Below are 144,179 nucleotides of genomic sequence, written 5' to 3' on the forward strand. Positions count from 1 at the left end.
GGATGCCTCAAAAGAGTCCTGATTTACGGTCCTACAGTGAGACGCAGCCTAAGGACAAGAAGAAGACCAATGCGGTGCCCTTTATGTTAATGGATACATTAACATAAACCCAAAGGCCCTTTTCAGGGCCACTCATAGGTCTCGATAAGAGATTGACTTTCAATTGCCTACCCGTTTTTTTTTTATTTTTTAATTTTTTTATTTTTAAATCCAATGTTAAATTTCCCTTGACGCTATACAGTCCCACCCTGTTTATATTCCCTTGACGCTATACAGTCCCACCCTGTTTATATTCCCTTGACGCTATACAGTCCCATATTCCCATGTTCAATTCCCCTTGACGCTCAACAGTCCCAAAATCTATTTCCCATGTTAATTTCCCTTGACGCTAAACAGTCCCAGGGTTTTTCTCCATGTTAATTTTCCATTGACGCTAAACAGTCCCGGGGGGGGGGGTCTGTAATGCTAATTCCCATTGACGCTGAATCGTCCCCTATTACTACTGCCGTGGTAATACAAAATACGCTGTTAGTGCAAGATCTTGGCAGAAACCGCTGTTTTTAATGCACAGGTATTCATAACCACTGTTTATAATGCATAAATTTACAATCTATTCATAACCACTGTTTATAATGCAGAAATTTACAATCTATTCATAACCACTGTTTATAATGTAGAAATTTACAATCTATTTCAGAAAACGCTGTTTTAATACAGAAATTTACAATCTATTCAGAACCACTGTTTTAATACAGAAATTTACAATCTATTCAGAAATACAGAAATTTACAATCTATTCAGAAATGCTGTAGCTATATAATAACCTTTGAAACATATAGTGTTAGATGAATTCGATAGCTCAGTTGGTAATGCATCTGGCCGTGATGCTCGAGGCCGCAGGATCGAATCCCATGACCGACAACCGTCGGTGGTTACGCATATTAGCAATTTTTATAATAAATTGGGGCGCCGCCAGCCCCCCCCCCTACGCTCAGCAGAACCCTCCAAACCACATATCACCGGTGGTTGATACATGTTTTGTATCACCCATGGGCTGATTATTGGGGGTGTTCTCTTGAGCGTAGAAAATGGCCTCATTTCATTTCATTTCATCTCATCTCATTACATTTCATTACATTACATATATTTCATTTCATACTTACTGAACCTGCTAAAAGACTCGAATAGAGGTTCATTCATTACATATATGTTTGTACCGTCCTTAATTAAGATTGTCATTCATTCATTGCATACTTACTGAACGTGCTGAAACACTCGAATAGAAGTTCATTCATAATATATGTTTGTGCCGTCCTCCCTCTTGGGCCTCTAGACCGTTGTTTTACGGGTTAGGGGCTCTCGTAGAGGGTAGTATTTCGTGTGCCCGTTGAACTTGGTAGAATGCGGTGGCAAGCTACGAGTTCTTGGGTTTTACTGTCCTTACCCCTTCCTGAAGTTGCTAAAAGACTCGAATAGATGTTCATAGGGGAATTTTATATATATATATATATATATATATATATATATATATATATATATATATATATATATATATATATATATACTAAATAATGAACTACGAAAATATTAATGATGTAATTGTTGCTATTAAAAAATTGGAAAAAGATGAAATTAATATATCCGATGAACTAAATCCTGAAAAAATAGTTTCTGATTTTGAAATTTTACAAGAACGTAAAAACCAAGGAATACACACACTATCATCTGAATACAAGTTCATGAAACGGATTCAGGCGGCAATGTTTCAGTCGCTAGCTACTGTAGAAGATAATCAGGTGAAGGAATTCGTTCCTTTCTCTGCAGCAGTAGAAAAAATTAGATTGGTGTTATCCCACGAGTACGAGGAAAAGAAAACAATTAGTACTCGCATAAGACTATTAAGAAAAATTATGTTAGCGAGTAACGTATTACAAAATAATTCTGGTCAAAATGAAAATGACTGGCCTGACCACGTGTAGATCTTTGATCAGAAATGTTATTCTGAGATTATATTTATTCTGAAATATTTTATTTATTCTGAGATTATATTTATTCTGAGATATTTTATTTTTTCTGAAATATCATATATTTATTCTGAAATATTTTATTTTTTCTGAGATTATATTTATTCTGAGATTATATTTATTCTGAAATATTTTATTTATTCTGAAATTATATTGTTTCTGAAATTCATGGGCTAGTTGGTACTCAGAATCATGCAAACCAGTCAATTTTGTAATTTTGATGGGCTAGTTGGTACTCAGAACTATGTAAAATGATCAAATTTTCAGAAAAAAATAAAATATTTCAACATTTTTGTCAAATTTGTCAAGGGAAATTTGTCAAATTACAGTTTTTCGTCAGGTCAAACCTCGAGCGGTTTTCTAATTCATTCATCGATAAATCGTTAAAAATCAGTAAAATTTGCTCAAAAAATTTGATTTTTCTTGTGATTTTTGTTAATTTTTCTGGTAATTTTCGAAAAAAATGAGGATTTTAACGATTTATCGATAAATCAATTAGAAAACCGCTCGAGGTTTGACCTGACGAAAAACTGTAATTTGACAAATTTTCCTTGACAAATCGACTAAAATAGCTTAAAAAAAAACAAATTTGACTAAAAATGTTGAAATATTTCTGATAAAATAAAATATTTCTGATAAAATAAAATAAAATAAAATATTCTGATAAATAAAATATTTCTGATAAAATAAAATAAAATATTTCTGATAAAATAAAATATTTCTGATAAAATAAAATAAAATAAAATATTTCTGATAAAATAAAATATTTCTGATAAAATAAAATAAAATATTTCTGATCAAGGATCTATGATCAAAGATCGATCATTACGATAAAAGTCTTTCTACGATCAGAAATCTAAGACTTTACATGTAGATTGACAATCAGTTCCTCCCCACGCAGGTCAATTAAGCGATTAAGGTGGTCTGTGAGTTTGAAATTTATTCGTGACAAATACTGATTATTTGTGCGTAGATAAACAGGATTGGTTGGTACTTCCACGATCAAATCCCCAGGAGGAACTTGTGGTGTGAACGTGTATAGGATGTATCCTTGTTGAGCCTGATTTGATTTTCCAAGATCTATTTGGTAACTGCCTTCGATTACGTCACAAAGTAGATTAACCGCGATTGTCGATGTTATATTAACGATTCCCGGCGATATATGTCTGCCGCCGCCGTGTGGATCATTATTATATCTAAGAACAATTGCTGGTGGGGCTATTTTTCTCCACTCGGCAAGTATGTCAGGAAAGAAATCATCGATGATATCATTGACTGATTTTCTTAACTCGGTTACGTTATACCAAGGAAGTTTAAAATTCGGTAAATTCGCCTCTGGTATTCTAAAGAAATCTAAAAATTGCTGCTTATATTTATTTTTATCGCTGTCAACATGATCGATTATCGCCTGAATTAATCGCTGGTTAAAATATTCCATGTCATATACGAGCTGATTAAATATCTCAATTTGTTTAATAATTTCGCTGCGTAAGGTTATATCAAAACGATGTTCTTGGAAAAGTTGCCGTAGTCGCTGTAGTTGTCTTCTATGCTCTTCATCAGTGAGTTTGAAGTAATCATTGATCTCATCTATGCGTACATTAAAATATTTAGCTGTTCCTCTTTGGAGATTTTTTTCATAAGTAGAAAACCATATGATATTATCCTTACTGTGAAATTCAAATATACTACCCAACGTTGCGTTTTTTAGCTGAATTAAATTTTCCTCGTGTAATGGTGAAACTCCGTGGTAAGATTTATTGTCCGTGACATAATCAGACTTTTTTGGTTCTGGTACCTGTGCAGGTATTGGTGGTGATATTTCAGGCCAACCTAGCACGGATCTTATCGTGGACCGATGAATATCAACGACATAATCAGGCGAGTTTATTTCAACCGCAGAAGATAACGTCGGCTCATGAACAGTAATTGATATTTCTTGCTTCTTTTCCTGTTATTGATTTTATTCTACGCGAAAATTCATCATTAATTTGTTCGATCTCATAACTACCAGTTGGTATTCCAACAACAACCCAGTCAAGTGTTCCATCGGGTTTGTTTTTATTAGCAAATACAAGTGAATTATTTACTGGTGTACCATCAAATGATCTTGAACTGATGTTTGGCCAACTATGGTATACTCGTAATTGCGCTAGTGCAATTTCATTCGCGCAAATTGCAGTTGGAAAATTGATGCTAAATTCAGGATTAATCGAGCTTACCGAGATCATCGTGGTCTTGTGCGGGGTTGTGTTCTTCACGATCTGCTAGAGTAATTCCGTCATTATTAATACTCGTACCTTTAATACCAGCGCAGTTGCATATTTTAATCATCTCTGAAAACTCAAAATCTGATATAATTCCATCACTGAGACTCGCTGATAACAACGAGGATAACTTCGAGTATGCGACAGTTGCTATGTGTAATTTTATCTTCTAATCGGATAATTTTTCATTCGTGCAAGTACATATTTTTTTTGCAATGATATTAAGCACACCTGCAATCGTTGTTGCAGCTGAAATACAAATAGTCACAGCTACTGGTGCCATCATTGTTACCGCGGATAATATTATTCCACCTCCAGCAACAACAGCGGATACCGAATAAACAACAACGTCAATGATAACTAATCGTCGTTGATACTTTTTTATTTTTACTGTATATTGTTCAACTCGATCTTTCAACGCTGTCTGCCATTCACGCGCTTGATTGTACCTAAATTTGTGAACGTCGATTGAGGTAGTCATTATATTTTATGCAGTAACCAATTGAGGTGTTTCAGCTACAAATTCCAAACACCACCAGAAAGATGTTGCGGTTAATTTCTTATCAGCTGCTTCCAGAATAAATATTTCCTCGTTTCCTTTATTTAATACAACAGATACAACCCCGGAAAACTTATCAGTTGAATGACGCCATGGATGCGTTGTAAATATTTCAAATTTTGCAGTACTAAACACAGACAGCCTGTACACGCCAGTGACTGTTGCAGTATATTTGATAGTTTTATTTTGCTGCGACCATGTTGCAAATCCCGATGATACCGTGTATACGATGTTGGTAATATGCCCGGGAGTTATTCCGGCTTGGATTTTAATCAGGCTGGTTTTATTAACGATCTCAGGAATCCCCGCTACGATGTTTTGCTGTGTTTGTTTGATCGTGTCGATGTTCGTCTTGATATCAACGAGTTTTATGTCAATGGCGTGCGGAGTGCCGAAGAATTTATCTATGGATTCATCGGTTTTTTGAAAATTTCTTCGAAATCTTCCAAAAGCGCCCACGTGAACGTCATACTCGGCCCGCAACGTGGATAATTTACCGTCAACGGTGCCATAGTTGACGTCGACGTATTTTTTTGTTGCTGCGTCTTCGTCAGATGTTGGATCTCTTACAAGTACTATTTTATTCCCGTTCATGCTGAGTTCTCACGTCATTGTGTCACCGGTATTTTTCACTCGATTAGCAACACTCGTTGTAATTTGATTTCTGATGGTTGTAAACGATATACTTGAATCCCTCATTCTGCCGCTGTCAGTAAACATAGGGATATTATCCGAGACCGCACCGAGTACTCGTCGAACTATATCATTCCATTTGATATTGCTCGTTTTTAGTTTACCATGTCGATCCTGAAAATAACAACCTCATCTGGGTCAACTCCAGCCAGGTTCATAATATCAGCGAGGTCATCTTTAGTCGCGTACTTCGACAGATCAACGTCGCCAGACTTTTTTTTAACGCGTGAAGAAGATCTTCCGTAAATATCAACCATTATAATCTAAGATCTGTTTAAAACGCTTTACGCGCAACGAAGCGGTTGCTTGTATAATCATGCACGACTTTATGTGGCGGTTTGGATGATTTTGATATAGCGTTAAGTACATTAATTACTTCACGGCCGCATATTGGCGGATCTGTCATTGTTTGTGTGGGTAGCGTTGAATACCAAACTCTGGAACCAGAGGTTCTTGGGTGAAGTGGTGCAACATACTTGATAAATTCAACAGGTGGAGCTAACCCATATGAATCAAAATAAACGATTCCACGTGAATCAACCGCGTATGATACCCAATATGTACCGGGTCCTGAATTCAAGTCAAGATTAATAATACCTGTTTCGAGTTTGTTTGGTTGTTTTGGTAATTTATCTCGCATAAAAACACTCTGAAATTTTTATTTTGAATCGCTTAGCAGCATCAAGTAAATCAAAATTTGATGCTGGAGCATCTAACGAAGTGATCCTGGAAGCCTTAGACCTCTTCCCCAACGAGATCCTGGCAATCTTAAGCCGCGTCCCTTTTTTATATCCATTTCCTGTTGCTTTCTTTAGAGCCTTTCCAGCAGCTGTTCCAACAGCACCTAACGCGGCTGCTTTTGCTACGGCTGGAGCGGCAGCAGCTATTAACGCTGGAATAGCCGTAAGAAGTGGAAAAATACCACCTGTTTTAATTGAGTCTTTAACCGCACCCGCCGAGAGATTGAGTTTGACGCCTGTTTTTGATTGTTTAGCGCCGCAGAAATGTTTAAGCTGGCGTTCTGATAATGATAGTTTATTTTGACCACCCGTGATCTGATCTCGCTTTAGTGATATTTTCATTCCGCAGTTTTTTGCTGAATTTGATTGAAGGTTTTTAATCTGACCAGGAGTCAGACTGACACTAACGTGATGATATGGCATTTTATGATTATACTCGTGTTTTTAAATAACATGATTAAAGATTTTCCACTGGTGCATTAATGACTCTCATTCGACCACTACCACCTTCAAGTAACATGGCTTTATCGCTGAGCATAACCGCGATTGCTCTGTAGGTGCCGCGAATAAGTGGTGGACCAGCTATATTAGGAGGAGGGTCAGTAACACGAGCTCGAAAGTGTATATCAACGACAGATTGCTTGGGTAAATCAAGATGCTCCAGTGAAAAATAACAAATCTGATACAGTTTTGAAAAATCTAACTGTGATATTTGCAAACCGGTATCCACGTTTTGATCACGTCCCATAAATGACATCAAACGATGATATACACGCGCTACGTGATTTTGACCAAAATTTAACAATATATCATCAGCTGGTTCTTGATGTCCATTTATCCGCAAGGAAACTTCATTAACTCCATGTTTGTCAAATATCATATGTGAATGTTCCTGATTATTCGTCCGAGCATTATCTTGCAGCGCAATAAAAATATGTCGTGGCGCAGAAACACCTTGCTGTGATGCTACATTCCATGTGAATAAACCATTAACAGAACTTGAAGCAGCATCTGTGGTTACTGTTAACCATGATAGCAATGATTTACCGCCTTGATCCATAAAAGAGAGTAATTTTTGTTCTTCAGCAATAAATGGAATCATTACTGGCATCCACAATGAAAGCTTCGTTATATTTACTTTACCATCAGCAACACCAGCACCTCGCCAGATTGCATCATTATCATCACCTTTTCTTACGAGCACAGCTGTGTGTTTAGCTCCAAAGATGACCTTTCTAACATTTCTGCAAAATCCAAAGATGTGAGACAATGGAATTGCACATGAAAAATTTCTATCATTTCCTGACAACGCTGCTAGGCGTGTTGCAAATCCTAGGTTGTAATTTGCATTAACACTTTTTATAACATCAAAAGCAGCACCTGGTCTATCCTCATGTTCAAAATCAACTGGTTGTGGATTAACTGCAGTATTTTGTGGTGTTTGTACTTTAATATACTGAACATGATCAGCGTGGTCATTAATATCCTTAACAAACATCATTGTTGGACAGGCTGATCTTGTGTAATCATCAGAATATCTCGCTAGACCAATTATTGTTGTAGCAACATCGACATCCTTCTGAATTGATTCAATATTTTTTCCATCAATCATGTATGTGGCGCTATCAAACAGTGCCATAATCCCGTTGTTGACAAAACCAACTCGCAAATTGGCACCATATGGCGTATTAGCTACAACATTCGTTACAAATCTACCTTCTACTTCAATAAACGCCTCAGCGGGTAAAAAATATTTACTTGTATCATGAACCTGTAATTCGATTCTCCCCCGCTGATTTGGTTGTCTTGCGTCATATGAATAAAACTGATAATCACGTACCGATTCATCTTTGAGGACCGGTGCATCCATGTCAAATGCTGGGTCGGACATACGTTTAAACATTTTGTTGTAATTATCATTTTTCCAAATGGTGATCTAAATTTATCGACGTCGACGAAGACCGCTTCCTGCTATTAAATTTGCTGTTATATTTCTTTCTGCTTCTTCAGATAATTCCGCTAGTTTTTGATTTGCGGCTTGATTTATTATTTTACTGACATTTGCTGGCATAACCTCAGTGCTAGCCAGTTTCATTGGTTGCTGCTGTTTTCTTCGTACTAATCGAGCTAGTCTGTCCTTGACAGTCGAGAACGCTTTACTGGCAAGATTACCAATAGCACCAGGAATTTTATCACGAATAGCCTCAATAGCCTTCATCCCTAATTGTTTTGCAATCGGTATTGCTTTTGGAGCCATCCTTCTAAATAGACCCTGAACAACATCACCAAGTCCATCTCCGTAAATTACTTTGTAATTTGGCAGTCGTGAGTTTACTACCCTGACCATGATGGGTCCACGTTGAGCAGTGTGTATAATCATTTTTATATACTGATTAATTAATTGTTTAGTCGCTGTGATAATCATCAGCAATTTCATAAATAAGGGAACGATAAATGCTGCGATCCATAATACCACCTTGAAATAATCTTCGACAAATATCAGATATTTCATTAACAATTTCTGAAGAATTGTTTCCAGCTCGTTTTCCTCCAATTAGTATTTCTAGTCGTTGCACGTCAGAAAGAACACTGTTAGGACAGGCAATAAGACCACCTCCTAAGCCACTTCCACTAGCGCCAGGAGGATCATCGCCAGGATCTCTTTCTTCACCCAGTGAACGTAATTCCTCCTGCTGTTTCAATTCTTCTTTTGTTTTTTGCTTTATTTCTTTTGTCATCTGTCTCATTTTCTTTCTAAATGGTTTCAATATCATCTCTTTCAGCGGTGAAGAAGATTGTTGTTGTTCTATTTGTTGCAGAGGTGGAGGAAGTTGATATGAAGGTTCCTGCTGGGAGAATTGTTCTTGTTCTAGTTGTTCCAGTCTCTCTCTATAAAGTCTTTTTACTTCTTCATAAATACTTTTGAATTCTGGACCTTTACCCTGTTTTTGTTTCTATATACACGATATATCCATCACTTACTTTTTCATGTTCGGGTTTTAAAATATTAGATTTATTAAATATACCAGATAATATTTCTTCGGGTAATTTTTCTCTTTCAGTATTTCTAATATCTTCAACATTCCCTTCGTTAAATCTTGCAATCGATTCTACGTTTCTTTCTTCTGGTTTGGGTTCAGATGCAAGTTTTTTTCTCACGTCGGCGACTTCAGTACGAAGTTTTCCAATACCTTCAAGTATGTCTTCATCGACAAGTGGAGGTTGAGCTGCAGCTATGTCAGTTGGAAGATCTCGTAAAATCCTTTTTGTTTTCTTAGTTCTCGCCGCCATTTTTTCAGTCTGCGCTGCAGTTTGTTCTAATACTGGAAAAATATCCTTTTTCCTCTTTTCATCATCCTCAATATCTCCCCATATAGTTTTTTCAACAGCCGCTGAAGCTTTTTCAGTAGCTGTAGTGACGGGTTTAAATAGTTTTTCTATGTCTTCTTCGTACTCAACTCGTGCTTTTTGACGTTCTTGCAAGTTTTTTCTAAATGAATCTCTAACAGGAAGAAATTTTTTGATTGCTTCTAATCGTTCTCGAGCTATCCTTGCAGTATGAGATTCCGGATGTACCATTTTATTATAATATAATGATTTAATTAAAGCAGCAGAGGGGGCCATGACCTCAAGTTGGTTCGTTTTTTTTTAATAGTAATTTTAATTTACGAAAATAAATGGTCTAATTAACCGGAGTCCTCAAGCAAATAATCAGCTCGAAATAAGGCTTATTTCGGTTTTTGGACGCTTCCAAAGTCGGTCTGTTCGCCTCCTCTGCTGCTTGGCTCATACAGAACAAGAATGTTTCAGCCACCAAGACATGTATCAGATAATAAAACAGGAGAAAATTCAGGCTGCTTTCCCAAATGTGGAAACAATTTTTAGATTGTTCCTGTGTTTGATGGTTACTAACTGTTCTGGAGAGAGATAATTTTCTAGGCTGAAAAGGATCAAAAGTGACCTTCGTTCAACAATGTCACAAGAGCGGCTCTCTGGTCTGAGTATTCTCTGTATAGAGAATGATAAACTGTGACTTATTGATTTTGATGAAATCATTGATGAGTTTGCAGTCAGGAAAGCTCGAAGGAAGATGTTCTGACATTAAATAGCCTACTGTAAAAATGTAAACAGACCTTAACAGGGTAATACAAAAACAAAGCAATTTGATTATTTGACTGTTTTGTGTAAACAGTAAACTTCTTCATCAATCTTCATTGTAAAAATAATGATTGATCAGGTAACACGTAATATTTTAACTACTCCTAAACATCCTGAGTATGTATGCCTGACTACCTGTGTAGGCCTACCGGGCCTACCTCTTTCAGGGCCCAAGTAAGGGGCCTCATAACTTAACTAGCACATGGCCTCATTTGTCCTAAATCCGGCACTGATTATGCCCATTTGATTTTGTAACAATATTACGTCCATTTGACTTTGTAACAAGATAGCTTTGTGTCATTATCACTTTATTTTGTTTAAGTTGACAGAAATATTTCAGTAAAAGGTCTACGATAGAATGTGTCTGGAGTAAATTTGGCAAGTGTTTCCGAAATCCAAACCCTATGTGTTAAATAAATGTTGATTTTATCACAGGAGTCTGACGTTTGATCAATAAAGTACGGCGAAATCTCTGACAACAGGAAATCACCTTATCAGTGTTCATTTATATTAAAGATAAGGTGATTTCACGTTGTCAGAGATTTCGCCGTACTTTATTGATAAAACGTCAGACTCCTGCGATTTTATACACCCTACCATCGGATTGTTTTAAATATATTTTACAGCTGTTTCAGAAATCCAAACTCCGTGTAATTGAAACAATTTACTACTGTTTCTGAAGCACCATGCCACTATAATGTTTTAATATTTTTTTAAATTTTCGGTTTCCATTGTAGAAGCCTAATTATATGTAGCCAATCGATCTTATGAAAGAATGAAGGATTTTCCGAAACCACAAAATTATCTCGATGGCTTTCATGTATATGGTGACGCAATTCTAAAAATAGAACATTGGAAATTCTGATAGAGCTGAAACGCATTCTCAGTACTTCGGGTGCCTTTGCAAAGACCAGGTAAGCTTTTAAAGTCTTAAAGGATAATGTGGCGGTAATATGACGAATGCTCTAAGTTAGCAGTACCTAGTCACGTGGGTACAGGGTACGGTGATACTTTGGGATCGTCTCCAAACATGTAATTTTAGCTAATTGATGCGAGTGGTTTCAGTTTTACGATACGCCAGCACGAACATGTCCGTATGGACCTCACACGACTGAAACTGTTGGTTTTAGTGATCTCATTTTCAGCCTAGAGTGGAAGTAAAGAAAAACACTGAAAAGTCTTTGTTAAAATTTAAAATACAACACGATATGATAGAACTTTTCATATAGTGATAAATTCTCTTCCTTCCTTTTTTAAAACCGATTTACAAGTTTTCTAAGAAAAATAACATTGACACATCCGCTCATTCAGCACTCGCTGCAACAAAACCGATCGGCCTTATTATAATATTGAGACTGGCACATTCATGTGTTAGTTTATTTAGTTTATATGCTATTATTGCAGCTTTTTATATAAACAACACTATATCTCATTCCAAAAACTACGGTGTTTAAAATAATTATAATGTTTTATCTGTGCTGTCGCGATTCTTTCAATTTTTAACAATTCTTAGAAGTATGTTTCAGATCGAGGCTAAAATATCGCTTTAGTTGGAAGAACATGCTTTCGTTTACAGAAGTAGATGAAACTGGAAGCCTCCTTGCTTGAAACGAGCCGAACTTTTATCATGATCTAGGTCAGTGATTACGGTAAAGGAATGCACCATAATAGTGAAATAACTGGCAAGAAAAGCAACGTCAAACGTGAAACTTATCCGTTACTGTCGAACACTGTATGTACATCGGAACACAGGGGCTCGTTACAAAGAAAAAAAGGAGTTTCCGTCAGTGAATCGAGGGCTGGGGGTCTAACCTATAACAATTATTTTTTAAAAAATAATTACAAAAATAGGAGTTTCTCTTTGTAACGAGCCCCTGTGCATCGGAAAAGACATTTAGGTCTAATTCTGCCAGGTTGAGTAAGACCAATAATGCCTTGTCTGAATGAGATCTACTGACTGGTTATTGCTAAATGCATCCAAATATATTTTTGATACGCGTTAATTACGAAGTTTCTGTTCTTTAGGTACCATTTATTGCACGAAAAATTAGAAAAGTAGATTAGTTACACTTTCTGATTAAGATTTTCTTTGCATAGCCTAATATATTCATGTAATTTGGTGTGCATTTTTTTAAAAACGGGTTCATGTGTACTACTGATACGAATAAATTCTTGTTAAAGTTCTTTTTAAAATAAAAATTGATGTTAATGACATACAAATTTTAAATATTCAGAATTTTAACCTTTTTCACCATGTATGATACCAAAAAACAAGTACCTATTTATACAAAATATCTTGTATGTTAATACAGGTAAATTTGGATGTGCACAAATATACCTCAAATACACACAAATTGGTGTTTTATATGTACTGTACATGGGGGGGGGGGGGGTCATCAGAAAAGAGTTTAAGATAAGAACAGTCACTACCATAAAATGAACAATTGGCATCAGATTGAAAATAGTACTTTTAAAAAATCAATTCATGTTTTCTTAAGAAATCGGTTGAAATTATATATTTCCTGGCTTTTTTCTTCCTTCATCCCTCTCTCATGACAGCAACTTAGACTGTATTAAACAGTTTATCCTGTTAATACACTGCATCTTAATGACTCACAAATTGATTACCAAACACAGAAGAAAATTTGAATAAACAGAAGTGATTAAATATTTGACAGTGGTGAGAATCGTCCACTTGCGGATCAAATTAAGCACTTGGTCACAATTCATAGCTATTTGATTTGACTGGATTATAAAAATAACCTCATTCGTTATGGTTCCTAGTACAGTCAATTTTCATTACTCAAGTTTTCTCTCATCAACCTAAATTGATACATCTCAGATATGCATATATAACCAAGTAATTGAGTAGGAAAGTGTCGGTTTTCATGACAGGTGTGTACTAAACCTTACACAAATGAAATGATTCAAATGATTACCATTTACCCACATTAGCAAAGACTATCCATACAGTCATCAATGCATTAGGGATGAGAACGAAACTTTCCAAATGACGTCACAAAAAAAAAATTTGGATTGTAAACCACTTTTTATGCCATTCAAAACTTAAAGATCATACCTTGAATGTATGTTGATAGTTCCCATTCAAATCATTTTGTCTATTTATGAAACAAGGATTAGCTGAGAAGTTACAGATGATCTACTTTTTTATATTCATAACATCTCTGAATCAGTCATTTTGTAGAAATAATGGTGGTCGTAACAGCATGAGGTTTTTTTTCTTTTGCAAAGAAATTTCAGGCATTAACAAGAAATCATGATATTTTTTTTTTAAATTACTGCACAGACATACATCTGATGTATATTTTAGAGACTGCTTCTGTGGCCTAGTGGTTAGAGCATCCGCCTCAGATGTGGGAGGTCGTGGGTTTGATCCCCAGCTGAGTCATACCAAAGACTTATAAAAATTGTACTAACAGCTGCCTCACTTGGTGCTCAGCATTAAGAGGCTAGTGTTAGGACTGGTTAGCCTGGTGTCATGATTATGTGACTGGGTGGGACATCGTGTTACATGTCTGCGGCATGATTCCCCAGTGCTAGACTTCACTATAAACTGTCAAACTGCAGGCATCGTAGTGATATGACTGAAAAATTGTTAAAGCTATGTTAAAAATCCAAATCACACACACACATGTATATTTTAGTTTTGCAGAAATATACCAGGTAGTTCCATTATGCTGTAATCCCCAAGTTTGAAAGCAACCATTGAATTGGGGGTGGGGGTGGAGGAGAGCTATGGTTGAAACAAATATATTTTGAGATAAGAGGAAAACACTCCAGCTCAAAAGAAAATCACAGGTCAACCCAGAGTAATGGTCAGCCCTTTGAGAAAGGAGGCATATTTAAGAATTATGTTAATTCTTTGGCCATATTGCAATTATCTTTTAAGGTCTTGGCACATTAAAAGATTCATGCTAAAGGACAATTAAGGGAGAGTTTATAAAGTAACTACTATGCTGTAACTGGATCCATTAGAAATATAATCTATGGCAGATTATAAATGCAACAAAAAATTCAAATCATTGTGGGTAATTTAAGGATATAATTAGTATTAGATCTTAAATTTGTACTGGTGCAGAGGATGAAGTACACAGCTGTTCAAATAGCTCCATGTATAGTATATACATGACAGTGTGAATAGCTTATTGCAGGTCATGTACTCAATGACCATACCAATAGACTTTCACTGGCAGTTAAGGTGCACAGCAGACTTGACCAAATTAGAATCCCAGAGTGGATAATAGCTTATAATAGGTGTCCTCATGTAATACGAATTGCCATTGAAATACCTGGACTCCCATTTGAACAGAGATATTGATTACTACTGGCTGTAGAGTATGTAATTTGTGAATTCAATAAAGTTCTCTATCTTCATGATTGATGTTGCTGCTTAAGATCAGATTGGATTGGATGATTTCTGTTATCTGATACTGAACACAATTAATGTTGTGGTCAGGTTGGTTAAAGTGTTTTATATACTGTTGTATCCTTTTTATTATTGATATCCCTGAATAGTTCTTTTATCTCTTGCAGAAGTCAAGTGGTTTGTCTTGTGTTACATGTTTAGGCTCGAATAAACAGTAACAAAAGAAAGAGTGAAAACAATAAGCTTTCAAAAATTAAAAAAATAATTTATTTCCCTGGAAAAACTGTAAAAATGTATAAAAAAATAAGAACTTATGGTTTTAAGAATCAAATTAAAAAATAATCCAAGAATAATCCATGAATTAAATTGTATAAGTCCTAATAAGGAAATGTTCTAATGAATTCAAGTTTGAGTCCCAATGAAGAATCCAAGATGGAAGGCAATGACGTATACTGTAGCTATAACTGTGCTGTTTTGTCTACAGTTCTGTGTTATTCACAAACAATAATCCAGTGTTTGAATTTCCCAATAAAATTTAATGAAATATATTTGTCAAAGAATTGTGTATGAGCACTCAAATTTTTCCAGGAAAAAGAATTATACTTTAGAATCTAAATAATTCGAATAAACATTCAAATGTAATTCCCCAAACTGGTCACAAACAAACAAACACCTTGACATCAAGTGTTTTAAGCCCAGGCTGAGAGATATCTCTGTTAACAATGGTTATTCAGTACCTCTAAACACAAAACTAATTCCCGGATGAGGGTCAACTTTCCAGAACCTTCGAGAAGTATTTACATATAAAAGCATATAGTCCTGGTACGACCTTGACAAAACCAATCATATTACTCTAAGAATAGGACAAAAGTAAAAAAGTTGTTTACTTGCCTCAGTGATTTCTGAAATCAAGGTCAAGAACTAGGTCAGCTTTAGGTGTTTACAACTGAAGAGTCAAGGTCAAACTATTTTCTGAAAAAATATTGAGTTCCTATTAAACAAAACTACATTATTTTGACATGTAATGAAATTAAAAATATTTTTTGTTTTAAACTTACAAACAATTAAATTAAATCAAATATAAATTAAATCAAATATACATAACATTTGATAGTAGCAGATGCTTGGCAAGTTGGCATTCTAAAACTGGGCCATCCAGTTTTCTCATTTTGTTGGTGTTATCTCTTTTAATCACTGTGGTTATGTTAGATAAAAGCATGTAGACTAAATGAGTTCTCAGTGGAGTTGGGATCTATATGATCGGTATCCTGGAGAGGACTGCCCTCTCTTCTGATTAAATTCAGCTGAAAGGTACTGGTTGGTAGGATGTGGAGGCATCCCCTCCCATCTACTGGGATGGTCCTAGTCAACCCCTGGCACCTGACCAGTTTCATTATCTTTGAAACTTATCAGAGGGACTTTCGTTCAGCAACCATGTAATGACTAGACAACCCCAGCAGATGAGAGAGGATGCTTCCGTATCCTGTCAGGCGATACCTTCTTTCTCTAAATCAGCAATTTAGTTTGCATTTACTTTTGAGTTAGGCCTGAAAATGAATAAGCTTGCTTGTTATCAGAATTTCATGAACGGTAGCACAGAAAGCAAATGCATAACTTGGGCTTCAAATGATGACCAGTTTGGTTTATCTTACATGTTCATTTATGTCTAATACAGTGGTGAATATTTAAAAATTGGCATGGTTGAGTGGTATTGAAAAACACACAGGTTGTTTATGACAACAGTGAAATGTAATATGCATAAGGACCACATTGCTTGTTTGAGTCACCTTGTTACAAGAAAATATTTTTACAAATATCCAGTGACTGTCAGAACTAAACATTTTAAAAGATTGTTTTGATATGACTGTCAGAACTAAACATTTTAAAAGATTGTTTTGATATGGCTGTCAGAACTAAACATTTTAAAGATTGTTTTGATATGACTGTTCAGTAAAAAAGTTATCAAATAAATAGGAATGACACATGTTTTTTTGTTGTTTTTTTTCTGGTATGAACGTTTGCCAAATCCCATGGGTGTCATTGATACTCAGACCTAAACGGCAAGTTTTAATTGAAGTGAATTGTCCCAATGACTGGCTAAAATCTGTGTTTGAATTTCTATAAGATACAATTTAAATCTGATTTTACATGTCCAGTTAATGTCTCCGACTGGTCCAATATGGGATTGTGGGAGATTTCCAGAGGAAGGAACCTGGGATTATGGGTTCCCAAAACCTGAATTGTCAGCATTTTCCAGGGGGACCTGTACACTGCCAGTTCAACCTTGGCACTTCTGAACTGAGCTGCATGGCATTGTACATATAAAACCTTCACTCATTATTTATTTATTTTTTAGATGAAAATGAGGACAGCCTCCTTGTGAAGAAATGGAGAATATTGAAGCAAATTTAAAGAGATACCGGCATCTTGTTGTTAGTCACCTGAAAGCAACAGACATTAGTCTGAGGCTTCCTGTTGGAATCATAACAATAGGTAAAGACATCTTCCCAACAATTAATGTCCTATCAAGTTTAATTTATTGTTACTATTTTTGTAATGTTTTAAGGAAAACAAATCCAGATGCCCAAGAAACATTTGTTTAGATTAACCTCCTTGAAGGTGAGCAGTTAGTGGGCTTTTTTGGACTTGCACTACTACCGGGTAATTCAAATTCCATAGTGAATGTATGGAAACAAATTCAGTAACTTTAAATTTCTAAATTCAGTAACTTTAAATTTCTATATTCAGTAACTTTAAATTTTTAAATGTTCATGATCTGACCTATATCTAGCAGTATTGGCTTATCCTTTGTAAACCAGTGTTTGTTATTGTAATTGTTGGTGTGCATTTAGTATTGTGGTGTTGCATATTCGGTACAGTGGTGTCCAATGTTGATATGGATGTTGTTTTGTTGTACATATGGTGAGTGAGTAGTATGTGAGTTGCTTGCATTGCACATGCCTAAAATGCACCCACTGATTTCTATGAAGTTTCCTGTTCCATTGTTCACTCCTCCAACGATTCTCCAGGAGTCAGCTTCAGTATTTCTGGGTACAAGCTGCAGATTTTTTTATCTACACATGTTTGAAGTGTTTTCTATTTCCACACCTAAAGAATCATGTGCTAATTTCAGTAATGAATGTTCCAAAGCCAAGTCTTTAAAAGGACTGAAATTCTATTAATAGATCATCAGACTGTAACATACCTGCTTTAGCACTCCAATGTATATCACATGAAAAAACAATTTTGGTCTCACAAACCCCACAACATGGCCATGTTTCATAAAGCAGGAATCTTAGCCACCTAGGTTTATGTATATCACATGAAAAAACAATTTTGGTCTCACAAACCCCACAACATGGCCATGTTTCATAAAGCAGGAATCTTAGCCACCTAGGTTTATGTATATCACATGAAAAAACAATTTTGGTCTCACAAACCCCACAACATGGCCATGTTTCATAAAGCAGGAATCTTAGCCACCTAGGTTTTCAAAAACAAAAAAGAAAGCCTATCTTTCTTGACCACCATGATAATATGTATGTAGTCTGTTCTATGTATGAACAGTAAACAGTCCTGCTCAAAGTTGAACTAAACCTATCCTTGGAGCATACAGGTGAGGTAATTAAAAGTTAAGGTGGTCAGAGATAAGAACCACCATTGCGAGGTTACTTTAAATTGCCTCTCAATAGCTAGGTTGATGTGTGCTATCAAAATCTGCTGTAGTAGAGTCCATTTAACTAATTTACATAGGTGAAATACACAAAGTAAACAACACAATTCATCTGAAGCTAAGTACATCGATCAATGAGATGTGCTGATGAACAGATGCTATTATACTTCACTGTACTGAATGAGAATGTTGAAGCCAACATTAATAAAGTGTGTGATCTCTGGCAACGTTTCTTTGAAGTGGGATTTTAGTCTAGATATATTCCAGATATAAAATGCAATACATGGCTATTTCATTTGTCAGGAAAGTATTCATAGTGTGATTCATTTTTGAAGAATGTAATTCAGGAAGCTATACATGATAAGCAAAGCCCAGCAAGAATAAATTTCAAAAATTTTGGTTGATAGAGTTTTACTTTGTCAAGTACTGCAGCAAGGGGGAGAATTTAATTCATTGCACATACTGCAAACATCATATTGACATTAGTTAAAAGTACAAGATGCCTGTCAAGATATGAGCACTACCTGTATGTAGCCTCACAGCAGCCTAAAGTTTTATCAATAAATTACAGCATAAGTATATTTATAGTACAGATATGGTTATTTTGTGTTGTCAGATATTTTCATCATATTTTATTGATAAACATCCAATTCCCGTGGTAGCATAGTCGACACACTGCATTGAACAATCATATTAGTTTCCTTTATCATTATTCGTTGTCCCAATTTTGTTAAAATATTATTAATTGATCCCTGCTGTTCAGGATGATTTTACCCATGAAATAAATTGATTGAAAGATAATAATAAGCACATTGTTAAGATGGCTTATTCTCAGTTGGATGACATTGCTTTTTTTGTTACATGCTCTGACCCCCTTGTGACCTCTGAGCACTTTTTGACGCCCAAAATCCCCCAACGCTATGTGGAAATATAGCAGTCCTGATACTCTTCAGTTTGCTAACATTGCATCTTGTATGTAACACGTCTTTCTAGGGATTAGGGATTAGACTATGAAATAGAATAGGTGATAATTTGGTGAGGCTCCACCATTTATTCAGTGGGAAAGACGGAACTGCAAAGCTGCCCATAAATGATGACATTGCAGCTTTATTTATAGTAATATATGTTGAGAATAAATCGCTAAATTGCATATAGATCTCAGTTAACTAATTACCTTTTTATTTAACTGAATGAAATAAAAAACACGTTGATCATTATGTAATTATAATGTCAATATGAATAACAGGGCTAAACAAATTTGAATCATCTGTGAGTGTTGGCTGATGACTAGGGCATGACGCTTATTCAAGATGTTTGTCCATATGCATTCGTGGCATTTTAAACAGATTTATTCAGAGTCACATGACCTACAGGACAAGTGGCCAGTTGAAAACATTTGAAGCCTTGAATGATCAGATTTGTGACTAATATATTTTTGGTGAATCAAAAGGTAAGGCCAAATAAAAATATGTGTGTTTTCTGGTCGGCCAGCCATTCCTGTTTTTCATTGCCAACCCTAAGACTTATTCCCCCTAGGGTTAAGAAAAATTCCCAAAATTGTTTTGTGCATCTAATTGAGCTGGTTTAGCCCAGCACTTTAAGCACTTAGCATATTATTTATACTGATCGTTATATTATTATATTATTATTATTATATATATATATATATATATATATATATATATATATATATATATATATATATATGATCTCAAATGTCCTGAATTGTAAAGATGTGCTAACAGTCTTTTGCTGAATAACTTGTAAAATCCAAGGTTTCCTTGTTTTGAGTTCACTATAATTCCCAGTTAATGTCTCTTTCCAAGAATAGTATAGAGCACTTTATATTTCCAGAGAATAATGTTAACACACTAATCAAAATCTGAAATCAACAATATAAATGATTTCTGCCATGATGTTATTGTAATAAAAAATAATTTTTCTAGTCAACAAGATTATACCAAAAAAAACTGAGATGCAAAAATATAATCCAGATGAGAGACAAAAGATAATTTTTAGAAAAATCTTAGTTATAATTAGGAGGTCTGTTGCTAAAATTAAAATAAAGAACATGGTAAGCACAATGCCCTTGACTTAGAATAAGATAAATATGGTTACTTCTGTTGATAATGATCCTAATATTAAACTCACACTTATAGAGAGAATATTAGCTATGTATTAGTTGTTTCCAGAATTTAAAAAAAATAAAAAATAAATCTTGTCAGGTTGATAATGAACTTTATTTTGGACAACATCATCTGCAAAATACAGTTTTACATAACCCATAGCATATTATAAAATTAAAAGTCTAACAAATGATGCAGACTGTGTGTGTGTGTACATATATATATATATGAAACAGTATTAAGAAACTTTATTTCACTCCCAATAAAATGTAAGAAAGAAAAGAAAGATAATTGTGGACCAGAAGAGATTGAGAACCAGATATATTGTTTAGATGTTAGTATATAGTAAGTATATAAAAGTGGCTATCTTTCAAATGGAACAACTTCTTCAAAGCAGATGAATTTTGTACATTGGGTCTGATGTTTATCTTTGGATTCCTTTAACTGTGAGCAAAACTTGCACAATTCATATGGTTGCCCCTTTCTGAAACCCAAGCTTGTACATCATTCCCACATTATAAGGCCATTCATTATAACATGGTTCCCATTATAAGGTCTGAATGAACATAGAATTCATTTCATTAAATGGTTGATATAGTATACACAGATATCATGTACTTGATTATAAAGCAGTCTCCTTGTAGAGCAGCAGACTCCATGTCTGTCTTGATGGCATTACAATGAGGTAGTGATGTATGTGTAATATGCTTCACTATAATGCAAGACAATATACTCTATGACTGTCATAGACAGAGTTATAATGAGAGAATGCTGTGTGAATAATATATTCATTATAATGCAGTGTCACTGTGGGACAGTGTGCTTTATGGCTGTCATGGACAGAGTTATAATGAGAGAGTGCTGTGTGAATAATATACTTCATTATAATGCAGTCTCACTATAAGACAGTATACTCTTTGGCTGTCATGGACAGAGTTATAATGAGAGAGTGCTGTGTGAATAATATACTTCATTATAATGCAGTCTCACTATAAGACAGTATACTCTTTGGCTGTCATGGACAGAGTTATAATGAGAGTGTGCTGTCTGCATAATATACTTCATTATAATGCAGCGTCACTGTGGGACAGTGTGCTGTATGGCTGTCATAGACAGCTTTATAAAAAGGAAGTTCTGTACCAATGAAAGCATCTGGATAGATGGCAAGATAAACCAGAACTCAAATTTGGTGATTGTGTATTTGCAGAATTTGTGTTAATTGGGGGAAATGTGAGTTGATTTTTCAAGCTCTTGCATCTTTTTGCAAGTGCTACATTTTCTAATAGTAGGCAGCCAGTCATTAGTAAAACTCTTCGAACTACATAAATACTTTAAACAACAAAGAAACTGATGAAAACAAATATGTGTGCATGCACAAATTTCAGACATGATGAAGTTTGTTTTGGTTTTAATTCCTTTGATCATGAGATCAGTAATTTTGTTTCTTTCTTTTTAAGAGAAAAGAATTGAACTGAATCAGCTGGCAGCAACATCCCAAGCACAGGCAACAGAAAATATTTTAGATATTTTAGACAAATCCAAAGAGCCAGGAAAATGGCAGGCATTCTCAGAGGCACTACATTCTGCAGGTAAATTTATATTTATTATTGACACCTACTGTATAAATAGTAAGATTATTTCATATTTGTTTGTTAGTAACAGTGCATAGTAAAATCCAAATTGGCCAATTCCAGTATTAATTTATTTCATACTTATTTCAGATTATCCCTACCTGTTGGAGATTTTGAAGTCAACACCCAAGATGGGGAAACATGAGGATTACTATCTCAAGTTGATACATGTTTTTGCAAATGAGCTGCAACAGTGTGTGGTTCCTATGCATATTCTTCCATATCTTCTCTCGAAGGGAGTGATCAGTCAAGGTGATGTTCAAGAAATCACGGCAAGACAACTCCATTTTGGTCCACAACTGGCTTTTTTGTTATTATTAGATCTTCTTCCACGAAGGCAGAGGCCAGAAGTTTGGTACAGACATTTTCTTCAGGGTCTCTTGGAAGATGGTCATAAGGATCTGGTACAGCAGATCGATCCCGATTACTTTTCAACACAAAATTTAGGTACAGTACTTCCCCAGTATTCCTCCTCTTTTTCTACCTTTGTCCCTCTTACTACACAAATCAGGTCATGGATTTCATAAAACTGGCAATAATTTTTTTTTTCTTGCTTGGTTTTTGGCTAAATAGATACAGTTGTAATTTGGTTTCTCATGAATAAATAGACTGTTGTACATTTATGATTTAACATTGTTGTAACTTCCCTCATTATAAGGTCTAAATGGATTATTATAGAATATCCATATTCAGGCTCCAGAACCATGAATGGACTACAAGCAAAAATCTATATGAAATTGTGGAACCCTGATAGTGATCACATTTTCCAACCGTCTGTCTGTATGCCTTCCTGTCCATCTGTCCAGTATAACTTGCATATTACCAGTGCCATATTTTTCTAAATGCATACAGTAAAGTCCCCAGTTTAAAGACAGGCATTGAGTCAGCTGATGTGTGGTATATTAACTCCTGAGAGTTTAGAAAATTGTGTTTAAATACTGAAACAGTGTTTTGATAGGTTCAGTTGATAACTTTTGTCAGTTTACGTCTTTTGTAACTTTTCAGCCATATAATAATTTATTTGCCAATATTTCATGTTTTTAAACATTATCTGTGCATATACATTTATATATGGACTTCATTATTTTGGGTGATGTACAGTACACTTCAGCAGCCATATAGAAATATATGTATTTCTACATTTATTGTGTAGATAGATATATCCTTCTAATTTTCTTTTCCTTTTTTATTTCTTGCAACCAACAGTCTACATCAGTTAATATTTCAGTGCCATGTTTGCTACAAAATCTTGTTTGAGAAAAGCTGATAATTTTCAATGCTCATAGGTTTCTGATTTTGTTAGAAATACTTATAAATGTGTGTTTTTAATAATTGTTGACAAATATCTATCCATGTACATTTTTTTAAAGGACCAATCACCGAAGGCAAAGTAATGCAAGGTTATACATCCTCTGGGGCATCATGGGATGGTTGTCTTAGTGATACAGAAGAGATGGAGTGTGTGATGGAAGGTATTTCAATTACAGATTCATTTCTGTACAGAATTACACTGATATAATTAATGCATCTTCAGAGTTACTTATTTCAATTTTAGATTGCTCATACAAAATGAAAAGGAGTTAAAGCTATATGCCTCTGACATTATCATTATCTGCATCTTTCTTGTTGTCAATGGTTAGGTTAACCCTTTGTAAACATTTTCTGTTTTCATGCCATTATAAATATACCTTAATATTTTGGTGTGATAGATTTTGATGTTCATGGCTATGTTAGCCCCTTCATAAACTTTTGTTTTTATGCCACTATACTTCAATATTTGGTTGCAATAGCTTTGTCTGAATGTATTTTTCATCATTCTAATAGTACCCAAGGTGAAAGTGGATTACAGTGACCCACACTTCTTACTGTGATAACTCAGTTGTTACAGCGTAACCCAGTTTTAAAGTCTTAGTTTCCTGATATAAATTAAGATCTTAGCAATGTATCTTCATGTAACTTGGTGCTTATACTGTAATATGATACTGGACTAGAAGCATGTGTGTATATGCATTTCTAAATTAATGGAGATTGTTGCCTAATTTTGATAAATGCTTATGAATTGAAAATGTGTCACAATGAGCTGTTTGTAAGATTTTAGTATTTACGCGGCAACACTGAAAAGCATTCTGTTAATAATTTATGACAAAGGGAATGGAATTCAAGCAGGAAGGAAATGGAAAACTGAAAGTAAATACATAAAAAGCCATGATATTATATATCATTTAGAAATGGAGTTTTATCCATTGAACAAATTTGTCATCAGCTTCAAGTCACATATGTGCTTTTTGTGTATATTTGCATTTAACACATGTACTTGCCTAGATTTAACATGATTGCTTTGCCTTCTAGTGAATCACTGGTTGTCAGAATGAGTCACAGTGGCCTGCTTTTCATGCATGAATGAGTAATATACAAGTTAATCAAAGCGGTACAGTCTTTTCTTCACAGATCTCCAGCTGCAGGCATTGTAATCTTCACCTATAACCTGAACACTGTTGCATTGGAAGGTCACTGTGACTTACCTTTCTTATACAGATAACTTCATTCTTAACAAGTCTAAGTTAACGATAAGTTTTCTACCATTAGATCCATACATGTTACATGGAGCTTGATCAGGATTTTCCTGTCTGCTTTTTGTCTCCTCCATAGGACAGTAGGTCACAGCAGTCTACTTTTTATGCCCCCACTGTCCATCAGTATATACCCATAAGTTTGTACATCCATTTGACTTTGAACCATGAATTGTATACACGTTATTATGGTCATGAGTAAATGGCTTGATATATTTTCAGGCCATTACAGCAATATTTCTAAATTTTTTGCACATTTGAAAACAAAACTTTGGGGTCTTAGCCTTTTTGTTTACATAAACTTCAGTAGCACATTTTAGCAAAAACCTCTTGAGGTAGACAAATGAAGGTATATTTGTATGTATATGCAAATGACCTGATTAGATTTTCAGGTCATTAAGTGATATTTTATTGTTTGTTATCTCAGCTAACCATAAGGCTAAGTTAGCTTATCTCTGTGCCAATTTTGTGTAGTGCATTCATTTATTGACAATTGCTTGCCCCCACTCTGGAGTCCATATTTCTGATATGATTTCAAACAAACTTGGAATATGGGTTTACATTATCAAAATGGCAGATATATTTTATAATGATCAGTATCCATGCATAATATTGAGGTGATCTTGCATTGGTTTGGTTAACATTGCTATCATTCTGGAAGGCATATTTCTGATCTAATATTTATCAAGGTTGGAATAAATGCTTATATCATTATGGTCTTGAGCAAGCTTGATTATGAGCAAGATGATGAAGTTACCATGCATCTGATTGTCTTAGCTTGTTACAACCTTGAAGGACACATTTCAGAATAGATTTTGATCAAACTTGAAATGTGGACTGATATCATCAGGATTGTAGATGGGTTCAATAATACGTGGGATCCAAAGTCAAGGCCAAATCAGCAGTTTGCACATTAAAAAAGGGAAGTAACCTATGTTCAGATCTATTGAGTATGACAGCATTATGGGTTGTAAAATAGTCTCAGTGTAAAACATTTTTAAATTTTCAAACAATTATTTTAAATACAGGATTCAAGAATTTCAATAGAATACATTGTTGAAAAACTATTATTATTACCAAAATAATATACCTTAGGAGTTAACTTAAATAAGCTGTAATTCAAAGTTGAAGGAAATATATATAGTAAAAATATAACATAAGAATAAAGAAAGGAAAAACTCATAAGTATATGAAATATTTTATATATAATGCTGGGAAGAAAGTTGCTGTTTTGTGCTTAGGTATTGTTTGTGTTCATTAGATGTACTCTCAGATCAAAATCCTTAGAACTTGAAGATGCACTACTGATGTACTAGGGATTAAGAAAAATTAAAAACTTAAATCAGGCTTTGCCCAATCATACCAGGTGTTTATTTGTGTGTCCGAAAAGATGTACATCAGTAACTTTCTCATGCAAAGCAGTGACCTCATTGGCCAGCTAATAACCACTAAACACCTTTCCTTAAAAATTGGTGTTCATTTATTAAAATGTAGTTTTTTTTCTCAGTGTATATGCATTATGTTATGGCATTTCATATCTTAAATATTGTTTGTCACACATTATTTTAAATTTATGTTTGGTATTTTTGCCCTTTAATCAAAATTTAAAAAGTGACCCAATCTCAAAAAACTTCCAAATTGAGTGACCATCATAAACCTAAATAAACACAACCTCCAATTTTCCAAAAGCCTATCCTAGAAATTTTTTGACCATTAAACAGAATTTTAAAAGAAGACAGGTAACAAATTCAGATGTTTCTGAACATTGATAGTTGACAGTATTAGATATACATCTCATTTAGACGTTTACTGTTTCACCTAGGCATCCCACTGGTCTAAGGCATACACCTTTACAGATCACTGACATCTCAACTATATGTAACTAATTATCCCAAATGTTCTTTTTTCCACTGAAGTTTCACTGCATGTATAAATTTGCTGTCACAGTTTTACAGTTGTGAGTGACCCAGGTGAGCCATATTAAAACCCACATGGGCCTGTTGTTAAACACATTTAAAACTTTTAACAAAAACTTTGTGAGCACAATTGTGGAAAAAGTATGTGAGTTAGACAAATAAAATTTGGTATCCCTGTATTTAAGCATAAATAGATATCCTGACAAGGTTTTCTACCGTTATAGAAATTTTTCCAAAATTTTCGAACTTTTTTGGTCTTTAATATCTGCATCTGTGATTTACACTGTTGACTTTGTTATTTACATACTAATCCTAGTATTAGAGTTTTAGTTTTCTGTCATTGATTCATGTGTTGTGCCATAATTGGTCACAGTTACATCATAAAGAACCTATCTTGGAAAAATAGGTCACATTGACTCACATTTAGTAAATTATTTACTGCCTTATTATACCCAGCCTTATCTATAGGGAAGAGGCATATGGTGTTTCACATCGCTGGCTGTGTCACCCATTCACATTAAGACTGATGCATTTGAAATCAAATTTGGTATTTTATAACACTTTACAATAAATAGACGTAGATCATGTTGATTTTCACTGTTTTCTGTCAGCATATTATGGAGTTGTAACCTCCATTTTTACTTGTAAATTTTTTGAAATATACAATGGGCTGAAACCAAATTTGGTATGAGACATTACATTAAAAAGTCTTAGTCAGGTTGGATATTTATTGTTTTCAGGAAAAATGTACAGATTTATGCCCCTGTTTCACTCTGAGCTTTTTGCAGTTCATTGATCTTGGCAGGGACCATCCATGTTGTTCCAATTATTCATGGCTCTACTTAACATGCTAGTAGATGCACAGATTGATGAGCACTTTATAATAAATATTCGTCTAAAATATATTCCACACAGAAATTAATTATTCCATTATAAAAATTTCCCATCACAACAATATGCTGTTGAAATACACTTCCTTCAGCAGGGCTCGAAATTAGTGGTAGTCCGCTAGCCCGAGGCTAGCAGATTTCCTGTCGGACTAGTAACTTTCATAATGTTAATAGCCCGATGGGCTAGTAAGTTTCGGTTATCAATAGTCAGCGTTTGTTTACGCCATTCCCTAATAAAGACTTGACTTAGCAGATGTTCTGTTGAATCAAAGCAATGGCCATTGTAAACACACTCATAAAATATTAGCATGAGAAGATGAAGTCAATTTCTGCCTCGGAAATTGCATTTCTATAACAAGAATCCATCCAATTTTGTGCATTTCACTTAACAGCGCAAATTATGGTCCCGTCATTAACAATTGAAGTTTAGTAATTGATCCTAATTAATCTGATAACGAATTAAATGAAAAAATGACGTGGTATCACACTTTATTCACTCAACCACAGTAACAAACTACAAAGCGGCATACTACACAAAAGAACACAGCAAAAACTATTCAAAGAAATTAGTTTGCACATTTTTTTGTTTAAGGTTCTATTTTTTTTTTTGCTCGCTACCCAAACGCTCCAACAGTCACAAACAGGAAACTACATATTTTACATTTCCAGCGAAATAATTATAGAATTAGATCAATTTATTACGATTATGTTATTGACACTTCCTTTCCATACAACTACTTTTTCTATGATGATAAGAATAGTTTTTATATTTTTCCCTTACAAGAAAGAACAAATAATTAAATACACGTGGGAATTAAAATCTCTGAGCATGGGCATCTAAGATTTGAAAATTTTCCGCCTTATTGTTAATTTCAACAATACATTGAGGTTTGATTAATTAGGAACAATTACCAAACTTACGACTTATGATACCATAATTGGAGCTGTTAAATACAATGCGCCAAGTGTCAGATGGCTTCGTTTGATGGGAACACACCTTTTCCAAGCTGAAACTAACACTATCTTCTGATGCTAATATTTTATAACAGTGTTTACAATAGCCACTGCTTTGATCATGCAGAACATCTGCTGAAGTTAAGTCTTTGTTAGGGAGAGGCCATTTAATTGTGAGAGGGGGCAAAGACACGTGTTTTGAAACGTGTTTCTTGCTCTGACTTTCTTATATAAAAGACACTGTGCCATTCCTTTTCTTGCTTTAAATGATTTGCATCAGCTATACTGTAACATCTCGTATTTCAAAACAAGGCACAATTCCCTCCTTATAAGACAGGCAAAATGTGGCATTTGATAAAAGGTGTTCAGCCACCGGAAGAAAAGCAAAAGTTGAATGAGAATGATGAGGAATAATTCTTATGATAGGGAAAAGCGTAATGGAAAGTTTCAGAAGAAATTGACAAAAGACAGGGAATGGCTGAATTATGACAAGGAAAGGAACATTATGTGGTGTAACTGGTGTACACAATTCACAAAAACAAACACACAGAAAACATCCAGTTTTGTTGCGGGTTGTTCGAACTTTACAATTGAATTAGTAAACGTACATGAAAGCTGTGTGACATTGTTTTGTGAACAGGACTAGTAAAGATTTGGCAGGACTAGTAAATTTCTCAATATACTAGTCCTTCTGGCTACAAAGAAATTTGTGTTAAATTCGAGTACTGTTTGGTATGGAAGATAACATGTCAAATGATTTATAATGTGGCCTTTGCATTGCTTCTCACACTAGATTGTCAGTTTAATCTACAGTGACCTTTTTTGTAGAAAGGTCATTTTTCATACTGAATAGTATCTGCCTGGGTCAAAGAAATTAATTTTGTTTCAAACATGAAATGCTGATAAGTAATTTTACACAAAACATTTTTTGTTTTTATGAGCTTAAAGTCCTTCAGATTAAAATTTTCAAAGTGCAAGATTGGAAAAACAATAAATTAATATTTTATCAACAAGATGTCAGTTTTACACGTTAAACATAGTAACTCTTAAAAGAAGTTTATTCTGAGATGAATGAAATTTTACAGAATATGAAAAATCTCTTATAACTCATCAGTTTTTATGTTGAAATTTCCTTTCTTAACAGATGCAGTTGAACCAGAGTATGACTCCATGGGCGACCAGGGTGCTCCATTGCCAAGTGACCCAGAATCTTGTGATATATTTGACATGAAGGATGAACCTGAAGAAATGTATGATCTAGAGAACAGCCATGTTGTGTCGAGTTCCTCCCCTCTCACTTCTTCCAAAAGACAAGCATCTTATTGTGAACCAAGTGAAGGTTTCACACCGATGAAGGTTGTACACAGTTGTGATCACAGGATTGCAAAAAATGGTTCAAGAGAGATAGATACCACAAATAAACTGGATGATCGGATTAAAGTTGACATAACCAGTACTAATAAACTGGACACAGAGTCACAGAGGGATAAGCAGATGGCCTACAAACCAAATGTTTCAGGTAGAGATGTATAGTATATACTCATGTGCAAGTAATGAGTCCAACTGCAAACAACATAGACCCTGATATGTCATTGCATAATGGCCTGGCAGATCAGGGTCTGTGTTGTTTGTTCTATTGATTACTTCTAACAAACTTCCGAGACCCAGGTCAGTTTGTGCATTGTGTGATGGGTCTTTGCAGTTTGCAGTTGAACTTGTCCTATAAGCAAGTATATATGTTTGTATTCTCAGAAATTTATGACAATTTTCGTCTTGCAGGGTGTAAGCATTGAATGATTTCTCAAGGTATTATAAATGTCCGTAGAATTTTGAATTTTCTGTCAAAGCAGTGTGATTGCTTTGAGAAACTTCAAAGTTATAAATATTTTTATTCATCATATAGATGGGAGAATGTAGCCAAAAACATATACATACATGATGTCCACCTGCATACAACATACACCCTCATCTGCCATTGCAGAATTCACTGGCAGATCAGAGTTTATAGTGTTTGTTCTTCAGATTATTCCTAACAAGTAGTATAGACCCAGATCTACTGGAGCATTATGTAATGGGAATCTGAGTCTCTGTAATTTTGCAAGTGAACCTGACATAAAAGTGAGCACATAAGTAGGATTTTGTATTATGATACAGTGAATTAACAAGTGATGTCATAACAATTATATAATTATGGATTGCTTACATCAATTAAAGCACTAAATGCAATCAATGATTTTGTGTCAGTGAGCATCCATGAAAGTGCCTCCAAATTTGCATAGAACAAAAGTTAGGATTATCAGTAATTCATGATTCAGTTATTTCTTCTTAAACAGCATGCATTTATCTGCAATTTTGAAAAAGCGATGTTCTTTTCTTGTTTATGAGAAATAATAGTTTTAGTAGTCTATTTTTTTAAATAGAAATTTCAAAACACACAAGAATGTTCATGCATAACTCGCCATGTGATAACATCTAAATTAATATTTTTTTTCTCTCCCACCTGCTTTAGTTGAACACGATTTTGATGAATCTGAGGATGAAAATTTTATGACTTCTGATTATGATGATGAAGAAGGTAATATATTTATTTATCACAGTCTCATTATCAAAAACAAGGAAGAAATAGATTTTACCATTGGTATCATTAGATTCAAAGTTGCCAGGCCTGGAAGTTATAGAAAACAAACATTCCCTGTTTTGAGTTTCTGGATCAATTAAAATTTCAGAATTGTCCGATTAGTAAACCTACAATTTTATTGACCAACTTAAGAAATTAGACATTTGTCTGAGTCAGTGCAAGAGAATGTTTTTATAACACTGAGCTGGGTCAGAACTTTTCGATACAATATCAACATTATGCTACTTATATATGCTTACAACAATAGATATGAAAGATAACATGTTAATTTATTTATGCTTATGGTCTCGGTATTGCTTCTGCTTGGTTTTTAGTTGATCTGCAGTGACCAGAATTGTAGAGAAGTATTTTTTTAATAGCTGATATGCCAGGGTAAGTAGGGAATTTTATATTTGTATTCTCCAGTGTTTTAATAAGGATGAGTATCAATATTTGACTAAATTTGTTTATACAGTACAAGTTTCATGCCAAGGTGGATGGTCTGTCAGATTGCTAATTTGTGTAAATTTCTCCAGTGATAATAATGTCACATTTTAATCAACACAAATCTTACAGTTTAATATAAACAGATCATTCAGTTTAATTAACACAAATCCTATAGTTTAATGAACACAGATCAGAAGTTTAATGAACACAGATCAGACAGTTTAATAGCACAAATCATGCAGTTCAACTGACCTGAATCATACAATTTAATCAACACAGAACTTAGTTTAATTAACACAGATCCTACAGTTTAATATTCACAGATAATACAGCTTAATATACACAAATCATACAGTTTAATATACACAGATAATACAGTTTAATATACACAGATCATACAGTTTAATATACACAGATAATACAGTTTAATATACACAGATCATACAGTTTAATATACACAGATAATACAGTTTAATATACACAGATCATACAGTTTAATCAACACAGATAATACAGTTTAATATACACAAATCCTAAAGTTTAATCAACACAGATAATACAGTTTAATATACACAGATAATACAGTTTAATCAACACAGATCTTAGTTTAATCAACACAAATCCTACAGTTTAATCAACACATCATGCAGTTTAATCTACACATATCTAGATGATGAGCCTCCAAAAGAGAAGATCCTGAGACAGGATCCTCTCCTCCAGCTCAGAAATTACCAGATAGAACTTGCAAAGATCGCTGTGGGTGGAGAAAACACCATAATCTGTGCACCAACAGGGTCCGGAAAAACATGGGTAGCTTTACACATTATCAAGAAACATCTTGAGGCCACAAGACCAAGAGGTATTTAGTCTATATTAGAATCTATTTTGTTTCACATAATAATTATTGTGGCCACACATAGGCAACATCAAAATTTTTCAGCTTTGTATATTTGTTTTGCTGTAGACCACAGGGGATACTATATTAAGGTCACCAACATACCTTACTCACTCAGATTTAAAAGTTTTCTTTCAAACCATGATACATTTTCTTATCGAGAGGCCTGTAATGGTTTTTTATGCTTGTTCCTACTTATTTTAATAAAGTGTTATAGATATCCATTCATCTCTCTGTCTTTTACCCAACTGCAACTCATTAGAGGGAATAATACAGGTTGAACAAACAAATCAGCCTGTATTTTTCTCTCTGATGAGTTGTAATAAAACTGGTCAGGGACAGGGGGTGACTAGGACACCCCAGCAGATGGGATAGTTTGCTTCCACACCCAAATAGTCATCATCATCCTTAAGTTTATATTCAATCAGAAGTGACGGTTACCCTCTGCAGGAATCCAGCCTACAAGATCCCAAAACCATTGACAGCCCAGTGAGTCTATACAAGAGTGCATCACTCTTGTCCAGCTCTTCTACACATGCAAATGTCAGGAGAAATGAGACTTCAGATAAGAAGAGGAAACTGGAAAAACAAGTTACATAATGCCCAGAAACGAAGTGTTTGCAACTACCAACCCAATCAATTCTGCTTTATAAAGAAGCAAGAAAACTTCTTTCCAAATATGTGAAATTATAAAAGGTGTCTGACTTCCTCCAAGAGTGTGATCTCTACACCCAAGATTGGCTAATTTCATCAGTGCTTGGAACACCATCCTTCAAGAAAACTCAGAGAAACTAACCAGCCGTACATTCACCCACACACTTAACAGGACTTCATCTAGTTACTCGCCAGCACGAAATGTGGGAAACAGTATGTAGGTGAGACTAAAAGGGAATTCCAAGTGAGAATAAAAGAGCACTTGAGGGATATCCATAAAGATTTCATGGTGCCTAAGCATTTTAATTTATCCAACCACAACACAGATTGTGTTAAATATCAGATAATAGGAATTATTAAATCTCACTAGTAGCACTATTTTTAGGAAAGCTAGAGAACTTTACTGGATATACTAATTATACAGTCTACAGCCAGTACTACTACTACCTGGGATTAACATCTTTGTTTAATTGGGAGTACAGGCATTTTTAACTTACAGTGAAGATTGCCACCAAATTATACAGGCACATTCATCCCAAAGTCTATTTGGTCCTAAATGACAATATCGTGACCATCTAAAAAATCTTTTTATCACTCATCCTCCTGAATGGATGGTCATATTGACATAGATTTCCACAAAAAAAACAACTTATTATGATATTACAGTCAATATTGCCACCATGACAGCCATCTTGAAAATCTTGTTATCGGTCATTATCAGCACAAGGTTTTCAAAAACAGATGTCTAACAGTGTCTGGTTGATCTTACGTAAAAATCTTGCAGATCCTACATCCAATTTGATCACCAGATTGTTTCAACTCACAACAGTTAAAAATTAGAAATGGTTTTAACTTGGATTCTTTTTGGCCAGTAAAAAATCTGTCTTGTCAAGAGAATCTTGTTTTGTCATTATTATGCATTTTCTATTTTATTTTGAATGCAGAAGAAAAGCATAGATTGTGGACTAAATATATCTGATTTTACTTAAAACTAGTGTTCTCTTCAGCAAGTTTTAAAAAATTAAACTTTTCTTCCATGCATTTAAATTTAGACATGTTTTTTTAAAATTTGTCAAGTACATTGTGAGATGACTAATTCATTCATTTGATGAGCTCTGACTCAAAAGCAGTCTAGTATCCAGTACAATATTTAAGGGAGACTGAATTAAAGCACTAGCAAAATAATTCTAACAAAATCATGATTAAGTTTTTATTTCTGAAGTTGATTTCCGTTATTCCTCATCTATGTATGTATTTTTTCTTTGCTTATAATTTAGACTGAGCACCATTCATTAGCCTTTATTTTCTTTGACAGAGAAAAGAACAGTGGCATTTATGGCTAAAACCAACCCACTCATAAAGCAACAATATAGACGTTGTACCAAATTTCTGCCACAATACAGGGTAAGTTTTTAGTCTATCTTTATGACAGTTGCAAATTCTGTTTTATATTTAGTGCTTTGGATGACATACATTTATATCATGGATGACATAACTTTATACCATGGATGGCATAAATTTATACCATGGATGACATAAATTTATACCATGGATGGCATAAATTTATACCATGGATGACATAACTTTATAACATGGATGGCATAAATTTATACCATGGATGACATAACTTTATACCATGGATGGCATAACTTTATACCATGGATGACATAACTTTATACCATGGATGACATACATTTATATCATGGATGACATAACTTTATACCATGGATGGCATAAATTTATACCATGGATGACATAACTTTGTACCATGTAATGCAAAATGTTATTCTGAAATTTTAAAATCAAGGACTACATAGCTAGGGCAATAGTAAAATGTTTGCTATGTACCGCTTCTTTTCTGTCTTAAATCTTGACTTCAGATTCAAGTTTGTCATTATTGTAATGTCTTTCCAACACTGTGTACTGTAATGTAAATACATTTTTATCCTTTTTTGCTTTAAGTTAAACTTGCATCCAGGTAGTACAGACAGGAAGTGAAAAATAATGCACCACCATAGATGGCACACATAGTTGAGCCAAATGAGTCACAATGACCTAGTTTAACAGACAGAATCGTGCAATATATCCATGTCATCCATTCTAGTTTTCTCAGTCTCATCACATGTGTGGATACTAGGTCTGATTTTGAGATATGAAACTAATTTGTTTATAATTTGTCTCAAGTGTCTTTGTTAATTTATATGGCATTATGTGAATTTGTATTGTTCTGTGCAAGTAATTTATAATTTGTGTTTGTGTCTTAAATTGTGCATTATCTTTTATTGTCACCTTAGAAAGTTATGTCAGAATAAAAGGGAACTTTGATTATTTGCCCTTGCTGTTTTCCAAATTTCTACAGTTAGTGTACACACACACACACACACACACACACACACACTTCAAAGGTCTGTGATTTCCATTAGGTTCTTAGGTTTCTTCCAGCCTTAAAGACAACCCTGTGTGCCAACATCGATACCTCAAAGATAGAAAATATAAGGTGTGTGAAAATTTTGTGTACAGTCCACACACAAAAAGAAAAAGTGAAAATTTAAAAAAAAAAATTGCATATAATCCATATTAGAAATATAATGGTTCACTATATGTATTGGCATCGCAATATTTTCATGCTGTGTCAATCACCATGTTACTGCTAGAATATCTGATACTTATTATATGCTCATTTTTTTCCCTGTTAACTTTACATTGTCAGAATTGTTCAGTATTCCCCGATATTGAACGCGCGACAATACACATATAGCATTCACATGAATAAAGGAACTACTTTCTATTGTAAACAAACAACGACTCAGACACCAGCACTTTTGATTTGTAAACAAATCATATACACTCGCGTAAGAGGCTGTTTACGTTGTGGTTATTTAAATTTGCTTCTGAATGAACAAAAACATTTTTTGTGGACTGCAAAAAAAACAAACAGCTGTTTTGGCACATTCTGCATTGATACAATGTTACGGATTTAGGCTAGCTACATTATATAAAAGACGGATGATTATGTCCTTACAAATAACATACAAGTGATGAGGAATATACTGTATTCTTTATCTGGTGATAAGAATGGCAAAATAAAATATACTTACAGTTTTACATCCTGAATTTCCTCAAAATGTTTTTTCTTAATTCTGCAAATCCGAATTACATGAGCCATGTCATAGGTTTTCAATCTGGATTACACATTTCAAAAGTGTGCTGTAATTTCGATGATAAGAGCAATTGCATCCTCCTTACTGCACTCAAAATGAAATACACATTAAATTCCATAGCGTCTTTTTGAAAATTGCAATTGAAAGACTTCATATTTTCCCACGTTATGATTTCAAACATTCAATGACAGAAACACATTTGCAGACGTAAACACGCTTCTCCCGTGACACTTCAGTCCGATGTATTTCATGTATGATTTGCACAGATGAATCCAGTCCAAAATCACAAACCTTCGTCGAATCGAAACAAAATACCAAAATATATTCACTCCAGATCAAATGGAAAAGTCGTTGCAATGCGCATTCATTCACAATATGACTGCAAATTTTAATTTTAACTAGACACACCATTTTCTTTCGAAAGTTATTTCGACCGCGCAACTAAATTCAAATTTATCTGGGTGGAGCTATGTGCGCGTTAATAATGATGTCATTTTGTAATGTCAAATCTGCGCTTGTGTATTTAGTTTGGAATATGGCATTCATTCATTTACGTTGTTTCTTGTAGTGTATTTTGTTTATATAATTAAACCTTAGGTAGAATTAAAAAATGAGCATATAATAAAAAGGTTACTGCATTTGTATGGGAAAATACGAACTCGTTCGTGCAGTATTCATTCCAAAAACTTGTTCCTATTTTCCCATACAAACGCAGTAACCTATAAATATTGTTAGTGTGACAATGCATTGATGTAGTATGATGTATCATGCAAATATGTCATATCACATTGCTAGTGTGACAATACATTGATATAGTATCATGTATCACATTGTTAGTGTGACAATACATTTATATATTATCATTTATCACATTGTTAGTGTGACAATACATTGATGTAGTATCATGTATCACATTGTTAGTGTGACAATACATTGATATAGTATGATGTATCACATTGTTAGTGTGACAATACATTGATGTAGTATCATTTATCACATTGCTAGTGTGACAATACATTGATGTAGTATCATGTATCACATTGTTAGTGTGACAATACATTGATATAGTATGATGTATCACATTGTTAGTGTGACAATACATTGATATAGTATCATTTATCACATTGCTAGTGTGACAATACATTGATGTAGTATGATGTATCACATTGTTAGTGTGACAATACATTGATGTAGTTAGTGTGACAATACATTGATATAGTATCATGTATCACATTGTTAGTGTGACAATACATTGATGTAGTATGATGTATCACATTGTTTGTGTGACAATACATTGATGTAGTATGATGTATCACATTGTTAGTGTGACAATACATTGATGTAGTATGATGTATCACATACCAAATGAATAAAAGGGGATAAAACAAACAAAAACTAAAATCACTTTATCCTCTGCAAGAAATGTGATAGATTTCATTAGTTTGCTTGTTTTAGCTGTCCTATGTGATAGACATGAGTTCTTAGGCTGGTTTCCCTTCTCACATAGAGAAGTCATTAGTTCCAATGACATAATTCAGAATCAGTTTGGTTGTATATATTTATGTAACATGATAAATGAATCATATTTTGAACATTTCTTTTCATTTGTTTTGAGTTTTTATTTTACTACAAAATCATTTATAAAAGGTAATTTTTATTTGTATTTATTTTGTGAACAAATAGATTAACTTCTTATTTCATGCTTACTAAAATAGTGGACGAAATCTTAATCATGGATCTCCAGCTATATATTTAAGGCCCCCATCTGCAAATAATTTTAGTTTCTAGGATTAAACAAAAGTCATTGCAATGGACTGACACTCTGCTGGCCAAAAAGAATTCCAGGAATCCAAGATTAAACTGTTTCTTCTTTTTTAACTGCTGAGTGTTGAAAGCATTTCAGTCTGATATTCTTTAGACCAGGGCTTTAGGAAGGCCATTGTAATGGTCAGTGGTGTTGACCAAAATGGATGTGTGATCAGCATCATTTAATACCAACTAAACATTATTCGAAGTCTTTTGGTGAAAACCCTATGTTAAAAAGACCATCCTTTCAGTGCCAGTAGCAGTAATAAGATTTTCAAGACTGCAGTTGTAACAGCCAAATTTTGTTTAAATGACTAACACAAAACTTTTAAACAACAGGAATTTATTAATAAATAAATGAAGCAGTCTTCAACAGCTGGTGTTTATAACTAATATTTAACCTATATCATAATAAATATAGTATTGCATGCCAAGCATATAATATATATCATGGTTTTATCATATTGCACCCCAGCATCATGATATGTATAATTTCACAACCAAGCTGGTGATGCACAGCCCTGATCTACATCATACTCAATCAGTTTACCACAGTCCTAAATACTTAACCAGAGTAGCCACAGCACTAATCCACATCCTACTTAATCAGATTTTGTGACAGTCCTAATGCATGTCATACTTAATCAGAGTTTGCCTCAGCCCTAATCCATGTCATGCTTAATCAGAGTTTGCCTCAGCCCTAATCAATGTCATACTTAATCAGAGTTTGCCTCAGCCCTAATCCATATCATACTTAATCAGAGTTTGCCTCAGCCCTAATCCATGTCATACTTAATCAGAATTTGCCTCAGCCCTAATCCATGTCATACTTGATCAGAGTTTGCCTCAGCCCTAATCCATGTCATACTTAATCAGAGTTTGCCTCAGCCCTAATCCATGTCATACTTACTCAGAGTTTGCCTCAGCCCTAATCCATGTCATACTTAATCAGAGTTTGCCTCAGCCCTAATCCATGTCATACCTAATCAGAGTTTGCCTCAGCCCTAATCCATGTCATAACTTAATCAGAGTTTGCCTCAGCCCTAATCCATGTCATATTTAATCAGTTTGCCTCAGCCCTAATCCATGTTATACTTAATCAGAGTTTGCCTTAGCCCTAATCTACATCCTACTTAATCAGATTTTGTGACAGTCCTAATCCATATCATACTTAATCAGAGTTTGCTTCAGCCCTAATTCATGTCATACTTAAAGAGTTTGCCTCAGCCCTAATCCATGTCATACTTAATCAGAGTTTGCAACAGCCCTAATCCATATCATGCTCAGAGTTAGACACAACCCTAATCCCTGTCATACTTAATCAGTTTGCCATTGCCCTAATCCATTTAATATTTAATCAGAGTTTGCCTTAGCCCTAATCCATATAATGCTTAATCAGTTTGCCACAGTCCTAATCTGTATCATACTTAATCAGAGTTAGCCACAAGTCTAATCCATGTCATACTTAATCAGAGTTTGTTATAGTTCTAAGCTATAGTACACTTAATCAGAGTTTGGCTCTAACCTAATTCACATCATACTAAATCAGTTTGCCACACAGCTATAATCCATATCATACATAACCAGAGTTTGTTATAGTCCTAATCTAGTAGCACACTCAATCACAGTTAGGCTCAGCCTTATGGTATTTTAATTTTTCTGTGAGTGTGTATTTGTGTGTGTATATATATATATATATATATATATATATATATATATATATATATATATATATATATATATATATCTAAATAGATTTTTACATAACACAGACATCCTTGGTAACTGGTGACACTGAAGAATCAACCCATTTGGATGCATTTTTACCAGTATCTGATATCCTATGCTTTACACCACAAATTTTGGTTAATAATCTGGAAAGCAAATCTGTCAAATCTCTGAGTGAATTCACACTATTGATTGTCGATGAATGTCACCATACCAAGAAGGAAGATGCATACAACAAACTGATGAGGAAATATCTGATGGATCTGGAGAGAAAAAACATCAAAAATTTGCCTCAGGTAAAATTGTACATCTATCTTTATCTGTCTGCCTGTTTGTATGTAGAAGTGTGTGGTATTTATATGTATATCTATGTAGAAGTGTGTGGTATTTATATGTATATCTATGTAGAAGTGTGTGGTATTTATATGTGCATGTGTATTTGTGTTAGAACATGTGCAGCATGTTCTTAAAACTCAAATGACACCCTGCAAGTTTTGGGGCCACCTGAATATAATCATTGCTTTTTAAATGTGTTTTAGTGTCACCTGAATATAATCATTGCTTTTTAAATGTGTTTTAGTGTCACCTGAAAAAAATCATTGCTACTGAGTCATGTATTAGAGGCCACCTGAATATAATCTTTGCTTTTTAAACATGTGTTTTGGGCAATGTGAATATAATCATTGCTACTTAGACATGTATTTGGGCAATGTAAATATAATCATTTCTATTTAGACATGTATTTGGGCAATGTGAATATAATCATTGCTATTTAGATATGTATTTGGGCAATATAAATATAATCATTTCTATTTAGACATGTATTTGGGCAATGTGAATATAATCATTGCTATTTAGAGATGTATTTGGGCAATGTGAATATAATCATTGCTATTTAGAGATGTATTTGGGCAATGTGAATATAATCATTGCTATTTAGAGATGTATTTGGGCAATGTGAATATAATCATTGCTATTTAGACGTGCATTTGGGCAATGTGAATATAATCATTGCTATTTAGACGTGCATTTGGGCAATGTAAATATAATCATTGATGTTTAGATGTGCATTTGGGCAATGTAAATATAATCATTGCTGTTTAGATGAGCATTTGGGCAATGTAAATATAATCATTGCTATTTAGACCTGCATTTGGGCAATGTGAATATAATGATTGCTATTTAGACGTGCATTTGGGCAATGTAAATATAATCATTGCTATTTAGACGTGCATTTGGGCAATGTGAATATAATCATTGCTATTTAGACGTGCATTTGGGCAATGTGAATATAATCATTGCTATTTAGACGTACATTTGGGCAATGTAAATATAATCATTTCTATTTAGACGTGCATTTGGGCAATGTGAATATAATCATTTCTATTTAGACATGCATTTGGGCAATGTGAATATAATCATTGCTATTTAGACGTGCATTTGGGCAATGTGAATATAATCATTGCTATTTAGACGTGCATTTGGGCAATGTGAATATAATCATTGCTATTTAGACGTGCATTTGGGCAATGTGAATATAATCATTGCTATTTAGACGTGCATTTGGGCAATGTGAATATAATCATTGCTATTTAGACGTGCATTTGGGCAATGTAAATATAATCATTGCTATTTAGACGTGCATTTGGGCAATGTGAATATAATCATTGCCATTTAGACATGCATTTGGGCAATGTGAATATAATCATTTCTATTTAGACCTGCATTTGGGCAATGTAAATATAATCATTTCTGTTTAGACCTGCATTTGGGCAATGTGAATATAATCATTGCTATTTAGACGTACATTTGGGCAATGTGAATATAATCATTGCTATTTAGACGTGCATTTGGGCAATGTGAATATCATCATTGCTATTTAGACATGTATTTGGGCAATGTAAATATGATCATTTCTATTTAGACATGTATTTGGGCAATATGAATATAATCATTGCCATTTAGATATTCATTCAGGCTCAATGTTGTAGATTAATTTGTATGCAGTTTTCAAGGTCTTCACACAGCTTTTTCAGTTCTGAACTTCACATGTATTTGTCTAAACTTGATTACTGTATATACTCATATATAGAACTAGTCCAGCTGGAAACTGTATAGACCCAGATCTGCCATCACATATTGCACTGGCATATCTGGGTCTATACAGTTGTTAGGAGTTGAATATCATTAGAGAGTGATATCCTTTATATGGAACAAATTGCAGAGATGACTTGGTATCAAGCTGATGACATATAAGATATGCATACACGACTCATGAGGAGCCCAGGGTTGCCGAGTGACTTAAGGTGCTCACCTTTACAGATCCTTGATATTTCACCTCAGTCTGCATGGGTTTGAGTCTCAGGCTCAGCCAACATGGGTATGTCCAAAAGCATGCCAGTAGCTTCCTGTTTGTTAGTAGTTCTCCCCAGGGATTTCCTGGGTTCTTTCTCCACCAGATATACTGGCCACCTTGTATAGCCTATCATGTGCTGAGAAAGGGTATTAAACCCATTATAACAGCTGCATGACTTACATACCTCCTGAAGGATGGGACTCAACTCGAGAGCATACTCTAGTCATGCAGTGTTCACTGATAGTGGAACACATTCTTGGTGGTTGTATCAACATCTGTCCTGTGAGGCACATGTGAATTTTAATGTGAACTCAATTTGGAAACCTTACAATGGTGTACCACAAGAGAAAAATCTTGGACTTTTGATGGAATGCAGTTGATATTAACAAAATGCAATTGTACCATGTATTTAAGAATTGGATATCTTTTACATTTATATTTTATTTTATATACTGCATATACTTGCTTACAAGTCAAGTCAAAGTGCAGACAACAGAGATCCAGATCTGCCATAGCATAATGTGCCTGCAGATCAGGATCTGTATTGTTCTTCTGATTACTCCTAACAAACTACAAAGATCCAGATTTGCCGGTGTATCATGCAACAGCAGATCTGGGTCTGTGCATTTTGCTGTTGACTGTGCATTTTGCTGTTGACTGATCTTATAAACAAATATATACAGTATCTTCTGAAAATGTAAACATCATTAGATTTTAGTTTTATATTTATTTGGAAGGGTTTATCTTCCTAAAGTCCTTTTGGTTGCAATTCATTATATTTTCATTTCAGTTACTTTTATATGATAAATCTGTATTGTACTGACACGTTTTTAAATCCTAATACATATGAGCAAAACCAAGAGGAGAGGTAGCTCATTCAAGATCAGTGGTTTCTTCTCATGACACCAACTTTGATGTTGAAATTTCATAATCAAAATTTGTTAGTATAATGTTGGTGAAGGTGATTGCCAGAAACACCAGTGGCAGTTCAAATTCTCTGATGGCAATTTGTGTAAATATAACAATATATATGGTAATTGAAAATTTAGGAGCTTGTGTTGTTGTCAGTAATATTCCACCTTGAAGTCACTGGCATCCATTAGTGTTAATAAATTATTGAGGCTTTTACATAATGTATGGGAATACATTGTTCAACAAAGGAATATACAGAAATGCATAATTTAGCAACAAATCAAAACTGGTATAGCTTGAAAAGAAAATTTCCAAAAAAGGAGGAAATTATAAAAGAAATACAAGTTAATAATGAATAATGACTATAGTTAATGGGGGTCAGATCCAGAATGGAAACTTTCACAGTACAGCCCTTATTTGACAGTCATTAGATAACTGTATGTTTCAGTATTTTTCAATTCAGAATTTGGCAGCTTTTCAGATAGTTATAGTGTAGACCTAAATAGAACATGTAAAATCTGTTTCATAATAGATAATGTTACCAATTAATACATTTCAGGTAGTTGGACTTACAGCCTCTGTAGGAGCAGGCAAATCATCAACAGTTGATGAAGCTGTAAATTACATATTAGGCATCATGGCCAACATGGATGTATACAAGCTATCCACTGTCCAGAAATACAGAGAGGAATTGGAAAAGCATGTCAGTGTTCCAAAGGAAGGTATGCGAATATGGTATTGTCATACTTCTTTTAGGTTATTTGAGCGATTTTTCTTATGTAGTATAGCTAAGATTGCATAATACCAAAATAACGGCTTATTTACTCTCAGATAAGTAGTCTGGTGACATAAGGAGGAAAAAATCAAAATGGCTACATAAAACATATATTTTAATTTTACACAGATGCTATAGTTTAAAGTGACAAAGCAGTGATTTACCAGCTTGTTTCAGTTGTGACATTTTCCATATTTTAAATTGTTCCAAATTTTAGAATATTTGTTTTAATAAAATAAGAAATCCAATAAAACTTGTATTTTGAATTGAAAAAAAATGACATTCAGATAACTACAGTCAAACCCACTTAAATTGACCTTGGTTATCTCGAGAATCTGTGTATGTCAAGCGTTTTGATCCGGTCCCAAAAAAATCCTTCTTTATATTATGGTATTATTTCCCCACTTATCTCGACCCCTGTTAAGTCAATAATCCCGTTATATTGGGTACAAGTTTTGATCCAAAGTAAAATGTGAACCCACTTAATTTATCAAAATGCAACTTGTAATGCCCATCTTGGAGAAATTTTACAACAAATGATCCAGTGTTTTCACTACTACCGGTACCTTGGACCAGCAAGGATGAAAGAAGTCAGTATAAGACCAATTTTAACGGTACAAATACTGATCAACCAACTTCATCAATGCATGGCTTATCAGTTGCATAGAGTGGAGATAATTATGTTGTAAACAATACTTTAGAGTAAGAAAATTGCACCTTTACAGGAGCTGTGCTCATAATGGACAACATCACATGCCAACACCGTGACAATATAGTTTGTTCCACACAGCATTGTGAATTTTATCTTATCTGTAACTCTTTAAATTATAAGGTCAACATCATTAAATGTAGCTACAACTAGCTAATTAATTTTACATTATATGCTTAAAATGAGGTACTTGTAGCTACATTTAATGACAGTAAACCTGAAAATTGACAGAATTACAGATAGGATACAATTCATGATGCTGTGAGGAACAAACTATAGTGTAATCCCATTAAATATTGTCACAGTCAGTCACCAACTTAATCCATAAACAATTAACAACTTTGGTTCAAAGTTCATTTATAAAGTAAACAGTGAAAGTGTTTCCATGCTTGGTGTGAGACGTGCAAGCCTTTATCAGCTTCATCATGACTAGATCACATGACTTACAATCATCTATAAATAGAAACCAGTAAAACTCTAAACCAAGCTGGTACCCCCCTCCAAAAAAAAAAACATGGTTATTAATTTGTTTTGAACAGTAGTAAATAAAAGCTCAGATGGTATTTAAAAAATCTATAGCACCCATTATTTTTTAAAATGAAGTTGTTGATGGCTGTACAATGATTATAAATTCTTCAGTGCAAATGGAACAAAGCAGAAAGTGACCAACTGGATTAATGTTTATGAAATAGAAAGAAGAGTGCTTTAATTTGTATTGTTTTATCTTGAATCAAATATCAAAGCCTTGCAATCCATCAAAGTGATATGCTGACTTTTTCTGGCGCTGTGTTGTTGTAGACAGTCACTGATTAAAGTCACAAGGGAAATGGGACTACAACTGTGTGAATAGAATAAGTCAGCTTCCTTTAGAATTTGATATTGAAACAGTTAATTTTAACCCTTTACCTCAGAACAGAGTTACCCAGTGCAGCGTGCTATAAATAGAACACCAGTTACCTATTCAACTCCATATGCATAGGCCTGCCTGTTAACTGTTAAGCAGTGTAGTGTATGTTACGTTTAACAGCAATTTTAACCATTTTACATTTTTGGTAAACATTTATTATGTTTGAAAAAATTTAAGAGTAATGTCCGATTGTTATAGCTGTGTAACTATTAGAATGGAAGAATTTTTTATGTGCTTTAAAATCTTGAGAGAACTCGTTCACTGTTAAGTCAGTGAGACTGTGTGACCAACTGTAGCTGCCATTTCTCATACTCGAAATTTACAAGTTTTTTGTCTGCATCTACATCACTAAGTCATCTGAATTTGATAATTTATAAAAACTAATTGCTGCCTATATCAATATCAGAGCCTTTACCAAAGTTATTGAATCTTCCATAGTTGTGATTCTAATCATGAAAACTTTGTAAGTAACTGAATGAAATCTGTGACCTCCATTTTGGAGAGTGGAGATTACGAACCAGTTACTTTAAATAGCAGATATCAACTAGAGCATAAACAGTGACCATGTGATCTGACGTAATTGTCATTCGCAGAAATGAATGTAGTATTTAATAGGGGTTTTTCCCTGAAGGTAGTGTTACGAAAACTTGCTTAAAATGGCTGATGTTTACAGCAGACATCAAAAGGCGCTTCCATGCGAATGGAGTAGAGGTGTCCAAAGGCGCTTGCATGAGGTAAAGGGTTAAAAAGACTTTAAACACGTTTTACAGTTTTTCATTACATGAATACTGAGAGCCTCATCTTTTTTCTTGTAATGAGGCAAATTTTATCGGTAAAAACTGGCATACCAGTGTAAAGGAACCTCCGATGATCAGTAAAAGCTATCGATTTTTATGCACAGTTTCGGTTAGTTATTTTGATAATAGTTAAAGTCAGCACTAATAAAAGAAAATACTTTTTAAAGTAGTATAGTCCCACATGTACATGTACTTAAATTGGCCTAGATTTTGATCAGTGTGAGAAAACTATAGTCTTGTGGAGGCTTTCAAAGGGATGAGGCTATTCAAAGGGAAATAAAAACAACTTTAAACCACTAACAGTGTTACAGTAACTTAAGTGTTGTAAAAATGTGTGACTTGTTAATTAATCTCATTTAAAAGTATGCCAATCTTTTTTTCTGCCACCTGGCATGACTGAATTATTATTTTATTGTTTATTAGAAATGCCATTTGTATTTAAAATAAAACTCTGCATTTTTGGTATGTGAGATACATAATCATTGTTCTTCATTAGATTTGTCAACTAAACCCTGATTTCTTATGACTCGGTTATGTCAACAATTCTTTGATACCCCCAATGTAATTGAGATAACTGGGTTTGACTGTTGTGTAATTCATACCAGTATTTTTATTTATGCATACAACACAATTTCATTCATCCATCTGAATTCCCTAGTAATGTCCATTTTGTTCTATGGGAATTAGTCTGTAGTTGTGAGTTCTACATTTTCACTACAACTTTACAAAATATAGGGAAGTATGAAATAAAATAAAGGTGTACTTCTTGATAACAAGGTAATGTCAGTTTTCCAAGTATTTTTCGATCTTATCTGTCCAGATTTGTTAGCCTTTTGCAGCTAAGAATGGATGATAGTATCAATTCACTATGTGTGTTATTGATGAGAACTGGTTGAATGCTATTGCACTGATTCACTACAAGCATTGTTGATTAATGATTGGATGATAGTACTGATTCACTACATCCATTATTGATGAGACCTGGTTAGTACCAATTCACATACATACATTATTGATGAGAACTGCTTGGATGCTAGTACCAATTCACATACATACATTATTGATGAGAACTGCTTGGATGCTAGTACCAATTCACATACATACATTATTGATGAGAACTGCTTGGATGCTAGTACCAATTCACATACATACATTATTGATGAGAACTGCTTGGATGCTAGTACCAATTCACATACATACATTATTGATGAGAACTGCTTGGATGCTAGTACCAATTCACATACATACATTATTGATGAGAACTGGTTGGATGCTAGTACCGATTCACTACATCCATTATTGGTGAGAACTGGTTAGTACCAATTCACTACATGCATTATTGATGAGAACTAGTTGAATGCTATAGTACTGATTCACTTTAAGATTATTGATTAATGATTGGATGCTACTACTGATTCATTACATGTATTATTGATTAATGATTGGATGGATGCTACTACCGATTCACTACATGTATTATTGATTATTGGATGGATGCTACTACTGATTCACTACATGTATTATTGATTAATGATTGGATGGATGCTACTACCGATTCACTACATGTATTATTGATTAATGATTGGATGGATGCTACTACCGATTCACTACATGTATTATTGATTAATGATTGGATGGATGCTACTACTGATTCACTACATGTATTATTGATTAATGATTGGATGGATGCTACTACTGATTCACTACATGTATTATTGATTAATGATTGGATGGATGCTACTACCGATTCACTACATGTATTATTGATTATTGGATGGATGCTACTACTGATTCACTACATGTATTATTGATTAATGATTGGATGGATGCTACTACCGATTCACTACATGTATTATTGATTAATGATTGGATGGATGCTACTACTGATTCACTACATGTATTATTGATTAATGATTGGATGGATGCTACTACTGATTCACTACATGTATTATTGATTAATGATTGGATGGATGCTACTACCGATTCACTACATGTATTATTGATTATTGGATGGATGCTACTACTGATTCATTACATGTATTATTGATTAATGATTGGATGGATGCTACTACCGATTCACTACATGTATTATTGATTAATGATTGGATGCTACTACCGATTCATTACATGTATTATTGATTAATGATTGGATGCTACTACCGATTCATTACATGTATTATTGATTATTGGATGGATGCTACTACTGATTCACTACATGTATTATTGATTAATGATTGGATGGATGCTACTACCGATTTACTACATGTATTATTAATTATTGGATGGATGCTACTACTGATTCACTACATGTATTATTGATTAATGATTGGATGGATGCTACTACCGATTCACTACATGTATTATTGATTATTGGATGGATGCTACTACTGATTCACTACATGTATTATTGATTAATGATTGGATGGATGCTACTACCAATTCACTACATGTATTATTGATTATTGGATGGATGCTACTACTGATTCATTACATGTATTATTGATTAATGATTGGATGGATGCTACTACCGATTCACTATATGTATTATTGATTAATGATTGGATGCTACTACCGATTCACTACATGTATTATTGATTATTGGATGGATGCTACTACTGATTCACTACATGTATTATTGATTAATGATTGGATGGATGCTGCTACCGATTTACTACATGTATTATTGATTAATGATTGGATGCTACTACCGATTCATTACATGCATTATTGATTATTGGATGGATGCTACTACTGATTCACTACATGTATTATTGATTAATGATTGGATGGATGCTACTACCGATTTACTACATGTATTATTGATTATTGGATGGATGCTACTACCGATTTACTACATGCATTATTGATTATTGGATGGATGCTACTACCGATTTACTACATGTATTATTGATTATTGGATGGATGCTACTACCGATTTACTACATGTATTATTGATTATTGGATGGATGCTACTACCGATTCACTACATGTATTATTGATTATTGGATGGATGCTACTACCGATTCACTACATGTATTATTGATTATTGGATGGATGCTACTACTGATTCACTACATGTATTATTGATTATTGGATGGATGCTACTACTGATTCACTACATGCATTATTGATTAATGATTGGATGGATGCTGCTACCGATTCACTACATGTATTATTGATTATTGGATGGATGCTAATACCAATTCACTACATGTATTATTGATTAATGATTGGATGGATGCTGCTACCGATTTACTACATGTATTATTGATTAATGATTGGATGCTACTACCGATTCACTACATGTATTATTGATTATTGGAAGGATGCAATAGTACTGATTCACTAAATGTGTTATTTATAACTTGTTGGATGCTAATACAGATTCACTGATGTGTTACTATAGTAAATATGGGATTTAGTGTCAGTTATATTTTAATGTCAATAGAGACAATTCTGCAAAATTTAAGCAACCAAACTATTCTGTAATTGATGCTTAACACATTAACCCCTGGCAACAAGTTTACGTGGCAGAAGGTAGTAGCCTACTGCTGAGCTCAGTAGTGTCAAGTTCATGTATGATACACTAAAGTGGGTGGTATTATAGAAAGGTAGACAGATGTAGCTCTACAATGATACCAAATAATCTTGAATTTCTAGTTGCACTGCAAAATACAGAGGGAAAAACCTCATTTATTTTACCCGATTCTTTTCTATCCAAAATTCGCCCATGGTCGGAATCCAATTTTGTGTCTGGAGTTTAGACTTTTTGGTCTCAGATCTCAGGCAGACTGGTATGAACTGCAAACAGACAGATGAACCTTTGCAAAAAGTAGGATAAGATGGGCATTTGGAATAAAGAGTGGTCTCAGTACGAAAATAATGGGTAAGTTAAGCAAAAAAAAAAGAAGAAAAAAGAACTCCAACTGCGTGAGCCAAATAGCCAATGAAAAACAATGTTTCTAACACAACTAGGCAGTATGTTATAGGAAGATCACCTGGAAGTTGGTGTTTTAGGATGTATTCAGAAATAGCTTTCGAAATGTGTTTCCTTCTCGAATTTTAGACGAAAATGACAAAAACCTCCAAGGGTTAATGTGTTAATGCTTCTTATAATTATGTCGAAAAAATATCTGTGCAAATAAATTTGTTAAAGTTCTCTTTTGGTAAAATTGGGTGATTTACATTACAACAGGCAATAGAAACTCACTAAAAGCAAGTTTGATTTCATTTATTAATACTATGAATTTAACTTCATTCTTTATTTAAGTCATCATTCCCATGGTAACTGGAGTAAATGGGGAAAGCCAAGGAATGATTGAAGATATTATGATGAAGATTGAAGAAGAACTACAAGGTAAGTATTGAAGAAAACAACAGGTGAACTCTGCTACTTCACTTAAATTTGATTGCTTGAAACAGTCTGAAAATATATAATTTAGTTATAATTATTGTTTTTATGTCTCCATGATGATACTTCCAAATCCATATTAGTGCAGTAGCACTAAACATTAACATTAGTGCCATCAAAGCTTATTGACTTTATCATGGCCATACGCAGAGGACGTGACTGGATTTTAATGCTTTACATTTTGTACATCACAGACTTGGACCTTGCTTGCATTTGGGGTAAGGAAGAAGCCTATTGTTTATTGGGTTCAAAAGATCAAAGGTCATGGTCACTGTAACAGGAAAAGAAACATTTTTTTTGCACAATAACTTTAATTCTACATCATATACTGGGTTAACTTTGTGTATGGCATGCACTTGGAATAAGAAAACTATGGATTTGGGGTCAAATGGTCAGATGTTAAGGTCACTATGACTGAAAGAAGGAAAATGGTTCCTACACATTGACATTATTTCATGTTGCAGACCTGTAATGTACTTTATTGATGGCTTGCTCTTGGAGCAAAGTAGAAGCTATTGATTTGGTGGTCAAAGGTCATTTTAGTTTTCAACCATGTATCAAAAAGGTCAAATGTCAGGATCACTAAGACTGAAGGAAGAACAAATTTGTTTGCATAATAACTTATTCTTGAGTAAGTTCTTGACCAAACTTTGTAGCTGGCTTCAGCTTAGATTCATGATGCATTCTTGGTCCTAAAAACAATGGTGCCAATCTTGATATTGCTAAGGAATATCGGAGATGGTTTCAGCACTCAGCAGCGAAAAGGAAGAAATGATCTTTATCTTGAATTTTTTGGAATTCTTTTCAGCAAGTAGCGCATGAGTCCCTTCAAGGGACTCTTGTTTATTTAAATAAAATATACATTTTTTGGTGGCGAAAAAGTAGAATTTATACAAATATCAGGAATCATTATTTAAAATGTAATTTCCTACCAATTGTATGGACATTGCTATCCCCAGAGTCACAATGAGTGGTATATATAGATCTCCCCCATCAGGGTTGAAAGAAGACAAAATGAAACCTAGCCTTTTTTCTTCATTTCCTTTTCAGACATCATTATAAAAAAAGTTTGATATTACCCACTATTACCATGGTTCCTTATGTTACTCTATTCTCAATATATTGCACTTTCATGTATATTTCAGTGCTTGGTATAACATGGTTTGATACAAAACATGGTTGGCAGTGATGGACCCTGACCACTGCATAATGACAAATGAGAACTGTGCATATGAAACCATCTTAAACTACCTTACCTTAATTAGTCACTGTGACCTTTATTTCATGCCACAGAAACTTGAATAAGTTTGAGTTTATTAATTCAACTTCATTATAGTGTGTGATAGTGCTGTTTTGATTAATCAAGTACAAATTTTCATGATTGAGTTTCCTTATACAGTACCAATAAATTTATTAAATTATTATTACTACTGAGTTGGAATAACCCTCAAAAATATAAATTTAATAATACAGTTATAGAAATGATAGTATAGACTATGCTAAATTAATGACAATGCAAAGAATATTTTGTTTGATTTATGCATTTTATCCATATTTGAAATACAATTTGGCCATGATATAAGCAGCGTGCTTTGACAATGGCAAGCAAAAGTGCCAGCGATCTTTTTGATTCTCCTGAAAAGAAGAAACAATCAAAGTGTGGGCCTACTTTGGATTCCAGGAAAAGGAAGATGGTCTGGTAAATAAAGACAATCTAAACCTGACAAAAGTGTTTTGCAAGTTGTACCAAACAGAATACACATTCATTGTTAGTAAAAAGATGTGTGTGCATGATCTTGAATGAAAACATTTTTCTTTTGATTTTGCAATCTTTTCTTGGCTAGTCTCGTCATATGATTTATATATAAAACATATTAGGCCTAAAGGGTCAATCACACCACACTTACTTACATTTTTATATAAACGTTTTGTAAAAATGTCAAAATAAAACAGAAAAAATTGGAGTAAATGGGAGGTTTTGACATGTTTTATATTCATTTATGGTTTTAGTCTATCATCTAGTGTTTCTTCTAAGAGGACTTTCAGGGTCACAGAAAATATAAAGCAGCCTTAGAATGTGTATCTGATGGTGTTTCTTCATTAGAATATGAAATAATACAGTCTTGTTCTGAACGTTGGTTGAATGACTCAATGATACATACATGTACAGCCTTAGTCAGCATGTTAAAGACTCTTCAGTCCAACATTGAAAATTCTTGAATTTCTAGTTATAAAAGACTACTGTTATTGTTAATTAAGTTCATCTTCTGTTATAATCATGATTAAGTGGTTCTAGTCTTGGATCTACTATCTAGGCATTACGCCATTTACATGACAAGTGACTTTACCTGTTCGCCTGTTCTTAAATTCTTGTTATAAACATATAAAGATAATTTTGATAATTTGTTGGGTTTTTGACCTAATCTTGTTATAAGCAAATGAACACAATTTTAATTTCTTTTTATTTAAAGAAGTATAACAAACAACAATTCTAAATAATTAAGTCCTTTTCCAAAACTTTGATTATATACCATTTAGACCCTAGTTAAAATTGATGCACTACTTGGATCAATTTTCTGTCATGTGGCAGCCATATTTAATTGATTAGTAATCAATCATTGATTGGTTGATGTAACCAATCATCAATCGTGAAATTTCAACTGATTCCCAACACCAGTGTTTGAGCTCAGATCTTTTATTAATTCAAGTCGGTTTCTCATGCATATTTAATTGTCTACAGGGTCATACAAAGGTGGAAGACTCAGAATTCTCTGAATACATTTATTGTTTTGTTAAATGTTCATTGGTATGTAGATAACATTTTGGTGAGTTACAAAATATATGTATATCTATAAAGATATTACTGATATTCACTTCCATACATATTCAAGCTTGATTCTGCAGTAATTAGGTTGATTATGCAAGTTGTTCAATGCCAATATATCACAAGAATTCAGAGATCCATTAATTAAACAAAATACTTTTTGCATGCATGTATTTGCTTTATTCCACACATAAATTCCACACATGTATTTGCCTAATTCCATGCATGTACCAGCTTAATTTCATGCATGTATAAGGTTAATTCCTTGCACTCAGGTATTTGTTTCAGTATTAAAAACTGCTATCAAAACATAAACACTCAACAGTTGTGGTTTAAGCTCGAAAAATGTAAACCAAGCACAATTATCAAACACACAACAATTATGATTCTGCTGAGACAGTGGTAACAAATTATATGAAATTTGAAAAATTTCACTGTCATTTAATGTTTCAAAGTGCACCTCTCCCTTGAAAACTCAGGCACATTGAAGTCCAAAAACATTTACTGCTCTATGAGCAAGGGTGCGAGTTAATGAGAGACCTCTGAAAAATTAAGAAGGGGTGCCATCCAAGCTGGACCATGGATGTAGCAACAGTGTTCAATTACTGAATACTCATTTTATATTTGTGTTGGAAAATAGTTGTCAATAAACAGCTCTTTCCAATGAAACTGTTTGCTTTTTAGTATAAATTGCCTTTATTTTCAAGATCACCAATCTCAGTAAGATTGTGAAAATATAACCCCAAGAGGTTTCAATACATCATGAATACATGTGCCTCATTGTGCACCTGCAAAACACTGTGTATTGCATCATTAATTTTGGACAACAAAACAAATCCCTTTTGTTCAAAAGGTTGCGACATTTGTTTCATGCAAAAACTGTCAGTGTTGAATCTATTTTTTTTTTACAATTGTTTTGTTTGTGAAATAATGATGCCATGATTTCATTGCAAGACTACGAAAAAACAAGAGGTTTCAACACATCATGTAGATGTGTGCCTGATTGTGCACCTGCAAAATATTGTGTTTTACATCACAACTTTTGCTCAACAAAACAAGATCCCTTTTGTTCAAAAGGCTGTGACATTTGTTTCTTGCAAAAACTGTCAATGTTGAAACTGCTAGAACATGTTACATCTGTGCTAGAGCATGTCTTGTCTGTGCTAGAGTATGCCTAGTATGTGCTACAACATGCCTCATGAATGATGATAAAACTTAAGCCAATCTGATCACAACACAAAGACTTTCTCATTCACATCCTTTACCTCAAACAATAAATATCAGCAACACGAACATTAAATTCACACAGTCAATATGAAACCTAGGTGTTACTGTTGACAGTACTCTCACATTGCACCAACATGTCATGAACATATGCAAGGCTGCATATCTTTAGCTGAGATGCATCAGCTCCATTTGCAAATACCTTTCAGTTGATGCCACTAAAACACTTGTGTGTTCATTAGTACTTTCAAGACTGGACTATTGTAACTCAATTCTGTCTGGTTCATTTCAATATCTACTCCACAAATTTCAAAAACTTCAAAACACAGCTGCTCGGATCATACTTAGAGTACCACCTCCCTGCTGCTCTGTACCCTACACCAGCTATCCATTCAATCCAGAATCAAACTCAAAATTTGTTCTCTGTGCTACGTTTCACTGACATACCTATCTGACCTCACCCATGTGTACACGCCAGCAAGATACTTACGCTCCTCTTCTGACAATCATATACTCATTATTCCCACTATGAAAACAAAGTCATATGGACAACTATCTTTTGCATACCAGGGCCCAGCAATGTGGAATGAATTGCCCACTGAACTTAAACACAAAAACACAGTGATCCCATTCAAGAGTGCTCTTAAAACTCACTTATATCGACTGCAAGAACAAACTTAAAGACCTAATAATGTTTCCTACCTTAAATATTTCAGCATGTTTTTTTTTTATGTTTTCTAATTTCATGGTGTTTGTTTTTAGTAATCATATCAGGTGTTGTCTAATGTTGTAAAGCACTTAGAGATTCTGAAGAGTAGGCACTATACAAAGTCCTCATTATTATTATTATTATTATCTATGCTAGAACCTGACACATCTATGCTAGAACATGCCTTATCTATGCTAGAACCTGATACATCTATGCTAGAACATGCCTTATTTGTGCTAGAACATGTCTCCTCTGTGCTTTTTTACTTGGTTGGTGATTTGCAAGTGAGAGTCCTGTCATCAACAAAGTAAATGCATTCAGTTTCTATTGATCTGAATTACCAGATGCTTTGCTGTCTGCCTGATATTAGCAAAGTAAATGCATTCAGTTTCTATTCATCTGAATTACCAGATGCTTTGCTGTCCACCTCTCTTGCTTTTACTTTCATTGTAAGGCCTAATACATATGTAAATTTCCTAGGTATTGACTTGTTTTCATGTACCACATTGTTACTGTTACTGTTTATTCTTAAGTTATTCAGTTTTTGCCATTGCTTATTAGCATACCAAGGTTCATGTTAAATAAATCATAATGTGTTATGATACCAATATTTCATTCACTGTGATCAGCTTTGTTTTTATTGGCATGACTGATATAAAATAAATTCATACCAAAACTCAACTGAACAAAAGAACGGAATTTTGTTTTTATAACATAATATGGCTGTAACAGGATTGAAACTGAATGGATGCTTGGATTGAATGATAACACAACATAATGTGAGGGTATGCAAGTTTATGAAACAAATAAAAGATGAATAAATAAATGTTCACTACAGCACATATGCAAATTGACTCATACACCCACCCACTACATATAATACACTACTACTACTATACTGAACAATTAATTATGTGTAACAAGAATATGAGTATGGTTCTCACAATGAGAAGAATATCATTTACGAAATCATACAAGACAAATGAACAGACACGAGTATCATTCACAGAATCATATGATACAAAATAAAATAAGTAATGGTTCACACAACCATAACCATATGATACCAATGAAAAATAAGTGGTTTACACAACCATATGATAACAATGAAAAATATATGTGGTTCACACAACCACATGCCACAAAATAAATTAAGTATGCTTCAAATAACCACGTGTTACAAAGAAAATTGAGTATGGTTCAAATAACCACGTGTTACAAAGAAAATTGAGTATGGTTCAAATAACCATGTGTTACAAAGGAAATTGAGTATGGGTCAAATAACCACGTGTTACAAAGAAAATTGAGTATGGTTCAAATAACCATGTGTTACAAAGAAAATTGAGTATGGTTCAAATAACCATGTGTTACAAAGAAAATTGAGTATGGTTTAAATAACCACCTGTTGCAAAGCAAATTAAATATGTTTCAGAACCACATGTGTCCCTGTATACATTACACAATGTAATGGTACTTATCCAGGAGTTAAGAATTCACATTATAATTCCTTGTCCTTCTCTGGAATTATACATCCATATCCCACGATTCCCACCATGAAACAGATATCCAGGAGTTGAGAATTAACATTATGATTCCTTGTCCTTGTCTGGAATTATACATCCATATCCCACAATTCCCACCATGAAACAGATATCCAGGAGTTAAGAATTCACATTATAATTCCTTGTCCTTCTCTGGAATTATACATCCATATCCCACAATTCCCACCATGAAACAGATATCCATCAAAAATATACATACATACAGCCTTATGGCTGTAGTTTGAAGCAGGAGTGTTGACACTCTCTGACAAGATCCAAGCAATCACTGTCTCGCATAGAACAATAAGCCTCCTATAAATACACGAGGAAAAAAATGCACACGATCAAGCTTGAAAGTACGTGTGCGCACTGTGCTATATAAATATCTCACCACGCACGACCTATGGCAAGATGCATGTATTGTTCAGTCATACAAAACAAAAAATATGAACCACCCAAGGTAACTTTTTATGAGTCTTCAAGTTTAATTAACCAAATTGTTCGTAAGGCATACCAAATTATTTTATTGCGTTATTGCGTGACGGTGGTCTTATGTATTAATTTCTGCACACTTTAGATCCATGTCTTTTTGAGCCGGCCTTGAATTTGTTGCTGTCTGACAAGCCAAGTGATTACAAGGCACAAAATTACATGCAGTGGGTGAGGACGTTGGAGAAAACAACATCTACTGTGGTGACTGATCCTAACACAGCTAGACACATCCTTGCATGTGCCAGCTATCTTGTGGTAAATAGTTCAGTTTGATTAACTTGTCACATGACCATTGAGCCACCTAGTACATATAAATATATTCAACAATGATTTGACTCTAATTAAACTTTTCAAATTGAAAAGGATTGTTTCAAATTCTTTTTTCTTCTAGCTGCTTTTCATAGAAGATAAAAAATTGTTATGTCTCCCTTTCCATCCTTTGTCCAGCTGAATTTCATTTCCATATTATAATAAGTTACCTAGATAATTTATCCATTTCAATCAAAGTTTGTATGCAGCTCATAGCTCCTGTGTGTTGGGCCCATTCATTTCAATTCTACACAGTAACTCCATTAATTACAGTTTGGGTGACACGCACACAAATTTCAAATGGACAACAAAAAATACTAAATAAAACTTAATGCACTTTCCAGACCTTGCTCTTGTCATTTAACTTTAGCGATCAGTCATTAACTACCAGTGTTTTTTAATAATTATTTTCATTTTGTCTGAATTATTTTCCTTTTCAGGCTAAAAGTTCACTTAAATGCTAATACATGTATTTCTTAACAATTTTCACCCCCAAAATGTACCAAATGTACTTGCATATAAGTTGAGTCCATCTGCAAACTACACAGGCCCAGATGTGACATTGCATTATGTGCCAGCAGATCTGGGTCTGTGCAGTCCATTAGGCATAATCAGTCAAATGAACAACACATACCCAGATCTGCAGGTGCATTATTCTACAGAAGATCAGGGTCTTTGTTGTTTACAATTTGACTCATCTGGTGAGCAAGTACATATGGTGATCCTTTACATCATAATTCAACATGGAAAATAGGTTACACTAGTAGCCATCAGTGACTTTGCACTGCAACTACTGCAAATTGTACATGTTAAAATTACCAGATATGTTGTTTTCAAATGAAAGATCAAATTGCCATCTAAAAAATGCTATCGCCTGTGATAATTTAAGCAATGCGTAAAAGATTATTAATGGGCAGGTTGTTTGATATTTTGCCAGATAATTTTGTTTTACACCCAGTAGGTGCATTAGAGTTTAAGATTTGGGGAATGTAGTACACAATATTGTGCGAAATTCACAATCCAACACTTTAGGTGCAATACAATGGCTTTAATATTATCTTGATAAGATCTAACCTGGATCTGAAAGTCAGTGTTGGAAGTAATCCATCATGTAATTCCTTTACAGATGCATGTCAACTTACTGTATTACTATCATCACCTAGCCCTTTCCTGTACAAATCAGCTACACTGGTCTGCTTCAAATGAAAAGTGGGGGACATCAATGGTTTACTGTATTACTATCATCACCTAGCCCTTTCCTGTACAAATCAGCTACACTGGTCTGCTTCAAATGAAAAGTGGGGGACATCAATGGTTTACTGTATTACTATCATCACCTAGCCCTTTCCTGTACAAATCAGCTACACTGGTCTGCTTCAAACGAAAAGTGGGGGACATCAATGGTTTACTGTATTACCACCATCACCTAGCCCATTTCTGTACAAATCTACACTGGTCTGCTTCAAATGAAAAGTGGGGGACATCAATGGTTTACTGTATTACTATCATCACCTAGCCGTTTCCTGTACAAATCTACACTGGTCTGCTTCAAATGAAAAGTGGGGGACATCAATGGTTTACTGTATTACCATCATCACCTAGCCCATTTCTGTACAAATCTACACTGGTCTGCTTCAAATGAAAAATGGGGGACATCAATGGTTTACTGTATTACCATCATCACCTAGCTCATTTCTGTACAAATCTACACTGGTCTGCTTCAAATGAAAAATGGGGGACATCAATGGTTTACTGTATTACCATCATCACCTAGCCCTTTCCTGTACAAATCTACACTGGTCTGCTTCAAACGAAAAGTGGGGGACATCAATGGTTTACTGTATTACCATCATCACCTAGCCCTTTCCTGTACAAATCTACACTGGTCTGCTTCAAATGAAAAGTGGGGGATATCAATGGTTTACTGTATTACTATCATCACCTAGCCCATTTCTGTACAAATCTACACTGGTCTGCTTCAAATGAAAAATGGGGGACATCAATGGTTTACTGTATTACCATCATCACCTAGCCCATTTCTGTACAAATCTACACTGGTGTGCTTCAAATGAAAAATGGGGGACATCAATGGTTTACTGTATTACCATCATCACCTAGCCCATTTCTGTACAAATCTACACTGGTCTGTTTCAAATGAAAAATGGGGGACATCAATGGTTTACTGTATTACCATCATCACCTAGCCCTTTCTTGTGCAAATCTACACTGGTCTGCTTCAAATGAAAAGTGGGGGACATTGGTTCCAGGAATTTGTTGTTTTTTTTAAGCTCAACTGGCCATTGACCAGAATAGCTCTTTGGGATGGCCATAGTTGATCATCTGTCAATCATCCACCTGTCCATTAGTACAAAATTGTTATCACCACTGTAGCTAGTATCCTGTTGGTAAAATGTGATTTATAGAATAAAATCTTCTCATGGTCTCCTGTTCCTTTTTTCTCAGATCCTGAGTGCAGCATTGGAGATGAATAGTTTATTGACAGTTCAAGATGTGATGATGTTTCTGTCCACAAGTTTTAAACCCATTAGTCAACATCAAGAAAAGCAAACAGAAGAGGAGAAGAAACTGTTTCAGCTACAGAAAGGTAAATTTTGATGTTTTCAACACTAATCTGAAGCAACCTGTCTAGAGAATGTAGGGTCCAGTTCTTGACAGTTTAAATCATTTGGTTATTTATGAAAAAGTGTTCAGCGTACAGAGCTACGAATAGTTTATGTATCAGAATATTTAACACATCTTTGGTCCAAATAGGCAGGTACTGCCAAAACTATATGTTAGAAGTATGAGTACCATATATACTCATCTATAAGTCAGATCAAGCTACAAACGGCATAGACCCAGATCAGCCACCGCATACTGTGCTGGCTATTTTATTACCATCTATACTCACTAATAGGCCATGTCAAACTGCAGATAACAAAGATGCTGATCTGCCATGGTATAATGCACCTGCAGGTCAGGGCCTATCTTGTTTGTTCTATTAATTACTCCAAACAAACTGAATTGACGGGTAGATCTGCTGGAGCATTATGCAAATATAAACAATTTTTTTTATTTTTCATTTCTTAGAGTAAAAATAATTGGTTTTCATCAGGGTCACACTGGGTAAACTTGATCTATAACAAGTAATAATAATAATAATAATAATGAGGACTTTGTATAGCACCTAACCTTTAGAAGCTCTAAGCGCTTTACATCATTAGACAACACCTTTAAGATGAAAAAAACATATATAATGATATGATTACGAAAACAAACACCATGAAATTAGAAAACATAAAAAACATGCTGAGAATATTTAAGGTAGGAAACATTATTAGGTGTTTAAGTTTGTTCTTGCAGTCAAAATAAGTGAGTTTTGAGAGCACTCTTGAATGGTATCACTGTGTCTTTGTGTCTAAGTTAAGTGGGCAATTCATTCCACATTGCTGGGCCCTGGTATGCAAAAGAACACTGTCCATTTGACTTTGTTTTCATAGTGGGAATAATGAGTATACGATTGTCAGAAGAGGAGTGTAAATATTTTGCTGGTGTGTACACATGGGTGAGGTCGGATAGGTATGTTGGACTAGAGTCTGTCAGTGAAACGTAGCACAGAAAGCAAATTTTGTGTTTAATTCTGAAATGAATGGATAGCCAGTGCAGGGTACAAAGCAGCGGGGAGGTGTGCTCTGATCGTGGTACTCTAAGTATGATCTGAGCAGCTGTGTTTTGAACTTTTTGAAGTTTGTGGAGTAGATATTGAGATGAACCAGACAGAATTGAGTTACAATAGTCCAGTCTTGAAAGTACTAATGAATACACAAGTGTTTTAGTGGCATCAACTGAAAGATATTTGCGTATTGAGCTGATGCGTCTCAGCTCAAGATATGCAGCCTTGCATATGTTCATGACATGTTGGTGCAGTGTGAGAGTACTTACTGTCCAGGGTCTAAAGCGCTCACCGTTCCGGATCACTGCCATCTCACCTCTATCTGCGTGGGTTCGAGTCCAAGGCTCGGCTAGCGTGGGTACATGGGAAAGCCTGCCAGTAGCTTCTCGTGGGTTGGTGGTTCTTCCCTGGGTTTTCCAGGGTTCTTCCTCCACTAGTTATACTGGCCGCCATGTATAGCCTATCTTGTGCTGAAAAATGGCATTAAACCCTAGAACAACAACAACAACAACTTACTGTCCAGAGTAACACCTAGGTTTTGTACTGATTGTGTGAATTTAATGTTGGTGTTGCTGATATTTATTGTTTGAGGTTAAGGATGTGAATGAGAAAGTCTTTGTGTTGTGATCAGAATGGCCTCAGTTTTATCATCATTCATCTGCAGCTTGTTACAAGTCATCCATGATTTCACATCAGAAATGCACCTCTCTACACCTTGGATGGCAGCATCAACTTCAGTTGGGTGGCGAGATTTGTATATTTGGGTGTCATCAGCGTACAATTGGTGAGACACCAGATGATGATCTATGCTTGAATAATGCTTGAATGCATGAATAATGCTAAAAAACAAATGGAGTTATTTTGTGTCGAGAATGGATGACATGATTCACTGGTTGAATAATTGCTTGCTGATTGACAATATTTATTTAATGTTTTTTAAAGCAGTGACTGAAAACTTCAAGAACTTTAAGCATTTTGACTGACATTGAAGATTAGCAGTTAGTTTATTAGATAGATAAATAATTTTAATTTATAAATTCTTGTAAGAAATCTTTTTTGACCACTGTTTGGAATTATATGCCAATTGATTTTAGCAAACATCTGTTCACTTGTTTACCCTAAACTAAGACACGATTATACACAGAATGCATACAAGACAATGATTTAATGGCTTAATTGTTGATGGTTCAGTAACAGTTAAATTAACAAGTAGAAGAGGTTAGTGATTGACTATTGACACAACTGAAATGGATACTTTTAGCATCACTATTCATGTAAATGAAGATACAGTGATAAAACTTATTTTTCTTCAAGAATACAACCCATCTGTAATAAAACACTTATTTATTTTGGCACTAAAGCATTTTAGCACTTCAAGAAATAGGTGATATTATCGTACAGTTTTGAGAGTCATGCCACAATAATATTATATCCAGAATTTGTTTTCAAAACAAAGCATGTAACAGTTGGTTTTCACTGTACTCATTATGATAGCATTTCTATGAAATCAATGATTTTCCTTTTAAAACTTTGGCCTTATTATAAGAAAGATCTTCAGTAGATTGTGAAAAGTTCATTCAGATTGGATGAAATGTTACACATTTATTAAAGAAATTAATTTGTTTATGTCATAAAATGGAAATCATCCAAGTGTGTAACCACTGGATGGCAGGTAGCATCTTCAAGTTCAGTATACAGGTTTAGTACCAATTTACATGCTGCCCAGGCCAGGGATTGGCTATGATAAATTGTTTTGATTGTAATGTCGCCCTCTTATAAAGGGGGGTGGTTAATTGGGTTTGGCTGTGTTATCCAGAGGATGACCTCCCTCGATATTATAGCCTGGCGGGAGTGAAAGAAGAATGGAATTTCAACAGAGAACTGAGTGAGAATACTGGGAAGAAATAAACAATACAAGCCCCCTTTGACAAGAAAATCACAAATTTAATCAGAACAAATTAAAATGGTAATTCAGATTCAAGTTAGACCATAAGTAGAATTTAACAGGTGTGTCCAATTTGAATTTATTACATCATCATAATGAGAGGTGAACAGAGCGCAATGTCCACGATTGATTGCATCACCTTCATTCACTTTGACCTTATATCAACATCTCCTGGTTCATCCTTCCTGAACTCTAGGTTCTCCCCTTCATGAACTTCCTGGTCCCTTTATTCTGACCTTGTTTTTCTTTCTTTCTTTCCCATACTCCTGTCTTCGGACTGTCTCGTCCTTCTCTCCGAAAGCTGTTCCTTAAAGGACAGATTTACCCCATAATACTGTATACCTTCTATAAACATGTATACAGTTCACTTAATCGTTATTCAGAGCCTGTGGCTATCCACACACCGCATAAATTCTGACTTAGTACAGTAGGACATTGACCTTGCTTTTCCAGTGGCAAGTCTTAAATTACCATGTGAATGACTACTAAGTATTACCATATTAATTTTCATATGCTATTACATATTCGATTACTATTGCATGAAATTCAAAAGAAATGTAACTCACAGCATTCCTTAACTACAAGATTATCCAAGCATTACAAAATCAGATATAATTAGGTAATTATCGTTAACTCACGATGATCTGTATCATCCTAACAACAAAGGAACTTATTTCATATAACCATATGAAATCTTACACATACGAACATTTGGATCGCATGCAATCAATTCTACCAGTGAACTAACAACTGTATAATTAGAAGATATATTGCATAACAATTCTATCATCGACACTTTCCATGAAATTGAATAAAATAAATTGCATAATAACTCTAGCATCAACACCGTCCATGAAATTGAATAAAATAAATTGCATAACATATCTAGCATCAACACATTCCCATGAGTTGAATAAATGATACATAATGTAGAAACGTAGTAATAGCAAACACATTTGTATAAAACAAGTAATCAAATAATAGAATATTACGTGAAACTAAAATTGCATACCTCATTGCTGTATTTTCAGGACTTGCATGTCCTAGCACTAAACATGCCTTTCCTTTTACATGACGACCATCTGCTCCCTTTTCTTGTTTCACGAAGAAAGCACTAATCTTTAGGCTTCCACGGAGTTGACTAAGTTTCCCCTTCTAGGAAAAATTCAGACTAAAGAATTTACACTAGGGTCGTCACTTTAAAGTCAGATTGCTCTAAAGTGTATGTCCTAATTTATTCTACCCAATCATAGGCGGTGGTCCCTAATCTTTCCCAAAGAAATAATTCCTTTCATCAGATTTAGACAGCTCAGAATCTGTGTACAACAGTGCTTGACAATTTTCCCATTGAAAATATGATAAGTGGACATAGGTTCCTACCAAGCAGTTAGGGTTGGTAGCTCAAGTGTTTACTTCTAAAGACCGTTTTAAGATACCACGGTCAGTTTCAATGAGTCAGAAATATTGTTCCTTTGAAGTTTACACTGACAGGGGGAGATGAATGATGAAAGTTTGAAGTGACCTTTCACAAAGATTTCTCTGGCTTAACTGTGATAAGACTGTAATTGCTAAATGCATTCAACTTTAAAATTTCTGTAATTCAAAATTCGGCACTTCACATATACTATGCCCTGATTCTTACTACACTACATCATGGTTCTAATTATATTATGTCATGGTTCTTAATACACTGTATCATGGTTATAATTATATTATGTCATGGTTCTTATTACACTGTATCATGGTTCTAATTATATTATGTCATGGTTCTTATTACACTGTACCATGGTTCTAATTATATTATGTCATGGTTCTTATTACACTGTATCATGGTTCCAATTATATTATGTCATGGTTCTTATTACACTGTATCATGGTTCTAATTATATTATGTCATGGTTCTTATTACACTGTATCATGGTTCCATTTTTTGGGCAGGTTTACTTCAGGACCTCAGAAGATGCCACAGGAATAATGCACATAATCCCAATCTTGTGAAAATGAGGGACACTTTAGAAGATATGCTGTTGGCAGAGATAAAGGAGAGGAAATCACCACGAGCTCTTGTCTTTGTCAAAACAAGGGCAACCTGTCTTGCTTTAGCTAAATTTATGGACAAAGAAATGGCAAAGAAAGGAATTAAAGTTCATTACCTTACAGGAAAATCAGCCAAGGAGGGTGATGATGGTAGGTTTAAATTTAGAAAATCATGAAATTTTAACTCTATACTGCCAGATGTCAATCATTGCTTATTCAAATTACCCATGCAATGTTCATATGGTCTTTGAAGGTCTTTGACAGTTTGGGAAAAATGAGGTAGCATTTTCAAGGCCTTGAAAGTTTGGAAAAAACGAGCAGATTACCTGAGGTCTTTAAAAGTCTTTGAAAATTGAAATAAACCCAAACATTTTAATTTCTTTCCATAATCACAAATAAAATTGTCCATTGTTGTTAGATTTAGATGTAATTGGGTTTTCCTGGTTTCTTTCTTTTGATGAACTGTTCAGTTTTATTTCATCATTAAATAGTATTGTAGTATTTTGCATTCATTGTTTTCCCATATAACATAAGTTGTATGCAAAATGTTAGCAAAAATAGGTCTTGGAAATCTATATTTGTGGTCCTTGAAAGTTTGGAAAAAGTCTTTGAATTTATCATTCAGAATTCTGTATGAACCCTTCCATGCATCCCTGACATCATTTCAAGTGCAGTGTATAATTACATATTTGTACAATTGATCATTAAATTTGTCTCACTTTAGCCCATGTAGTTAGACATCTAAGTTTTTAAAATCTTACATAATTACATAGCTCAAGTTTCAGTGCCTTTCATCCATGCTTTATGTTTTTGCACATCTCAGTTCTTGTTTGATTGGTCCTATATTTATCAATCAAACTTCTAGCACAACAGAAGCAATTATATCATGATTCAGTTGTTGTCAAGGACAAGATTCGCTTTAGTGGTCCATTGAAATTTTGGTTTAGACAGACTACCAATTGTCCATGTACCACAGCCTGAGAACCTCTGTCTTGGGACATTTTCTGGCCATACTGCCCATCTCACCTTCATATTTTCATTACTCCAATCATGCATTCACTTCTTAAGTTTTCGAATTTCTCTTTATCACTTTCCAATTATTCTGGAGAATGAGCATCATCAGCCTGTTATTTTGAAGATTGAAACAAATCCTTTTTCCTGATTTTGACCCTCATTTTCTCACAGGAAGTATTTAATAATTTCCCCTCTAATTTCTAACACCTGAGTGTCAAAAAACAATTTATTGTCTTCTGAAAAATCTCAGGCCTTGAAATCCAGTGTATTCTTGGAGATCATGCAAAGAATATTGATTGATATTCTCATATTTTCATCATTTTATGATTGTAATAAATCCATTAAAAGTTAATTTTTAAAGCATCATCCGCTTACAGTATGGGATAACATAAAGTCACAACTTATTATTTAATGTCAGCAAACTCCCATGTAAAGACTGCAGTATACAGTTAAAACTGTAAAATGAAAACAAACTAAGCTAATAATAATTGGACTTAGAATTTTAACAAATATTCAAAACAAAAAATAAAACTTTTAATGGGGAGTAGTTTAAATTTAAATCTGTGATAATTGGGCCTATAGCCAGTCTTTCCAAAATCACTACTCTTTTCCTATATTTTCTATTTTTGTATGACTTTCCTAGTTTTCCTACTTTTTGTGTGACATCAGTATTTTTCCGACTTTTTGTATCACATCCCTATTTTTTCTAATTTTTTAATGACATCCCTATTTTTCCTACCTTCTGTATGACATTCCTATTTTTTCCAACTTTTTGTATGTCATCCCTATTTTTCCTACTTTTTGTATGACAGCCCTATTTTTCCTACTTTTTATATGACATCCCAGTTTTTCCTACTTTTTTTATGACATCAATATCTTTCCTACTTTTTGTATGACATTCCTATTTTTCCTACTTTTTTAAAGACATGCCTATTTTTCCTACTTTTTTAATGACATCTCTATTTTTCCTACTTTTTGTATGACACCTGCTTTTTCCGACTTTTTGTATGACATCCCTATTTTTCTGACTTTTTGTATGACATCCCTATTTTTCCGACTTTTTTATGACATCAATATCTTTCCTACTTTTTGTATGACATTCCTTTTTTTCCTACTTTTTTAAAGACATGCCTATTTTTCCTACTTTTTTAATGACATCCCTATTTTTCCTACTTTTTGTATGACACCTGCTTTTTCCGACTTTTTGTATGACATCCCTATTTTTCCGACTTTTTGTATGACATCCCTATTTTTCCGACTTTTTGTGTGACTTCCCTATTTTTCCGACTTTTTGTGTGACATCCCTATTTTTCCTCCTTTTTTAATGACATTCCTATTTTTTCCTAAATTTTTGCAGGGAAAAAAGTGCATCTGTACCTCATTTATTTAAAATCATATTATTTTACTAACTGGCATTAAGACTACATAAGCTTATGGTATGGTCCTGTCTCCATTATCCATCAGGCACCATCCATCAGCAATTGTTATTTTGATCTTGTCTGAAATAGATCTTAATTTGTTCTACTTTCTCCATACTATTTAATGTTAGTTTAGCCATACGTTATCACAGTCTGTTTTTTGTCACAAAACAGTGCAGGAGAAACTGAGGATTACTACATAATTTGACATAAAATAGTTTGTTTATTGAAAATGAAAACTAAATTTGCATTTGTAATAAACACCTGCTTTCACTGCAAGTTCAAAAATGTAATAAGGCTTGCATAAATCATTTACATGGCAGAAAATCTAACAGATCATAAGGCAGAGCTAAGTATGTTTTAATGTCTGCTCATCCTTCTGTCTGTTTCCCGTGTCATTTATAATAAAGTTTCCATCAAGGAAAGAAGCCTGATAATCAATTTCAAGGTCCGAAGGTCAAAGGTCAGAAACTATGACTGAAAGGAGAAAAATGGTTTTAGCACAGTAACATTAGTTCTGTTCACTTTGTAAATGGCTTGTACACTGCATGAGATAGAAGCCTATCAGATTGGGGGGTTAATTGTCAAGGTCACTATGACTGCAAAATGAAAAATTGTTTCAGCACAGTAACTTTTGTCCTGCATCATATACATGGACCAAACTTTGTGAATGTCTTGTACTTGTGGTAAGAAGTTGCCTATTATTTTGGGATCCACAAATTTAAGGTCAAGGTCACTGAGTAAAGAAGAAAAATGGTTTATGTACAAAAATTTAAGCTATCACCCATTTACCTTGACTAAATTTTGTGGGTGACTTGCACATTAGATAGGACAGATTAATTGATTTGGGAGTTATAAGGTCAAAGTTCAAGGTCACTGTGACCAATACAAATTGCTTTTTGCATAAAACTTTGTTCTATACATCATGCCATAATCAAAGTTTGTGGAGAACTTCCACTTTCTGTAAGAATGAGGCTTATTTATTTTTTAATTAAAGAATCACAGGTCATCGTCATTGTGGCTTGAAGAAAAATTGGTTTTGCAAAGTAGTGTTTGTTCTAGAGTAAGTTCCTTAACCTAGCTATGTGGCTGGCTTGCAGAAACTAGTAGAATGTGTCCAGAGGTCACAGTCATGGTAAGTCTGATAACAAACTAATGGTTTCTTTAAAGCATGTTTTTTTCAAGATTGCATACCAAAGTCAGTGATTGGTCATTAATTTCCAGTGTCAACTTTGTCCTACTAGTTACTAAATAGAGGACTGTTAAAGACAGGGTTGCATTGTAAAGTGTCAAGTCCATATGGCATAAAAACTTTAAAAGATTTAAGAAAATATTTAAATGGTGTGAGAATATAATCGTGTCATCTTTATATAGATATGAACATAGGGTTATCCAATTTCATTTTTCTATGTCATGTAGTTGTTGTATAATTGTGATAATGAGCTTTCCCAGGACTTAGAGCAGATGGATGTGTTTATGGTTAGACACAGGGATAGCTTCCACTATATATCATACATAAATTATCATACATAAATTAAATTCTTAATTCATTTGTTGCCATCCAGTATTTTAATAAAAGTAATTAAATTTTCACTGTCAATTAAGAGCATATATGTAATAAATATGGTAAAAATTAATTTGGCAAAGAAATGTGCTGCTGTTGAGTACAGGTAGTTATCTTGGTTCAAGCGATTCACAGATCAGAGTAATAAATATACCAGAAGTGTCTGTCATATTTATTTTCTTTGAGGCAACTACCTGAGGAAAACAAGCGAGACAAAATTCAGCAATTTTGTTAAGTTTCTAATTAATGTTCCAGATATTTTTTTATTTGTACATATATCCAGTCATATATTTTACGTGTCTTTCTTTTATGTTGAATTCACCAAAATGTGCTTAATATTTTTCATAAATCATGAACTTTACCCATGTTTATATTGATTATGTATTTCACAGTTTTAACTTATTTTGGTTGCATAAAGTTTAAAATTCTTTGAGAATAATAATAATATGGTGTTTATTCTAGGTATGACTGAAGCAGAACAAACTGATGCCCTGAATAAGTTTGAACAAGGACATTACCTGGTTTTGGTGTCCACTTCAGTTGGGAGTGAAGGGATTGACATTCCTGACTGTAGCATTGTCCTTAGCTACAATTATGCTGGAAACGAGATCACAAAAATACAGATGACAGGTCAGCATATATGTGCACTAGATGGCTTCTGATCTTACTACATTTGATTAATGGCATACTAGCTTTACTTCCCCTATTTTAGTTATCTTACTACATTTGATTAATGGCATACTAGCTAAAATTACTTCCACTATTTTAGAAGAAAATTCATTGAAATGTTTTCTTGATATGATTCTTGTGCATCACAGTCTGTGTTATTTTGTCTCATTTACCCCAAAACTTCAATAGGAAATTCTTAAATATCAATGATTACCACTATGCAAATTAAATGTAAGGTTACCTTTCTGTTTGACTTCATTTGATCTCACAAAGTAGTTTCATTATGTATCTACTACTCTGGTGGCCTAAGTGGTTAGAACATCTGCCTCAGATGCAGGAGGTCATGGGTTTGAAACCTGGTTGAATCATACCAAAGACTTATAAAAATGGTACAAACAGCTGCCTCACTTGGTACTCAGCATTAAGAGGTTAGTGTTAGGACTGGTCAGCCTGGTATCAGAATAATACATCACTATAAACTGCCACCCTGCAGACTTCATAGCGATATGACTGAAAAATTATGAAAGCCATGTTAAAAATCTAAATCATGTACACACCCATTATGTATCTTGGACTTTATTGTATGCAGTGGTCACTCCGTGTAATGTACCTCACTATACTGCTGCCCCTTGTATAACACAGGAATGGTCATGAATTAATGAATGCATTAATTATAAAAACTATTAAAGAATAGATAGTAAAGGAAAGTTAAGACTACACATAAGATTTAGTAGTGAAGCTGGCTAAAATAAAATTTAGTGTAGGATGAGTTTAGAAATAACTCCATAAGTCATTAAATCCATGAATGAAATCCTAACTTTTTCAACAGTATTTTTTTTTGGAAAGAAAAAATTATATTTGTTTCATTTTACATGATGTAATGAAAAAAATAGAGTCCAATGCAGTCGATGACAATCCTGCATGTGGATTTTGTGTTAGTTATTACATTTGTCACATGTATAGAGATACTTGTATTTGTTAGATTTATTCTTGCAAGCAACAGTAATTGCTTAAAGATGTGTTTGCATGAAAATCTGCAAGACATCTTCTTTTCAACAATTTTCAGTTGAGAGAACTAGTTTTCCATTAGTTTGACTTCATTGCATAAACAGCATTATCTTCACTGGTATGACCAGTATAATTGTTCTTCATTATGATATTTTACCTTCATAATTAAAACAGCTTTATAACACTGAGTTCTTTGAAAAATGAATGCTGTATTTTGATGGATAAAAGATTCCACCAACAATATTATTGTAAAAAGTCTTCTAAACCTTTCAAAAATTAACATTATTTTTGGATTGCTATGGCACCAAAAAGTAAATATATAATTTTATTTATCATTTTCAATATAATTAGTATTGGTACCCTATCACTGAACTATAAAAATAATTGAATAGAATTATATTTTATATGGAGATCATTTGTGAATAATAATACTCATAAATACTGCATCATCTTAATATTATGACATACTGAAATGAAGAGACAAGTTTGAAAGTAAAGTTTTAATTATCTAGCATGGGCCTTAAAGTAATGAAATGAGGATATATATGTAGAAGAAAAATATTAACTGTCCCTGTACACATTCAGAATAACTATATTTGATAGAAAAGTATACATTATATTCAATATTTTGTCAAAAAATTACTTTTTCACCCATTTTCTATATTTGGTTGCTATGGTAACCATGAACACACATCAGTTTCACTGAGATTTGTAGTGTTAGCAATCTGCATCACTTTGCACAGTTTCACAGCAATATGATTGTAAATGATAGTTCTGAAGTCGTTACATGGATTTGGCCCAAAAGGTCTCTATTGTTCTGAAACAATTCAGCATACACAGATGGGGCAGTTAGAAACAAATCAGCACTGGTTTCAAGGTCAAGCAAACAACACAGCACTACCAGTGAGTTTTTCACTGAAAGACTTCTTGTCATGTCAAGTTGGTTATAAATAAACGTAGTGTATGCAATAGTGGTCATCATGAAAATCTTGTTACTTCTACTTCTCTTGAAAGGATGGTCATTTCAGCATGCAGTTTTCACTCAAACAGTTCTCATTATAATTAGCTGGTCCTACATAAACATAATGCCAAAGTGACCTCCCAAAATTCGAAAAATTTCATATTTGTTAACCTCTCCTAAAGAAGTTGTCATGCCAATATTTAAAAAAGATTAAAAAATGTCTTTCTTGCAAAATACAGTTTTTCCTATATTAAATAGTGCTGATTAAATCTCCACAATGGCTGCCTTAATGGCCATTCAGGAATCTTTATATGACTACTTCTATTGCTCTTCTTAATACATGGATGGAAAAGTTCTTAAATGATTTAGTTTGCGAACCATTCCACTCAGTCTGCAATATCACTGATGTCAACACTGCCTTAGACAAATGGTATCGGGTGTTCAGTGCAGCCTTAGACAAGCATGCCCCAAATTAAAACAAAAAGGGTTAAACACCAAAATTGCACACAAGTGGATTCCCCCTGAGATCAATGAGGCTAGGCACCTAAGAGATAATTTCCACAAGAAAAAAAAACATGAACAGCTATAGAAAGTGGAGGAATAAAACTAAGCACCTGATAGATAAGGCAAAAGAGAACTACTATAAACAGGCTGTTGATGAAAGTAAGAGTACCAAGACATTGTGGAAGCATCTAAAAGAGCTGAACCCACCCAAGAACAGTTATTTTCCACCTAGACTATGATGATATAGCAACATCTGTACAAGACATTGTGGAAATGTTCAACAATTTTTTCACAAGCATCTCCAGTAACAGCATTCAGAACCAGACTAACATCCCAATTGAACTTGATGCTCTTCTCTCATTTATAAGAGCTGAAATTCCTAATGATAATTATTTTTCAATAGCCAATGTTAGTGAAGCTGATGTTTTTGATATGCTCATTAAGGTGAATATTAATAATTCCTCTGGTTTCAATGGTATCGGTCCATCAATTCTTAAAATTGCTGCACCAGTAATAAGAAAGTCATTAACACATATCATAAACTTAAGTATAATGAATGGTAATTTTTCCAGAGACATTGAAATGAGCAAGGTTACACCTATCTCTAAGAAAGGAGAAAAGGAGGATCCAGAGAATTACAGACCAATATCAATTCTACCTGTATTGTCAAAATTATTTGAAAAGCAAGTAGCCATTCAGGTCTATAAATTTTTTTAAACTTTCTCTCTATTTCATAAAGTGCAATTAGGATTTAGAAAGTACTACTTGTGCCAAACAGAACTTACCAAATTAGTTGATCTTTGGCTGAAGGAAATGGATAATGGACATATGACTGGGATTGTTTTCCTTGACTTCAAGAAAGCCTTTGATCTTGTTGATCATGAAATTCTGCTGCAAAAGTTGAACTGTTACAGGTTTGACAATCCTTCTTTAAGCTGGTTTAGCTAATCATACCTAAACCAAAGGTCTCAACAAGCAAGCATTGTCAATATTATCTCTCAAACTCACACTGTTTATTCAGGGGTCCCTCAAGGCTCAGTTTTAGGCCCTCTCCTCTTCTTTAGCTATATCATTGATGTATCATTAAATAATGAATCCACAAATACAGATTTGTTTGCAGACAATGCAACCTTGTATACATCTAGATCTGATACTGAAGTTATCCAAAATAGATTAAACTCAGACCTTATTAGAGCCCAAAACTGGCCACAACAAAATAGGATGGCAGTTAATGAAGGTAAAACAAAATGTATGATTTTGGGGACATCACAAAAGCTACACAAGTCAGTTAACCAAAAACTATCTCTTGCAATAAATAATCATCCATTAGAAAATGTCAGACATGAAAAGCTTGTAGGTGTGACCGTAGTAAATAATTTACAATGGGATGACCATATTGATAAGCTCTGTAACACACTGTCATCCAAAACTGCCCTTCTCAGCAGAATCCAGAAATATTTACCTACAGAAACTCAGTCTACACTACAAGTCATATATACTTCCAACAGTGGATTATTGTTCAGATGTATGGGGAAACTGCTAAATCTGAGCTTTATAGGATTTCTAAATTACAGAAATGAGCAGCACGCATAATTTTAGATGCAGCTGTTAATCATCCCTCAAAAGCATTGTTTACAGAACTCAAATGGTTCACAGTATATGGAAGGATAGATTTTTACAAGGCAGTTCTTGTAGATAAATGTCTACATGGAACTGCACCAGAGTCACAGGACTTATTCAGGCTTTTTTCAACACAATACCAGTTGAGATCAGTTTCACATGGAAATCTTCTAGCACCAAAAACAAGAACAGAGCAATTTAAAAAGAGCTTCCAGTATTCTGGTACAGTTCTGTGGAACAAGCTTTGACGACATGTAAAATCTGCTGAAAATATTACAGTATTTAAGAAGAGATATCATGAGTATGTATGTATTTCTAATAGATATTGAATTTAGTATTTTAATACTAAACATGTTAAAATAAACAGTAATTATTGCTATCTTTTACATAATGCACATTGTTATACTCTCCTTCAGAGGGCCTCAAGGGAGAATAGTTCTTGACTAATGAGTCACTCTCTATAAATAAAGTGTTGTTGTTGTTGTTGTTATTATTATTATTATTATTATTATTATTGCACGGCCTTAATGACATAGGATTTACACTGAAACTCTATTATAGCATTGCATATATGTTCTGAATGAAAATGGTGCCCAGCTGACCTCCATTTACATACCACCACAGTGGCAAGCTCTTCTTACATGGATGGTGGCATTAATATGGGGTTTTCACTCAAGCACTTTTGCAAATTTTAATTAGTTCTGAATGAAAAAGGTGCAGATCTGAAAACCAAAATATCTGCATTTCTGTAAAGGTGTTTTGACAATAAACCCTATTTGTCACTGAGGTCAAGTCAGAGGTAATGACTTACATTTTTGTTTTATGATTTTCTATCTTTGATATCAAGTTCAAGGTCAAAGGATATGACGAAGAACTTTTGTGCTGCACTTTAATAGATATATGTATGTATGTATGTATGTATGTATGTATGTATGTATATGTATATATGTCAGCACATGAATACATGCATAAATAAGCCACCTTCAGATCCCATTCTGAATCATATGCCACTTGTTTGTTTTTACCTGTGTGAGAGTCTGAATCACACCACCACACTTTATTATGTACATTATATTGCTCTGCTGTCATTTATAGTATAAATTTAACATTTTAGTCACTGTTGATGACAGCATTTTTCCAAATCACAAACGTTTCCATGGGCAGAGCAGGTATCATTTGAAATTTGTATAGTATGAAGGGATTAAATAATGATGATCCACATTGTAATTGTTTAAGGTAATGTAATTTTTTAAGGTAAATATGTTCAGCGATTGAAGGATAGGATTCAGAATAGGTTCAGTGCTGACTATTCCTCAGTAATTCTTGTTTCATTTATGTTGATTTAGTCTTTCAAACAGATCTTTGGCAAAGTTCAGTCAGGTTGTCATTTCCTTCTGTAGATTGTTTTAGGTATAGAATGTAATTCTGTAGATTGTTTTAGGTATAGAATGTAATTCTGAATAATCTCATTACCTTGTGATCTAGCAATCAAAATATGTATTTGCCACATTTTCATTGCACTTGTTATTTTATTTTTTGTAGACTAAGTCTCAAATGGAGTAACATAATTCTTCAAATTTTAAAAAAAGTGATGGATATTATTTGTAAATATATAGGTCGTGGAAGACAGAAGAACAGCACAAAGATAGCACTTGCGTCTGAGACAGTAATCAAGCAGGAGACAGTAAGTGCCTATCGTGCTGCTATGATGTACAAAGCAATTGACAAACTGAAGTCGATGAATGAACGTGAAAACTGTGGGAGAATAAGGGAGATTCAGAGGGAGCAGCTCATTAAACAGGAAATACGAGAAAAAAATGCACACAAGAAGGAAGGCATGAAAAAGGAAGGAGGCTTTAGGTTGCAATGTATTAAATGTTCAGTTGATGTTGTAAGCAATGATTACATAAAATGTGTAAAGAATTCCCACCACATAGTTACTGACAAGAAATTCTTTGATAAAATTGAGGAAAAAAGGCACCCTAAACCAAAGAAAATAGAGGGAATGGAAGTGAAAAAAATGATATTTTGTAAGAATTGTGGGCAAGAATGGGGGATTTATTTTGAATACTGCATGGTTGAATTGCCAATCATTCAAATTCGTTCATTCAAAGTTATTAGCAATGATGATGGCAAAGTTGTTACCCCCAAAAAGTGGAAAGACGTTCCTTTTCAAATTACAAATTGTGATTTTTCTGAGGTACTAACTTTATATCAAGAGTAATCATTTATTTTCATCATAAAGCAGGTAAAAGAACTGGTTGAGTAGGTTTAAATCTTTGACTTCAGCACTTCAGCTTCAGATTTTATTAGATTTCAGACGTATCTTTTGAATTGTTTTTTTTGAAAGCATTGTTTCATTATTATTAACTCATCATATTTTATGGTTACAGAGAAGTGAACTTTATAAATAAGTTAATTTTTACAGTGTAGAATTCCTGCATAGTTAACTTTGGTCTACAGAGAAATGTGTGAACTTCACACAGACACACACCAACCTTGGAGACGTTTTATCAGCAGTGGTGCAAGGGTTCAAGGTGCCTGGGGGAAATAGTACTTGGTGATGCCCCTTCTAAAGCACCAGAGGGCAATGTTCTTTACTGGTGCCCCTACTTTGCTATAAAGAACCTCTTTCCTGCACCCCTCCTAAATATAAGTTTTGTGAAGAATTGTCCCAATTAGACTAAGGTGAAGGTGAAATACCATGAAAATGTCAGCAGCAAACAAGAAAGTAGTCATGATGGTGTCCCTCCCCACCTTTGGCCCCTCCCAATTCACAATGCTTTTTGCCACCACTGTTTTATAACCATTTTTATGCTTCAGAAGGTTATTTACATTTTCTACAGATCAAGACATGGAAATCACACTGTTTATGTAGGTGTGTTGAATGCATATTCCATGTTGATGCTCAAATTTCTCTTATTGATCTAATTGTTGCTGACTGCAGGTCAAGTTATGACATTGCAAGAAAATTACATTAATCTCTGGAAAAAAATCTGCAAATGAAGCATCTCAAGCTGAAACATCTGTTCTGAAATTTCATCATAAAATAGACTTTAGAGTTGATTCATATTCCTATAATCACTATTACAGCTAATAAATGAGGCACTTAGGTGAGCAAAAAGATTTTATTTCTGAATTTAAAAAAATGTTCTGGAATGAAATAAAGTATTTCATTCTACTTTAAGGGACAGCAAAACATCATGCCCAAATTAATGTTGTCTCTACACAGATTTCCATGTATTTTGTCGATTATGCATGAGAGAGAGATTGTAAAAGGGAAAGCAGAAAGGAATTTGATAAAATTGTGTACCATGTTTAATTCATTTGGAAAAATGTGATTATTAATATTTGTTCTCGTTATTTTCTTATGTTGCTTATGATTAATCAGTGAAAATTCATCATTGATGTATGACCGCTCCGGTGGCCTAGTGGTTAGAGCATCTGCCTCGGATGTGGGAGGTCACGGGTTCAAACCCCAGCTGAGTCATACCAAAGACTTTTGAAAAATCGATTCTTGAATGTAATGTTTTTAATGAATTAGATTTGAAAGAAGCATTTACATGTATCATGGAGCTTCAATTTTAGAGTCGTACCTTTATTACAGAAGTAGATATTGATACCTTTGATTAATAAATTAAAATCATATCCTCTTTTTTCAGTGATGTTTCTAAAATAATGTTTACATGGTAATTAGGTTGCCAGCAACAAATATAAATAAACTGATGACATGTTCAGTTTCTCTTCTTTGCGTTTTTATTTACATATTATTTATGAGAATATTCACATAAAGTGTAATATTTCATGCCCTTTAACAATTCACAGACCATCAACCAGAAAAATTATAGTTATATTTTGCCTTGATGGTTTTTGTACCACAAACTATATTCTTTTTTTTGTCAAAATTTTGTTGCTTTGAAAAAAAACGATAATTTATTTTACCAATAATTATTCTCAGACTTAAAAATCATTAGTAAAATGTGTGCAAAATAATACTGCCCATACATACAGACAAAGTCCATTATCATGATACCCCATTTTTGTTTTCTTGAGAAACTCCCATGAGATGTCTGTCGATTTTACTATTAAAAAAGAATTCACTACTTTCAGTTACCTTATGAAAACCCTACCCCATTAAAAAAAAATGTGACTGCCAGTATTACATTTGTAATGGTAATTGTGTATTAGCTGTAAAAACAACCTGTTTATTTCATCTAAAAGTTGTATGCTCTACTATGGATGTAACCTAGTATGCAGTATTACAGTTTGTTGAAGTATGGTATCTATAGAAATATGCTTATCTACAAATTTATAGGGGCCCCGAGTGGCCGAGTGGTCTAAAGCGCTCTTCGTTACGGATCACTGCCATCTCACCTCTGTCTGCGGCGGTTCGAGTCTAGGATTCAGCCAATGTGGGTATGTGAGAAAGCTTGCCAGTAGCTTCTCGTGGGTCGGTGGTTCTTTCCGGTGCTTTACCGGGTTCTTCCTCCACCATTAATACTGGCCGCCATGTATAGCCTATCGCGTGCTGAAAAATGGCGTTAAAACCCACAACAACAACAACAACAACAACAAATTTATAAGCTTTACTGACCTACCACCAGCTGTCATTGGGTATATGTTTATTCCAGATTGACACTAACAGTTAAGTACTCTTATGTCAGGTTGGGTCAAAAATGGAGAATTTTACAGGAGTGCTGATTTAAATAAAATGTAATACAACTTTTTAATAATTTCTATCTTTTGCAAGATTTAGCAAGGAAAAATTAAAATCATTTAACAGTTCATTGGAAATGAGCACAAATGTAAAAACATATTTATTACATCTAAAACTACCAGTTTTATTAGATAATGATACCCAAACAAATATATTAAACTGGATTTCAAGAACATTTGGATGCCATATACATTTTGCCCTTGCATTACTTAACACCATGAGGTGTTATTTGTTTATTATGACAAAATATTAAAAGGGATAAATTATTTATAATGACTGGAATGTTAAGATTGTCTGCAAGAGGAAGCAATGTTTATTGATTGTCTGACACCTAGGTGATTTTCACTTGATAATGCATAACAGTTTTTAAATTTATCTAATTTATTCACTAATTTTATTTGATCATTGTAAAATTTTCACATGGAGCTTAAAATTATATTTTTTTTTAAACAAATATGTTTTTATAGAGAATGTTTAATCAAGTGACCACTGAATTATTTAGGTTAATGTACACATAATTTTTTTATTTGTAACACATGTAATGCCTCATGGCATCATGATGTAAAGCATAATTACATGTATCAAGCATCTGAATGTACTTAAATATCATTTATTTACACATTTACCTGTTTTTGTGAAATAAAATCAGTAGTTTTCATTATGTGATAAATCAAATAGTGCATTTTGCACCTGAAATAATTTCCATAGTTTGTTCGTTAAGACAAAAGGTGCACAATATTTGACTCCTTTCGTAAGATTTCATTTTGAAATAATCACTTGTGTAAGCTCCTCATCAAAATAATAAATATGCGAGTTTTCTTGACTTGGCAATTCATTAATTAGAACCCATTAATATCATATTGGAGCCCTTTGATAACAATCTTATTTTCCCAGTTTGTTTATCCATCCATCCATCCATCCACACCTCATAACCAGCATTATTCAGTAACAGATGTAATGTTCCATGTTATACTTGCTATCACAGTAATAAGACAAAAATTTTAAAAGGCTTCTTTATATTTCATTGTCAGACATGTATACTTAACATAGATCAGAAGCCACACAATATATTATGTTGTCTGGGATGCAAGCTGTTATGCAGACATAGCTGTAAACTTCTAGAGAGTTTTTTAAAAAGTTCTTGACAATTACATTGAAAAAAGTTATTAACTCTTTATTCAAAAACTTTTGGAATTACTTCTGATTTCTTAAACTGGAGTTATGACTGCAGTAATCAGGTATATTTTTTATGCTGTTTCATGCCTCTGCTCAAATTTATAGGTAAAATACCTTCAAAGTGGATTTGTACATTTCTCTATCTCCAAAATAAAAATAATTTCAACTGGAAAAGCTCTGCTTGCATTATATATATGTTGATGCCATTTGCTGTTTATGCTTTAAGTTAAAATTTTCAGTAAATCTGTTTTTGAATTGCAGTGACCATCAGTTTGATCAATGTATTTTAAAAACTGCAAAAAAGAAACAAGTGTAAATTTTTTTCATACATGTTCTCAATTTTCTTCAGCATACACATTCAAATAGTTAATTATCTATTAGTATTTTAGTTTATTACTTTATTGAATGTGCAATTCTGCTGCAAATGAAAAATCTGGCATTATTTCTCTAGGCATTAATTCTCTATTTATGGTCTTTTTTTCACTATGTGGCTTTGACAAACTTGAACTTTTATCTGGGGCCTATATGACTGAGTGGTCTAAAATGCTGACCTTTATAGATTATAGGGGGCCTATATGACTGAGTGGTCTAAAATGCTGACCGTTACAGATTATAGGGGGCCTATATGACTGAGTGGTCTAAAATGCTGACCTTTACAGATTATAGAGGGCCTATATGACTGAGTTGTCTAAAATGCTGACTGTTACAGATTATAGGGGGCCTATATGACTGAGTGGTCTAAAATGCTGACCGTTACAGATTATAGAGGGCCTATATGACTGAGTGGTCTAAAATGCTGACCATTACAGATTATAGGGGGCCTATATGACTGAGTTGTCTAAAATGCTGACTATTACAGATTATAGGGGGCCTATATGACTGAGTGGTCTAAAATGCTGACCTTTACAGATTATAAGGGGCCTATATGACTGAGTGGTCTAAAATACTGACCTTTACAGATTATAGGGGGCCTATATGACTGAGTGGTCTAAAATGCTGACCGTTACAGATTATAGGGGGCCTATATGACTGAGTGGTCTAAAATGCTGACCTTTACAGATTATAGGGGGCCTATATGACTGAGTGGTCTAAAATGCTGACTATTACAGATTATAGGGGGCCTATATGACTGAGTGGTCTAAAATGCTGACCTTTACAGATTATAAGGGGCCTATATGACTGAGTGGTCTAAAATACTGACCTTTACAGATTATAGGGGGCCTATATGACTGAGTGGTCTAAAATGCTGACCGTTACAGATTATAGGGGGCCTATATGACTGAGTGGTCTAAAATGCTGACCTTTACAGATTATAAGGGGCCTATATGACTGAGTGGTCTAAAATGCTGACCGTTACAGATTATAAGGGGCCTATATGACTGAGTGGTCTAAAATGCTGACCATTACAGATTATAGGGGGCCTATATGACTGAGTGGTCTAAAATACTGACCTTTACAGATTATAGAGGGCCTATATGACTGAGTGGTCTAAAATGCTGACCTTTACAGATTATAAGGGGCCTATATGACTGAGTGGTCTAAAATGCTGACCTTTACAGATTATAAGGGGGCCTATATGACTGAGTGGTCTAAAATGCTGACCATTACAGATTATAGGGGGCCTATATGACTGAGTGGTCTAAAATGCTGACCTTTACAGATTATAGGGGGCCTATATGACTGAGTGGTCTAAAATGCTGACCTTTACAGATTATAGAGGGCCTATATGACTGAGTGGTCTAAAATGCTGACCTTTACAGATTATAGGGGGCCTATATGACTGAGTGGTCTAAAATGCTGACCTTTACAGATTATAGGGGGCCTATATGACTGAGTGGTCTAAAATACTGACCTTTACAGATTATAGGGGGCCTATATGACTGAGTGGTCTAAAATGCTGACCATTACAGATTATAGGGGGCCTATATGACTGAGTTGTCTAAAATGCTGACCTTTACAGATTATAGGGGGCCTATATGACTGAGTGGTCTAAAATGCTGACCTTTACAGATTATAGGGGGCCTATGTGACTGAGTGGTCTAAAATGCTGACCTTTACAGATTATAGGGGGCCTCTATGACTGAGTGGTCTAAAATGCTGACCTTTACAGATTATAGGGGGCCTATATGACTGAGTGGTCTAAAATGCTGACCATTACAGATTATAGGGGGCCTATATGACTGAGTGGTCTAAAATGCTGACCTTTACAGATTATAGGGGGCCTATATGACTGAGTGGTCTAAAATGCTGACCTTTACAGATTACTCACATGTCTTACCTCTGTCCACATGTGTTTTATTCTCAGCTCAACTAACATGGATTTGTAAGAAAACTTGCTACTAGCTTCCTGTGGGTTGGTGGTTTTTCACAGGGTTCTTCATCCACGAAATATACTGGCCACCATGTATAGTCTTATCTTGTGCTCAAAAATGGCTTTAAACCCCACAAATGGAAACCAAACCAATTTTTATACTTTAATATTTTTGTCCAAAGATAACAATTTATAATTTATTATATAAGTAAATGATCATTGTTGAGTAATTAACAGTGTGAATTTGTACTTAATCACTCACAAAATAATTAAGTCCAAAGGTCAACATGTTAACTTTGTGATTGATTAGGTAATAATTTCCACTTTGATAAATACCCTGTCATGATCATTTAATCATCATAATTCAAATTATCCTCCTTTCTGTCATCAAAACATCAATTTTAGGTAGCTCTGTTTTCTTTCATTAGCCTCTTAACTCTGTACAAGAATACATATCCCCATCTTAGCTAGCCAGGGGTCTTAGACTCTTGTATAGTGTTATAGATATGGTAGAGTGTCTGAGTGGTCATAGCAGTGATTTGAGGGACTTTTGTCACTCTATATGATTTGTTTTTATCAAGCTGTCAGTTATTTAGCTTTCATTGTTCTTGCTATCTAAACATTTTTATTTTTCACAAACCAAAGTCATGTCCATTTTTTGTGAAATTCCCTGCATTTGATCATGATCATTTATAAGGTTTTGTTGAAGCATAAATTTATGAATGTATAGTGACTTGTAGAACATACTGTATGGTTTGTTTGGCTAAAGGGTTGAAATGTTTATGCACAGGAGGGACTGTGCAATTAGATTGTTTGAACTTCTAATTTGTGATTTTTGGTGGGGAGTGCACATTTTGGTCTTAGGTCAGTGGGTGGGGAAGCTTGTTATTTTTATGGTGCAAGGATTTGATATTGTCAAATCTTCACCTAAAGTGCACTGGAAACTGATTGGGAACTAAAAGTGGTCCCCAGACTTTACTAATGTGTCAAAAAATAAATTCAAGATCAGTATTACATGACCATTTATATCCAATCACACTGCAGAAAACTCAGTTTATCACATAATTTGATACCTTTTGCTGGTTGAACTGCTTGCTATACACATATGTTCTTTTTATAAACATTTGATCATTTGGGTCCAGTTATTTTCCTTTGTCTATTACTTTGAATCAACACTGTCAGCTATAGTTCAGGAACTATTCAACATATTTTTGTGCAATTTGGTGTGTATATCAACTCATTAACCAAGATTTGTAATTTGTGCATATCTTCTGGTCAGCTCAATTTTGGACTGAGTTAGACGGTTAATTTCAGTTCTTTATAATTAGATGTCATAACTTCAATAGCACCAGAACCTTTTAACATATTCTGCAATTGGTATGAACATTGTATCATAGACATATACGTGCCTTGTACGTGCATTTTCTGTTAAACTCCATGCTGGAGAGAGTTGTACCCATAAGAAATAACTTCCTATAGTAATATGGGAGTTTGCATGTAACAGGAACAGCTGAAGAAACAGTTAACATATTTTTATGTAGTTTGGTATAAACAGACTTATGTTGCATCTTTTATGCTCATTTACTCCATTTTGGACAGAGTTAACACCCTTTGTTAAGCAAATGTTTGTTTTCATATGGAAATTTGGAATGTTGTTTTCAGTCAGCATAGCTTAAGAAGTATTCAGCTTACACGGAAGCAATTTGATGTGAATATTGGTTCATTAAACTAGATGTGGTTATTTTTATGGGTTTTGATATGTTTACTCCATTTCAGGCTGAGTTATGGCCATTGGGGCTCAACTTTCATATCTTTACATGGGATTTTGCTTGTAATCATGAATTTATTTTGCATGTGATTTGTGTGTGTGAATTGGATTTTTAATGTAGCTTTAAAAAAATTCCAGTCATATTGCTATGATGTCTGCAGTGTTGCAGTTTATAGTAATATCAAGCTCTGAGGCATCATGCCAAATACAAGTAGGATCATGTCGCACCCAGTCACATTATCCTGACACCAGGCCAACCACTTCTAACACTAACCTCTTAATGCTCAATGCTTAGTGAGGCAGCTGCTAGTACTATTTTTGGAAGTCTTTGGTGTGACTTTGCCAGGGTTCAAACCTGCAACCTCCCATATCCAAGGCAGATGTTGTAATCACTTACTCCAAAAGGGTTGTCAGTTTATTTGCAGTTTTTTATATTTACATCTTTTAGAACTTTATGTTGCACCTTGTAGTCATTATTATACAAATATGCTATTAAATGTGAAGACAGTTAAATGTTATTTGAGCAACCTCTACTATAAACAATCACCTGTCATTTACAAGCAAAATCATCACACATATATCATTTTATTATATAAATGCACTGTCATGTGTCCACCTGCCAAAGTGGATATAATTTATAGGCAAAATATGCCTTTAATCAGTCCAGTGAATGATTGGATTGTAAAACTAGTTATAAGCAATAATGACCATTATTTATTCCTTTATAACGATGATTGATGAGGCAGAATGCAGATTTTTTCTAAATCCACAGGGGAAAAAAGAAAGAAAAAAAAAGAGATGAGTTAGGTCACTGGGATTCTTACAGGTAGTGCCCTATACCACTGACTATAAACGTTACTAAAGTACATGTATTTCAGAGGTTCATACTGTGGACATGGATGTACATATTTCAGAGGTTTATACTGTGGTCATAGATGTACATATTTCAGAGGGTCCTACTGTGGTCATAGATGCACATATTTCAGAGGGTCCTACTGTGGTCATAGATCCATATAATTCAGAGATTCACACTGGCTATCGATGTACATAGTTCAGAGGTTCCTAATGTGGTCATGGGTGTACATTTTTCGGAGGTTCTTACTGTGGTCATCGATGTACGAAGTTCAGAGGTTCCTACTGTGGTCATAGATTCATATAATTCATATATTCACACTGGCTGTCGATGTACATAATTCGAAGGGTCCTACTGTGGTCATGAATATACATAGTTCAGAGGTTCCTAATGTAGTGATAGATCCATATAATTCAGAGATTCACACTGGCTATCGATGTACATAGTTCAGAGGTTCCTAATGTGGTCATGGATGTACAGTTTTCGGAGGTTCTTACTGCGGTCATCGATGTACAAAGTTCAGAGGTACCTACTGTAGTCATAGATCCGTATAATTCATAGATTCACACTGGCTATCGATGTACATAGTTCAAAGGTTCCTAATGTGGTCATCCGTGTACATATTTCAGAGGCTCTTACTGTGGTCATGGATGTACATATTTCAGAGGCTCTTACTGTGGTCATGGATGTCATAGTTCTGAGGTTCATACTGTGGTCATGGATGTATAATATTCAGAGGTCCATACTTTTGTTATGGATGAACATAATTCAGACGTTTGTGCTGTATCTTTGTTTAGTATATGCTCATTTTCCCCCTGTTAACTCTACATTGTCAGAATCGTGCAATATTACCCGATATTGAACCCGCGCGACAATACACATATAGCATTCACGTGCATAAATGAACTACTTTCTATTGTAAACAAACAATGGACGCAGACGCCAGCACTTTTGATTTGTACTCAAATCATGTACATTCGCGTAAGATGCTCTTTACGTTGTGGTTGTTTAAATTTGTTTCTGAATGAACTAAAACAGATGTTTCGTGGACTGCCACATACCAGCTGCTTTGGCACATTCCGCATTGATACAATGTTTCGGATTTAGGTTAGCTACAGTATATAATATGCGCAAGATAAGGTCCTTACAAATAACATACAAGTGACAAGTCATATACTCTCTTCTATATCTGGTGATAAGAATGGCAAAATAAAATATACTTACAGTTTTACATCCTGAATTTCCTCAAAATGTATTTTCTTAATTCTGCAAATCCGAATTACATGAGCCATATCATAGGTTCTCAATCTGGATTACACATTTAGAAATTGTGCTGTAATTTCGATGATGAGTGCAATTACATCCTTACTGCACTCAAAATTAAATAAGCATTAAATTCCATAGCGTCTTTTTCATAATTGCAATTTCCCACATTATGATTTCAAACATTAAATGACATTAACAGAAACACATTTGCAGATGTCAACACGCTTCTCTCTAGCTTCTTAAATCTCGTGTATTTCATGTGGAATCGTCACACACAAATCCAGTCCATAATCACAAAATTTCCTAGAATCGAGAAAAATACCAAAATCTATTCATTCCAGATCAAATGGAAAAGTTGCAATGCACATACATTCACAATATGACTCCAATTTTCAATTTTAACTCGACACGCCATTTTCTTTCGAAAAATATGTCGAGCGCGCGACTAAGTTCAAATTTATCTGGGCGGAGTTATGTGCGCAGTAATAATGTTGATTTGTGTAATGATGAATATGCGCTTGTGTATTTAGTTTGGAATGCGGCATACAATCATTTACGTTGTTTCTTGTAGTGTATTTTGTTTATATAATTAAACCTTGGGTAGAATTAAAAAATTGAGGATAAAATAAAAAGGTTACTGCATTTGTATGGGAAAATACGAACTCGTTTTGTTGGAAGGATATACTGCACTCCCAAGGTCGTGCAGTATTCCATCCCAAAACTCGTTCATATTTTCCCATACAAATGCAGTAACCTGTAACTGTTGTGAAACAATACTGATAATGTCATTGTTCTCACCCAGCTTTCGTTATACCATGTTGAATATATTGTTTGTCTATGGAGTCAACACACAGTAATTGGGCTAAATGAGATCATGGTTACTTAATAACTTACTAGTGTTTCCTGGATTAGTTAATTCCTTAGTCATTGTAAAAGTGACAGTTGTTTGTTGCTTTATTGACAAACAAGATGATAGTGCCATCATCATCTCTTCACTGAATTTCAACTGTTAGATTTTTTGTGTTATTGAGGTAATCACTTTTTGCTTTGGATTAAGTGATCTATGGAATTTGTTTCTAAATAAATTCATTCTGTTTCTGGGTGAGTTATATTTATCTTTTTGTGTGTGTTTTGGGTTTGTTTTGGTAATTGTTTTGTTTGGATCTTCGATTTATTTGGTTTTGTGTGGAAATATTTGCTTTTGTATTGGTTTTGTGTGTGTTTTTGTTTGGATTCTTTTACATTTTTCACAGTAATTTCTTAACAGGGCAGATGGACTATTTTAGCAAGGTAACAAGTCCTCGTCGCTGAAAGTTCTTTATATTTAGTAACATTGTTGAAGGACTTATTTTATGTTTTGTTTCCTTCTATTTTTAGTAACAACGTTCATCTTTGATGTCGGGTCAATATATAATCTTATTTGGTATGAACACTCCTTAAATCAAAGTGCCTTATAGCCAAGTACGTCCAAAATGGTTAACTTCAAAATGTTTAGTTTAACATGGCGAAGGGCAATGGTATTATATCCAACTAGTCCCAAAAGGGTTCGCTTCAAAAAGTTTGGTTTTAATATGACGAATAACAATCGCTACTTTTCAACTTTATACAGCGATAATGTGATATCTTCATGATGCACACAATTTAGTTCACAAAGATAAGGCTGCACTTGAGGAGACTAAGATGGCCAACACGGTGAATGTACTAATAACATGTCTTTGTCTTGTGACAACTGTTAGCAACGGTAAGGTTATGATTTACCGAAAGCCGCGATAGTATATGTAGCGTATAGTTCCTATTGTATATTTAGTTTTGTGAATTAATTAAGATACATATTTTTTTCTTTTTATACCATGACATTGACTTCATCGGCTCAATGGCGGCTGGAGGGTTCAATGCGCCCGGGGGCAATGTTCTTTAGTATCACTCCTACCAAGGCGCCTGGGGGCATCGTTCTTTAGTGGCGCTCCGAGTTTGCTACAGAGAACAGTTTTATATCAATTGCCTCCCCCTCCTAAATATAAGTTTTTATGAAAAATTGCCCCTGAATTGAAGTTGAAATACTATGAAATTTTTCAGCTGCAAAAAAACTCGCCTGTTCCCCCTTCGCCTGGAGTCCGAGGTCAATTGCCCCCCCCCCTTCCAACCACCACAACCCTTGCGCCGCCACTGTAGTAGGTTTGGGTTTTGTTAATGTAGAGGTTCAGTTATCTTTTCTCTTAAGTTCTCATTTTAATACCGGCTGATAATGCGTGATTGTTTGAGGATTAACGGCATATTAGCAAATAAAATGATACATGATGCGCGTGAGCCTATGCCCCCCTCGCTCAACTTTTTCTCACTACTTACGTCATTCCTTCCCTAGCCCCATCCTAAAGGATTATAAAAATTCTTAAACAACCGTGCTTGCATGCGTAGGCATGAACGATGTCATGATCTCGCCTTGTGTTAAAAAAGTACAGCTTATATATACCAGCGGCGTTACTAGGGTTGGTGTCACCCAGTGCGGTAACTCATGGTGTTATCCCCATGGATCTCCTTCGTGCACAAATATTCAAAAATTTTGTAGACATTCATTTTGGTGTCACCCCCTCTGATCGTGTCATCGGGTACGGTCCTCATCCCCTAGTGACGCCAATGATATAGACCGATAGACTGATTGATTGATTGGTATAATGGACATTGTCATAACCTTGCTACCAACTTAAAAATTAATATATGAACGAATATATATCATATGCCTTTGTGATCGCAGTGAAAATTTTATCTTGAATGTAATGACTGGAAGTATAAAAAAATAATGCATATATATATATATATATATATATATATATATATATATATATATATATATATATATATATATATATATATATATATATATATATATGTGTGTGTGTGTGTGTGTGTCGTTAGCAATAAATAGGTTCAGGCTAATCACAACGTAATTGTGCCTCCATCAGAACTTGTTTCCTCTGGTCACGTCAAGATACATAAGTTCATATGTAACAACCAAGTGATTTGTATTTGTGATTTATGTGGAATCCTTTACTCTCGTAGTGATTTTAGTTGATACAATCCATGTTTTATTTTTTAACAATTTCACACGCATTGAAAATTGTTAATTGTGTATCATTCTATGTATCTGAGGTCAGTGACTAATCAGACAATGTGGTCCGCACCTGTAGGTTTTGTGGCATGTACGAGGCAGACGAACTTCGTTCGATTTACGACTTCTCTCGTTACAATATGTGTGTCGGGATGGTGGGTGGGTGGGGGCTCTCGCCCGATACTCAATAACTGGTGGGTCAATTGAGAATGGGTTTAGACCACTTTGAGAGGTTAATCTGGGTGACATTCGAGGACGAATATCTAGGTAACGAAAGAGGACTGAGTAGTCAATGTATGTGAGGTCATTTACTAGGATTAACCGACTTCAGCCTAGTGGCATGTGTGCCTGACCGTGCGAGAGACGAGCTGTTTTCGATACCAAGCAGCGTTAGTTAGATTTTCTAATTATAATGATACTTCATACGTCCCTTTAATACTGTACAAAAACTGAGTTGGATTTAATATTAAAGTTGAGAAAATTTCAGCTGTCCAACATTTGTAGACTGCAACATTTACAACAATGGATGAATGGAAAGAATTTCATTTGTACCTTAATTATTTAGTCTATAGGACCCCCCCCCCCCCGTTCGTCTGTTGCCACCCAAGCAATTGTTGAGATGGAAAAATGATTCATGAGAATAAATTAATCTGTTCATTTTGACCTATTTTATACAAATTAGAAACTGAATAGTACATTCTTGAAACCAACGATTTTGCTTTTAATGTGATCTTGTCATCATCATCATCATCTTACGATGATGATTATTATTATTATTATTATTATTATTAATGTCAGTATAATAATCACGAATGATTAATTCGTGAACCATTAAGAGAGAACTTAACACTTTCGTGAGATTTCCAGCACCCGATATTGCACCAATGACACACGAATTGTTTGATAAACATCACACTTTTGCCCTTATTTTTCCCCATTCTTGTATCCTCTAAAAAAAAAAGCCCAGAGAAACTGCCCTGACGGTTGGGTCCAGCACAGGGACAACTGCTATCTCTTCAGCCATGACGTGGAAACTTGGCCTGGAGCCTGGGTAAGTTGGAATGCTTCTAAAACAGGCCTGACTTGTACTAGTGATCCAAGAAAGGCTGCTAGTACAACCGCACCTTCTCAGTCATTTCTCCTACTCTTAATTGAAATTGTTGTTAACGAATCATGACCGTCAAACATGGTTTCTATTGACCACGAGGGTCCATCGCTCTGCATGTTTAATCTAGATTTGTATGGAATGTGGCTAATTATGTTTTCATGTACATGCATCTAGCCTTGATATACTTTTATAAGACATACTTATTTCAGATTCAGTTTTGGTCGTTTCTTATCTTTTTTAGTTTGAAAATAATTCCTTTTGTCTGGCAAAGAAGGCGGAAATATGTGTAAGTCTAATAACTATTGTACCTTAGTACTGACATATAATCAACACTGATTTTTTGTAATCATTATCACATGTAACAATTTTTTCTGGCTGTAAATTTCATTTTATTTATTAATTATTTTATTTTATTTTTAGACTATATGTCAAGCTGTGGGCGGATACTTAGCAGAGATACTTGATGCTAAAGAAAATGCATATATCTCTAACCAGACCCATACTCTTGGTTTAGGTAAGTGAAGATGTTGCACAATTTTAGTTTGGGGGTTGGAACTTTAGATTAGTACAGCGATTACAACAGGTCATAACTTTTTAATATAAAACCATATTAATACAATATCTATCTTTTGAATTCAAGACCATCTTGTTACAGCATCTGTAAAGGAAAAGAAAGCCACCTGTATCTGAAAAAGAATGGAAATTCCAGTGTTGCCTGCAAATTTACAAATTATATTATTTTGTTTTAATTTCACGTGAATTTAATGGAGTCTTTTTAAATGAATAAATCATGTGCCTAAACCTATTGCTGGTGAAAATACAGGATTTGTATTTTCAAAACGTGTATTATGTCTTCAAGTCGTGTTTGAGCGGATTTTTAAAAAATGGTACAAAGCTGCTTAAGTTGGGGGCATTTTTTTTTTTATAGGTGATTGGTGGTTGGGCGGGGCTGATATTGAGGTGGAAGGTGACTGGATGTGGGTGAACAGCCGATCAATGTTTGACGAGACGTACACCAACTGGAGGACAGGAGAGCCAAACTCACTCCTCAAAAACGAGAACTGCTTGCAAATGGAAAGCACAGGCCTTTGGAACGACAACGCGTGTACCGTACTGATGCATTACATTTGTAAAAAGGGGTAATTGTCCTTACGTTCAAAGTCCAGAGACGACTGATCAAGCTAGTGTAAAGAAACCCAGCTTGATATCTGTAATAAAACGGATGTGGTCTCTTTGATGATAGTATTGAGAAAGAAAGAAAAAATAAAAAATTTAAAAGAGGCAATTTCTGCATGATCTAAGTACTTAAGCAACTGGTCTAAATTATATATATATATATATATATATATATATATATATATATATATATATAAAGTAAACCTGAAAAATAAATAAAATACTAATTTCATCAATATCAAAGAACTATAAGTACTGATCTATTCAACTTTGATTTCAAAGATCATCTTACAACGTGTGTATAAATAAATAATATTTAATCATAATTTATTTATAAATAAACGTCTGATTTAGTCACAGTGTTAAAAGAAGAACGAATCCTTATACAATATCATGAAAATAGTGAGATAATCCATCAACTGAAAGCAAGGAAAACTGCATGACAATTCTAGACTTACGTTTATTCTGTGCGCACACAGTTCTGCACAAACTAATACACTGAAAAAAGCATGCAGAATAAACCTATATCGCTACCAAATCTCTTTTATGGAATATTCATTTCAACTACTGCTAAACCAAATCTAATATAATCTATGCGAGTGTGGTTATAAATGAAAGAAAATTCATAATTCATCACCGTGTATTTCACTACTTGAAGGGATTGCTAAAGTAATCGAAAACTGAATGTTATCATTTAGCGTTTACTGGAGGTGTTTAAGCGCATTTTGAATTTGTTTATCACTCAAATATTCTTTCTTCAGTCCACAGGTGAATGGACAGACTATTATTGGTTAAAAATGGATGACTGAAATGGTTGGCAGAGATGGTGATCTACCAGAAAGATGCACTTGTTAAACAATTATAAAGAAAGCTTTTAGCAGACCTGGATATACCTAATGTAGATTTCAATAAAAATAATTTCATCATTTGATCCTTTTAGTGTGGAACAAATGACATCTTACACCCTGTTATCGTTATGATATTACCTAATAAACATACATTCCAAAGTACAAATTCATTTTCTAATGTGATGACTTTCTGACACTGGAATAATGAAATGTATTGATGTTTCTAGATCAAGAATGAGGAATCTCTGGAAATGCAAAAGTTTCTCCAAACCAACAATATTTTACGCATTTTGTTATTGATCTCCTTTTTAGAAATGTTCACACCTTGCATACCAAGCTTAAATTATAACACGAGGACACGGTGTGTAGCAGATTTTTTTGTTTAAAATTTATTGGGTGTATTTGACAACAGTTTGTTCGCTCAAAGAATGTTCCACATGTTGTTCATATGTCTTGTCATCAAGACCTTTCATTTAATTACACCGAGTCAGCTTTAGACGATGTCATATGTTTTCAACCTTTTAGATACCCCATTGAGAAATTATTTGTTAATTTCAAAAACATTTATATCTTTCCTACACGACGCGACATTCAACAACACAATATGTAATTTAGGCATTGTTTTCCACATAGTATCATTTGAAAATAAACCTAATGATATTTGAAAAATGTGCAATACGCCTTTTTGTCTTTCCATCCTATGTATAAATCATAAGTATCCACGGCCGAACGACAATTGCGGGGACATAGAAGCTGGTTTATCTGTGGGTCACTTTCATTTCCGAAGCATAGCTCCAAAAGTGTTCAAGACATCTCCATGAACTTTGATGGATGTATTGGGATCGTCTTCCACATGTGACTTTTTCTTTCAAAGATTGTCCGTCTCTTTATTTTGAATGGATCCTCTCTGCTTTTCCATTCATCCATCAATCACACTTTCGTTTCTAGAGCATAACTCTAAAACCGCTCAAGACATCTCTGTGAAACTTTTCACACATATTACAATTTTGGTCTAGATGTAAATTTTGCTATTCACATTATTTCAGATATAAAATTTAACTAGTTCCCTTTGTTTGTTTTTACATCTATCCATTCATTTTGTATACAGCTGTGTGACCTAAAATTGCTTTGTGGGAATAAACTAAATGATACAAAGAGAAAAGAAAATAGACTGAATTGAAAGAAAGGATCACTGAACAGTTTTGACCACACTTTTATCCCGTCCAAACTGGTAAACATATACGCATTTTCTCTTGATATCGTCAGTGTTGCATTCATATAAAACTCTTGAACTATTCGTATCACCTCTCTGTATACTGTTGAATTCAACATAATGTAGCTTTGCGTCAGTATTTATGATGTGTACAAATTTGAAAAAAAAAAAGTATTTTATAATAGTTTCTAGTGTAGCCTTCTCGTCTCCGAAGAAGTGTTCTAAAGGCATTTGATTTTAAGATGTATCAGTTGACATATACGAGTCTACAAGACAATTATATATTTACCTGGATTTTTTTTTTTTTTTAGTGTTCTGCCATCCCTACACAAACTACTAAAACACCAATACTAAAAAATACATAAAGGGTCGACTTGCTAGAAAATTAAATTGTTCGCATAAAAAATGTTTCATTAATCTCTTGATTATTTTATATATAAACGTGAAAGTCAGTACAGTTCATTGTTTACGTTTAAAAAGAGAAATGGAGAAAAACCCATTAATTTGTGCACATGACGACAGATCATAACGTGCTTTAGTTGTTGATAGAATCGGATGATTAGACATCTGTGTAATTTAAAAGCATGACCTACCTTCAAATAAGATATTATCAGTTAGTTTCAGATTTACATTTCAAGACTTGGAACACAAAAAAATATTTTCTTTTATATTCAGCATTGCTTGTCATTTTCTACGATATGCTCAAACATTTACTGCATAGACATACTTTATGTTGTATGCATGACGAACGGATAGTCATTCATATCAGTATTTTGTAGATAATATTTAAGAGTGATTTCAAATGATATGTCAAACTCTTATGTGTATTATTGCAATTTATAAACCTAGCAAAACTGAAAGAGAGGCGGTAAGTGGAATTCGATAGAAATGTTTATAATATTTTATATCTGATATTTAAACCCTTATATGGAGTTTACATCGTTGTGTTTTTATTTGCTGAGTTTAGTTTTAGTAGTTAGAGACAAATAGAAAGTATAGGCAAGAGGAAGTCGGCTGAAAGTTAATCATCTTCTATTTTAATTATTCATATTACATTTTACTTGAGCGCTCATGTGTGGTGTGTACAATTAAACTTTTGTACCTGGTTTAGAAACTTTAGAAAATACCTGAGATTAATGTGGCACATATTCAGAAGGAAAATATTGTTGTATGGAGTTACCTTAAAAGAATGACAAGCATTTCGAAGCAACCTTTTTAACACGTGATACACCTTTGCCACTTTTGACCTACTTATACAATGTCTTATAGATAAAGCATACACATTTCAGTTTGTAACTGATATATTCCCTAGGATTATACAGATAACGGAACATGCAGGGAGGGGAGTCTGTCTATATTTTATTCTTATTCACAACGATTTTTACAGGTAAAGAAAAAAAAATAGTTGTAATGAAGACATTTAAATGTGTATGAGAGACAAAAGCAAACATCTTTGAGATGATTTAAAAAAAGTATATTCCTTAATTAAAACCCTATTGATGAAATTTCTGTAAGAAATCATGCAAAACAACGGAATCTCTATATAGATTTGCCGCTTCCATATATCTTTAACTGAACACGATTCTAAACGATGTTTAATGTTGAATGGCTTTGTAAGCAGCAGCAGAAAATTACATATCTTGGTTGTTGCAGGTGTCGTTATGATGTGCTGAAGGAAAGAAACAGCTATATCGATGGTAGTGTGGATGGATAGCTAGATAAAAGGATGTATGGATAGATAAATGGATATTCAACGCGTATACATTTCACATTACTTGCTTATCCTATAATTGTACTAGAATGACCTAGAATGACCGAGCTTCAACTCCGTATTAAAGTAGACTTGCACGGTTACATTGCAGCATCACGATTTGTTAATTATGTCACTGTGTCTATGAAACTGTATCCACATGATCTAGATATATGGAGAGATAGATAGATAAATTGGTAGGTAGGTAGATAGATAGATATGACTAAAGAACAAACTACACAGGGATATAATTAGGTTGAAAGTAAGGGGGAAAAAAACAGAGTATACAATATAAGCGGGCTGGATGAACTCCACGAAACGAGGTATAAAAAGCCATGTTGTGTTGACGATGTCCGACATAAAAGTTTTGATATGCATAGTCTCCAAATCTGTATTGTTTAACAAGAGTTATTTTTAACTACTTTCGGTTGCGACGGAAATGGCCAAGCGGTGTACCGATTGTGTTGCTTTTTTTAGTTGATGGAATATGCCCTGATGGATGGATATCCCATATGGAGTCTTGCTACCTCTTCAGCCATGACGTAGAATCATGGTCAGGCGCCTTGGTATTTCATACATACATACATACATACATACATACATACATTGTATTGATGATTCCCTGAAGAAGCTGTCTTTCAAGCATTCTATTTAAGATCAATACACGTTTTCACTATTCATTACTTGCTACTTTTAAAGATACATGTAAAGCCCTACATCTCCTTGTTTGATAAGATACTTCCCTTCTTTGTCGATATATCCTATTTAAGTAATACACCTTGTCTAATTATATTGAATAAAACATTATTATTATTATTATTATTATTATTATTATTTCATGCCCCCTTCATTATCATTCTGGAAAATAATTTATCCATTTTTGTCGGACTTGCATTTTATACTGATTGATGAGAGTTTCTTCTGTGGGTACAGACGCTGCTTCCTCAACTTACGGGGGAATGCTCTTTGTAAAAAGGGCACCTCTTCTTCGTCGATGAAAGCTGCGTTCTGACACGTGTTGTTTACTTTTTTATCCTACAGCACTTGTCCATCTGGGAAGCTTCTAACTTGGGACTATGTTTAGTTCCTTTATGTCGATGAGGGAAAGTTTGTCCTTTGAGGTGGGTTGAAAGATTTAAAAGGTTTTCCTGTACCCGGCGGCGGGTAGCGGTAGCGTTGCCAATACACCAGAGACACTCCATAGCTCCCGCACCCGCACCCCGTAAAGATAAAGATATATATTACAAATTTAAGGAACCAATTTTTTCAGGGAAGATAAATCCGATTGGAACTGACAAAAATTTAAAGCGGTATATAGGCAACTTAAAGCGCCCGCTGCAGGACTAAAAGTCGTCTTCAGAGCGCATGAAACGCTTACATGTTTACCTGATTTCATTTCCATTTTTAGACAATGTGCAATGTTGTAAAGGGAAATCTGGTGGAAATTACCGACGCCAGGGAAAATAGCTATATTTACAATACCATCCATGGTTTTAGCAGTAAGTACTAGTTTGTACATGCAACCACAATGCTTTATTGCTTTATTGCATCGTTTTCCTTTCTATTTATTCATGGTAGGGAAACGCGTATTTGTTTCGTCCATAAGCAGAATACAGCAAATTGCGCGATATCTGCCTTACTCTTGAAAGAAAAATACGAATAAGGTGTTGTTAAAGAGAAGTAAGATTGTGATATGAAGTTATTTGAATGGGCATAATTGAAACTTTTCAACGACTCATTTAAGAACAAACCAATATAATTTATTCCACCAAGTATTTTATAATTGTTCATCATAAAATATTCACACTTATTGTTTGCTAACAGCACCCGGTCTGGAAATTATTAAAACATTTCAGCTTGGTAATTTCTGTCGATCAGTCATACGATTTTATATTTGATGAAAATTTAGTGATTGAATATTTTAAATAACAAAAGCTTTATTTCAAATAACGTTTACAGCTATATTATTTCCATTTTTTTTATATATAGTTTTGTCCTTTCGTCACGTAATCGTATCATTTATTTTTATTGGCTCTCTTTTAGTCAATAATTCATTATCTCGCATTATTAACGATAATCTTCTTTATTTCTAGTCTTTTGAATTATCGTATAAGAAGTCGTAATTAAACTACTTTGTTTTCGAAAGGGGTATTGAAGAAGGACATGTCTGTGAAATGGATAAGAGATTTTGTCAAAAGCTGAAAGCTGTTGTCAGTTTTGCCCAGCCGTACTACCATAACCTTTGACCTTTTCATGTCGAATTGTTTTGTTTTTTTGTTTTTTTGTTGTTTTTTTTCTTCATGGTTTTCTTTCTTGACGTATTGTTCCTTCCTTCCGTCAGTCATTTTTTTTTTTGTTGTATTATTTCGTTTTCTTTTATCGAATTTTTTGGAGATATGAATTTAGAAAAAGAGCAAGTAACTTTGCAGGAGAACAGAGCGCTAATGACATGTTTTAAATTATATATTCTATGTTGATGCACATCTTACTAAGGAAATCCCTCCCCATCTTTTTAAAACGTTTTGAGTTTTCTCCTATTAGAACTGCGATGTTTGAAATTTCCGTACGTTGTCACTAGACAGAGCAGGAGAAATGGCAACAATGTCATAGAACCGTAGCACACCCAGTACAGAAATGGATTTGTGACTTGTTTCTGATTTTCAAGTATCCAAATGTTCATTCAAGACATGTTGTGGTGATTGCAAGGCGTGATACATCACATATAGGGGACCTAAGATTGGAATTTTAGACACGATGATTTTAAACAGAAAGATTTGAATTTTGCCAAAGTCCTCAGCATACAAAAAGGAGGCTTTCGTCTTGCACCACCGTCCAAATCATTCGATGCTTATTTGGAAATGACGTATTTTTTAACAGAGCAAGTAGATTAAACGTATACATGCGTAGGACAAAACGTTGAGCCCATACATTGTTTCATTCATGTACATGTGTGCGTTTGAGGTCTATCACATAGTACGGACAATGCAAACGTCTTCCTCATCCAGATCGAATCATTTGCTTTGTGGTATTGGCATTAATGGTAGCCAGTGCATTCACACACTTGAATTCACCTGAATTCGTTTACGTAGCTTGCACAAAGGTGCATCCTGTTGCAAGCAGACTTATCACATCTTATCACACCAGCTCCTTCCGTCCTTTCTGGCTAGGATCTTTTGGTATCAAAACAGACAAAAGTAAACGACCTACTTGATCCGCTGGGCTTCAGAAACAATATTTAGTAACAAGTTCCCACTTCCAACTAATGATTGAAAAATAGCTTCTTGCGTGTAATACATCAAACTATTGTATGGGTTCGAGAGTCTCTCGTCTTTGTTGTTGTCGTTGTTTTTGGACAAACAAACAAAAACGTCCACTGTCAACTGTCGATCCAGCATTCTCAGAACGTATATAGAGTGCCACTTTGAAGCGCTCAACTAATTCGTCTGTTTCCTTTCTTACCCTGACATGTAGAGCAAAGTGCTAGAAAACACGTCGCAAATCAGGTCTGTGATTTATTTTTCCCTATATACGACAGACAGCTTATGAAATCACAGCCAGTCAATGCACCAACACCTAGAGGAGTCTGTATGTATCTGAACCTAAATTATGCGTATTGATGTGACCTTTCCCATAGCAAAACCGGTTTTTAACATATGTCCGAAACTACATCTCATTGCATTGCAGTGTCTGAACAAAATGCACAGACAATCTGGCAATATATGTGTCTGGCGAGACTATGAGTAAACGTTTGAAATTTCGAAAATCATTTTAAACACACATCAGTACTAGTTTTGTCTTCCTTCTTTTGGTCTGGATCGGGATCGGATTGTGCTAACTTCATTGCTGATGGCCAACGATACACTTCTCAACACACTGAAATCCTGCCGGTAGGACAAATTGCTGACCTGGCTGCAAGTGCTTGTCAACATTTGTTGACCATGCAGTTGCAAACAAAATCAGCGAGAGTTACTTTTTTCTGAGGAATTATAAACATTTTTATTATATCGATTTGGCATTTGGACTTTATAATATGATTCCCAAGGACCGGGAAGCTCCTCTTTGACCTGTTGAAGATATTGTATTGCTATTTATCCAAATGTAGACACTTTGCTCCCTTTGGCTATCTAGGTCACCGCAATACTATCAACTATATGACATATCGGGATGGCGGTACAGTTAGCCGACGGGTGACAATATTTCTCGAGCTGCTTGAAGAAAAAGAACACTTTTTGTGTCTTTCATAGAGTTACAACTGGATAGTAAGGCAAAAAAGGTAATTCTTAAGAGGAAATTCATTTTAGCAACGACTGTCAACTGGCTAAAGAGGTCACGGTAAAATGAACTGGATTAGCTTGACATCGTTGCGTTTTGCGTCCTTTGATTTGGATGTATCAGAAAATAACTAAATTTTCTAGTTGGAAGGAGTCTCTCAAAAACGTACCTGATGTGAAATCAACCACTCTTCAACAATTATTTCAAGACACCCCTTTTCCATCTCAAGAGGTAGTAAATGTCTTAATGCCATGTTACGAGACAGTACTCTCCATGACGCTAACTTTGCGAAGGGTAAAGCATTTTTCCCATCCTGCTTAAGAAAGCTGAAAGGATCTGGGATTGTTGTTCATTAGCAGTAAATTTTAGTAAGTCGGGATTTAGCATACGCAATGTTGTATGCACTGTAATACCGCTTGTTACAATTTCAGCATCCAACAATCTTCTGACAAGGTCAAATTTGGACTCTGATACAAAGACATAAATCATCATCGCACATACTAGCGGGCGAAGTTATATTTTATTTTAATACAAACATTCGTACTTTTTCGAACACCCTTTTTTAGACAAACGATTCATTTGCTCAAGTAAGTTTGCTTGACATTTTTTCTGTAAGTAAAAACATGTGTCGTCATATACGTCCTTGCTGCGAAAAGAATCGTTACGACCATTTAGCACACAACATTTATTCAGTGGAATCCATTTTCTTCACTTTTTATTTTTACAGCAACCATCAGTATCGTAATAAAAATCGTTATAAAACGAAAGTTCGCAATTTTTCATCATTAAATGTTTGCAACCTCTTAAAAGATCTTTGAGTTTTATCTTGAAGCACTGCATATTGTTACAACCCTTGGTCTTAACATTAATTAACAGAAAGAGGTAAAACCAACACTTTTAAGTAAAACCAACCAACGGTTTCTTTCTGTAAGTTACAAAGTGAAAATTGTAGAGATCCTTACAGTATTGTACATTGAATCCCAAATAATCATAAGTGTCCAATAACAAGTCCAAGAATATAACATGTCCAGAATAAATTCCAATAATTTTGAATATCCTGATGTACCACAATGATGCAAACCAAAAATTCTTTGAATGAGATCACATTAAAACTCTTTCTATATCCAGAAGAGCAAAAACCATTGCTGAGAATATATAAACAATACAAAAGGTTTATAATTATTGTAATTGATGTTGCGAACAGAATTTGCGAGTTAGTGCAGTTCTCAGTGATGAGTAATATGTGCTCATTTGGACCGACATCGACTTAAAACACATCGACTTAAAACACATTTTTTATAAGTTTGCAAATTTGTTTTTTACTAGCTATTCAGATTCCAAGCCTGTTGTCTTCCAAGTCCCTTGTACAGTATTTAAAATTGCCATAAATGAAGAGCTTACTCTAAATGCTTCTGTGTTATTATTCAAGTAAATAACGATAGATAGATAGATAGATAGATAGACAGACAGATAGATAGATAAATAGATAGATATATAGATAGATCGATAGATAGATATATATTATTAGGACGCAATCGCTGTAAAGGTTTATGCCTTGCGAAATACAAACTCTATGGCGGAACATGCTCGCGTTAGATGTTGGTATCAGTGCTGGACGATATTATAAATGTGGTATCTCAGTAAAGTCGCGTAATCAGCATTTCCAACCGTGCGGATCTGTTAGTGAGTATTATCGCGCGTGCAAGCGAAGACACCGTTGAGGACAAATATACAGAAGTCAGTGAAATAATAGCTAACATTAAGGCAATTGTGGTTGTTGATCCTGACCAATTAAAAACAATACTACAAGAATTACAAGAATTATCAGTTACACAATGATTTTTCCTTATACAAGCACGTAGACTGTAAACCAGCTCAAGCAACATTCGCGAGTGCGTGGATCCGAATACTAAGTGGAATGAGAAGAGCCGACATACTTGAAATGTTAGGACTTTCTCCAGAGGTGCCATAGTTGAATGTGAAGCAAGGCCGATAAATATGAGCGCACTATTATGTCAAGATTCCTACACGGACCAAGCGAGCCGAAATGGCAAAGATGTTTGGCGATGTACACGAGCGTTGACACCGTTTCACAGCTGGTATAGTCATCGATGTTGCCCGCATGATCACTGCATGACGCCCGAATTGGAGTTACATATACGTCGTGGTGATTCACCAGATTATCGGGCAACAACGAGACAGGTAAAAGAGTTTGATCTGCATCGAATGCATCAATAAGCGCAATCTACAACTACGAGGGAAAAATGCATGACGTTCAGGCTCAGAAAGCTGCAATTTATTGCCTCCCAGCCGTTTTTGAATTCCAGTCTCGACAGTAACCGTGCAACGAGATCCAACGATCGATTCAAACTTGCCAGCCGTTATGTACCGCTAACTCTGACAAGGTGATAAACTAAAATGTTCCCATACGAGTTCGTGAGCTGATGAGAAACGTTTCATGAGACACGGTTGCCTCCTCCAAGCGCATTTTACTCGTATCTATCTCGCGAATGTCTTTCGACTGATGACTAAGAACATGAAAAGTTTGGTTCACATTCTAACCTAAAGATATAGGCGAGTATCTCGATATGTATTCGAAAATCGGTGCTTTTGCACGCAGACGTATTTGAAACTCTCAGTGGCACCGTCCGTCGGCGCTACAGTCTATATCCTGCACACTACTTCTCAACTGCCACGAATGGCCAGGGATATGCTTTTATGTTAAACAAAAATCGAGTTATAGTTGTTGACAGACAAAGATCAGCATTTGTTTGTCTAGCGGGGAATCGGCGACGGGGTTTCCATCACTAGCCAAACACAGTCACGGTAATCCGTAAAGGGTACAGCCAACGATTCAAATTGGCATCCCCACTGCGTTGCTGCTGGCAAGTTAAGTCGTTAACATTAAGATTGTGAATGCATACGCTCACCCCTTAATTGACCATAGAATACCGTTGTTGTCGTATATTCAGTCTGGACCGCGTCAACAACGTTGTTTCTTGCGCTCACCATAAACTGTCACAAAAGAAGCGATGTTCAAGACAGCTTAAACTGCAAATAAGTACCCAACATGGTCTCCGCGCATCAAAATACGTGTTCGTGGTGTTTCAGAATACGAATCGAGAAAATAAAAAAAACCAGAGTGGTATGATATTTGACATTCGTAGAGTGTCAAGTGCCATTTTATTACTTTTCATAGGAATAGTTACTTAAACAGTCCGTGGTCGACGTTTTCTTTCATGCACGTGTAATTGATCCAATTCTTGTTGACAATGGTGCCGTTGTATTCTGACAAGACTCTGTTATGGAGGGCACAAGTTGCCGAATTTGGATCTTGACGCGCCTGTGGAAAATTCATAGAATAGTAATTGAAGCTGTTGCTTTGAAATAATAATGCCCTATCACGAAGTTAAAGCTGACCTTAGCCCAAACACAACTTGCAAAAATAAACAGCGCAATATCAAACAATTGCATATTCGTATTTCCTTTCTGCAATGTGATTGATCTCTACACAATATAGTGAGCTTGATACCTCCTAACAAAAGAACACATCAATGACCTTAAAATTGTTCAAGTTAACACTGGCAGAGATGCAGACCCCCAAAAAAGTAAAATATTTCCAATCCATTTCAGCGTTGTTAGCGACTGTGGATTCCGAGGATACAAGAGCGGCTGCGTTAGGCGGCGTCGAAACTGTATCCAATATGACTCTGAAAGATAGGTCCATTGAAAAGATCTTGAACAACCCAATACGATTCGTAAATGTCCTCGCCGTGTTTGACGAATTTTGACTTACTGGCTATTGCAAATTCTTTATGAACGATGGACTTGCATCGAACATCCCCCTCAAGTTGGAAACCGGGATAGTCAACTGGATTAGATAACATGCCCTGGGACTAATTGGATTGCATGTGTGGCAACACTCAGGCGTCTTTTGTATTTTGACTCTTACTTGCTTTCACCTTCACTTGCAGCCGTTAATTATTTACATAGACAACAAGATGTCTACCACTGTTTAATTATATGCTGCCTTGCAAACTAGGCTCGATGAATCCATATGTGGCCATGTTACCATTGAAGCGTTGCGTGCACTCGAGCGATCGCCTACCCCACAAGTACTTATTTGTTTTATCTTTGTCACTTAGAAAGTATGCTTTGTAACATATCAAAATGCCAACTGACATTTACAGACGCGTAGTCGCAGCAACCCGGTGATGATGTTGATCAAAGTGGACATGACTGAGTTTACCAGCCGGGATGCTGTTGACGTCGACCGGGGAGAGATTGTGATTTTTCAAAATCAAACTGAAAAACCTCTAAAGTGGAAATTTAAGGTGTTGCTTTGAGGCTGCGAGGCGCCGTCGGGAAAAACATGGACGAAATAGAGGGAATCAGAGGCTCTGGTACGTTAATTGCATTTATTAAGATTTACACAGATGTAACTGATGTTGCGATTAAAGAAGACATAGATGTAAATATTGCAGAGTTGCCCTCACCACCCCGCGTAGTAACAGCATGGAGACAGAAATATTAGCCACTGATGGAATATTACATTGGGAATGTGCGGAAAAGGCAAAAAATTGTCGACTTAAAATTATTGATAATATTTATATTTGTCATAGGCCTGAAAATCACATCTTAAATGTGCTCGAGTCTGGATCATGTTTTTTCATCTCAAGATTATTTCATAATGGGTGGTGTGTAATACATACCCTGATGAAAGATATACCACTTTTTAAACCATCTATAATACATTATATTGGACGTGATGATAATGTTGAAACGTCTTTTGCAATATCAGTAAAGTCAGTCGCCAGATTTGAAATTCATTTCGAAGGATTCAACATTTATCAAAATGGGTCCTGAACATTCTTTGGCGTTTCTGTTTACTATAGGATTTATCATTAGATATAAGTAACCGATTCTGGCCGCGGTGATGTAGTTGGGCAATTTGCTGACAAGATGTTGGTCCGGCCAACATAGATAGCCATTTCATTTAACTTGTCGAAGAATATTTGCTTCATAATTATGTTATTTTAAAGATCTCAGATAATTTCAAGCATAATCTTGTTAAATGCCAAATAAGTATAATCTTGTTAAGGAAACACCCTAATACATCAACACCAACTCGAAGTCAGCTTGAATCATTGCATTAGCACGCGAAAACGATTTCTCACAGGATACACAGCCAGGAATAGACATATTTAAGGATTGTTTCTACAACGATGATGTGGAGTTCACCGACAAATTTACCAAGGTTGCATTCCCTGATAATTAGATGGACCAACATTGACTCAGTCAAGAAGAAAATAATATCGACTGTTAATCAACAAGAACGTACTTGTCCATGTAACAGTTTTTAGGCGAAGACAAGTACGATCGTTTCAGACATTATTTAATGTTGTAGTCAGTATTATTTTATATGAACGCAATACCAAGAACACACAATCGCCGAAGATTTACATATTTCCTAAGTAGATATTCTCTATGATGGCATATAGCACCTGAAGGATGCAATATTGTCAAGCATTTATACCTCGCGATTCCATTATTAATAGAAGACAGACCCTCAAAAGTTACAAGCCAAAATATAATTGAAGCGGAACAACAACTGCAAGATGAAATCGTCAAGAGAACTACGCTACTCGTGAAATACAAACGTGTATGTGTGGTCGTGACGCTGTTTGTGGAATCACCGACGCGACTACTGTTTGCCTAGGTGTAGCTGTAATTCTAACCACAGTACCTATCATAGTTACACACATCAAATTCGTTTTCGGCGGTAGGTATATCAGTAGTAACCGGTATCGAATGTGGTGTTTTATAAAATAATCTCGCTGCGGCTGCATTTACGAATACGTGTTTATTTGGAACTTTTTCCGCGCGGCACAGATAAGTCTCAATACAATTACCTAGCTGTACTCAATAGTTATTGAGAGTTAAACGATTAGTTTAGCTCAGACGACTTCGTCCACAGATACGCAAACTGGGCATTAGCGGCCCTGAGTTTCAGTCAGTGAAAATTTTGTAAATATTTCCCAGTGTACTCAGAAGTTCACTTATGGGGATACTATCTTATGGTTTTGGAATTTGGGACCATAATCAAGTAGCATGATACTAGCGGTTTGTTTGGTTGCATATCTAGGTTTAAGTCTTCTACGCCACATGACTGTCCTCTGGCATGGAAACCTCTTAGTAATTTTGCTGGGCTGGTTGGCGCGTGGGCTCGAATGCACTCGCATGTGATGTGAAGGCAAATGCATGTGTCGTGGAAGGCTTTGTCCTAGTAACAAAGATCCTGAACTGCTATTATTATACTACTTATGTGTGTCAAAATCGATGACTTCAAGATATACAAATTACAAATCAGAAATAATAAGAATGAAGTAATTATCTATTATTTATAGCACTGACATACTGGTGGTTGGGCGGAAATGACATAGAATCTGAGGGAAAGTGGATGTGGACGGCTAGTCGAACTTTATTCAATAGCTCGTATACTAACTGGCGCAGAGGGGAACCCAGCGATTCGGGCTCAAATAAAGAAGACTGTCAACACATGTACAGTGACGACGGTACTTGGAATGATGCGGACTGCACTGTTACGATGCACTATGTTTGTGAGAAAAGGTCCGTTTTTCATTCAGCTTTATATGTTGAAGCAATGAAATGATTTTTTTTATTGTTAGTCGTTTTGACCGAAAATTATGGCACTCTCTAGAAAGGACGTATTGAAGAGTATCAAGCATATAGATTATCTCTTAGTGTGAATAAGCTAGATCTGTTGTTTCAGGTGTCAGAATACCACTTTAAAATCTAAACCACCGCTCCGGTGGCCTAAGTGGTTGGAGCGTCCGTCTCGAGTGCGGGATGTCGTGGGTTCGAACCCCGGCCAATTCATACCAAAGACTTATGAAAATGGTAATAGCAGCTGCCTCGCTCGCTTGTCGCTCAGCATTAAGACGTTAGTTTTAGGACTGGTCGGCCTGGTGTCAGGATAATGTGATTGGGTTGAACATAATGCCACATGTTTGTGACATGATGCCACAGTGTTAGACATCATTATAAACTGTCACACTGCAGACATCGTAGCCATATGACTAAAATTGTTAAAAACTCCTTTAAAAATCTAAATAACACACACACAAATACCAAAAAATATATAGCATCTGACAGGAGATGGATACAATGTTGATGAAATATTAGGTACAAAAATGAAATTCTGGTCATATTATGTTAGTAATATAACAGGTAAATCACTGTTTGCATTAATCTGGGTCTTTAAGTTGTTTCAATCGTGTATATACTCGTAGTCTAAAGACCTTGCGTTTTTAAAGGCATATTTTCATTGTTGTAAATATCACATACAAGTATAAACGTCTTCCGTTACTAAAATGTTTATAATGAATGCTTTTTGCACATTGGCTATTTTGCAGCTCAATCTTAGATGGTGGCGAAATAGTGGGCTGATGATGACCTCAAGAAATCTCTACGCTTTTCTTTCAACGAAGTAATTTTCTTCTGGTATTTACATGTGGCAAAGAACTTTCACTAGTTTATTAAAACGTTACAACTTTATTTTTGGTGTTTGACTTTTATCAAAATCTCTGTTATAAAACAACGGTGAAATGATACAGACTATATACACGTAATTTGGAGCTTGAAAGTTATAATTGTTATGTTGAAATGCATACAATACAAATGATTCACATTTTTCTTTTTAAAAAATTACATTTGCTTAATGCACTCTTTTTATATACTGAATGCAAGTCATCTTTGCTTTTTTGCAAAACTTTCATAAAACGTAAATTTGAATGTATTTAAAGCCAAAACCTTGAATAATAAAAAGAAAACCTATTGAATAGATGATTGTAGTAATTGTTCTATGATTATGGCTTGATGACTGTAATAAAGTAGATGGTTCCGAGATTTCAAAGCCATTTATTATTCAATCAAGAATCTGAAAGATTTGGTGATGGTCAAATGAGAATTTTCTGGTTCCAACATTCATAATTCTAAAACGTTCTGACAAAACGTGCTTACATCATTCAACATGGCCATAATTGTTGGCCAACGATATAATATTCCATTGACCAAAAAAGACGAGGTTATTATAAAAACAGGCAGTGGTGTAAAGAAGTAGAGAGCGTCCTTTTTCCGCTGCAGGGCTTCGGTTATGGCACGCTTTGGGACGTAAACGCCAGAAAATTACTCGTGCAAAAGAGATTAGAAACTTAATAATTCCTCAGTTTTGTTAATAGAGTGATGTACGATATATATTATAGTATCATATATTGTTTTGTTGATTATGATGCGCCAACCAAAGACGACATAACTATGGACGAACCCAACAACTGAACAGATTACTACACAGAAGGAAAATAATAGTTATGTAGAACCAATCCGAATCATCGTTCGCGTTGAATACAACATATTACAGAATCCAGACCTCAAGGCATGTACCCTTGAGAAAGCTTTGGGCAACATGAAAGGAAAATAATGGTTTGTTCATAGGCTCCGCAGAAGAAGAATATATATTACATACCGAAATCTTAAATGTAAGAATTAGAAAATGTAAGATATGTCATGCATATTTAATTTATTTCTCTTGCTGACCTTTGTCCATGATTGACGGTAGAGTTTTTGTTTTTTTTGTTGCTTACCTGCTCTTTGTCTTGGGGGAGCATACTCCGTAAAGAAAAAAAGTGATTATCTTACTCTTCCATTAAAATCGTGATCAATAATAAAGACAGGACAAGGTAAATAGAAAGAAGTTAAATATTGGGTAGAGCCTTAGACTTGGGGGTATGATTTATGCAGCGGAATCTAGATATATCTAATAGGTAAGAAGAATGTTTAATGCCATCATAAAAGAAAGTTTAAAGTTTTTAAAGTTCTAAAATAATAACATTAACGTTTTCTTTCTAGGCCAACATGATCATCTACTAAACTGTAAACAATTTTCATACAACCACGAACCCACCCACCCGCATCTCCCCAACACACTAAAAATTATTAATATATTTATGGCTAACAGCATTTGTATTTTTAACCATAACAAAGTTCATTAGAATTCAATACAAGTATTTCTAAGTACGAATAACGCTAGACCTGGTTTCATAAGCGATTAATATATTCAGTTTATATTTGATCAGGACAATTCTTTACACACAAATTTAAAAAAAAAAAACCTATCGTAGATCGAAGTACAGATATTAGAGGGTATATTTGGCTAAGGGAGGTAATTTACTTATTTTAGGTATGTGTTCTATTCTCACAAGTGAGATGGTTTGATTGTTTCTTTCATTATTGTGCCTACGGATTGCTCAGGCTGTTGATTCGGTGGATTACGACATTATTGGATGAAGAATAGAAATATATTTCTATAAATTTCTAAACGCTGATTCTGTGTTTTATGTACATGTGATAAAACTATCATACCTTGCGATAATGATATTATGGTTGTTTGTATAACATTCACAGTGAAAGCATGTTGTATTCCTGTATTAATTATATTTTAATATATGGTAGAATAGTTTTTAAATGTCATAACCATTTTTGGTTGATATTGGTTTTAGCACGTCAGTACTATAGGTCTTTGGAAAATCAAGTGAATTTGATCTTAGGCTATTGCTTTATTTTTTTTAACAACGGATGAAAAATGAAAAAAAGGAAAAAGCGAAAGAAAAAAAATTGAATTATATTTTCTTTGTGATTTGAACAGCTAATTTGTTTTCACGTTTCTTAATATATTTGAATCAGAAACATATATACAAATGACCCACAATGTACAGAATAATGAATGGTGACAACAACAGTATGTAAGGAAATTATCATCTTTACTGAATGAAAATTATCTCGTTGTCCACTGAGGCCAAGGCATAAAAGCCGAGGAAAGATTACACAACTTGGAGGCAAAATACAAAACATGTTGGTCTGTGAACACATGAAGCACATAGAAGTCAGAAGGACAAAAAGTAGTTGGTTTTTTGTGTGGTTTGTACAAGAGACCCTAGGTATGAACCGGTCTTGTATGGAAATATGATACGATAGCAACACAATTATATAAAAAAAACACGCACACGAAAATTCATAACTTATGGAGCAAAACATCGGATCGCGTACGGTAGATAAATTGTTGTTGTAGGAAAGCGGCCTCTTCTAGAAGGTAGTATGTTGTACCTTTTCGGTATAACTATCCAAAGTAGTAGAATCGACGGAGAACGAGGCGGACTTTTATACAAAATTTAAATAATGGTCATATTCATATATATGTAGGAAATTATACATTGGAAAAAGTAAAATAAATAAAGGCAATACATGTATATTTTATATATTACAGATCATCCCGAGATTATAAAAATAACATACCAGCAAAAAGTAATATGTTTTTGAAGGTTTCAAATTTATTGCAAAAGATTCTAGAACAATATTTGCAGCAAAATAAAAATGAACACCTTTGGCTCGCACTACATAGGTTTAAGTACTAATAAAAAATGAATACCTTTGGCTCGTACTGCATAGGTTTAAGTACTAATAAAAGATGAATACCTTTGGCTAGTACTGCACAGGTTTAAGTACTAATAAAAAATGAATACCTTTGGCTCGTACTGCACAGGTTTAAGTACTTTACAGGGGAGAATGAAAAAGCTACTTCAGTATCGTGATCATTTAAAGCTATTTTTAAATCTGCATTCTTTTTATAACACTGAACAATATCTTTATGCAATAGATATGTAAAATAGGGTAATTTTTCTATCCTTTCGCACCTTGTTTTTTTCAAGACTATTTAGAATATAATTTTCCCCATCTAAACTGGAAAGTAGAGAAAAAATACTTGTTGACATTGGCATTGTTGCTTTGCTGTTAAAGTTGGAAAAAAAAACCTATATCTTCTCCAAACACTGTATCAGAATTTATCACAACGCAAAATAAAAGAACATTTGAAATAAATGATAGCCGAACAGTACGTCTGGTATTTACAATGGGATCTAGAAAGTCCAGAAGCTTACACAAACATCAATCAATTGTGTGAACAACTGAACAAGACAATTGGAAAAAGACAAAATACCCCGATTGAAAGAATCATCTACTAAACAATCAAATACGCATTATACAATCAGTACAAGATTTTTATACAAATAGTCCAACAACACAAGGAGAAAAAGGGACATATTTTTTGTAGCAACTCAAACTAGCAGAACAACATGGGTTATTTTACATATTAAATTAACCAACAGTCTCTAGATTTTGATTCTTGACGATGTCATTACATAAAAACTGTACATTTGGTGGAGCAATGATTTAAATGAACACACCTTAAATATTCAAATCTGTACCTTTTTTGCATGTAGAAATAAGTCACTTTGCTTTACGACTCCATCTGCTCTTAAATAACATGCTTATATTTAAACGTAGATTCAAATTGAATTATATCACTTAATAATTGACTGAAAATAGCATAGAAGTATTACTACTAATACAAATAAAAAGTATATATGGAATATGTAACTAACAAAAACGTATGCATGTAAACCCAAACTGTTGAGCTAGAAATTGATGGAAAATGTTTTGAACAGTGATAAAAGAGAATATATTTGCTACCAAATGTTCAGACTCGTGTTATATTATCGCAGTATTATTTTTCTGACATTTATTATTACAAAATTGATCAAGTGTGAATACATCTCTCAGTCAGAAAGGCCAGCTAAACAAACTCTGAAAGATTTGTTGGTAGATAGCTCAATCCAAATTGGAGGAAATGTGTCTTTAAATGTACAGTACCAGTAACGAAATACCTGTATTTGCCGTTAATAATTTTAAAGTCCATATTTCCATAAATGTAATTTGCTCCTCCTCGTAACAATAGTTACAATTTCAAAGATGCAAAACCTGGTTGTCGATTTCCCCCAGACTCCAACATGGCGGCTGAAAGAATGCAAACCAAATTTTGACGATAATGCATCCATCTGTTGAGCACAGACATCTGCTAAATTCCCTGCTGTTACACCTGATGTGTGTAAACCGACTACTTTATTCTGATGAAAGACTTGATGATGTAAACCAAATTTTGAAGCATGAGCAGGACATTCTAGATGGCGAAGTTGCTTTTCGTTTTCACGGAAACTGTGGAGCCACGGACTGTAGTCATGCACATGTGAAAAGGGCGGTGGAAAAGCGTAGAAAGCTATCTTGTAGTGCTGGTGATAGTAATTATGCAGACTGGTGAGAAAGCTCGTGCAAGTAGTTTTGGCACATACCTAATTAGATTTAGTTCAGGTGATTCTGCATTTGATTGGAAAAGAAATGCTTCGTTTGTGGAGAAGTGTGCAACCAAAAACAACGGTCAAAATGATCAGCGGTGGAAAGTGCTATTAGTGGTGATTCCAATGAACTGACCATGTACGCTAAAATCATTCAAGCTGCAGAAGAGCTTAATGAAATTCCAACGATTACACGTATACTAGGTATCACCAATGGGGACTTTATGAGTGTGGAGGCAAACTTCCACAGATTAAAAAAAAACGGTTAGTCTTCATACACCAACCCAAGAAATGTCGCAGCAGCTAAGAAAACTTTACATGAGGAAAGTATGTTTACAGAAGTGCTTGGTAAATTCACAGAAGAATTCAGAGTTTACATATTAAGCACTATAGACACACGTAATAAAAAAAACGTTAAATAAAGCAGAAGTGGGGACCTATGATACAAGCACCTCGCAGTGTTAGAAGCTATGACACGTGCAAAAAAAAACTTTGCCATGTGCTTCTCAGCATAGTATCTCTGATCTTGTTTGCTCTAGTGAAATATCCGTTAGTACAGTGCTTGCCAAGACCAATAAAGAATCACAGAAATTGAATGCTGGTTGAGGAGGAATAAGCAGATGAATCATGTGATCAGGATGTTTAGTCTGTTTCTGAAGAGAGCTTTGTACATCGTGAATTGGCATCTTGCGCCAGCGTATGTCCTTACCGAAAAACTTGATGGAGAATACTTTTCATCGAGTGAGATTAAGACTGATACATATTTAAAAAAATATCCATTGCTGTAAAAGAACCTATTTAGCTAGTTATTGGATGTAAAAGGTACACAAACTGTGAAGACATGAATTTGGATCCACGATGCTTGTGTATTGCCTGTGATATCACAACTTTATATACATGAGCCATGTCATCTAAGCATGTAGGTTTTCCGGTCTATCTCAACCACACTTTAAGAAGCAGGTCGTTGATAGATACACTCAACACGCTTGTCTGCTGCATATCCTATACTATGCATAACTATCACCACACCATGTAATATATATGTCAGCCTCACAGGCACCCTACGATCCAATTACTATGGCACCATCATCTGATGTATTTACTGTGTAAACAGTACTAGTTCGATTGAAAGAAACAAACATTTTGACCAAAGTTATCTGAATGTATACTTTGAAAATGGTCTCAATGACCTCACAATGAAAGAACCAATATGATTAGATGGTTCCTGGCACGCCCATTTTCAGCATTTTAGGCAGCTCAGTTACCTGTATTTATGGTAATAGATCTGAAGGAGACCAGCAGTTTCACTCAGGTCAAAATGCCTCACAGAGTATATGGAACAGTGATGCAAGGAGACCAGCAGTTTCACTCAGGTCAAAATGCCTCACAGAGTATATGGAACAGTGATGCAAGGAGACCAGCAGTTTCACTCAGGTCAAAATGCCTCACAGAGTATATGGAACAGTGATGCAAGGAAACTGAAGGTCATGTTTAATGTTACCTACATTGATCCCTTCGCTCTCATTGATCCCTTTGCAAAGACTTCATGCATAAACTGGAGAAGGCAGTGGTTGGAGAAAGAATCATACATCTGACCAGTTGTTCAGATGGAGTCATCTACGATGAAACGCAGTAACTCAGATCTTACCTGTTCCCAGCACGACTATACAGATTGTTTTTCAAGATACGGTCAAAACTTTCTGTGTCATACAATGAATTCCACCTAAGACACTTTAGCACTTAAATCATTTACCAGATGCATATAGTATTTGATAGATACAATGAGGGCAACATCTAGTCACAAACAACGGCAGTACGCAGTGAAGGAAAGTTCAGCGGCATTTATGGAGTGCGGGATGAAGTTAAGGTACGAGCTAACTGGAAATAACTAGACAGTATGAATGAAAACAAGTAAAATCTGCATCTGTATACACAGATTACGTGACAGAGAATAGTGCACAATATCTGTCTACAGACCAGTCGATATTTATGTTAATGATGGGCATATGCAGGTAGCTATGGGCATCTCCTCCAATTCAGTGTCACAATGATCTGAATTTTATTACAGATAAAAAGAAGCAAACACAAAGATTAATATGCATGCTATCTCAGCAACAGAAACTCGAGCAGATGTCATTGTTTTGTGCAACCCAGATACCAACGTATTAGTGCTGCTTATAGACCATCGTCCTTGCATCAAGGCTTATAAATTTACCTCATGACTGGAAGGCACATGAAACATCCAAAACTCACACGGTTCATACCTATCCATACAAGCTATAGCAATTTCACCAGGTCACAGCCAAACATCGATTTATCTGTAGTTGGCTTAAACGGATGTGACACTTTCAGTGCCCTACTTGGACGTGGAAAGAAAACAGCCTTCAGAATCAGGATGAAGGATGTAGACAGATAATAGGCCACGGCAACACTAAGAGACAGCAATGAGCTAAGCGGTGGTGAAACGGCATCTGCAATACGATTTATTACTTGCCTCTATACAATTTGTTAGTTGCCTCTATGCGCAAAGTAAGTTTTCTAGATCTCCGAATGTGCTTAGATTTAAACAATCTGAGAAGGGGATTGCTGCTATGAAGCTTCTACCAACCGACTGTAGCTATTGCACCTGCTTCGATGTCTGTACCAAGTGATCGTTTGAAAACATGTAGACATACTTGATGTTCCTTCATCAATACACTTTAGCTACGAGAAGGAAGTGGATGGTACACTGAGGTCAAAACTAATGAACCGAACAGCAGCTGCACCAGAGTTGCTACATGGCCTTGGATGTGAGTACACTTCTGACCTTTGCTTGTAAAACGGCTCCTGATCCATGCACAACCAGCCCTGTATTACAGCCCGCTCACGTCAGGCAAAACTTCACGGCGTTGCAGGCAATTGTTGAAATCCATTAACAAAAGAAGCTTCTGAATTTCTTCAGAACAATAGAGACGATGAAGATTAAGATGTATTTTGATATATTAAGGAAGAGTATACGTTTCAAACCTATGAAGAGTATACGTTTCAAGCCTATGAAGATTCGGAATTCCAAGGACTGATCAGTGAGATTAATTGCCAGCATAAGAAGAAGAAAATTGCTCTCTCATGAATAGTTGGTAAAACAATCAATTATCCACCTGGGATGGCGCCACCCTTAAAAATAAGTTTTTCTTTCTTTGTTGGAGTAAGAGAGATACCTGCTGAATAGCTATTAAAAAAGAGACAATATTCTATATTGTGAATTTAGATATAATTTTGTTTTGACTCTTCAACCAGCGTTCCTTTGTGTGCCTACTTTTGTTATTTAAAAGAAAGGTCCAGTTTATTGTAGATGAACATTAACGTTGGTTTTGATTTACACAAATTAAAAAGTATATGTTGTTTGTTACATTCTTTTACATACCTGTGACATGTGGAAAGCATTATTACAAAGTAAGCAAAATAATTATCGAGAAGGATATGTTCTGTTTTGTGAACTTCAGAAGAATAACTATTTCATTGGGAAAGCACATATCCGATTTATAAGTAATGATAAGTGATGTCATCGTTCATCATGCACATCACAAAAGGTTAAACGTGAACTAATCAAGGGTTGGAACAGTTATCTTTATGACTATATACCTGATGTTTACCTTTTAAGAAGTGATGCAAATAAGATATATGTGCCAAAAATAGGCTATTTAACTGCGCGTGGGCTTGAGCAGGTGGTGGGGATAACACTGCAGTTTTCTCAGTTTGCACAGGTTTTCTGAGGTAGCATTGTCCAGATTCTTTATTCTGAGACCCAACTCTCCATTTTAAGCCATGTTGACAAACGTTGTACTGCCGGTTTAGGTACCTCGAAAATTAGTTGGGGTCTGTTGTATTAGCATCACTGACTGGAGACTTCAGCAACACAGTCTATGACTTCAACATCTCACACTAGTCTGAGTCTCCACTGACCCTTGTCACCCCATTTTTTATATTTTGACATTTATATTGGGGTGTAGGGTCAGAGTCCATTCCCTATTAGGCAGGTATATCTCGATGAAAGGTCGTTCAAGTTTGCTGTGTCGGCTAGTAAGCTGCTACCTCATGCCGACGCCAAATGGTGCCGGCGAATTCCAACTTTTCGATTGGGAACGGAACCTGACCTTACATCCCAACATAAATGTCAAAATATCAAAAAAGGGGTGACAAGGGTCAGAGGAAACTCGGACTAATCTCTCACCAGTGGCTTTAGCATTGTTGTCTGTGATTTCAATGATCACTAAGCGGAGACTATAGAATCATTGCCCGTGAGACTTAGGCATCACAGTCTAAGACTTCGACATCTCTGACCAGTGGCTTCAGCATCAGTTTCTGTGATCTCAATGACCACTGAACAGAAAGTTTATAATCATTGTCTGTAAGGCTTCAGTATCACTGTCTATGACTTCAGCATCTATGACAAGTGACTTCGGCGGCACTGCTCTCTGTGGTTTCAATGATCACATAGTGGAGACTACAGGATCATTGATGAGACTTCAGCATCATTGGAATATTACTGATTGGAGACAATCCAGTTACTGCTGACCCACGCATCTAAATTATATATATATATATATATATATATATATATATATATATATATATATATATATATATATATATATATATATATATATATATATATATATATATATATATATATATATATATATATATATATATATATATATATGTGTGTATGTGTGTGTGTGTGTGTGTGTGTGTGTGTGTGTATTTATTTATTTATTTATATATAAGTGCAGCGTAAATTCACTTAAACAACAATTGTTATACAATATTTAATTTTCCACAACTGTTTCTGAAACATTCATGAAATCAAATATCAGGAAAATAAATATAGTTCTTGTTGTGCAGACATTATCTGAAAAACGTGTTCATCTGGTACTGTGTATAAACGTAGATTATATATTAAGTTCCAGAAGTGTGTATATGATTTCTGATTAGTGAAAACAAACATGTAATAAATTATAACTGTTTGTTTTCTTACAGGGAAAACAAGATCATGGTTTTTTTTGGCATGATTGCACAAAACTATTATGCGTGATATTTAATATATCAACTCTTAGACTGTTTTCATTTAGTACTGAACTTAAGTTCAGTGAGAAACCATTCATCGGAAAGTTTCCAAAGGAGAAGACAATTTTGTTACAAGTGTCATAAGTGGGGGGAAAAAATACAATATCTGTTTCAGAAAGGGTACATGCAGGATGCTGTATACGAAAGATACTAGAGCAGGTGGCCTCAGAATTTACAGCAGGTGACACTAAGTATTGGGACACTTCCTACATTAATATCTGGGTTAAATAAAGTAATATCAATTCGTACAGCCCGATCAACTAACAAAACTGATTTGATGATATTGCTGTTGTTGTTTAAAACATGGTTGGTTTTTTTCTGCCGTTTAATAATATATGATTGTAAAATTAAAAGAAATTTGTGCAAAACTGAAACAGAAATTACATAAATTGGTTTCCTTACGAAAAAAACAGTACCAGAGAAACTAAGCTCTTTAAGAAAAACTAACCTGAGCGTTGACGCCGACGGATAAACGGACGGATTAACATATATATACGCCACAGTTATTTTGCCATAATAGAAAATGTGAAAAATTTAATCAAACAAGGGTGACAATGTTCACTAATAAAGACCAAATATTTTTTTTAAATACAAGCTAGAAATACTCGGGTTACTTTTTTAACATACTCGTATGTCGTAAAATCTAGATCCACTTAATAAAGGGGGAAAAGTGGGGGAACTAATAATCAATAACATTAATGGGTCATTTTACTCGACAATTACTGATATTCATTGTCAATTAGTTGAAGGAATAGTGATACTATTATGATAGTATGATAAAGAAAACCTATGACGTGAGAACGAAGGAATATTGATACTGTTATGATAGTATTATAAAGAAAACCTATGACGTGAGCACGAAGTCAATCATTATTTAAACGCAAATCCAAAAATCTTAGTGACCGTTGAAATGGAAATCATCTGGTGCCCATGTCGGTCCTACATCCCTTCAGTGTAAAGGTTTTCTGTGCGCGTGCTCAGTCGTAGATATGTCTGACGAAATTGTACCAATATCTGTCGGTTGATTCGTGCGCGCCTTCCCGAGAATTTCGTCATGTACCACGTACTGTATGAACCTGCTGCTGTCTGGACAGCTGGGCTACCTGGCGCAGGGACGTAAAGGCCCAAATTATTCTTGAGAAACTTTATATTCGAAATGATGTTGCTGATATATCTGTGGTTTGTTATTTGGCCATTATGCATTACATTGGCTTCAAACAGGGTATTATTCTCAGAGCCAGACATGTTCACCAGAAAGAAATACGGAGCACAAAACTTGTAAACCAGTCAATGTTTGGTTTGTATCGAAAGTTAGTGTAGATTTATTGCTTGTTTTTCTAAGGTTTCCATAGGAATACTGGATCTTTCACATCATTACAGTCTGAAAAATGCAAATAACTGATGAGACATTCATATCATAGTCCAGCTCCATGCTAAACCCACTTTCCTTGCAGATTACTAAATTCAATAAATTTATATTTTCTTGCAGCGGAATTCTGCACTTGTAATTGAAACCTTCAAATCAAGGAAAGCTTCTCGGTAATGGTTTCTTCAAATTTCATCAGATAAAATATTTTACATATTGTATAAAATATTTTACATATTGTATAAATTATTGTACATATTTCATTATCAAGGGATAACATGTATCTGAATGTAAAAATGGACTGGGCCCATAAAGTACATTTGAAAACTATCTACCAATTTGTATGCATGTATGACAACTGTACAATGTGTTGAACGCAATTAAGTTCCGGTTACCCTGTTTAGACAAAGGAGTTGGAATTTATTTGTTCATTTCAAAAGTGCATTAACAATAAAGCGATTGTCATCAAGTTCACTAAGGAGTAAATTGGAAGCAATAATGTATACCACTGTCTGCAGCATAAAACGAGAAAGTAATTTTATCACACTTGCGTCATAATCAAAAGCATCTATCGGTGCAGATAATCACTTTATTTCTTTCTTTCCTTAAATTTCGGTCTCGAGCTTATAAATGTATATAATATATTAGAAATATAAAATTCAACCACAATTAGTGTCACTTTTGGCAAGCTCATTGTTACTAATTCTTTACTGCCGCTGCCACAAACGCCTATGCTACAACTATTTCTGCTGCTACTACTTACACTACTATATCTAATATATTACCATCGCCATTAATGTTACAAAAACTTCTTTCAATCTCTTGCGAAAAGAGGATGATTGCTCCAATTGTTGGCGACTTTATGGTGGCCTCCACGCATGCGCACACCACCACATTCGTGAACGTGATGGCAAATGAAGAAGTTTTCTTTCGGCAACATTAATGTCACCGAATCGGAATGATACTAATGCACCACACTCTTCAAACGTGTTATACCGCACCGTGTTGTTGTTCGACTGCAAAAGACAAACATTGTAACAGAAATACTTCCTTTGAATTGACTTTTGTATACAAGTATCCAGATCTCGAAAGGTAAAATATAAATTATAGATTTGTAATTTGTAAGCTGGTCTTGTTAATGCCATTTTTTTTTCATTTCACGCGAGTTAAAACTGCATTTTAAGTTGTTAATCATTCCATTCTTTGAAGCATAATCACCGATGTTTCAAGTGTTCACATTTTGTCAAATGTATTCTCTTTTATTTTGGTGGGAGGGGGCAGCTGCTACTGAACAAGTCTCAATAAAATTGTATCGATATTCTGACAGCAACTCGTCGGCATTGAGCACGGATGACCTCACGTTGAGAGAGAATAACAAGGCAGGGCCGAATGTATAATGCGTATTTGTCCTGTTGCTATAAAATAGAACTGGTATCTTTATAATAAATTAACAAGTAACCTTACTGATGTCCCTAAAAATATGTTTAGAAACTGCAAGAAATAAACAGAACTAATTGGCTTGACTTCGCTTGATGTTTAACAGCCCATGAACACATACATGGATATGGTATGGAACACTTTAGAGTAAAGTGCCATGGCGGAAGACCACAGCGGCCGATCCGGCCTAGCCAGGGCAGGATGATTCAACTAGATGAATTTCATGAAAGGCGACTTAAGTTGGCATCTTCCTGGTGGGAATCGAGTTGTGGTAGAAAAGGCCTGGTCTCGTCTAATCGAGCTGGGTTAAAAAAGGCCAGGTTTCATATGATCGAGCTGTGGCTAAAAAGACCAAGTCTAGTTGTGGTAGAAAAGGATAATGTCTTGTCTAATCGAGTTGTGGTAGAAATGGCCAGGTCTTGTCGAATCGACGAATCGAATTGTGGTAGAAAAGGCAAGGTTTCGAGTGTGGGGCTAGGTCAAAAACTTAGATTGGATCATTTATTACGTTTAACCTTGTTTATCTGACCATTACATACCTATTATATGAACCTAATTAATTATCTGACGGTATGTACCCATTACCTGGAACCTAATTATTTAACGAACGTTAGCTGTCACTACGGGCACTATGGTCATCAAGAAATCTCGAGTACAATTTTTTTATATACAAAATCGCATAATAATTTGTTAGTTTTATTTCGATTTTATCTCATTTGAGTAGAGTTTTCAGCTTTTGTGTTTATCACTTTAACTAAACATTTATTTTGTCTGTGGTTTTCTTTCAGTACAAAAACATAGTATAAGTTAGAAATGTATTCGAGCTGCAAACCTGATTTGACTTGTTGAATTTCCGCTAGAATTTCAATACGAATGAATTAATGTTAAGATCAAAATACTCTTGAGCAGCCACCTTTGTCCACCACTCTTTTCAATTTCATTTTCAGCTTTACGTGTTTTTCGTCAAATGATGCACGTTCTCTGTACACAGGCTATCTATATATATATATATACAGGTGCCGAACCGCTCCAGTGGTCTAGTGGTTAGAGCGTCCGCCTCGGATGCGAGAGGTCGTGGGTTCGATCCCCGGCCGAGTCATACCAAAGACTTGCAAATATGGTACTAACAGATGCCTCGCTTGGCGCTCATTATTAAGACGTTAGTGTGACTAGTCGGCCTGGTGTCAGGGTAATGTGATTGGGTGGGACATCATGCTACACGACTGCGGCATGATGCCCCAGTGCTAGATATCACTATGAACTGTCACACTGCAGACATTGTAGCGATATGACTGAAAAATTGTTAAAGCTATGTTAAAAATCCAAATCACACACACACACACACACACACACACACAGGTGCCGATGAACGTAATGACATCACATCATCATTATATTTCCACATGCAGGTTTATTGTCCTATTCATTTACTTATCTAGCGATGTTACAACATCATGATCTATTATATTAGCCTGTTTGCAAATCAGAAATAATAATTTGCCAGATTCTGTTTGATATTTGTTCTTCTTTAACTTTATTATATGTCAATGACGAAATATATATTTTTGCGGTTTTCGGTTTATGTGCCATAGTAAGGTGTCAGCTTTCTCTCTCTCTCTCTCTCTCTCTCTCTCTCTCTCTCTCTCTCTTTTCAGGACTGTATACTCGAAAGCTGTTCATACTAATATACTAATTTTTGGATTATGAGCAGTAGAGTGTACACGAGAAATTCTTCATAATACTTCCAGGTTTATTACATGCTGAGTCTACTCGAAAATCTTTTCATAATATTAACTGGATTGTTAAAGATGAGAATTTCAAGACATCTGGACTCGTTTAATTACACAGAAACGTTATTACTGTACTAAGGCATTTAAAATGAAGTTTTACCCAGCAGCCACTAACGTAAAAGTTTACTGATTTCGCAGCCACTTCAAGTAAAAATGATCATTGATTTTGTACAGCTTACGGTCATAAATTGTGACCACAAACATTATAAAAACAATTGTTTTTGATTTATAAGTCCTAAATGAAAAAAAGACTCAGAAAATAGTTATCTGCCAATTATATCGTGTTAAACCAGGAAGTATTATGAAGAACGTAGACTCCTGTTCTTAATCCAGGAAATATTACGAGGAGCATTTCTATTAGATTCAACATCTCATAAACAGGAAGTATTATGAAGAGCTTTTCGAGTAGACTCTAGTGCTCACAATCCAGAAAATATTACGACGAACTTTTCGAGTAGACTCAACATTTCGTAAACCAGAAAGTATTATGAAGAGCGTTTCGAGTAGACTCTGTTCATAATTCAGGAAGAATTATGAGTAGCTTGTCGAGTAGACTCAACATCTCCTAAAGAAGGAAGTATGTTGAAGATCTTTTCGAGCAGACTCTAGTGCTCATAATTCAGGAAGTATCTTGAAGGAGGTTTTGGAGTAGTCACTACTGCTCACATTCTAGGAAGTATTATGAAGACTTTTCGAGTAGACCCAACTGCTGTCAATCCAGCAAGTATCATGAAGGGGTTTTTCGAATAGTCTCTACTGTTCACAATCCAGGGAGTATTATGAAGACTTTTCGATTAGATAGCAGAGCTAACGATCCAGGAAATACTATGATGAGCTTTTCGAGTAGGTCGTGCAGTATTTCCATTCGAAAAACTCGTTCATATTTTCCCATACAAATTGAGTAACCTATATTATTTCACGAATGGTTCTTTGTTAAGGCTACATTCGTGTGATATGTCCAGAGATCTTATGTGCTCACAAATCATATATGGGTTAAGCCATGTGCTGAGCAGTCAAAACCTAGCGCACACAGCTCATTGTCGCGATTTGGAGCTATTCTACTCATTTCTTTCTCTTATACCGTATACAAGCTATGTGCTAAAGTCCGATGACGTACCTTGCGAGGTGTCTTAACTCGCAGATAAATTTTCTTCCCAAACCGTTTTTTGTATGAATCTTCCTTACAGCTGTCATAATTAGTTTCATATGGTTATTCATTCTTAGAGAAGTCGACAAGCTCACTCAGTTCTTTTAAAATTCACCTAGCTACTGTTCACTACATGCTTGAACGGCAGTCGTAATTTATATTAAAATTTAAATTAAAAAAGTTAATAACAGGTTCAAAACCACTTTTGTTTTCTTTGTTCACACCAACATACCGTTGAAAGTAAGCCTATTCATGTATAATTCTGAGGATATTAATACGAAGAGTTCATCTCATACTTTACGGCGCATTGGCTGGGTATGAATAACTTTGAAACAGTCAAATGTTGACTTTTCTACATCAAAATACTTAGTAGTAACCTGATTGTTTTCTACCGTTGACTATAATATCATTATCAAGTAAGAACATTTGCAGCTAAACCAAAACAAGACTATAAAAATTATTTTCTTTCACAAAAGGATATGTTTGAGAGGTAGTCATTGGGGTCCTTGTTTCGCGCTGAACAACGAACAACCTTCAACCACAATCCATCCCATAGATGCCTGACGATTCAAATTATTTATGTCACGTGAGGCCGCTGTGCAGCTATCTTGATGTGGGTCCATACGCCCAAAAATATTAACCCCATCCGGAGGGCTTTCGCGTTAAACTGTTCAAGATTCGCGAAGAATTATGTGTGTGTTTGAAGGGGGAATCACAGATCATAACAGACTTTCATCTTCAATTGTAATCAATTTTATTTGTTTCTCTAGATTTACTTAATGACTACACTTGGCATAAGAACTATATTTGCACTATTATCATTTACGTTTCTGGCAGATAAAAACGGAGGTTCCTTGGCAACTGGCTCTAGCAAATCAGTGTCTTGTCTGCTGATTTTTGCAGTCAAGAAAATTCTGGTGGCTATCCCAATTATACCACGCCAATGCTATTCCGTCAGACCATCTGTATGTGCTACCTAGTAAATCGAAAGATCGGATTACATTTGCATTCTACACGAATTATCTAAAATTAAGATATTAATTTACACAAAATTAAATTTCGATCAGTTAGATTAAATATCGACAATTTACGTCTGCATACATTTATATATATCACTATATCGACCATGTGCAACATCGCCGAACGATAGTTGTGGTAGAAATGAAAGTAATATTTTTTAATTGCTAAAGTTTTACAGATATTTCAATTCCGATTGATATGTAAAACAACTAAAGGTCTGACGTAAAAATGCAAAACGTGCAAACTGGGATGACAAAACTGGTCGAAAATAGTTTTGGTATCAAGGGAAGTGGCTGAGGATTATTTCATAAAACTATACTTTTCTTTTAGAAAACCTTTAAACGATTAATAATACTAAAAGTGTTTCTTTTTCATTTTTTTCCGACCTTCGGTATTACAGTGATACCAGACTTACACTTTCCGTAATAGATACACTCCACAATCAATCATTCTGTTTTAAGAACTTGAGTACTTCAATAATGCAAACTGTACACCTTCCACACTGTATACACTACACCGTGAATCATTCTCATTTAAAGACTTCATTATTACAGTAATACAAAATGTACACCTTCCATACTGTATACGCTAGGCCATGAATCATTCTCATTTAAGGACTTTAGTATTACGATAATATAATCTGTACACTTTCAGTACATGATACCCCCTATACCATCAATCCATCTCTTTTAAGGACTTTAGTATTACAATAATACAAACTGTACACCTTCCATACTTAATACACTACACCATAAATCATTCTCTTTTAAGGACTTTAGTATTACAATAATACAAACTGTACACCTTCCATACTTTATACACTACACGATAAATCATTCTCTCTTAAGTACTTTAGTATTATAATAATTCAAATTGTACACCTTCCATACTTTATACACTACACCATGAATCATTCTATTTAAGAACTTCACTATTACAATAATACAAACTGTACATCTTCCATGCTTAATACACTATACCATAAATCATTCTCTCTTAAGAACTTTAGTATTACAATAATACAAGCGGTACACCTTCAGTACATGATACACTACACCATGAATTATTCACTTTTTGGGGCCTTTAATACCACAGTAAAACCAAACATACTTCATCCGTACTTGATACCCTTTAACACGAATCGTTCATTCTTATGGTCTTATTTATTATAGTAATACCAACTATACATATTCCGTACTTGATACCCTAAAAATAAATCATTCACTTGTTTAGGCTTTCGGTGTTACAGTAATACCAACCGTACTACACTTGTACTTGACACTACATAAAAATCATTCACATTTTCAGGTCTTCTTTGTTTCAGATGTAATGGTGCAAAATGCTGTAGAATAATTTCTGAAGTATAATTTCACAGTGCATTCTGTCCGGGTCAGAGTGACACTTAAACATTAAGGTTGATATATTGGTTAGTCCGCTATTGGCTGATACTCTATAATTTGGCAGTTTGTAATAATTAAATTTCGCTTGCTTGGAGTCATGAACTGAATTTTAATGAGTCCATTCGATACCGGTCCAACGGATATGTCTGTTAAATGTCATCTATTGGTAAACGCCGAGAGTTGAGACGACCCAGGGAAAAGTGTAAAAAGTTGTGGTCCATTCGAAACAGGTGTCATAAAATGGTATTTTCCAGAATATTTATTAATAAAAGCGGACAAGAGATGATTGTTCTAACTTAGATGGGAATGATACAGATTTTCGGCGGGCAAAGAAGTAATCTTGATTGGCTATGCTAAAAGAAAGGGCGTGTGTTTCCATACGGAATTCAGGCCTTTAATGTAATCCCCTCGCGATACTAGGCAGTCCACGTTTTATGCTGAGGGAGAAAAGTCAAAGGTTCGAAAAAATAAGTTCTACCTTCTTACAAGAAGTCCGCTTTATTTGGCTACGTTATCTAGAGGGTGATCGCCCTCCTTCTTGTTGCCCGGATAGAGTAAATATTAAAATAAAGTGTGAAATTATAGATGAAATAATTAGAGATCTGAGCAGATATATAGAACAGAATGACACAAGCCCCCGTAAATGGAAAAACAAAAAAATTAAATCAATTACATAAACAACTGGGATAATACATTACATTAGAAAGATATACTTCTTTTGGAATAAATCTTTCACCGAATTTCAAACACAAATATGTTTTTCTAAATAGCCGATCTGTTTAAATGATAGAATTAGTTCATCATATAATCGAGTGAACAATCGAAGTAATTGCCTTATACAACTTCATAACCTGCTTATTCCAGTCCACACCAACTTCACTGTGGTGGTTTCTCTAAATCGTTTCGCTTTTTCCCTTTTCCAACTCCTTACTGTCTGGCCTCTTTTCGGCCCTCAGACTGTGTGTGGGTAGGTGGATTCGTAAGTACGTAGATACTTGGATAAGTAGGTACGTGGATACGTATGTAGATACTTCAGTGGATGCGTCCGTGGAGCTATTTTCCCTTGTACTTTCAAGCTTTTTTCGCTTCTACCACCAGAATTGTGTCCGTTGAATTTCCAGGCATCCGGTCCATTTGACCAATGTTTTACGAGAGAATTTCTTTAAAATTCAGTCTCAGAGTCTCCTATATTTTCACTCTTCCTGAAGAAATGCAGAGATGAGGGCAATTTAGCCCCAAGAAATTTCGTGTGGGAAACACGGTCCTTTTTTAGCGTAACCGATCAGGATTAAATATATTTACTGCTTTCATAGCTAGAAGCCAAAATTGAGGTCCGCCTGACTTATAGATGTCCAAACAACTGATTCTGGAAAAACTCAGCTTCTGACAGCTCCGATATAAAATCGAAGTTAACCTTCCCTTTTCTAGTCGTCTAACGGTTAAGAAAACGAAAGCTTGATTAAGAATCACTTCCTCTCCCGACACCGACATTATAAATCATTGCAGTATAGCTATTTAACAAGCACCTGTCTCCATAAATCTAATTAATTGTTCTCTGGACCAAAATAATATGCCCTTCATAGATCGACAGATATTTGCATCCTTACATCGACACCCACCCCCACCCCTTGAAGAGTAAAATCAGGGATTTTTATTCTCCAAATTTCGGACAACTAGCCTGATTCATTTACACGTCCTCGGGTGAACCCTTCACCTCAGACGTCTCTAGTCTACTTAAGGAGTCACCCATACACTATCCTTACCCTTAATATACTGTACCTGGACTTGGTACTGTTGTACAAATAATTACCATCTCATTAGGGGGCCCCGAGTGGCCGAGTGGTCTAAAGCGTTCTTCGTTACGGATCACTGCCATCTCACCTCTGTCTGCGGCGGTTCGAGTCTAAGATTCAGCCAATGTGGGTATGTGAGAAAGCTTGCCAGTAGCTTCTCGTGGGTCGGTGGTTCTTTCCGGGGTTTTCCCGGGTTCTTCCTCCACCATTAATACTGGCCGCCATGTATAGCCTATCGTGTGCTGAAAAATGGCGTTAAACCCCACAACAACAACAACAACCATCTCATTAATCGTCCATTAGTTAAATCAGCGTGAGCTAAATAGGAGAGTGGATGGTGGTCAGTTTCTAAAATAAATATTTGTCCATACAGGTAACGTTGGAATTTAGATACCCCAAAGATAATTGTCAACATTCTTACTCAGAGACCGAATAATTGTGTTCTGCAGATGACAATTGTTTGCTACTGTATGCAACTGGGAATATGTTTCCGTCATGCTCTTGTAATATCACTGCCCCTAAATCTCTATCATAAACGTCAGTAGGAAATTTCACTACTGTGTCTAACGTCAGTCTGTCCTTCAACGTCTGAAATGCTCGTTCACATGCGTCTGTCCATATAACTTTCGACGGAGCCATTTTCAAGTCAGTCAATGAGCTAGCAATAGCGCTGAAGTTAGCAACATATCGACGATAATACCCTGCCAGTCCAAAGAAAGATCGAACTTCCGTCTTAGTGGTCGGTCGTACTGCGTCCCTAAGTTGGTCGACCTTTGAACTATCGGGGATTAACGTATCTTCACTAAGGGTATGACCTAGGTAGGTTAGTTTCCTAAACCCTACATGGCACTTAGATGGTCGTGCGGTCAGTCCCGTTTGTCGAAGTCGCTCTAACACGTTTTTCAGCAAAATGATATGATCTTCTCATAGGAATAAATCGTCCAAGAAGTTGAAACTCGAGTCGCCATTAACGGTTCAAGTAATTTTCGCATCATACGCGTGAAGACACTCGGCGCATTCTGGACCACGAATGGCATGACTGCCCACTGGTAGGTCCCATCTGCGATTGCAAGTTTTGCTCTGTCTTTATTTCAGACTGGAATTTGCCAGTATCCCTTAGACAGATCGATTTTCGAAAAATACTTCGCGTTGGTCACCCGGCAAATATGGACTCAGGATCAGGTAACAGTTCTACCTGGAATTCCGTGATCATGTTCAACTTCCTGTAATCGACGCAAAATATGTGTGTACCGTCTTTCTTCTGTACCAACACAACGGGAAAGCTATACGCCGACTCAGTTGGTTCTATAACTCCCAAATATATCATAGCTTGAATCTCATTTCGGACAGTTTATAATTTCGCATTGGGTAGCGGATATGGTTTCAACTTCACTGGCTTCTCATCCATTAACTTCAGGGTGAACTCCTCCAACTCCGTCTTGCCAGGTAATTCTGTCAAGACGCTTGAGAAGTCTTGGAGTAACGACTCCACTTCCTTACGTTGATCTAACGTTAACGTCCCGTCAAGGACAACGTCGACGTGGGTTTCTTCCCTCGCCAAAGGACAACTAGGGAGTACTTCCGCCTCTCCTCTGTTGTCATCGGGTTCTTCAGTCAACCACTAACTCTGTGGGTGTCTCTCTTTCACGGTAAAACATTTCAGGACATTTACGTGGTACAGCTTTTCCTTGTCTCCTACCCGGATACGGTAGTTCTGCCCACCCTTTTTCTCCGTTACCATGAATGGTCCCTTCCATGAGACTTGAAGTTTGTTGTGCTCAAACAGCAGCAAAAACAACACCTTTTCACCCACCTCGTCCTGTTTCATATGTCCTGTTTCTTTCTGCCGCCGCCTTTATCGGACTACTAGGTCCATCGCCACCCTAGAGAAAGGTTAGTCAATCAGTGGGGTGGTTCCTAGTGGCACTGGGCGATGGGAAGTCTTAGGTGCCACCCGCTGACACTTGTCACACAACAAACAAAACCCCAGAACATCCCCGTACACACCTGGCCAGTAGAACGTCCTCACTAACCTATATCTGGTCTTCGCCACGCCCCATGTGGCTTCCAAGTAGACCCTCATGTGCTAGCCTAAGCACTTCTGCTCGCTTTGCTATGGACACAGCAACGTGTTTAAACATATCGGTCCCTTTCTTGGCGTACCGATACAAAATACCGCGTTTCCGTATGGACCCATCTTTAGCGTACCTGCGTACCTTGTTGAGAAACAAATTTTCCTCTTGAAGTTTCTTCAACTCACCAGGTAGCAAACTGTCTATTGGCAAAGTCATAGGTCTTAACGGTTTTGACATCTGACCTTCCCTTCATAGCCCTCGTCTCAACCGACCCCACATGTACAGGTGTACACGTCATAGGGTTAAGCTCTGGCAACACATACCTACACCCTAATATTACGTCATAAGACAGTCCCGACAAGCACGCTGATTGAATTCGTCCCTTTACATACGGCGAATCAAGATCAATGTTAACGACCGGGAGCGAGTCTTTCGTCCGGTTAGCAAACTGGACTTCAACCGTGTCGCCTGTGAAATCTCCAGGCTTGACATATCTACTATCTACCAAGGCTGGAAATCTACAGCAGGTATCATTTAGCACGGTTGCCATCTCACCGTTAACCGTAGCTACCGTTGTGTTAGTCAACTCCACTGTTTTCTGTTTCTTAACAGTATACGGAGTTACCGAATTAATCCTTGTCGGACGATACTTCCTACAATCCTCAAAGACATGGTCTTGTCTGTTGCAGCCGTAACACACCAGCTCACCTTTCCTCCCCGTGGTATTGTTCTTTGCCCCCTGAGTCCTCGTCGACCCACGGAAATGTTCTTGGCTGGGATTTCCGGCCCCTGGCCTCCCACCATTCTGACCATTCTTTGGGGTGCCATCTCAGTGGTCTTTCTATGCTCGCCGATGCCAGGTCGGTCCCTGCCACCCCAGGTGTTTGGACGCGAGTGCGCGCTCTCATAGCGCTCGACCATCACGCTTATATCATCCAAGGTTAAGAATTCACGCTCCGCTAAGAACACTATTAAGTTTTTTTCTGTATGTAATTAAGACGTGCTCTTTTACAATTTCTTCGCGTATGCCTTCATCCGTTAGCGTGGTAACAGACAATTTCATCCATTCATAGAAAATTACGCGTACCCGGCTATGAAATTGCGAGTACGTTTCGGTAGCTCTATTCGACGATTCTCTGAAGAGTTTTGGAGACGTTTCAACCGACAGCTCATAGTGCCGTAGTAGCGCGTTCTTCAGAGCATCGTAGTCGTCTAATTCATTCGGTGTCATATTGTGGTAGACGTCTTTCGCGGCTCCTTATAAGAATTCCGAAACATTGATATCCCATTGGTATTTGGGTAGCTGATGAGCCAGTGCCAACTTTTCAAACTGCGTCAAAAAGTTGTCAGTGATTTCATCCTTGTCGTTGAACATGGACATGGTGGTCTGTCTTCAGATAGCCTAATTGTGGGTCCTGAATGTTCATGCAGGTCTTCACCCCTTCTGGACTGTGATTCGATCCTCAGCCTCTCCATGGCTAACATATGTTCGCGTTCTCATGATTTTTCTTCGGCCTTCAATCTGGCTAGTCTGAGCTATCGTTCGCGCTCAGCTACCTGTCTGTCTTTCTCTCGTTTCTCGGCTAGTTGCTCCTTGTGTTCTATAACACTCCGCTCAACAAATTCAGCTAATTGGGCCCCTTCGTATTACAATTTGTCCTTACCAATCGACTTAAATTCTCTAACCAATTGTCTCTCTGTCACCATCCTTGTCTACCTTTACGGTGACACAAGAATTAAGTCCTTTACCTACACCTGAATTTTACTGCCCTACTTGAAAATAGCCCCACACGTATTTATCATACTCAATTAAAGCAGACTATCCATGCACCAACAATTAATATACGGGCAGTACACAGCTGGAATGTCTCCCCAAATTCAGCATAATGCTTACACACTCAAGGCGTAATTACTACTGCGGGGTTGGCCTGAATATCTCTTCTCTCAAGAGAATACAAAGGTAATTCTTCACTTTACTTCACGAATTTAGAATACGACCCGACAGCAAGGAATGTGCCTCAATCCCTTACAATATTTTCATCAAAGTATGAAAAGAAATGGCAAGAAAATTGTATGCACGGAATCTAAAAGAAAAGAAGCAGACAATGATTCGATTCACTCTGATCGCTTTTTCTTGACAAGAGATACTTATTCTATTCTATATTTTCTCAGACTCTTTACTCGAATAAAATGTTCTAATCCTTTGACGAACGCCCACTTTGTAGCGGTGTTACTGGTGGTGGTGTTGTGAGGTTCTTCCTCCTTACAATGTGTCTGCTTTATTTGGCCATCGTTATCATGAGGGTGATCGCCCTCCGTCTTATTGCCCGGATCGAGTTAATATTAAAATAAAGTTTGAAATTATAGATGAAATAAATAGAGATCTGAGCAGATATATAGAACAGGATGACACAAGCCCACGTATATGGAGAAAAAAATGTAATCAATTACATAAACAACTGGGATAATACATTACATTAGAAAGATATACTTCTTTTGGAATCAATCTTTCACCTAATTTCAAACACAAATATATTTATATAAATAGCCGATCTGTTTAAATGATATAATTAGTTCATCATATAATTGAGTGAACGATCGAAGTCATTGCCTTGTACAACTTCATAACCTGCTTATTCCAGTCCACTCCAACTTCACTGTGGTGGTTCCTCTTAGTCCTTTCGCTTTTTCCCTTTTCCAACTCCCTACTGTCTGGCCTCTTTTCGGCCCTCACACTTTGTGGGTAGGTGGATACGTGAGTCCGTAGATACGTAGATACTTGGATAAGTAGGTACGTGGATACGTCCGTGGAGCTATTTCCCCTTGTGCTTTCAAGCTTTGTTCGCTTTTGCCGCCAGAATGGTGTCCGTTGACTTTCCAGACATCCGCTCACTTTGACCAATGTTTTACGAGAGAATTTCTTCCAAATTCAATCTCGGAGTCTCCTAAATTTTCACTCTTGCAGGAACAATGCAGATTGACTAGATTTTTTCGATGAGGGCAATTTGACCCCAAGAAATTTCGTGTGGAAAACTCGCCCCTTATTTAGCGTAACCAATCAGGATTAAATATATTTACCGCCTTTTATAATAGGCGCCAAAATTGAAGTCCACCAGACTTATAGATTTCCAAACAACTGATTCTGGGAAAAACTCAGCTTCTGAGAGCTCCGTTATAAAACTGAAGTTAACCTTCCCTTTTCTAGTCGCCTAACAGTTAAGTAAACGAAAGCTTAATTAAGAATCACTTCCTCTCCCGACACAGACATTATAAATCATTGCAATGTAGCGTTTTAACAAGCACCTGTCCCCATAAATCTGATTGTTCTCTTGCCCAAATTAATGTGCCCTTCATAGATCGACAGAAATTTGCATCCATACAGACCGAAAGCATGAGATGATGCTGTCATACCGGCAATCTGAGTTCGATCACTCACTTGATCATTTGATGAAATTTGTTCTATCAGTATAACAGAATGGCTAATTGAATTTCGCATAAATGTTTTAACTCTAGTTCTGAGAGAAAGTGAATTATTCACATATCATGTTCGATTTCATGTTGTTTATGTAATTGATTAAATTGCTGGTGTTCTTCTATTCTATATCTCTGCTCACATCTCTGTTATTCCTACCCTTAATTTCATTTTTTTTTTATTGTTTACTCTATCCTGGCAATAACGTCGTGGTCAATCATCTCTTAGATAACGATAAGAAAAAGCCATAAAGAGTGGGGGAAATCACTCATCTTCACCACCACAACAGTAAAACCAACCATACACCTTCCGTACTTTATAATCTAATTTATGAATCATTCACTTTTGTATAAGGTACAAATAATATTAATTTGTAAAAATAAGTTTTATACCTGACATCAGCCCAGCGTGTTCATGTCATATTTATTATAAACAGACAAAACATGAACCGAAAGATGGCTGATACTATTAAAGTCCGTACTTCTTCTTGTTATGGATGACATAGCAAGCCTTTATTGACATTTTTCCATCGACATAGATACATATTTATATTTCCCGCTGTAGTATGTCTAACCTTGCACGAATGTCGGTTCCAATAGAAAAGTTAGGGATATTGGTGCAAAAAAAAAAAAAATTAATTGCAAAGTCTGAAATTTTATTATATATACATCAAAGCACGATTAAATGGAAGGTAAAAATAAAATAACGACCAACGCACGTTTTTAATAGACATAACTGAGTTAAATCAGTTTTAATTGTTAGCGATATTGGCAATATTTCTAACAATAACAAACACTGTATGCATTTTGCAACAGGTTTAGTTTTCCTTTAATAGTAATAAATATATTCCCCCTAATAGTAGATGCAATGTCTAGCATGCTTAACGGATTATTGATGACTCCTTGTAATATTATAGATAAAGAAGTACTCACCAATCACTAGGATGACAAATGTAAAAAGAACTCCATTTGTCTTGGCTATTAATTCGTCAAATTTTCTTATTTTCCTTTACCGCTCTAGAAAGATAACATTTTTATAGTGAAATCACTCTAATATAGATTTAAGTACAAAGACGACCTGTATTATAATATTACTTATTCGTGTGTATGTAGATATGTGTATAATTTTCTTTTCACTTATTCATGCTACACACGTGTCAGAATTCATTTGACAGTAAAAATATGCCTCATTATATTCTTTCAACATCATTTGTATATATTATTCAATATGGAATAATTTCCGTTTGGTATGATTTAATTTTTTACAATACATTCATTTGTATATTATGTTTTTAGTTTATTGCTACTAAAGATTTATTAAGTAAAACTTACTTTCTGTAATATATTAATTGTAAGCGGAGCTGCCAGAAAGTAGCCACTTGTATACAAAGGAGCCCTACGCGAGAAGCCCGGGGGCCTATACGCTAGAAGCCCTTCGATAAGAAGTAAATTAATGAATTTATTCAACCTTATGGCATTTGAGATAGACGTAGGTGGGGTTGAAATGTCAGATTTTCTCATATCAAACAGACCCTTATTTGTACCCCCAGCTGCATCTTCACCAAAAGAGTGAGGTTGGTCATATTTGCTATAATTTTCAAGAGGAAGATTTGATAATTATGAAGTTTTTGTATCTTGAATGCACCAAATGGAGGGAGAGTAAGGTAAAAAGTGTGCACATTTGCAATCATTTTCGTCATTATTAACTTTCTAAAATACGAAATTTACCGCAGGTTGGTATGCATCTTCTTGAATATATACTATTGTTTCTGTATTGTGTACAAATAATATAATGGGGGGGGGGTCAGCTCGAATACAGATCTATATGCATGAATATACATTCCAGATATAAAAGGTACAATCACGTTTTCGGACCAGTCATTGATAGACAGAACTATGCCTGCCTTACCATCCATTGTTATCTCAATCTGATCTCCAAATCAAAAGTAGCATGGCTTTATACATGTACGGATTGTCATTGATATGTAATATGTCTATATATATAGGATTGGTAAAAAAAAAAAATCTAGGCAGCTAAGTAGGTACGTACACACTCCTGAAGTTGTACTTCTCAGGTGGGATGATTCTGAATTAAGATCAATATAGTCTTAATGTCTCTGACAATAAATAAATAAATAAATAAATAATGTTACCACGTGTGCTTCGTGCATTTTATTATTCATGTCTCATGAATCGGATGTTCTAAAATAAATTTATACGCCGTGCCAAAGTTCGTGCGTGTAACAAACTTTTCCTGATCAAACTATATGAAGTGAACATTTTAATCGTCTAGAAAACCGAATTGTGCCCGGCATTAAAAAGAAGGTTATAAACACTTATCCAATTACGTTTATGCGTGCGTGTTTTTTTTTTTCTTCACGAGCGATTATAATTTTATTAATATTTTTGAAGTTCTACAAATGTTCATGATGATGGTTATCATACAACGTCCATACCACTCCGATGAGGAAGTAGCATGTTAGTGAACCAGTGGTGAATATTTATACAGGATCGAACCAAATAAATCACCCTCAGATCTGTTTTCGAGTCACGGTGCCATTCCCAGTCTGTCAATATTGTCGTCTGCTAACTATTTTGCCCGCCGGCAAAGATTATTTGGAGTTCCTGCGACTTGATCAGACAAGGACAGGCTTGAAATATCGTAAACAGAACTCGAGCAGGACAGGTGTCCATCAACTTTCGGGTTGGTAGGGGAAAGTCGTCAACTTAAATTCGGTGTGGCTGGCTCAGACCTTTGTGTATTTGATGAACTTACTTCTCTTGAATGTAAAAGTGTCGAGTTTATGTCCCATTTTAGTCTTTCTAGAGGGTACTGTTGTTTATATATAAGTATAAAACATACATGTAATTGAAAGTCTGCGCATAAATTGCTCACGAAATTACCAATTAACATATTAATAATAATTGGATTTAATGCAACATTGACAGAATAAATATTGTACGTTCTGGAGAAAACATGGATTACACGTTAAACATTTTAGGTGGCAGGGTCCAAGTTTCGTAAATTGGCCCCTGGCAAATTTCTTAACGTAAGGCTATGGTGTGACTTCTTCAGCTATTATTGTTTAGTATTTGAAGATATGGATATATTTGTGACCTGGGTGTTTTGGGCTTGTGTTGTTCTTGAAATTGATGTCAGGCATGTACACTCTCCATAGTTACTATGTTGAAATACCAATAGTCGGCTAGGAAGAAGAGCATGCCTCCCATAGCAGTAAACACATGGGTTTGGGGCAAGTAGAATATCTAGAAAACGGCTTGGATGACATATATTTTCAGTTGCATCAGCCTGTTTAGTACACACTGTTTTGCAGAATTGTCATCTAGGAAAAGGGCCTGTGTTTGCACTGTGAGCATCACATGGTGTCAAAAATGACCTTCGGACATGAAAATTTGCGGTAGAAATTTTGGATTGGGGTGCATAAATTTCTGCTATGAACTGACATTGACCGCTTTGGTAAATTGGATAATATTCTTAAGCTTTGTTTTAATTTAGGTATCCAAAAATATGGACCTTTTTGACCTCACTTGTGAATTTGATTTTTTTATGATTTTGTATACTAGGTCGCTGAATGCGGCATTACATTTGTACATAAAATCTGGCCCCTGTCCCCTTATTGTGAATTCGCTCTGTAAGGGAGGTAACCCAATGTTATAATGAATAATATTAGTTTTAGCCGTGATTACCCTACTTCATTTAAATTTCTGACTGATTCAGATACAAGAAATCCAGTGAATAAACAGTATGTTTAAGTCATGTGCAAATTATTGAATACATTCAGTATCCATAGAGTAGAGGACCGATATCAGGGTCAACAGTTCAAGTAGCACAGATCAAGCAGTCAACTGAATTTTAAGGTAACATATAAGTATGGCATACCAAACGTGTATTGAAGAGAATTGTTTTCACGGAAAGAAATTTCTTTTTCGGATGACGGAGAATATTTTTTTGGGGATATATTTAATCACGAATCATGCATTCGGATTACTGAAGCAAAATTTCTTGTTAGAAAGCGATACCAGAATCGGATCGAACCGGCATCTTTTAAAGATGACGAAAATCTTAGAGTGAATCCACATGATACGGTATCTCTGAAGCTTTGTAGCATGTACCCTAAGCCACTCCTGGATTTTATCGTGGTCAACAGACCTGTCGCTATTCTTCTCAAATGATCTAAACAAGCCCGTCAGCCGGAAGCCCATTAATTTCTCGTACTCTATCAGTACAATGGCGGGATCTCTTCCAATATCGCTTCCTCTTCGAAGAGTTTCTGGCCAAAGATTGATCCTTAAAGAACTTTCATGGGTAATTTTACTGTATTCCGCATGTTTCAGAGAAGCTCGTCAAATTCTGCTTCCACGTCTTGGTTCTACATGTAAGGGGAAATCTTTGTCATCGCTGAAATGTATTAGCTGAAAACCATGATGGGAAAATGAACTGACCTATATAAATCGTGATGCAATTTGGAAGTAATCCAGCTTTATTTTTAGGTGTCAGATACAAAATGTCAAGAAAAACACTCATACAGCTATATATATGAACAACGAGGCTATTAGAGGAACAAAAATATACATATTTTATTTGAAAGAAATCTGTTTATTCCATACAATCCAGTGATGTCATTATATGCTTAATAAATAAAGGCAACCGCAAAAATGCATACTATCAGAACTCCATAGCGAGCAACTGCCGCCTATATCGTTTCCAAATCACTCTCTTCAGAATTCACGACAAAATTACTAACTAATCGAAGACAAGGCTTACATTAGAGGAAACGCGATCTAAAGTGTTTATACGCCCGATGTCTTTCGTAGATTTCGGTGGATTGACTTGCAGTTTAGTAAATATAATAGTTACATCCATCATATTTGTATAGCGGAGTCTTTACAATGTAATGAACTGTTCGAACGTTATACCCCTTTTGATGATATTCGTTGATACAATATACGACCTGTCTATGGCAAATCTTGTGTGTGAAACTTTTCTCTCAGCTTTATGAAACATGGACTTTTATTTGCCTACACAGCTGATGATCCACAATTTTTAAATATGGGCGAGTTAATGCTTTTTTCAACAGGGGGCATATGCTGAATAGAGTATAAAACAAGCATTCGCTCCTGTTACAAAACTTGTTTTCCTAAATTTACATGCTAAATAAATAAATTACATACACACGACAATAATACCGTGTCTTGTACATACATGGTTTGCATGACTCGGTCTGTGTTACATGCCAGCTTGTGCAACAGAGTTTTCATTATACTTGCTGGAAACCCTTTTTCTGATGGAACTTCATGTTTTGCTTATATAAATAATTATGTTTTGGTAGAATCCATACACGTTGGGTACAACATCTTGAGCATGATCTCACAAAGGACGATGTCACAATGGAGACGAAGATAAAACTGAAATTTCGAAGAAATTGTTACCTAAATATGTGAAAAGATAGAGAAATATGAATATAGAATTCGTTTTTTTCAACCAATAAAAGTAAAAATCTTAGTTCGCTTATTTACACAGATTAAATGGGAATTTTCATCGAAATTATAATCTTATTCGCCCTTTTGCTTGTTTAGAATGGAATCATTCCTTGCTCAACGTATCTCACCCCAGATTTTTTGTCCATGTTTGAGTCCTAGGCTTGTCGTATACAAATGATATTCACCCATTAATGTTGTGTGTCGCAAAATGATGCGACCGTATATCTGTATTCATATTTTGGTTTTTAATTGCTTTGCGAACATTAGTTTCAGTGGCATTTCGTATGTGTCTCAGATATATATTTTCATTAAAGACGGTTCACCTTTCCTTCGTTTTTTAAATTGTTGGTTCGAAGCTACCATGCAATCCACGGAAAATCGTATAGCATGTAAAGCGATACTTGATGAAAGCAATCGGGAATTACAATATGTAATTTTGAAAATAAATCTTTCTTTTGGAAGAGTTTGCTCTCCAACGGAACGTTTGAAACAAGCAATCAGCGAACCTACTATGTATACAAATCATGCTTCTTCATTTCGCTGGTCACTTGTCGTTGCCACACTTGGTTTCGTTACTGGAAATAAACGTCCATACTATCGTAGATGTTTATTAGTGTTAATTAGCCTTTACACAAATTAACCAGTATATGTGGTTGTGACATTCCTTTACATACCTGTCACATGTAATGTAAAGTATAGTTATAAAGTATAGAAAAAATTATTTGGTGTGTGAAAAGTACCAGAGAAGGTCGTACACAGTTTTATGGATTGTGACACTGCCTAAATTTGTGTCACTAATAGAGCGAAATACTGTACCACAGTGCTATCGTGTAGGTACTAGAAGGACGCTGTATGTGAGACAAAAAAACATATCGCTCAGTTTTTTGATTGATGGATTGAAACACTTTGTCAGGGTTCACAGCAGCAGCAAGTCACAAATTTTAAGGCTAATTTGATGTTTCTAAATGACATAAAGGCAATATTTAAGGTCCCTCTACATGCACAAAAATTACTAAAATCATTAAAAGGTGTACGTAAAACTGTATGAATGAAAAACACATATAATACCAATACGATTTTACATAATATTGGTCGAGGATTCAAAACTTTAATAATAAACTGGTTCAATGCATACCGTGTAAATTGTAAAAGAACTTCTTAATTGACCTCTTTCAATTAAAGTTATGCTGATACAAGTAAATAACACGGCATTGAAAACATATATTAAAATTTTTCTATGTGCAGTAATTTGGGGAACAACCTCTACGATAGTGCATTCGAATTACTTAGCTTTCATTTACTCCAATATAGAACTACAATCCGGGTGAGTCAAAACTGCAAAATGAGTGGTACTATCCAATGTTTCAATTACACGCATATTTGTTTCTAAACACAAAACTGTAAATTCAAATCTGAGACTAGGCTTACACTTCCAGTGTCTCACCAACTGTACGCTGATGACACCCAAATATACAAATCTAGCCACCCAACTGAAGTTGATGCTACCATCCAAGGTGTAGAGAGGTGCATTTCGGATGTGAAATCATGGATGACATGTAACAAGCTACAGATGAATGATGACAAAACTGAGGCCATACTGATCACAATACAAAGACTTTCTCATTCACATCCTTTACCTCAAACAATAAATATCAGCAACACCAACATTAAATTCACATAAACAGTACGAAACCTAGGTGTTACTCTGGACAGTACTCTCACATTGCACCAACATGTCATGAACATATGCAAGGCCGCATATCTTGAGCTGAGACGCATCAGCTCAATTCGCAAATATCTTTCAGTTGATGCCACTAAAACATTTGTGTGTTCATTAGTACTTTCAAGACTGGACTATTGTAACTCAGTTCTGTCTGGTTCATCTCAATATCTACTCCAGAAACTTCAAAAAGTTCAAAACACAGCTGCTCGGATCATACTTAAGAGTACCACGATCAGAGCACACCTCTCCGCTGCTCTGTACCCTACACTGGCTATCCATTCGATCCAGAATCAAACACAAAATTTGTTCTCTGTGCTACGTTTCACTGTCGGACTCTAGTCCAACATACCTATCCAACCTCACCCATGTCTACACACCATCAAGATACTTACGCTCCTCTTCTGACAATCGTATACTCATTATTCCCACTATGAAAACAAACTCATATGGACAGTGTTCTTTTGCATACCAGGGCCCAACAACTTGGAATGAATTGCCCACTGAACTTAGACACAAAGACACAGCGATCACATTCAAGAGGGCTTTCAAAACTCACTTATTTCGACTGCAAGAACAAACTTAAAGACCTAATAATGTTTCCTACCTGAAATATTCTCAGCATGTTTTTTTTAATATTTTTTAATGTTTCTCTAATTTCATGGTGTTTGTTTTTGTAATAATATTATTATATGTTTTTTATCCTATAGGTGTTGTCTAATGTTGTAAAGCGCTTAGAGCTTCTAAAGATTAGGCGATATACAAAGTCCTCATTATTATTATTGTTATTATTTCTTCATTATGGCGAAGGGAGTCAGTTGTATTTATAGCCCTGTAGTTTGGCGCTGAAAATCGCGAAAGTAGTAGTCCGGATATTTATATCTCTTAAGCTAGTGATGAGACCTATTAAAATTACATATCTAGTGTTTGAAAAGTTGACTTTGTTATTTGTTGTGCCGACATGGGTCAAATAGTTGACAAACTGACAGTGTAACATATTTTCGAACCCTTAGATATCACTTCCGTCATGTTGGAAATGCATCTTCTGGTTTTGATCATATAATTCAAAACGCAATTTCAGGAAAAGTTCATCAATTAAAATTTTTACAAACATCCTATAAAATGGTAACATTACTGCTTTTTCTACAAATGTATGTGAAGAGCGCGCTTTTGGCCGAATAAGAGAATACATGCAATTTAGACATTTTCTTGTGCTTTTACTCACTTTAAAATGCGCACTGAAATTAAAATAAGCCAGATACGCAAGATTTGGGGTTTCACTTGACATAAAATCCAATAATTCCATGCAATACGTTATTACTTTAACACATGGTACGATACAAAAAAAGACCCGTCTCTGGATCTAAGGTAAACTACCAAAAGCATATTAGAGTTATCCTCCCCCCTTGCCGGAACATAGTTACGTGTACCTTTAACAATCATGCTATACCGCTTCTTGCTTTAAATCGCTGTATATACATTTATATTCGCATAGCAAAAATCTACCATAACACCCGTAAGATACAACAAAAAAAAGAAGAAAAAACACCCCCAACCCAACCCCCCCAACCCCGAAAACGAAAAAATTCATGGCTGATTACGGCTTTTTAAGGCTAATATCAAACAAGGTTAAATTTTGAGGCTAATTTAATTTTGTTTAGGCTAACGGCTAAAATTATTGCCTTTTCTGATGTTTGTCAAGTTGGCTACGAACCCTGCTTCATACATATGTCTCATGGTTAAAACTATTAATATAATTTTGTATACTGAAATAAACTAACATAGCGTATTCTTTCTTGCTGCTGTTTTAAACATGGTTTATTGCCACTTAATCAACTAATACAAGATTGTAAAAGTAAAAGAAATTCGTGGGAAACGTAACACAGAAACTGCTTTCTTTACGGAAAATTAGTACCTAAAAAACAGAGCTCTTTCCGGAGAACCTAACCTGAACGTTGATTATGACAGATAAACGGACGGCAATTACAGAAACATATCATATGCCGGAGTTTCTTTGCTATTAAAACAAAAAAGCGTAAAATGAGATCAAACACGGTAGACAATGTTACTGTTTAAAGGCCAACGTTTCTCATTTTTCAATACAAGCTAGAAATACTCGGGTCTATGGATATTTTAACATACTAGTATGTCGCATAATCTAATTACATCTAAAAATGGGGGAAACGTGGGACAGCTAGTAATCAATAACATTAATTAATCATTTTATTCGACAATTACCGATATTCATTATCAATCATTTGAATGAATATTTATTTTGTTATGATAGTCTAATAGAATACAAACATGACGTGAACAAATTGAATAAAACAATGACTTGAGCACGAAGTCAGTCATTAGATGAACAAAAATCCAACAATCCTAGTGACCGTTCAAATGGGAATCATCTGGTGCCCATGTCGGTCCCACATCCCCTCGGTGTAAAGGTTTTCTGTGCGCGTACTCAGTCGTTGATACGTCTGCCAAAACTGCACCAATATCTGTCGGTTGTTTCGTGCGCGCCCTCCCGAGAATATCGTCATGCACCACATGACTGTACGAGCCCGATGCTGTCTGGAGAGCTGGGCTGCCTGTCGCAGGGACGAAAAGGCCCAAATCATTCTTGACTAGATGTAGATTCGAAACGATGTTACTGCTATATCTATGGTTTGTTATTTGGCCATTATACATTACATTGGCTTCAAAAAGGCTATTGTTCTCTGATCCAGACCTGTAAAACAAAAAGAAATACGGAGTGCAAAGCGTGTAAACAGTTAATGTTTTCCTTCGATGTCACTTGCAGATTGTACTGAAGGTTCGTGTAGATTTATTACTTGGTTTTTAATGTTTCCATAGTAATAATTAATCATCTATATTATTACAGTCTGAAAAAGTAATTAAAATGATGACACACTGCTATCATCTTCCAATCCCAATCCCACTATATTTTTTCGGCAAGCCCGCTTACTTTACAAATTGCTAAACTCAATGAATTTTTGTTCTATTCTTTTTCAGATGAATTCTGCACTTTAAATTAAAATTTCAAATAAAGGAAAGCTTCTCGATAACCGTTTCTTCAAATTTCGTCGGATGAAATATTGTACCTATTATTTTATATAGGTATAAGATGTGTATGAATTTTATAGTGGACTGGGCCCATTTGAAATCTACCTACCATACTAGATGAGAGTGGGAACTGTGTCCCTCGACCACGTTGTTAGAGAAAATATTGTCAGACAAAGTGTGTTTACCGCTTCCGGTTCCAATTTGTATGCATGTATCACAACTGTATAATGTGTTGAAAGCGATTAAGTTCCGGTTACCCTGTTTAGACAAAAGATTTGGAATTTATTTGTTCTTTAGAAAGTGCGTTAACAATAAAGCAAGTACCATTAAGTTTACTATTTACTATATTAAATGAATACTAAGGAATAAATGGAAGCAATAATGTATACCTCTACAAAATGAGACAGTAATTTTAGACAAAGTGTGCTGCATAATCAAAGAATAAATCCGTACAGTTAACCTATGATTTTTTTCCCATTGTTTCTGTCTTTCATTAGGTTTCGCTTCTCGATTTTACATAAGCATATCATATGTTAGCATTTTCAAATTCAAGTACAACTGGATTCACTCTTGGCTAAAAAAAATTGTACATACTAATACTACTACTACTGACGTTTGTATTGCTGCTACTACTACTACTTACACTACAACTAGATCTAATATTACTACCTCCGCCACTATCACCACTATTAATACAACTACTTACAATCTCGTCTGAAATGAGGATGATTCCTCCATGTGCGGCACCGTCTATATAATTGTTGATGACTTTATGATGGCTTCCACGCATGCGCACACCGCCACATCCGTCAACGTGATGGCAAACGAAGAAGTTTCCTTCGGCAATATTAATGTCACCGAATCGGAATGATAATAATCCACCACAATCTTCAAACGTGTTATACCGCACCGTGTTGTTGCTCGACTGCAAAAGACAAACAATGTAACTTCTTAAATTGACTTTCGTACTGAATCTACCACATTCTCGATCGGAAAAACACAGATTCTAGATTTGTAATTTTAAGTGGGTCTTGTTGGTGCCATTCTTCATTTATTTCACGAGAGTTGAAACTGCATTACAAGTTGTTAATCATTCCATTCTTTGAAACATAATCACCTATGTATCAAGTGTTCACATTATTTCACATTTATTCGTCATTAATTGTTTGTTTTTTTTATAGGGGGAG

General features: G+C 35.1%; 4 protein-coding genes across 6 annotated transcripts in view; 3 read left to right on the forward strand and 1 right to left on the reverse strand.

Annotated features, from left to right (window-relative positions):
- The first annotated feature begins 11,281 nt into the window (after positions 1-11,281).
- Positions 11,282-79,815, forward strand: LOC149795129 (ATP-dependent RNA helicase DHX58-like). 2 transcript variants are annotated; one of them, XM_089964835.1, is made up of 17 exons: positions 11,282-11,355; positions 17,185-17,321; positions 22,085-22,216; positions 22,349-22,705; positions 23,629-23,730; positions 29,733-30,107; positions 31,098-31,163; positions 32,323-32,511; positions 34,517-34,605; positions 39,941-40,192; positions 43,724-43,886; positions 50,623-50,709; positions 57,639-57,808; positions 60,326-60,467; positions 65,419-65,667; positions 69,976-70,143; positions 75,892-79,815. In XM_089964835.1, the coding sequence occupies exons 2-17, from the start codon at positions 17,216-17,218 to the stop codon at positions 76,497-76,499; spliced, it is 3,255 nt and encodes a 1,084-aa protein (XP_089820961.1). In that variant the 5' UTR covers positions 11,282-11,355; positions 17,185-17,215; the 3' UTR covers positions 76,500-79,815. The 2 variants fall into 2 exon arrangements, with proteins under 2 accessions (XP_089820961.1, XP_089820962.1); XM_089964836.1 differs by lacking the exon at positions 11,282-11,355 and adding an exon at positions 11,998-12,077.
- An 8,153-nt stretch (positions 79,816-87,968) lies between these two features.
- Positions 87,969-93,275, forward strand: LOC149795130 (perlucin-like protein). The gene is made up of 5 exons (XM_089964838.1): positions 87,969-88,107; positions 90,435-90,523; positions 91,001-91,094; positions 91,509-91,719; positions 92,518-93,275. The coding sequence occupies exons 1-5, from the start codon at positions 88,047-88,049 to the stop codon at positions 92,549-92,551; spliced, it is 489 nt and encodes a 162-aa protein (XP_089820964.1). The 5' UTR covers positions 87,969-88,046; the 3' UTR covers positions 92,552-93,275.
- Positions 93,276-95,095: 1,820 nt separating this feature from the next.
- Positions 95,096-107,417, forward strand: LOC149795131 (perlucin-like protein). The gene is made up of 5 exons (XM_089964837.1): positions 95,096-95,204; positions 96,045-96,133; positions 96,976-97,066; positions 106,247-106,469; positions 107,276-107,417. Exons 1-5 carry the CDS (start codon positions 95,150-95,152, stop codon positions 107,307-107,309), a joined length of 492 nt encoding a protein of 163 aa, XP_089820963.1. The 5' UTR covers positions 95,096-95,149; the 3' UTR covers positions 107,310-107,417.
- Positions 107,418-141,751: 34,334 nt separating this feature from the next.
- LOC149795132 (uncharacterized) overlaps positions 141,752-144,179 on the reverse strand; it is a 20,780-nt gene continuing 18,352 nt past the window's right edge. For both annotated transcript variants that reach the window (XM_089964044.1, XM_089964043.1), the window contains exons 8-10: positions 143,699-143,917; positions 143,102-143,250; positions 141,752-142,657 (exon numbers count right to left, since the gene is read on the reverse strand). In XM_089964044.1, coding sequence (XP_089820170.1) covers positions 142,309-142,657; positions 143,102-143,250; positions 143,699-143,917 — 717 coding nt within the window. In that variant the 3' untranslated portion in view covers positions 141,752-142,308. The remainder of the gene's footprint in view (positions 142,658-143,101; positions 143,251-143,698; positions 143,918-144,179) is intronic.

This window comes from Sinohyriopsis cumingii, chromosome 7, assembly GCF_028554795.1.
Source record: "Sinohyriopsis cumingii isolate HCF-2022 chromosome 7, ASM2855479v2, whole genome shotgun sequence".
NCBI classification, from domain to species: Eukaryota; Metazoa; Mollusca; class Bivalvia; order Unionida; family Unionidae; genus Sinohyriopsis; species Sinohyriopsis cumingii.

Excerpts from the sequence above, each read along its gene's own strand:
- LOC149795129 (XM_089964835.1), top strand. The coding sequence starts at position 17,216 with ATGGAGAATATTGAAGCAAATTTAAAGAGATACCGGCATCTTGTTGTT. Across the intron at positions 32,512-34,516 it reads TGAGGCCACAAGACCAAGAG|AGAAAAGAACAGTGGCATTT; the intron begins GTATTTAGTCTA and ends TTTCTTTGACAG. Across the intron at positions 40,193-43,723 it reads ACATCAAAAATTTGCCTCAG|GTAGTTGGACTTACAGCCTC; the intron begins GTAAAATTGTAC and ends AATACATTTCAG.
- LOC149795130 (XM_089964838.1), top strand. The coding sequence starts at position 88,047 with ATGGCCAACACGGTGAATGTACTAATAACATGTCTTTGTCTTGTGACA. Across the intron at positions 90,524-91,000 it reads AAACTTGGCCTGGAGCCTGG|ACTATATGTCAAGCTGTGGG; the intron begins GTAAGTTGGAAT and ends TTTTATTTTTAG. Across the intron at positions 91,720-92,517 it reads CATTACATTTGTAAAAAGGG|TCCACAGGTGAATGGACAGA; the intron begins GTAATTGTCCTT and ends TTCTTTCTTCAG.
- LOC149795131 (XM_089964837.1), top strand. The coding sequence starts at position 95,150 with ATGCAGGGAGGGGAGTCTGTCTATATTTTATTCTTATTCACAACGATT. Across the intron at positions 96,134-96,975 it reads AATCATGGTCAGGCGCCTTG|ACAATGTGCAATGTTGTAAA; the intron begins GTATTTCATACA and ends TTCCATTTTTAG. Across the intron at positions 106,470-107,275 it reads CACTATGTTTGTGAGAAAAG|CTCAATCTTAGATGGTGGCG; the intron begins GTCCGTTTTTCA and ends GCTATTTTGCAG.